The sequence below is a fragment of the Carica papaya genome, chromosome 2, assembly GCF_054855325.1.
Source record: "Carica papaya isolate Zhongbai chromosome 2, ASM5485532v1, whole genome shotgun sequence".
Classification (NCBI taxonomy): Eukaryota; Viridiplantae; Streptophyta; class Magnoliopsida; order Brassicales; family Caricaceae; genus Carica; species Carica papaya.
Window position 1 is genome coordinate 8,676,143 of NC_142310.1, and position 142,378 is coordinate 8,818,520.

The 142,378-nt window shown below is 36.4% G+C and overlaps 12 protein-coding genes and 1 non-coding gene across 46 annotated transcripts in view; 6 read left to right on the forward strand and 7 right to left on the reverse strand.

Moving 5' to 3' along the window:
- The first annotated feature begins 24,683 nt into the window (after positions 1–24,683).
- Positions 24,684–35,729, forward strand: AFP2 (ABI five binding protein 2). Its single transcript, XM_088213170.1, has 2 exons — positions 24,684–25,919; positions 35,065–35,729. Exons 1-2 carry the CDS (start codon positions 25,211–25,213, stop codon positions 35,499–35,501), a joined length of 1,146 nt encoding a protein of 381 aa, XP_088069296.1. The 5' UTR covers positions 24,684–25,210; the 3' UTR covers positions 35,502–35,729.
- Positions 35,730–39,439: 3,710 nt separating this feature from the next.
- Positions 39,440–42,293, forward strand: LOC110824889 (glycerophosphodiester phosphodiesterase GDPD6-like). 3 transcript variants are annotated; one of them, XM_088213173.1, is made up of 8 exons: positions 39,440–39,826; positions 39,948–40,098; positions 40,313–40,509; positions 40,660–40,734; positions 40,987–41,096; positions 41,339–41,557; positions 41,709–41,864; positions 41,968–42,293. In XM_088213173.1, the coding sequence occupies exons 2-8, from the start codon at positions 39,998–40,000 to the stop codon at positions 42,208–42,210; spliced, it is 1,101 nt and encodes a 366-aa protein (XP_088069299.1). In that variant the 5' UTR covers positions 39,440–39,826; positions 39,948–39,997; the 3' UTR covers positions 42,211–42,293. The 3 variants fall into 3 exon arrangements, with proteins under 3 accessions (XP_088069299.1, XP_088069298.1, XP_088069297.1); XM_088213172.1 differs by having other exon boundaries at positions 39,441–39,826; positions 39,914–40,098; XM_088213171.1 differs by having other exon boundaries at positions 39,447–39,826; positions 39,914–40,098; positions 40,326–40,509.
- Positions 42,294–46,484: 4,191 nt separating this feature from the next.
- Positions 46,485–49,923, reverse strand: LOC110824194 (suppressor SRP40-like protein). 3 transcript variants are annotated; one of them, XM_088213174.1, is made up of 5 exons: positions 49,610–49,923; positions 49,342–49,459; positions 47,530–48,577; positions 46,987–47,193; positions 46,485–46,816 (listed from the first exon to the last, which is right to left on the reverse strand). In XM_088213174.1, exons 3-5 carry the CDS (start codon positions 48,573–48,575, stop codon positions 46,642–46,644), a joined length of 1,428 nt encoding a protein of 475 aa, XP_088069300.1. In that variant the 5' UTR covers positions 48,576–48,577; positions 49,342–49,459; positions 49,610–49,923; the 3' UTR covers positions 46,485–46,641. The 3 variants fall into 3 exon arrangements, with proteins under 3 accessions (XP_088069300.1, XP_088069301.1, XP_021910457.1); XM_088213175.1 differs by adding an exon at positions 48,688–48,746 and having other exon boundaries at positions 49,342–49,923; XM_022054765.2 differs by having other exon boundaries at positions 47,008–47,193; positions 49,342–49,923.
- Positions 49,924–52,112: 2,189 nt separating this feature from the next.
- Positions 52,113–57,901, forward strand: MGT3 (magnesium transporter 3). 16 transcript variants are annotated; one of them, XR_002541481.2, is made up of 9 exons: positions 52,114–52,393; positions 53,373–53,897; positions 54,357–54,427; positions 54,978–55,106; positions 55,223–55,570; positions 55,992–56,039; positions 56,143–56,311; positions 57,137–57,229; positions 57,302–57,901. XR_002541481.2 is itself a non-coding variant. In XM_022054576.2 (8 exons), exons 2-8 carry the CDS (start codon positions 53,465–53,467, stop codon positions 57,175–57,177), a joined length of 1,239 nt encoding a protein of 412 aa, XP_021910268.1. In that variant the 5' UTR covers positions 52,114–52,393; positions 53,373–53,464; the 3' UTR covers positions 57,178–57,901. The 16 variants fall into 16 exon arrangements, 6 of the variants coding, with proteins under 6 accessions (XP_088069302.1, XP_021910268.1, XP_021910269.1 ...); XR_002541483.2 differs by having other exon boundaries at positions 56,143–56,302; XR_002541480.2 differs by having other exon boundaries at positions 52,115–52,393; positions 57,325–57,901.
- Positions 57,902–59,125: 1,224 nt separating this feature from the next.
- LOC110824123 (Purple acid phosphatases superfamily protein) lies at positions 59,126–67,422 on the reverse strand. 3 transcript variants are annotated; one of them, XM_022054669.2, is made up of 13 exons: positions 67,092–67,422; positions 66,579–66,758; positions 66,187–66,278; positions 65,981–66,047; positions 65,768–65,890; positions 64,944–65,036; positions 64,498–64,627; positions 63,829–63,910; positions 61,267–61,399; positions 60,302–60,507; positions 60,080–60,205; positions 59,580–59,889; positions 59,126–59,502 (listed from the first exon to the last, which is right to left on the reverse strand). In XM_022054669.2, exons 2-13 carry the CDS (start codon positions 66,744–66,746, stop codon positions 59,197–59,199), a joined length of 1,836 nt encoding a protein of 611 aa, XP_021910361.1. In that variant the 5' UTR covers positions 66,747–66,758; positions 67,092–67,422; the 3' UTR covers positions 59,126–59,196. The 3 variants fall into 3 exon arrangements, with proteins under 3 accessions (XP_021910361.1, XP_088069303.1, XP_021910362.1); XM_088213177.1 differs by lacking the exon at positions 67,092–67,422 and adding an exon at positions 67,006–67,022; XM_022054670.2 differs by lacking the exon at positions 67,092–67,422 and adding an exon at positions 66,834–66,959.
- A 6,004-nt stretch (positions 67,423–73,426) lies between these two features.
- LOC148268741 (NAC transcription factor 25-like) lies at positions 73,427–75,061 on the reverse strand. The gene is made up of 3 exons (XM_088212315.1): positions 74,320–75,061; positions 73,818–74,101; positions 73,427–73,733 (listed from the first exon to the last, which is right to left on the reverse strand). Exons 1-3 carry the CDS (start codon positions 74,711–74,713, stop codon positions 73,617–73,619), a joined length of 795 nt encoding a protein of 264 aa, XP_088068441.1. The 5' UTR covers positions 74,714–75,061; the 3' UTR covers positions 73,427–73,616.
- A 1,884-nt stretch (positions 75,062–76,945) lies between these two features.
- Positions 76,946–81,619, reverse strand: LOC110823988 (wall-associated receptor kinase-like 15). 2 transcript variants are annotated; one of them, XM_088213182.1, is made up of 4 exons: positions 81,478–81,619; positions 77,896–78,630; positions 77,694–77,750; positions 76,946–77,280 (listed from the first exon to the last, which is right to left on the reverse strand). In XM_088213182.1, the coding sequence occupies exons 2-4, from the start codon at positions 78,620–78,622 to the stop codon at positions 77,246–77,248; spliced, it is 819 nt and encodes a 272-aa protein (XP_088069308.1). In that variant the 5' UTR covers positions 78,623–78,630; positions 81,478–81,619; the 3' UTR covers positions 76,946–77,245. The 2 variants fall into 2 exon arrangements, with proteins under 2 accessions (XP_088069308.1, XP_088069307.1); XM_088213181.1 differs by lacking the exon at positions 81,478–81,619 and having other exon boundaries at positions 77,896–79,281.
- Positions 79,374–82,080, reverse strand: LOC110823987 (Pentatricopeptide repeat (PPR) superfamily protein). The gene has a single exon (XM_022054494.2). It carries the CDS (start codon positions 81,937–81,939, stop codon positions 79,987–79,989), a length of 1,953 nt encoding a protein of 650 aa, XP_021910186.2. The 5' UTR covers positions 81,940–82,080; the 3' UTR covers positions 79,374–79,986.
- TRNAN-GUU (transfer RNA asparagine (anticodon GUU)) lies at positions 82,062–82,135 on the forward strand. The gene has a single exon. It is a non-coding gene; the product is annotated as a tRNA-Asn (tRNA).
- Positions 82,136–82,245: 110 nt separating this feature from the next.
- On the forward strand, positions 82,246–88,327 carry RUS3 (root UVB sensitive protein (Protein of unknown function, DUF647)). The gene is made up of 15 exons (XM_022054429.2): positions 82,246–82,507; positions 82,612–82,669; positions 83,033–83,092; positions 83,185–83,223; positions 83,326–83,388; positions 83,548–83,604; positions 83,867–83,930; positions 84,554–84,637; positions 84,874–84,956; positions 85,055–85,184; positions 85,492–85,584; positions 86,043–86,181; positions 86,804–86,844; positions 86,921–87,108; positions 87,648–88,327. Exons 1-15 carry the CDS (start codon positions 82,386–82,388, stop codon positions 87,744–87,746), a joined length of 1,320 nt encoding a protein of 439 aa, XP_021910121.1. The 5' UTR covers positions 82,246–82,385; the 3' UTR covers positions 87,747–88,327.
- A 416-nt stretch (positions 88,328–88,743) lies between these two features.
- On the reverse strand, positions 88,744–92,181 carry LOC110823986 (ureide permease 1-like). 2 transcript variants are annotated; one of them, XM_088213180.1, is made up of 8 exons: positions 91,960–92,181; positions 91,086–91,391; positions 90,365–90,509; positions 90,112–90,283; positions 89,934–89,977; positions 89,750–89,847; positions 89,298–89,672; positions 88,744–89,197 (listed from the first exon to the last, which is right to left on the reverse strand). In XM_088213180.1, the coding sequence occupies exons 2-8, from the start codon at positions 91,320–91,322 to the stop codon at positions 89,045–89,047; spliced, it is 1,224 nt and encodes a 407-aa protein (XP_088069306.1). In that variant the 5' UTR covers positions 91,323–91,391; positions 91,960–92,181; the 3' UTR covers positions 88,744–89,044. The 2 variants fall into 2 exon arrangements, with proteins under 2 accessions (XP_088069306.1, XP_088069305.1); XM_088213179.1 differs by lacking the exon at positions 91,960–92,181 and adding an exon at positions 91,630–91,915.
- Positions 92,182–93,604: 1,423 nt separating this feature from the next.
- LOC110823984 (SPFH/Band 7/PHB domain-containing membrane-associated protein family) lies at positions 93,605–97,552 on the reverse strand. Its single transcript, XM_088213183.1, has 9 exons — positions 97,365–97,552; positions 95,739–95,856; positions 95,582–95,649; positions 95,440–95,499; positions 95,181–95,339; positions 94,854–95,000; positions 94,225–94,439; positions 94,008–94,116; positions 93,605–93,935 (listed from the first exon to the last, which is right to left on the reverse strand). The coding sequence occupies exons 1-9, from the start codon at positions 97,476–97,478 to the stop codon at positions 93,840–93,842; spliced, it is 1,086 nt and encodes a 361-aa protein (XP_088069309.1). The 5' UTR covers positions 97,479–97,552; the 3' UTR covers positions 93,605–93,839.
- Positions 97,553–136,925: 39,373 nt separating this feature from the next.
- Positions 136,926–142,378, forward strand: part of LOC110824195 (alpha/beta-Hydrolases superfamily protein) — an 8,800-nt gene continuing 3,347 nt past the window's right edge. For 5 of the 11 annotated variants that reach the window (XR_015816931.1, XR_015816934.1, XR_015816935.1 and 2 more), the window contains exons 1-8: positions 136,927–137,246; positions 137,648–137,742; positions 137,823–137,920; positions 138,039–138,088; positions 138,492–138,587; positions 138,718–138,807; positions 138,927–139,019; positions 139,102–139,197. Coding sequence is in view for 3 of the 11 variants with exons in the window: in XM_088213184.1 (XP_088069310.1) it covers positions 137,073–137,246; positions 137,648–137,742; positions 137,823–137,920; positions 138,039–138,088; positions 138,492–138,587; positions 138,718–138,807; positions 138,927–139,019; positions 139,102–139,197 (792 nt within the window). In the remaining 8 variants the exon portion in view is untranslated. Of the gene's footprint in view, positions 137,247–137,647; positions 137,743–137,822; positions 137,921–138,038; positions 138,089–138,491; positions 138,588–138,717; positions 138,808–138,926; positions 139,020–139,101; positions 139,198–142,378 lie in introns of all 11 variants that reach the window. The other 6 variants (XR_015816936.1, XR_015816937.1, XR_015816938.1 and 3 more) reach the window with 4 other exon arrangements.

The following is a 142,378-nucleotide window of genomic DNA, read 5'->3' on the forward strand; positions in this document are numbered from 1 at the left end:
ATCCACATTCTCTGATGTATGTTGAGATTATTTTGAGTAAATATGTGTTTCAAACTCTTGTGATCGGTATAGATCCGAAAGGTTTCCCCATACAAATAATGACGCCAAGATTTCAACGCGTGTATGATTGCGGCAAGCTCTACGTCATGGATGGGATAGCTTTTCTCATGACTCTTCTTTTACAATCCTCGTTCCACTCAAACTTGACATTCTTTTTTGTGAGCCGAGTTAGAGGAGCAGGTAGACTAAGAAATCCTTCCACAAACCTGCTGTAATAACCCTCTATTCCCAGGAAACTACGAATCTCCTTAACTGATGTCAATTTTTCCTAACTGAGCACTGCTTCAACCTTTTCGGGGTTCACTGACACTTCATCATTTGATATAATGTGTCCTAGGAAGGTGGTCTATTCAAGCTAGAACCAAAGGTGACTCCGGCACCCTAATGGGACACACTATGTCGGATAAACCCACTGTCCTGCAATTCAGTGATCTGTTTCCTCAATTTCTCAATCTCAACACGGCTCACATGGTAAGGAGCAACCGAAATGGGCTGGATGTCTGGCTGAAGGTCTATGGTGAATTCGACTTCTCTGTCCACTAGCAGTCCAAATAATTCATCTAGAAACACATCTAAAAAGTCTAGGACTACCGGAATTCCTTGAATACAAATCTCTTTCTTGAGTTTGCCTAGTTAGAGAAAATAGTAGGATTAAAATACTTGATAATAAGAAAACTTTTTGTGAGGGAAAAAATGTTAAACGATTTTATTAATTTGTAAATGGCTCCTTATTAGGAGGATTGAATACAACATTCTTACTAAAATAATCTACGATGGCGTGATACACCGCTAGCCAGTTCATTCCTAAAATTGCATCAGAGTCCCCAGTGTCTAATTCCATTAGGTCCACACTCAATTCCTTATCTGTTATATCTATGACACAGGCTATGTATACAGCTTCTCTCAATAGTGTCATACTCACAGCAGTAGACACAAACAACACAGAATTAAGTTTATCAGGTAATACATTAAGTTTTGATGCAAAAATAGGTGAAACAAATGAATGTAATGCACCAATATCAAACAAAACATGAGCAAGATAGTTACAGATAGTGTACATACCTTGTACCACGTCTGGGTTGGCTTCTGTATTCTGCTGGGTGAGATTGTAAGCTCTGCCCTAGATAGGAGATCTATCCTGATCTTGGTTCCTTGGACACTCCCTCGCATAATGTTGGGCACTACCACATATGCGACATGTGTTGTTGAGACGATAGCAGGGTCTGTCCCCATGATCCCTGCCACAATGTTAACAGATCTTACCGCGTTTTGCCACTAGAGCCTGAGAGGGGGCCTGGATCATCGGCCTGGGCCTCTTGTTCTGTTGAACATGCGCAGTAGGTGCTGGTCTACGGGGTGGAGCTGAGGGTCTGAGGTTCCCTGCTGCCTTAGAGAAGGTGCAGAAGCTCATCTCCACTAGTTATGCCTTGGCCAGAATAGTCGAATAAGTCCTCAGTTCCAACACAAACAACTGCTGTCTAATCTCTAAGCGGAGACCCCATTCGAACGTTTTAGCCTTCCTGCCTTCATCCAACAATGTCTCAGGAGAATATTGGCCCAACTCTAGAAACTTGCGAGCATATTCTGACATAGTCATGTTCCCCTGGACCAACTGTACAAACTCCATCTCCTTCAAATGTCAGAGATGCTCTAGATGAATTAACTTGAACAGCCAAGAATTGTTCCTAAGTAACTTGAACAGGCAGGGTGGTCTGTTTGAGTTCCCACCAACGGTCTGCTTCTCCCACTAGCATGTAGGTAGCAATGGTGACTTTCTGTTCGAAAGTCACTCTCGGGGTCTTGAATGCCTTATCTATCTCTGCTAACCAATACCTTGCAAAAGTAGATGAATTTAATCTCTTATACCTCTCTATGTAGTGTGGGTCCATCATGAGAGGAGTTGGGTCCCGTGGAAGAAGGATTGGGCCATGCTGAGGATGGACTGGGTGACCTCGTGGTGGTACTTGCTGATATGGTGGGGGCACTGGATTGTACTGTGGTAGTGCTGGTTAGTACTGTGGCTGGGACACCGGATCATACTGTGGTGGTACCGGGTGGTACTGTGGAAGAGCAGGGTAGTACCGGGGTGGCTCGGGATCCTCTCGTTGCAGGGTGGCTCAACCTGTGGTAGCGGATGAGGGTCAGGTAGCTCCCTCCTTTCCTCTCGGCACTGCTGGGCAGCAATGAGTCTCTCCAACATCTTAAATATCCGGTCAACATCTTCTCTAAGCGAGCCATCCTGGACTGCTCGGTTTAATGGGGATCTCCTTCTCCTCATCTATCTGTACTTGCCTTTCACAAGGAACGGTTGAGTGATAATATATTATTTTAGTGTTCCTAAGAATTTTGTGTAAGGAATGGGTCCCAGGAACGCGGCTCTGATATCAACTGTAACAACCCCGTAAATATTCAAATGAAATAAATTATAACTTAAGTGCGAAAGCGTAATAAATGTTCAAGGTTTACATTCCCTACACAATAACTTAAAGAACCAAACGGGACTGCTGAATTCAGTCTTTTAAAAAAATACAAGAAATAAGGAAATAAACGGGAAATAAAGAGATCTAGCATCTACTCGCAATCCTCCTGTTGATCGGGCTCTGGAACCTGATCCTCCTGATCTAAAATAGTTAAATAAGGGATGAGCTACACTAACCCAGTAAGGATATCACACTATATCACCGACACAGAACTAAAAGTTGGTATAAAATCATAAAAATAACTAATGGAGCTCTCAATTTAAGTAAATTCATTTTTATGAATAAAATCATTTACCGTTCACTTACAGTGGTGGGATTCATAAAAATAACCTATGCAGACAATTAATATCATACAGATCATAGTTTCATGTAAAATAAGTAAAATAGCATATATCACAAGTCTATATACATCGTCAATAAACCAAACAATAACTGTCACTTTTTCACCAGCCTACTAGTATCATTGGGGTTCATAGGGATGTCCCCACTACATGCAAACTCTTTTCTTTAACAATCTCAATTACGGGTTATCCCCATATCTCGTTTGGTACGAGTGTCAAATTATTAAACCTCAATACCCCGTCCAGTATGAGGATGAAGCGGGATGTCCCCATATCTCGTCCGATATGAATGCAGAATTATCATGTCTCCATACCCCGTCCGATATGAGACAACGTTCACAGTAGTGTTCCCTATATACCAAGTCTATCCACCATCTCCCAGAATATCTAGTAAGGCTGCTGTTTTCATTTATTCATCTTCCCACTCAACTTTTCCGTTTTCCATTAATCTCCATTTTCCAAATCTACCATAATCACACAAGCAAACAAACATGCATCAGAGAATACAATCATATCTCAATTTTCCAACTAAACGACGATCACGTAAGGCAACAATATATGCATTCAAACCATAAAATTGATAAATCAGATACTATCATGCCTTTAAACTGTAAAATAAATTAACAGAAATCAACATAAAACAATTTCTGGTTTTGGTTCCATTAGCAATCCGTAATTAATTATGCACATTTATTAAATTCACACAAAATACTATATTATTATTTATTTAAACTTCAATTCTACAATAGGGAATAAGGTGAGAGATTCTTACTCGATTGATGCTAAAAAAGTTAAGTTGTTCGACTACGTCTATGGGCAATTCTCAGGTTCCTGAATTTTTCTTCCGGAATTAAAATGTGCCAATAATACCAACAAATGTCCCAAACAAACCCAAAATCAGTCCCGAGGCCCACTTGGCCAATTTTAAAATTCTGGTACGGTGGCTCTGCTATGCTTCAGCGACAATGCTAGTCCGCCTCGAGTCGGCTATTTTCGGTCAATTTTGCATCGATCCCTACGAGAAAACACGTTAAAGGGCCTCGATTAGTCGAAAAAATACAAAAAATCGAAACTCACTGCCGGCGAGGCTCTCCGGTGCAGCAGCTCTTCCGGCTCAGGTTGTGGTTGGGTGTTTTGCTCTAGTCAACCTGTAGAGAAGGACAAGGTAATCATAACGGTGAAAAAATTATACAGAATAGGAATCGAGAAGGGTGTCATCGGAGGCATTTTGTAAAATCCCTTGCGATGGTGCCGCCAGGCTTCGCCGGCATTTTTTGGCCAATTGACCGGTCTTTTTGCTTCGATTTGGCTATGAGTGTGCTAAAAATTGACTTTTGAGAGAAAAGAAAAGGTTTTATTTTTTTGCGGTCGAAAAGGGTTCCAGTGCGGTGGCGGGTGGCAGCAGTCTCCTTCCCAGCGACTGGGTCTTCTTCTCCGATGAGGGGTTCTGGTGGCTAGGGTTAGAGTTTGGTGTGAATGAGAGTTATTTATATATGTCCGCTTTTGATCTGGGCCGTTCATTATGTTTAATATTGACCGTCCGATCGCGATTAAATAAGAAGTGAATCTGTGTCTTTCATTATGATCTAATCTAGACCGTTTATCACGATCTAATCTGAAGCGTCCAATCGCGTTTGAATTTTACCGTTCGATCGCATTTAGGAGGGAGCATCCAAGCTGTCCGTGCGTACGGGAATGGACTTGGGCCGTTCGATCGCGGGCATGTGGATTGCCCACATGGCACCGCGTCAATGCCCGTTGCCACTGGTGTGTTCTGGTTCGTCGGGACTGCAGATCGGGCATCCTACGTGGTAGTTTTTTTCTAAATTATACTTTTACCCCTGATTTCTGATATTTCTTTCAAAAATACCCCAGAACTCAAAATTTTACCATTTTTTCCCAAAATTGCTTTCAATTTCATTCTCCATCAATTTTATTTCATTTTTTACTCTAAATTAAAATAAAAAAAATAAAAATTGAAAAATTATTTTTTTACATTTAGAATAATATCCTAAATTACAAAAAAATAATTTTCGGGTGTTACATTCTTGAGTGCGACCCGACTGATCGCGATTCAGGTGGTGTTTGCAGAGGACAAGCCGCTGATGAAGGCAATGCCGGTAGAAGTAAGCCAGCAATAGAGGTGGCTTTCCCCTATTTTGGTGCGAGCCGACTGATGCACTAAACCTTGCTCCGGTCTAGTGTGGAAAAGTTGGATTTTTAAAATGAAACTATGGTGGATGCTGTGATTAGGGATGAGTCCTATGGAATGGGTGGAGAGGAGGTGAACCTTAGGCAAATTACAAGCTAGAAACTGCTAACCACACACCTTCGAAAATCTCCTCCGTCGCAGGGAGAACCAAATGTGAAAGCCTCCTTTAAAGATAAACTCATTAATAGTTATCAGCCTGCTAACAGTAGAGATAAAATTGAGATCAGGGATAGAGATGTTAAGTTTGACATAGAGAATGGAATACTAAGAATACGTTTTTTGGATAAGGTGCATAATTGCCCAATGCAAAATATAAAACTTATAGTGATCATTCGGCTGCTTGAGAAGCTGATTGGGTATAAAGCACTTTGGGAAAAACTTTGTAACCTGTAGAAACCTAATGATCGACTACACCTAATTGACCTAGATAATGATTACTGCATGGTCAAGTTCCACTCGATAAAGTACAACCTGCACGTTCTTATGGATGGTCCGTGGGTTATATCTTGCCATTACCTCACAATGCAGCTCTGGTCCCTCAGTTTCTCTATTGTAAATCTGGGTATCATTAATGTGGTGGCCTAGGTGCGATTTCCTGGTCTTTCCATCCATTATTACCATAAGAGTGTGCACATATCTATCTCAAGGATGATAGGGAAGGTGTTTCCCATTGACTACAACACTGAATCTATTGAACGAGGCAAGTTTGCCTGATTGGTCGTTGGAATTGATCTAACCAAACCACTCATTTCTAAATTCATGCTAGATGAGTGTCTACAGAGAGTGGAATATGAGGGATTGCCTACTATATGTTTCGACTGTGTAGTATATGGACACCTTAAAAACTAGTGCAAGAAAAATACTAAGATAGAGATTTAGTCAGTCAAGAGAGAAAACACAGGTCCCGGTGAACAGGATAATGTGGCAGTGCTAGATGAGAATTATGGTATTTGGATGCAAGTCCAACGTAAGGGGAGGAAAATTGAAAGAGCCCTATCTTACCAAATAACATCTCAAATATTCCAAGAGAGACTAATAATAATGGATCAAGATTTAGTATGATTGTGGACATGGAGGGAGCTTTAGAAGGACCAAATTGGCTGGTGGTGAAAACTCCTAAACAAGTGGGGTTCTCCAATGAGAGACAACTCCTAATGAACAAAAACAAAGCACCGATGGTGGAAGGTAGTGATTAGAAGATGATAGATGCCCTCCCTGAAATCATGGGTTCTACCATGCTAGCTAATACTAAACCCACCATTAGACGTGTGATGCCCATGACTAATATGGCCAGAGAAACTAGCGTGACAAAAGGACGCATCAGCTTCCGTAGCGCAAGAAAGACTTATAATGATAAGATTATAAAAAATTAGGGTACTATTACGCTGAAACCTTTAAATAATATAATTGTAATAATTAAAGATAGGGCGGACCAAGACCACGAACTCAATCAGGCCTACTCTCATAGCTCTATGTCACCAATGATCTCCTTAAGAGATTACTTCAGGCCAGCAGTTAAACTGTCGGATAAACTTGGTACCAGCAAAGGCATAAAAATCAATAAAACATTTGAAAAACAAGTTAATGCAAAAAAAAGGGGACAATGCACCTATATCCACTGTTTTTGCTATGATCAACCCCCTTATGTCGAAAATCAAAGAGTTTGTCCATAAGTATATAAGTCTCGTTTCGAGCGCTATTGATGCCCTTTAAAAGGAGTAAGAATAGTCTTTATTTTTTAGCATCAGCTCCTCTTTTCTCTTATCCTTACCTTATGGATTACTCATTTTTTTTTTATAAAATTATCAGGGTGTAGCAAAAGCTGGTCTTTGGTGCGCCCTTAAATATTTTTTCAATATCTACAACCCTGCCTTGACTGCATTATTGGAGCCTAGGATGACAGCCGAGAGAGCAAATAAAGTGATCAAGAACCTGGGATTTAACTACTCTTACAAAGTTGAGGTGGTTGGATTTTTATGTCGCATTTGGATGATATGGAAAGAGTCTATATAGGTTAATATGGAATACAATCACCGTTAGTTTATCGATTCTAAGATTAATAGGAATGATGGCTGGGAAGACTTCTCCCTCTCCATTGTCTATGGAAGCCCAAATCCTCGTAAACATAAAGATCTTTGGGAAGAGGTCACCATTATCAGGCATCAATTAGATCGCCCTTGACTCCTTATTGGGGATTTCAATGCTATCTTGGTTGACGACAAAAGAGGGGGGGCGGCTAAACGGACTAAAGGTTGCATTCTCTTTAACCACTTCATTATGCCAATTCCTTGCAACAGCTTGATTATGTAAGACCAAACATTACATAGCGACGTGGGACCCTTTTTCAATGGCTTGATAGAGCGATCTATAACTAGATATGGTTCAACCGATTCCCAGAGGTCATCATTCACCATATTTCAAAAGTGCAATATGATCATAAGCCTCTCCTGATTATCTCTTACACTTGTCACACTCACAATAAAGACCCGAAGCCCTTTCGATTTTTAATTACATGGCTATCCCATCCCAATTTTCCTAACTTGGTTAGGAGAAATAGACAAAACCATCTCCTCATCTAGGAGAACATTAGTAATTTCAGTGAGACTATGTAATACTGGAATAGAAATGTATTTGACTATATCACTAAAAGAAAACACATTCTCTTGGCAAGACTGAACGGGATCCAACAGGCACTGAAAAGACACCACTCTGTTTGGCTCCAAGAGTTGGAGAAATTCTTGAAAGAGGAATTAGAGGGGGTGTTACTGCAAGAAGAAATGCTTTGAAAACAAAAATCCTAATGTAATTGGATTTTTCTAGGGGACAGGAAGACCAAATACTTTCAAGCTCAGACCATCTTTAGAAGGAAAAACAACAAAATTAATATGATTAAGGATAAGGATGATACTTAGAATACTGATGAAAGACAGTCTCAGATAATGACCTCCACCTTCTTTAAGCACCTTTATACGGCCGAAGAGGGACCCATACCGCATTACTCTATTAGAGGCTTGTTCCCAAAGTTAACAGCTACGATGGTAGCTCAATTGGACTCTGAGATAATAAATAATGAAATTCATGACACTTTTGTAATACTCAAGCCCAAAATTTGGTCTGAGATTAATTTTTTAAAAATAAAAATAATAAAAATATAATTTTTAATTTTATAAATTTTTATTTAATGCAAAATTAGGAAAAAAATAGGCGGATGATGAAATTGAAAATAATTTTGTGAGAAATGGGTGAAAATTTTGGTTAAGGAAGTATTTTTGAAAGAAAAATTGAAAACTAGAGGTTAACACGTAATTTTAAAAAATGTACCACGTAAGACCGCCTAGTCAGCAGCCCCAATGAACCGATGTGTGACGCGTTGTAAGGCACGCTGATTCGGTGCCATGCGGAAGGCCACGCTGGCAATCCGCGTACCTGTGATCGGACGATCCGAATTTCTTCCCGTGCGCGTGGACGGTCTGGATCCATTCCCTCCTTAGGCACGATGGGACGGTTGCAATTAAACGCGATGAACAACCAAAATTCATTCCCTCTTTAAATGTGATCGTACAGTCCAAATCAATCGTGATGAACGGTGCAGATTCATTTATTCTTTAAACGCGATCGAACGGTCGAGATCAAATGCGAAGAATGGCCCAGATTAAAGAAAGACAGATATAAATACCTCATTTCATAGCGAACTCTAACACTACTCACTAACTCCCCGTCGGAGAAGGTAGCCGACGGCCGCTCGCCGCCCACCACCGCGTCGGAGCCACCTCCGACACCCAACAAAAGTAAAAATTTTCTGATTCACTTGAAATTTAATTTTGAACACCTCCATAACCAAATCAGAGCAAAAATATCTGTAGATGAGCCAGAAACTGCGGGTAAAGTCCGATTGCACAGCCGCAGAAAAAATAAAAAATTGCCTCCGATGAGCCCCTTCTCAATTACCACTTCGTGCAATTTTTCCAACATTGAAATCACAATTCTATTTTCTACAGATTGACTGAAGAAAAATGCCCAATTGCGAAGGTGAGCCGGCGAAGTCGTCGCACCAAAAAATTCCCCCGCCGGTGAGTATTTATTTTTTGATTTTTTTGGGCCAACTGAGGCCTCTTAACGTGTTTTCTCGCAGGGATGAATATAAAACTGGTCAAAATCATCCAAAACTTGCCGAAAACAACCAGTTTAAGGCAAATTATTGCTGTGGGCGGTGGTGCTGTCGCTGGAGCACGAGAGCGCCATCGTGGCGAAATTTTGAAATTGGTCGAAAAAGATTTTTATCACCAATTATGGGTTTTTTTAGGATATTTTTAGGTACTTAAAGTTTGTTTTAACATTCGAAGGAAAATTCAAGAAACTTGGGGACTGCCGAAGGCGCCGCTGAAAGTTTTGTATTTCGGACACCGATTCGGGTAAGAATCCCTCACATTAATTCATCTTATGAAATTGAAGCTTAATTATAAATAATACAGTATTTTGTGTTATTTAGAAAATATCGATAATTAATTACAAGTTACTAATGGAGCCGAAGCCGGTTATTTATTACTTTTTGTCATATTTTAACTGATTGTTTGATTTTACAATTTCGAATGCATGATAATACACTAGAATTTGTAAGATGATTCAGTTGTGTTTTCTTGATGTATGCATTGCTTGTTTTGTGTGATTTAGTTAAATTATGAAACTGAAAACTAAATGTAAACGAAAAATTGCTTCATTAAGTGAATAGATGAATGGTAGCATTATTGGATGTCCTGCGAGATGGTGAACGAATTGGGTACATAGGAAACCATAGCGTAAAAGTTGTCTCATAACGGACGGGATATCGAGCATTAGTATTTTGGTGCTCATACTAGACGGGGTATGGGAACGGCCTGCTTCACCCTCATACCAGACGAGGTATTGAGGGATTGTATTTTTTGTACTCATACTAGACGGGGTATGGGGACGACCCGTTTAACTCTCATACCGGACGGGGTATTGAGGGATGATATTTTTGGCACTCATACCGGACGGGGTATGGGGACGGCCGGTTAGATGATAATATTGAATAAAGGTTCACGTATTGTGGAGACATCCCTATGGACCACCATGGATACCAGTAGATAGATAAAAATGAAAAGTTATTGTTCTGGTTAATTAGAAATTAGATTATGATATTATTTGTGTTATTGGCTCTATAGGTCAGTTTTGAAAATTTCGCTACGGTAAGTATGTAATAAATGATTTTATTTATGATAAATGAATTTACCTAAATTAAGAGATTCATTAGTTGTTTTTATAATTTTTACCAACCTTCATTCTTGTATCGGTGAGTAGCGTGACATTCTTACTGGGCTAGTATAGCTAACTCTTTCATTAATCATTTCAGATCAAGATGACCAAGATTTAGATCCTGATTCATAAGAGAGTAGCGAATAGGATGTACAATTGTTTACTTTCCATTTATTTCGTTAATTTTTGGTATGTTCTTTTAGAATTGTCATCCCAATACTCGTAACCCTATTGGGTATTCTGAATTACTGTGTAAGGAATGTAAACCCTAACTTTGCTATTTCGCTTCCGCATTCAATTTATAATTTATTTTCTTTTATATTTCGGACCATTACAGTTGGTATCAGAGCCGCATTCCTCGGAACCATTCATTACACAAAGACTTAAAAACACCAAATATGAACTATCACTCAACCTTTTCTTTTGAAAAATTTGTCGAAAGATACAAGGAGATGAGGTCCATTACTGAACACGGCAACCCAAAACGGGTCGCTTCGAAAGGATGTCAATCGATTCTTTTAGATTTTAAAGAGACTCATCTCTGCCCAGTGGGCTAGGAAAGTGAGGAGAGAACTATCTAACCCTCCACCACTTCAACACTATGAGCTACCCCTACAACGAGAAGACTTAACTTCACCGCGATGCAACCCTGCTCCTCTGTCATATCATCCTATACCATTATAATATAATTCAGAACCCCCACAGTATCATCCGACACCGTTACATAGCCACCTGATCCCTCCCCAACAACATCTGGCCCCTCTTCCATGGGACTCAGATTCACCTATGATGGAACTAATAGAGATTGACATGGGGGACTCTAATGTATTTTCAAGAATGAACTGGTTAACGACGAATCACATCACCGTGGATTATTTCCACGAGAAAAAAATTATATTAAAGCCTCCTAACAAAGAATCATTTATAAGCTAAGAAAATTTTTGAATATTATTCTCCCATAACAAATTCCTTAGTACATAGTACTTTAACTCGATTGTTTTCTCTACAATATACAAACTTAAAAAAGAAATTTGTATTCAAGAGATCCAGGTAGTCTGAAACTTTCCGTATGTGTTTCCTGATGAACCTCCCAGACAACCAGTGGATAGGAAAGTTGAGTTCACCATAAACCTTTAATCTGATACGCAACCTATCTTAGTTTTTCTTTACCGAAGGAGTCATGCAGAAATAAAAGTTGAGGCAGTGCTCGACTAAAAAAAATTAACATGGGTCAAGAAGATTCATAGCTTTATGGGAATGGTAGCTTATTACCACAAGTTCGTGGAAGGATTTTCAAGCTTAGTCGCTCCTTTGACTCGGTTCACAAAGAAGAGCGTCAAGTTTGAGTAGAACGAGGACTATGAAAAGAGTTTTTTAGAACTAAAGAAGTGGTTGACTACTGCACTTGTGTTGGCCTTGTCGAGTGGGATAGAAGGATATAAAGTTTATAGTGATACCTCATACCTGGGGTTAGATTGAGTTCTGATCTAGCATGGGAACATCATAGTCTATGGGTTCAAGCAGTTGAAGAGTCATGAGAAAAACTATCCCACCCATGACTTAGAACTTGTCGCGATTATTCACGCCTTGAAGACTTGACAGCATTACTTGTATAGGGAGACCTTTCATATCTATAGTGAGCATAAGAGATTCAAACACATATTCACTCAAAATAATCTCAAATGTGTTAGAAAAGATGGATAGAATTCCTCAAGGACTACGATTGCAACATCTTGTATCACTTGGGCAAGGGCAACATAGTAGCCGACACACTCAGTAGAAAAAGTGCAGATATATTATCTCACTTAATAGTTTCATAATACAAGGTAATAGGGGCTGCACAACAGGTACAACTCTAGAACCTGAAGAGAGTTACATGTTTGGCCCACCTGATTGTTCAATCCGAGTTGATTCAGAGAATAAATGAAGCCCAATCTGCCGATTCCACCCAAGCAACCTTAAAGAAAGATGTAGAATATGGAGTAAATTAAGAATTTCGAGTCTCTCCCGATGGGTTGCTTAAATTTCAGAATAAGATGTGTGTTCTATGTGACAATGAGCTGACAATAGAGATCATGATCGAGGTTCAAAACTCAAAATTTGCCATGCATCCTAGAAGCACTAAAATGTATCAAAGTATGTAACTCCGATTTTGGTGGAACGGGATAAAAAGGGATATGGCCGACTTTATTTTCAAGTGTTTTGTATGCCAGCAAGTCAAGGTAGAGCATCAACGCCCAGACAGGCTACTTTAGCCATTACCAATTCCGGAGTAGAGTGGGAATATATCATAATGGATTTCGTGACTGGATTGCCTAGGGCATACTCGAGACATGATGCTATTTGAGTAATTATTGACCGGCTCACCAAGTCTTCCCATTTATTGGCCATCAAAACGACCGACCTCTTGGATAAGATAGCAAAAATGTATATATGAGAGATAGTCAGATTACATTAAGTGTCAGTGACAGTAGTGTCCGACAGGGACCCCAGCTTCATTTCTCAGTTCTGGTTTAGTTTTTACCAAGCCATGGGAACGAAATTGTCCACTAGTATTGTATTCAACCCTCAGACTGATGGATAATCAAAAAAGACGATCCTACACGGGAGGATATGCTCCGAGCTTGTGTTATTGACCTCGGAGACTAGTGGGATGATCATTTACCCCTAATAGAGTTCACCTATAATAGCAACTACCAAGCAAGTATCAACATGACTATATGATGCATTGTATGGCTACCCATGCAGATCACCGATCTATTGGAAAGAGGTGGGTGATCAAAGATTGTTCAGTTAAGATCTTATAGAGAATACTACGACCAAAATAGTTAAGATCATGAAGAACATCCAAATAGCTCAGAGCAGACAAAAGAGTTATGCGGATACCTGGATGAGGGATTTGGAATTTTAAAAAATTAATCAGGTGTTCCTTAAAGTCACTCCTTTCGAGGAAATTAGTAGGTTTGGCAAGAGGGAGAAACTAAATTTGTGGTTTATTGGGCCATTTGAAATCTTAAAAAGAATTAGCACAGCTGCCTACACACTGAAACTATCTCCAAAACTATCCAGGAACCATAATGTGTTTCATGTGTCCATATTACGCAAGTATAACCCAGACTCCTCTCACATCCTTGCCCACGAGCCCCTCTCACTCTAGGAGGATTTGTCATACGATGAGGTACCGGAGGGTATTGTGGACCGAAAGAGCAGAGTACTCCGCAACTGGAAAATTCCTATCGTTAAAGTCCTATAGCAAAATCACACATAGACAGAGGTCACATGGAAGCTAGAATCCGACTCCATAGCCTAATATCTCTAACTGTTTGATTGAGTTAGAGATAGACAAATTTGAGGGATCAAATTTTTTTTTACAAGGGAGAGAGTTGTAATACTCGGGCCTAAAATTTGGTCCGAGATTAATTTTTTTAAAATAATAATAATAATAATAATAATAAAAATATAAAAATATAATTTTTAATTTAATCTAAAATTAGGAAAAAAAAAAGTGGATGATGAAATTGAAAATAATTTTAAGAGAAATAGGAGAAAATTTAGTTTTGAGTGAGTATTTTTGAAAGAAAAATAAAAAATTGGAGGGTCAAAATGTAATTTTTTTAAAAAAATCATGTAGGATCGCCCAGTCAGCAGCCCCGACGAATCGAAGAACGACGCGTGGTAAGACTCATTGACGCAATGCCACGCGGGAGGCCATGTTGGCAATCCACATGCCCGTTATCGGACGATCCCGATTTAATCTAGCGCGTGTGGACTATCCAGATTCATTCCCTCCTTAGGCACGATCATATGGTCATGATTAAACGCAATGAATAGCTCAAATTCGTTTTCTCTTCAAATGCAATCATACGGTCCAGATCAAATCGTGATGAACGGTCCAGATTTATTTCTTCATTAAACGCGATCGGACGGTCGAAATTAAATGTGAAGAACGACCCAAACTAAAGGAAGACAGATATAAATATCTCACTTCGCACCGAACACTAACCCTAACTACCAACCCCTCGTTAGAAAAAAAGAATCAGTCGCTAGAGAAGGGAGCTGACTGCTGCCTGCCGCCGCACCGGAGCCACCTCCGCCCGCCAAAAAAAGGAAAGTTAATTTTAATAACCCCATGGCAAAATCGAAAAAAGGACCGGAGGATGAGCTAGAAACCGCGGGTAAAGCCCGTTCACACTGCTGCGGGAAAAATGAAAAACCACCTTCTGTGAGCCCTTCCCAATTTTTGTTTCATGCAATTTTGCTGCCATTGTAATCACAATTTTATTTTCTACAGGTTGACTGAAGAAAAATGCCCAACAGTGAAGGTGAGTTGCCGCACTAAATTCCGCCACCGGTGAGTTTTTGTTTTTTGACTTTTTTCGGCCTACCAAGGTCCCTTAACGTGTTTTCTCACTGGGACGAGTATAAAACTGGTCGAAATCGACCAAAACTAGCAAAAAACGGCCAGTCTAAGGTAAATTGCCATCACAGACGACGGTACCGTCGCCCGAGCACAGTAGCACCCCCATACCAGAATTCTAAAATTGGTCGAAAAGAATTTTTAACACCAATTTTGAGTTTTTTAGGATATTTTTAGGTACTTGAAGTGTGTTTTAACATTTAAATAAAAATTCAGGATAGTCGGGAACCGCCAGTAGGCACAGCTGAAAGTTTAGTATTTCGGACACCAATTCGGATAAGAATCTCTCACCTTATTCCCTATTATGGAATTGAAGTTTAATTATAAATAATACGATATTTTGAGTAATTTAGAAAATAATGATAATTAATTACAGATTACTAATGGAGCCGGAACCGATTATCTATTACTCTTTGTCATGTTTTAACTGATTTTTTGATTTTATAGTTTCGAATGCATGATAATATACTAGAATTGGTAAGATGATTCAGTTGTGTTTCATTGATGCATATATTGCTTATTTTGCGTGATTTATAGTTAAATTGTGAATTGAAAATTAAATCTAAAAGAAAAATTACTTGATTAAGTAAATGGATAAATGGTAGGCTTACTGGATATCATGAGAGATGGTGAACGAACCAGGTACATAGGGAAGCCTACCGTTAATGTTGCCTCATACCGGACGGGGTATTGAGGATTGGTATTTTGGCACTTATACTGGACAGAATACGGGGATGGTTAGTTTTACTCTTATACCAGATGGGGTATTGAGTGATGATATTTTTGGCGCTCATATCGAACGGGGTATGAGGACGGTCGGTTAGTTGACAATGTTGAATAAGAGTTCAAACATAGTTGGGACATCCCTATGGACCTCCGTAGATACCAGTAGATAGATAAAAAAGGAAAGTTATTGTTCTGGCTAATTGAAAATGAGATTATGATATTATTTGTGTTATTGCCTCTATAAGTCGATTTTGGAAATCTCACTACGGTAAATATATAATAAATAATTTTATTTATGATGAATGAATTTACCTAAATTAAGAGCTCATTAGTTATTTTTATCTTTATCAATTTTTATTTTTATATCGGTGAGTAGTGTGACATTCTTACTGAGCTAGTGTACCTCACTCTTTCATTAACTATTTCAGATCAAGAGGACCAAGATCTAGATGGCGATCCACAAGAGGGTTGCGAATAGGATGCCCAGTTATTTACTTTCTATTTATTCCTTTAATTTTTCGTTTGTTCTTTTAGAATGGTCATTCCTGTAGCTCTATGGGTATTCTGAATTATTGTGTAAGGAATGTAAACCCTAACTTTATTATTTCGCTTCCGCATTCAATTTATAATTTATTTTCTTTTATGTTACGGGCCGTTACAACTTTACTTAGCATATACCAATTGAAGGCCCCCAGAGTGGATGACCTTCACGGGGCGTTCTTCCAGAACCAATGAGAGACTATAGATGGGTCAGTTTACGCAGTGGTTAAAGGTACCTTCCATGGCAAACAATTACCTACTAAGATTAATAAGACCCTTATTACCTTCATCTCTAAAGTTGCAAGACCAGAGATTATTAAAAAATTTCGTCCAATCAATTTATTAATGGTTTTATATAAAATCGTTACTAAATTCATTACTAATAGACTCAAGAACCTAATGCCTTTTTTGGTTGGCCCTACCCAAGATAGTTTTGTCGCCGGTAGGAATATTACAAATAACATTATTATTGCCCAAGAAGTGTTCCACTCGATACGGCATTTGCAGGGGAAAGATAAGTGGATGAGGATTAAGGTGTACTTAGAAAAAGCTTATGATCACATCTATTTGGAATATGTGGAGGACACTCTACTTAATGTTGGTCTCCCTCTTAACCTTATCAGAGTAATCATGCATTGTATCTCCTCTTACTCCATGTAATTATTGTGGAATAATTATCTCACCCAGGAGTTCCAGCCTAGTAGAGGTATTCGATAAGGGGACCCCCTTTTACCCCATATGTTTGTGTTATGCATGAAACAACTATCACATTGCATCAACACCTTGGTAAGAAATGGTATGTGAAAGTCGATTTTCCTTAGTAAAAAGGGTCCTGCCCTCTCACACATCTTTTTTGCAGATGACCTGGTAATCCTTAGAAAAGCCACTGATGACCAGACTCAGGTTATAAAGCAGGTCTTAGAGGAATTCTGTGCAAGTTCGGGCCACAAAGTGAGTGCAACTAAAACACTTACACTTACTTTCTCTTTTTGCAATGTTAACATAGGTGATGCTAATCGTATTAGCAATATGTTTGGTTTTCAAGTGTCAAATAATCTTGGTAGGTATTTGGGTGTTCCGTTGTTATATGATAGAGTCAATAAAGATATTTATCATTACATCCTTAAGAAGATTAACCAAAAGTTATCAAGTTAGAATGCTAACCTCATTTCATTTGTAGGGCATTTAATTTTAGTTAAGTCTGTCCTAATGATTATCGCTGCTTATGCTATGCAAACTGCGGCTTTGCCTAAATTCCTATGTGATCAGATTGAAGTGGTAATCAGGAAGTTTCTCTGAGGCTAGGAGAATGGTAACTGAAAAATCAGTCTTGTCAGTTGGGATCACATGTGCATGCCTTACAACGTTTGGGGAAGCAGTATTCGGTCTACCCATAAGCAAAACCAAGCTTTCTTAATGAAATTGAGCTTTTCTATGGTTATGAAGCTTGACCTCCTATGGGTTCAGGTCCTCACCTATAAGTATATATGACCTAACTCATTGCGGAATTACAAGCCAATAGACCGATCTCCCATATTTGGCACACCTTAACCATTTCTAGACGAACCTTCTAATCTGCATCAAATGGTCCATTGGTTTGGGGAAACATGTTAGGTTTTGGAAAGATTGCTGGTTAGGTGACCTGGGGTTGCTTAAGCTTTTGACTTTTGCGCCTATTGATGAGCAGGATCTCCAAAGATGTGTCAGGATTAGGTAATGTCATCCAACCAATGCGATTGGGAGGCCCTATACCGGGTGTTGTCGATGGGTACACTGCTCCAGATGGCAGCGGTACCGACTACTAAAGATGATATTCCAAACTCTTGCTTTTTGGGTATGACGAGCTCTGAGTGCTTCTCGATTAACTCGACTTACACCCTCCTGGAGAGCGATCATTGGCAACCGTAGGAAACGAATTGGAGAGACATTTGGCATTGACCAGGTGTTCAAATGGTGCATATATTCCTCTAGTTTGCTGCTAAGGGGAATTTTTTTATAAATTAAGAGAGATACAAGCCTCACATGTCCTCTACTGCGGAATGCAGTAGGTGTGGCGACCCTATTGAGGATGTGGATCATGTTCTCTGTAATTGTAGCGTGGTCAAACTGTTCTGGTTGAAGAAGCTCAATCAATTTTCTTTAGTGGTATTGTGGATGAGTGATTCGTGCTGAACCTAAAAAATAACTGGCCCTAATGCAAAACATTTCAAGATTGGAGAGTGACTTTTGACCTTACTTGTTAGAGCTTGTGAAACTATAGAAATAATTTTTTTTTCCAAAAGAGTGATAGCAGTATCGATGAGTTTGTTAAGGACGTATCCCTCATGACTGATTATACTTTTATGACTAATAATATGAATCTTTATTTCTTTCAGATATGGCGCACAAGTCAAAAGAATTTATAGCTTAGCATAAACCACCCAAGGGTTGGTTAAAGGCGAACACTGATGGTGCTTATCGTGCTACAACCAATCTCGCCTGCTATGGTGGACTTATTAGAGATGAGGATGTTATTTACTTGTAAAGCTTCAATAGAAAAATTGACAGATGATCTGCTCCACAAGCTGAGCTTTGGGGTGCATTCGACGGTCTTCAACTCGCTTGAAATGCCAGGTTCTATAGTATCATTCTGAAAATGGATAACATTCTGGCAGTGCAGTTACTCACTAAGGAGAATTATGGTACTACTGCGTATGTTGCTTTCATTCGTGAGATTAAACACTTGCTGTTGTAAGATTGAAAGGTCTGAATCCAATATGTCTTATCGCAAAAAGAATAAATGTGCTGACTTGTTGGCGAATGCTGGCTTCTCTCTATTGATAGATCTCTATTCTCATGTTTAAGTGCCGAATGATCTCCAACAGCTCCTCACTGATGATTTCATAAGTGTCTCTTGACACAAGATATGTATAACGATTTTTTAATTTTCTATTGGCTTTTGCCTCTCCTTGTACAAAAAAAAAAGTAGATGTGTAGCTTTAATATTTACTTATGCTTTTATACAATAACATAAATTTAAGTAATATTTTTTAAAAATTTTCCAATCTAAATTAATTATTTATAGGTCTTAAGTTTTTGTGCAATACCTAGAATATCTCTTATTCTCTTTATTATTATTATTATTATTATTAAATTGCCAAATGCTTCTCACCCTTTCATTTTACTTTTTGCATCTTTCATTTATTACGAAAAATAGAAAAAACCAACTAAATAAATAAGTCTTTCAATACAAACAATTTACGCAATTGATGCAGTTTTTGAGATTGAGAACTCCAGTCCATTTTTGGTCACTTTGATGACTAAGGTTAAATAGTGCGTGAACACATCCATCTTTAAGTTGACGAGTGTAGGCGATCATTACTTCTTTTATACAGTCTATAAGCATATTATATTCATTGTAACTATTACTAAACAATTGACCTCCGCCCGCACGGACAGCTCAGATCTCACGCGTACGGACGACCTAGATTCAATCAGGCACGGACGGCTCAGATCACATCGCGATGGACGACCCAGATTTAATCCCAAATAAATCGCGATCGGACGGTCTAGATTAAATCTTGATGGACGGTTGAGATTAAAAGGGGAAGGGTATAAATAACCCCACCCACACTCGACCACAAACCCTAGCTGCCAGTGCCTCGCCGGAGAGGAAGAACCAGACACCGGAGGAGCCGGCCGCCGCCACCCGCCGCCGCACCGGAGAATTTTTCGACCGCCAATCGAGGTAAATTTTCTCCCCCTGGCTCGTTTTTCGATGTCGAATCCGCCTATGGCCAAACCGGAGCCAAACCACCGGTCAATCAGCCGAAAAACCCCGCCGAAGTCCAGCGGCGCCGCCGTAGCTTCCCTCTATTTTTGCCTCCGATGAGGCCCTTTCCGGTCTCCGTTCGATGCAATTTTTATACCACTGTGATCACCGTCCTTTTCTCTACAGGTTGACCGGAGCAAAACATCAAAACGCAACTCGCGCTGGAGAAGCCGCCGCATCCGAGAGCAACACCGCCGGTAAGTCTCGGTTTTTCATGATTTTTTGGCCCACCAAGGGCCCTAGGGTTGTTTTATCGCAGGGACCAATGCAAGTTTGGCCGAATTCAGCCGAAAATGGCCAACCCGAGGCGGATTGCCGCCGCAGGCGGCGGCGCCGTCGCCGGAGCACGGCGGAGCTGCCATGCTAGAATATTGATATTGGCTAAAAGGGGCCTTAGGTCTGATTTGAGATTTTTTTGGGTTACGTGCAGGTACCGGTAGTGCGTTTCAGTTTCCCGAAAAAAATTCAGAAAATTTAGGGATAGCCCGTATGCGCACCGTAGAGCCGATTTCAGACCCCAAAACAAGTAAGGATCTCTCACCCTACCTCCTATCACGACATTAAAGCTTAATAAATAATTAAACGGTATCTTGTGACTTTATAGATATGTATAATTGATTGAGGTTGCCAATGGAGCCCGAATCTGATACATTGTTTGTCAGTTGTTGTTTGATCTATTTTTCAGTATTAAATGCAGTATGATATTTGATGTGTTTATTATGTGGTTTCGTATACATGAATAACTGTTTAATCTATTATGCTTTGTATTATGGTGAACTCGATATTGTGTTGTCTTGTTTGGTGTCAATTACTGGTTTACATATTTGTGTATGATTGGATGATTGAGACTAAGAAAAATGGTTAAAAGGTTATGTGAATTGATAAATGGATAATGTGGACAGCCTGACTAGATATCTTGGGAGATGGTGGACGGACCGGGTCCGTAGGGAACCCTACCGGGAACGTGGTCTCTCATACCGGATGGGGTATGGAGACCTTATGTGTTTTGGCGCCCATACCGGATGAGGTATGGGGACGGCCTGTTTCACCCTCATACCGGACGGGGTATTGAGGTTTATGGTTTTGGCGCCCATACCAGACGGGGTATGGAGATTGCCCTAGAATCAGGTTATTAATGTTAATGGTTCACGTGTAGCAGGGACCCCCTATGGATCCTCATGGATACTAGTAGGCTGGTAAAAGAGGAAATTTATTGTCTGATTATTGAAGTGCAAAAGTATGACATGTGTTTTGTTACAAAGTCGATATGATTTTATGACGGTTATGATGTTATTGTTTTCATATGTTATCTTCATGAATCTCACCGAGATAATTGGACAGTAAAGGTTTTTATGTTAATAAATGAGTTATTATAAATTATGCTCCATTGATTGTTTTTGTTTTCTACCGACCTTTACTTCTGTGGCAGTGAGACAGTGTGATGTCTTTACTGGGCCAGTATAGCTCATTCCTTACTTAACCATTTCAGATCAGGAAGACGGGGTTCCCGAGCCCATTCCGCAGGAAGACGGCGAGTTAGACGCCTAAAGACTTTATAGTTCTATTTATAGTTTTTATTTCGAATATCTCTTTTAATTAGCTTATTCTTTCATGTTTTGAGTACATTTTTAGTTATTTTGTAAGGGATGTTAATCAAAATTTTTATTACGCTTCCGCATTTAAGATTTTTAATCCATACATCTTCATTTAATTTCCGGAGCCGTTACACAACCTATAGAGGATTTATAAGACCTATAAACACAACACGATCAAAAGTGAGCTAGATATGCCAAATAGTAGAGATAAATATTTATGTCCATGAAGTCATGTCCCTTATTTGGTGGTGACCATGAAAGTTTTTATTAAACTAAGATAGGTCTTCCAAGTTGAAAAAAAAAATCATTTAATATTAAAGCAAAATATTTTTGTACCATAAGAACATTAACACAATGTTTTAATGTACGATTTTGTTATATATTATAATTAGTATAAGTTAATTATCCGTAACATGCATCTTATTCTAATAAAGACAATTTATCTAAGGCAAGATAAAGGAAAAAGTAATGCTTATTAGAACAATTATTTTTCAAAATCTAGCTCTAATATTTATATACCTTGGTTGATTTTGATGTCAGAATATACTATATATCAATTTATATATAAAGTTACCATTCTTTTCAAGGCCCTAAAGACATTTTTAAGGAATATGATTTATACATAAGAGAGTAAAAACTTAATAATATTATTGATATTATCAAGAATGATGCTTAAATGCTCAATCATGTAAGTCTTATTATAATAAGAGTAATGTATAACTTGATATAAAATGATTTAGAGTTGTTAAAAGTCATTACATGCTTATTTTTAGCATCTTTTAGTACTCGTTGTTTGATTATTAGTAAGTTATTATAATATCATTAATTTAAACACGTATATGATCTAAATTTCAAAAAATTTCACATAGAAAAGCTTATATAAAACTATCTATTTTTTAAAAAATGTAAATATTTTATTAGTTATTAACAAACATAAATTATCTAAAATTTCTCTCACCTATATTTGTTTTTTTCATTTTTGTTTTGTATTTTAAGTGTTATTGTTTAGTTTTATTTCATTTTTTTAATTGTTTTAAATGATGAAATTTTAATTTGAGTTGTTCACATATCAAATTATGAAATTCATATTGTCCATATATTTAAAATGATAGTGTTATGTTTCTTGATTAATTATCAAATTACAAGTACTAAAATTGTTAAAGAAAAACATTATGCATCGAATATCAAAAACTCTATATTATATGGTTTCATATTGTGTTTTGATCTAAAAATAGTGTTGTTAGCTTCAAGATTTTTCTTACAATAGTGAATGCAAATATCATATCTTGGACAAATGGCATTTTCCCAACTCAAACATTATGAATAGGAACATGAAAGAATCGTAATGAGTTCATTATTTTATACTATTAGATATGATATTATGAATTTAGAGTATGTCTTTTTAAAATAAAATTTTGTGTTATTGAGACTCGATGTTATAAAGAATTTTACTACTTGAAATTTTCTTAAAACATACTCGTTTAAGCTTTTGGTTAATGAGAACTATTTTATTAAGAAATTTAATAAAAAAAATTGTTTAAATATCTTAGAAACAACTCATTTTTATTAAGAAACTAAAAAGAACAACATAAATTTGTGGGATGATTCTTTTCCTTCTCATTTTTTTCAGAAGAAATGAAATATTTAAATAAAATTTACAAAAAATATGAAATTTGAATGAATGAAAAAAATAAAATAAGATTAGATTAGCTTACAATATAACAACTTTTAAGTTGATGTTTAGGACTTCAATCATTTCTTAAAAAATTGAGGTTAAAGCTCATGTTAAATTACAAAATATTATGATAATTATATATATATAAACATATACACAAACATACTTTAATATTCTCTTAAATAAATTTTTTATTTTATGTAGATAATATTAAAATTGAAGCGGCTGATGTACTATTGCGGCATTTGCAACTTCATTTTTTGCATATTATACATAGATAAATGACTATTTTTTGTCATTATTTTTGCTCATAAATTTATTATACATGAAAAATATATATTATAGTTTTATTTTATATAATGACTTTAATGCTAAAATTATATAATTAAAATATAAGCAGGAAGATAATAATTAAATTATGTGATAATTTATCTTGTCGTTTAAGGGATGATTATAAACATGATATTTGGGGAGAATCCCTTTGTCAATCTTATCAATATTTTATTGGCCAAGTCGTTACATTTTTTATTAAATAGTATTCATTAAATAGTATAAATATGTGTAATTTTGATGTGAATGTGTTAAGTGGGTAAAATTTTCTTGTGTTTATTGAAATATTTATAACGATGTTATGTTTTTTATACTTTATTGTATTTTTATAGTATAACATCGTATCGTTATTTAAATGCGTAAATTTTTTTAAAATATTAGTTTTTTATATCTTAACATATTTGAGATAAAATTAATATAATTTTTTATATTTTATTTATTTTAGAGTTGTTAGATATAAAATTAAATGTAATAAATAATTTGCAATGTAAATAAAAGAAAAGAGATATCACCCTCAAAATAAAAACTATATTAAATAACAAAAAAATTCACTTTTTGTAGAATTTTATATAAAATTGTAAAAATGATTCTCATTCCATTAAATACTCCATATAATATTAATTCTTATTTATTTATTTTTTAATAAAACTTGTCATTGATAAAATAAATGTAAATTTTAAAATAATTTTTCTCAAATTTGAAAACTCCTAACTAACATAGCCTTAAATTACCAAATAAGAAAATTGAAATATTAAATTAATATTTCACTAAATTCTCCAAATTTAATCAATTCCATCAATGTCATCTTGACAGAACTGCAGCCGTAGGGAGTTACAGACACGGGTACGTAAAAACCGAGAGTTGGACACAACGCCGCATCTTCCCTCCACGTGTCAAATTATCAGAGGCTGGAGGGAACCGACACGTGGCGGTCCTACCCTATTCATTCATATCTAGACACGTGTTCTCCCAAGCCCCCAACTTGCATAATTACGCGACAGAGAAAATGGCCAGTGAGAGTTTTGTTTTAATTTAAAAAGTAACGGATTTAAAATAAAATTAAAAGAAAGGTGAAGCCACATGCCACGTGTCGTCCTGGCATCTCTCATGATCGCCACTTGGCTCTTCCCGGGTGCTTCTCCTTGTCAATAGCGATAGTCAAGGGTATTTTCGTCATATCATAAATATTTCATTCAAAACACAACCCTTCGCCCCCCCCCCCTCTCTCTCTCTCTCTCTCTCTCTCTCTTCTCTATCCCATTTTTTTCTGTTTCCATTGGATTTTTTTCTTCCTTGGTTCTTCTTTTCTGTTTCTCTGTTTGATGATTCCTGAGTATTCCACTTTTGCTTTCTCTGTCTTTTCTTGCTTTTCCTTCACTTGTGCTTCTATTTTCGGTGAGTTCTTGCAGCGTCGTCTTTTCTTTTTCCCGTCAGAATAAATTTCGATTTCTTTTTCTTCATGAAGTGAGGCAAAGGCGTTTCTGTTTTAGGATTTAATTCTAACGCTTCTTTGCTTAATCTCCATATCTTTTCTGTAAATAAATCTTGTTAAGTATCAAGTTTTCTTCCCATGTGGGTATTTTGTAAATCAGATCAAAGCTACGGGGTCTTCTTCAACTTCTTTTGCATAGGCAAAAAAGAAAAAGAAAGAAACAGATAATCATCTGAAACTGCTTTACTTGCATAATCATATCCTTTCTGCTTCCTCTGCTTCTGTTTTCAGAAAAGTGAAAGGGGAAAAAATCAAAGATGGGAGAAGCGAATGAAAACAGAAGTAGGAGGGAAATGGTAACGACCAATCTTTCCTTGCAAATAGACAAGTACCCGAGAGATCTGCTGCAGAGATTCATGTCCACTACTACTGATATACACCAATCTCAGAATGCAGCACCTCGTGAAGAAGATGAAGATGAGGAAATCGAGCTAAATCTCGGTTTATCACTCGGTGGTCGATTTGGGGTTGACAAGAATCCTAAGAAGCTTACGAGATCATCATCAATTGCAGGCACGATGCCAATATTCCGGGATGATGAGCTGACAACTCCATCTCCTGTGCAACACCCTCTTCTCATGAGAACATCCTCGTTGCCTACAGAAACCGAGGAGGAATGGAGGAAGAGAAAGGAAATGCAATCATTAAGAAGAATGGAAGCGAAGAGGAGAAGGAATGAAAAGCAGAGGAATTCAATTACTAATGCTACTAGCAATAACTTTTTGAGTGACAATAAAATGGAAGTCGAGGAAGAGAGCTTGAAGCAGAAAGGAGCTAGTATGGCTGCGTCCTTTGGATTGCCAAGCTGGGCTGCTTCGGCGGCCAGGCAAGCGATTATAGGCAGTGGAAAAGGTGGGTTTTTGCAAGGATCTGTACAGCATCGGAGTTCTCAACAAGGGTCTGTGGAGTCGCAAGGAGGGGGAAGTTCTTCAAGCATGTCAGACTTGGAGAGAAAGTCACTTCAAGGTAGTTGTTTTTGCTTTCATTTCTTTAAATGCCTTTACGTGCCCATTCGTTTTGCTTTTATGTTTCAGTTTTTTTAGTTTATCTTGACATGGGGTTTTATTGTGGAGGCATGTTTGTTAATTGTGGGAGAAGACTTGGTAAGTTTTGCTGCTTTCTAATTTAGGTAGGTTGCCTTTTTTGGGATGGAGTTTTGGTTATTTAGTTGGATGAATGGTGGTTGCTGCGGTGATTTTAGAGTTATCAGAAAGCATGTTGTAATTTTGTTACCGCATGAAGATTCACTCAGTTAATTCACTTTTTTTTTTTTTTTTTGGGAATTGATCAGTCAAGACAATCTAGGTAGCACTTAGTTCCTCTGAATTCTAGCATTTAAGTCAGAAATGTCTATGGAATATTTATATGGGTCTGTGAAAGAAAGTAACTATTGGAGTAAAGCTGTGACCTTAGTTGGAAAGTTAGTAAGTTGGAATCACCAAAGATTTACAAAGGAAATCTTCTTCTTCACTTTGTGGTGATTGAACCTGAGGAAAAAAATCTCTTGCTGCTACAATGCCAAACTATATAGTTCTGATGATGCTTCTTTCTGCGCAAGCAAGCACAAACTGACTTCAACCCTAGAAAGAACCTGAGGGAGCTTGCTTCGGCATCACTTTATTTGAATGAGCTGCTAAATGTTGTGCAAAAGTTTGGTTCTAAGTAGTTTTTTGCTAGAGAGGGAAGTCCACAGTCTCTAGATTGATTTCCTCTAAGCATGGTGTTGCTTACTTCACTGATTAGTTTTACTCTCTAATATGCAAAGGATGCCTGATAATCTTAGGCAATCTGTGAACTGCAAGTAATATGCAAACTAGGCTAGTTTGTTCTAGCTTACAATTTGTTCCAGAGGCCCATAGAGGTGCATAAAGTCCGGAAATAATAACTGCAAGTAATTATATGTTTACTAAATATGATTCTCATGCACGTTGTTGCACGTTTACTCCCATTGCATATTTGACCTCATTAATTGAGTTAACAACAGTTCACTTTTGTGACATCTTCACTGTTATTATTTTATATTAGTTTGTTGGAGGACTTACTTGACTTCTAATTTTGTTGAGTTGGAACTCATTCTTCTTAATGATTTGACCTTATATTCATAGCTATGAATGAATTTCGATTGTGTTCCTACACAGTAAAAATATCATTGCAGCTATCATATAGTATCTTGGCAAATCCACAATTCTTGCACTATGTGAGGATAGCAGACAATGTTAAGAATATAATACAAACAATAGATTGATTATTTCCTATTGGCTTAAGACTTACTCTGTTTACAAATTAGCCACGATTCGAATACGAGAAACTATTATGAGAGAAACCATTTCGACGAAAGAATCAAATCTGACGTAGGCTGAGCACATCTACACAGCAAAAGTCACTTCCCTCTGGGAGGTGGTCATGGTGCTCCCTCAAACCAACAAATTTTTGGTGATTGGGAGCAAATGATTTGATGTTGTCTATGCAGGGAAGATGGACGGAATTAGGGTGTGTAAAAACGTGAAGGGTTTAGGGTTTCGATCACCTTTTGGGAGGATGGAGTTGAATGGTTGTTAGGAGCTTTGCATGAGTTATATTGAATGAAAGGAGGGAAGTTTTAGGGCCGAAATAAGGCAGGCAAAAGTCACTATGGGTGGGGAGATAACATTCGGGGAAAGTTTTTGGTTATCATAGAGGAAAAAGGAGAGGGAGTGAGAGGCATCTTCATTCTAAAAGGTCTATAAGTCAAAGGATAGTGGAGGATAATGGTGGTGTTGTTCGAATGGTGTGGAGGAAATTCGAGGTGCCGGGAAAACCAAATGAGATCTAAACGAGAAACCAAAAGAAAAATTGCTAGGAGGCAATTCATGATAATACAATAGTGTTGCTATACTACCAAAGTTGCAAAGTGGAACTAAGGGTGGGATTGGAGGTGAGAAAAGAGAGGATCTTTGTTAAAGCAATGAAAGAAGGCATGCGACAAGGGAGCCAGGTGAGGAAATAAGATCCAACCTTAAGATGGGCAGGTAGAATTCAAATTTCAAAATTCAACCTACCTTGAAATGCAAGGGGGGGGGGGGGGGGGGCACTGTTTTGTTTACTGAGGGGTTCAAACGAGTCTCTATTTGGAGAGGACAATAAGTAGGTTGGACTTGTTAAATGTTTTATATAGGCTATCGAAAGGGAAGTTGGTCAAGTAGGCCAAGTTGGAAAAATGGGTTAAAAGCTTTAGGTCGAGGTCTAGATTCGTGATCTATGACGAGAAGCAGAAACCCGAGCTGCACATCAGGAGAGATTAAGAGAATCATTGTGTGGCTGAAATGGTGGACTTGGAGATATAATTTGATGATGGAGAGGATAACAGAGAAGTGGGGGAGTTTAGTGGAGGTCGGGAGAAAGAAGAATTAGGCAGGGAAACGGTGAAGGAAGTTGAAGTCAGTTCGACAGAGAGCTCTGTGGCCAATAAGGAAGAAAAGAGATCTGTTTGGCCATTACCGAATGTTTTGATGTTGTGTGATGAGGTCGAAGAGGAGCGAGGACGGGATGATATGGCTATGGTGCGGAGAAATGAGGTGTTGTTGGAGGATGAGATGCGGGGAAGATAAGGGAGTTGATTGAGGAAGAAAATTCTAGATGGGTACTTTAGAACATCTAGTAGGTTAGTAGAATGGTTGGTGTTAGTTTTGACATATTAGAGGAATAGGTCATGATACACTTCAAAGAGAGAAAAAAAAGGAGAAGGTGAGAGGGGAGCAAATAAAATCCAAAGAAAAAACATACAAGGGCTAAAGGGCTTTAGATACTTGAGGAGGTTGCAGTTCTCCATCAATTATGACAATCTGAGGACGAGGGAACAAAAGGGAGAATAGGTGATTTGGGATCCTTAAACAATGTTAGGTCATATCATCTCTTGAATGTTAGGAGAATCAACCACCATATGAATAGATAGATGATAAAGGATTGTATGAATAGATGGAAACTCGAGGTACTCTGCATTCAAGGAACTAAAATGGAATCCGTCTTTCAATTGATATTGTTTGTGGCCTTTGGAAGACTAAGGAGATTGGTTGGAAAGAACTATCAGCTAGGAGGACTTTTGTGAGATCAGGTTCTACGTAGTGATGGTTTGCTTAATTGTGAGGATGTGTTGTCAGGAGAATGCTCTATCTCATGCATATTTGAAGATCGTAGAAATGGGTATAGGTGGGAATTCACCAGTCTTTATAGCTAAGGTGAGGGGAAAAGAGGGGTTTGTTGTAGAAGGATCTGAATGGTTGTAATGAGCCGGCTTATTCTAGAATTGATAGGTTTTTTGTGTCTGTCTCCGGCCAATTTCAACTATTGGGTCTATGGTAAAAACTTTTTTACTGCACTATCTCTAATCACTTTTCCATTTTCCTAGTCTTAGATGAGATTAAATAGGGTTTTTGTCCTTTTTAGGTTCGAGGATAAATTGTTAAAAGTCTAAGTTTTGTAAATGGTAATGCTAGCTTTATAGCGGTTCAGAAGATGAGGGAGATGAAGGCCGAAATTAAGAAGTGATGGAAAGAAAAGGAGGGGAGTGAAGTTCCGATTACTCAATCTTTCTTACAAGATCTCGATGCCTTAGATAAGCTATAGGGAGAGGGCGGCTTGTCCACTAGAAACTTGACTCGCAAGGAATCCATGAAGTTCCAATTGACAAATAGATTACAAACAGAGATCTCATAGAGACCAAAATCGAGAGTCAAATGGATTAAGCATGGTGATAGAAATACGAAATTCTTTCACTGCATGGTAAATCATAAAAAGAGAATCAATTATGTGGAGGCAATCAAGATAGATGACCGTTAGTGAAGGGTAATGAACAGCTGAGAGAAGGGGTCATGAATTCTTTTGCAGGTTATACCATGACGAATTTAGCTTTAGGACAAAGCTGGATGGTCTAATTTTTATACATTTAGATGAACGAAGCCGAGAATTGCTTGAGATAGAGTTCATTGAGAAGGAGATTCTAGAGAGATTCATGCAATGTGGGAAGGATAAAGCCCCTAAACCGATGGTTTTAACACAGACTTTTTAAAGAAATTTTGACATGTGATGGAAGAAGACATTTTTTGGGTTTTTAAGGAGTTTCATGAATTTGGGTCTTTTGTTAAATCTGTAAACTCATCATTTATGGTTCTCATTTCAAAGGTTGAAGGAACGAAAAACATTAAGGATTTCATATCTATTATTGTGGTTGAGAGTATTTATATTCATCACGAAAGTGCTGGTTTGGAGCATGACTAAGATAGTGGATAGGGTGGTGGGTGAGTATTACCATACTTTTGCAGAAGGCAAACCGGTTTGGATGGAGCTCTTATCGCTAGTGAGATTGTGAATGATCTGCTTCACAAGAATAGGGAAGTTGTTCTATGTAAGTTGGATATGGGGAAAGCCTATGGTCATGTAAATTGAAGTTCTTGATTATATGCGGAGGCGACTGGGGTACGGAGGCAATGGTTCAAGTGGATAAATTCGTGTATCTATACGACATCTTTTGCGGTCATGGTGAATAGGGGCTATTAATCATTTTTCAAAGTTTCTAGAGGTGCTAGACTAAGTGATCCCTTGTCTCATCTCCTATTTATAGTTGTTATGGAAGCATTTGATACAATTTTGTTAAGAAATAAAGAGTTAGGGTTGTTTAAAGATTTAAAGGTGGGTGAGGGCGAGCATATGGAGAAGGTAACTCATTTATTTTTTACCAATGATACTTTAGTATTTTGTGAACCAGATGAAATGATCATACTTAACTACAGATATATTTTGTTGAGTTTCCAAGCGGTCTCTTGACTAAATATCAACTTAGCCAAGTTTGAATTGATGAGACTGGCCGTTGGGAGGGATGCTCCTAGGTTGACAAGAGTTCTGGGGTATAGAAGCGTAAAATGGCTGATTAAATACTTTGAGAAACCATTGGGGGCTAAAATAAAGATGTGGCAACTTAAGATCTTGTATTGGCGAGGTTTGAAAGGAGATTGGCAGGATGAAAGAGAAACTTTTTATCTAAAGAAGGGAGACACACTCATGAAAAACACGATAACCAATATCCTCTCTATTTATTACTTGTCCATTTTGACAATCCCTACAAGTGTAGTGAAGAGACTGAAATCAATTCGGTGTAGGTTCTTATAGGACAACTCGGAGGATAGAAAGAAGTATCACCTAGTAAGGTGGGATGAGGTTAAACAGCCTATCTATTAGGAAGGCCTGGGTTTGAAATCTTTTGTGGGGGTGAATTTGACTCTAGTGGAGAAGTGACTTTGGAGATTTATGATTGATATTGGTTGTCTTTGATGGAGGGTGATTGAGATGAAGTTTGAGATCATAAATAGAGGATGATATACCAAATTATTGGTTAGACCTCCTGGGAAGAGAATGTGGAAAAACGGATACATGCACTTGAATAAATTCTAGTGATTGTACTAGCTGGATGGTTGGCATTGGGGACATGACTAGTTTATGACATGATGCATGGTTAAGAGGGGTGTCACTTAGAGAAAAGTTCTCCCAAATCTATACTATTGCGTGATACAAGAATATCCTGATCTACAAGTCATATAGAACTATCAGAAGGGAGGAGGGAGGGGGAAGCAGAGTGGCATGTGGAAGTTGTGAAAAACCTTAATGGTTCAGAAGTAAATGACTGTAAGACTCTCTTGTAAACTCTTTCTACTGCTATAATCAATGGAAGTAACGATCAACATACTTGGAGACTCTATGGTGGAAGATCCTTCTCAGTTAGGTCTTTCTACAATTATTTGATTAAAAATGATACCACAGACATTAGTTTTCCTTTTTGGCAAATCTGAAATGTTAATGGTCCATCTGAAGTTGTTTTTTTCTGCGAGAGAAATAGGTTGAAGGTGTATTTTTATTCTTGACAACCTGTATGATTAAGAGAGAAAAATGTTGGTGAATGAATGTTTTCTATGTAAAAAGGGAGGCTGAGTCGTGTAATCATATCCTTCTTTGGTGCCTATTTGTGTCTAAATTGTGGACCTTGGCTTATGGGTTTCTGGGCATCAATTGGATGATGGCTGGTTCGATGAGAGATGAGTTTTGAATGTGTAAGTATATTAGCGGAGGGAAGAAACATATTAGTCTTATTCCTCTTTTTTGAGTGATTTATAAAGAGAGAAATAAGAGAACTCTTAAGGAGGTGGAAGATGATTTTGATAGGGTTAGAGATGGTTCTATTCTCTGGGATTTTTGTTTATGAGTCATTCTCTTTATTAAATGGAAGATTTTGTAGACTTTATTGATATTTTGATTGACTTGTGAACATCTTTGTACATGGGTTGGCATTGTGGATGAATTATATTATACTTTTTATTTTTCTTCATATAGTATTAGGGTTAGAGGTGTGAGTTTAATAATTGGGAATCTTATTCTCCTTTTATTTTTCACTCCATGGCTTTCCACACTCTTTTGACAACTTCTCCCCTTTTTCAAATTGGTTTTCCCAATCAGCTCAAGTCCTGCTTGCATATGGAAGAGCATGTTAAGAGTACATTAGATTGAGCTTTTCTGTCAGCTAACTCTTGAGCCTTTCTTTGAAACCTATTTCCTAACTATAAGTTATAATTTGGATTTCAGTTAAATAAAGAAGCAATTGAGCAACCTCCTTCGGGCTTTTGGTCAGCATAGTCTAACTAGCTTAATGTGAAATGTCCGAACATAAACTCACAAACAGCTTTGTGTCTTATCAGAATTCAGAATGTATCTCTTATGACTCAAGGTTTGGGGTGGAAGGAGTGTTGGCTTCTTTTTGGAAGTGTTAAAACAAGCTGTGTCAATCTTTGAGTATTCAAAGTCAGTTTAGTCGAATGCTATAGAGCTCTTGGCTTAAAGCTCAATTTTGAGCTTTTTTTTAAGACTCAAATTTAGTTTATATAAATAATATTAAGGTTTAATTTTGACACGGTTGTATTTGGTAAGAAAATGAACTCAACTGTGCTCAAATTTGAGCTTGAGTCAAATTCAACACTAGAAAATAAGTTTTTAGATACTTTTTATTTTTTAATTAAATAAATTGAAAGTGTATGTAATATGCAGTGTATAGGCATAAAGATATTCAAATATGTAAAAACTATATTTGAATAAATACAAAAATAAATCCTGTACATATTCATAAATATGAAGTATTCTCAATTATAAAGAAAATATAATCGAATATATGCATGGGTTTTCAAACTAAATGCTTGTTGGTTTGAATTCAGTTAGTTAGGACAAACGAGTCTATAAAAGAGCTCAAGTTCTGTTCAAAATTCATTTGAACTAAACTTCAGCTGAATTCGAGTGAAATTGAGCCCAAGCTGTTTGTGAACAGGTTTCGCTCCGTGCTAGTGCTAGAATGATGATGCTCTTGGGTGCTTATGAATGCAATTTACTTGTATCACTGTTACCATGGTGCTTATGAGACAAACAATCATCAACATATGGTTTCCATTGGGACAAAATATTTGACCTTGATATAACGTAACTTGAAGAACATTTACTTTTTAAAATTTTACCTTCCCTAGACTAGGGGGTCTCAGACCCAGGTGTGTTCTGTACTCGGATGGTATGGACTTGGATACTATCTCAGAAATCCTGCTGTTTTGGACCAGAGGTGCATTCTGAGAACTTGAGCTACTTCTTAGGATACTGGAGCATTTTGTGATCTGGGTGGCACGATCTTAAAACCTAGCTGTGATTCCAGATTTGTGAAATGAGACTGAATACAGGAACTCAGATACATTACTTGTCCTGCCTGTCTTTGGTACACCAGACAAAAAAGTACACTAAATGCAGATACTGTTTCTCTTGTATTGTCTAAATGTTGTTCCTATACCATTTTGTATCTTTTGATGTTTAATATTACCAAATGCTATCTAAGATTTGTTTCGGGAAGAGCAGCCAGGCGCATCAACAAAATTTTAGGGTGGTACAGTGATCATATAGTTATCAAGCTTTGATGATAAACTAATATTGAAAAGAAGCACAGATATTTACTGTTGATTGGTCTGACGTTTGTGAGGATTATGGTTTTAGTAATTGATGAAAGCCTATTTTAGATAGTGGGAATTATAAGAAAACTGATTGGATGGTATTTATCATTGGTAATTTAATTAGATGTCATTAGTGATTACGTTTTACTTAGTTCAGGGATACTGGTGTGTTCAATGCCTAGATGAAGTGCTTTTTTCTGGGTGAGTTGGTGGTGAAATTTTGGCAAAAGAGCAGCATGCTGAAATAGCAAGTGCATTTTCAGTCATGCATATTTTCTTCAAGAACATGTAAATGTGAGATCTAGTCAGTTTTGATGTGGATATTTGAGAGTTGAAATGGCTGGTTCTAGGCTCATACTGAGAATGAGAAATTTTTTTCTTGGAAGTTGCTTACATATGGTGACACTTTATATGGCATTGGAGCTGAGATTCCTTAATGCCTTGGCTTTTCTAAAATTGACCATAATGAGGTTACTTAGAAGTATGCTTTATGGTACTAGAAGAATTGTAATTTAACTTGAACACCTATGAGCAAAGTTACTTGCAAGCTCTCCCCCAGCTTGCTCAATTGACTGATCAGCGCTTGGATTGTTTGATGAAGTAAACTATTCATTAATGATTAAGCCCAATTAATAGGTGACATTTGAGCCAAAGCCAAGAATAATAATATCATCTACATGTTTAATCTATATATACATATGGAAGAAGTGTTGGAGATGAAACTATTTTATTTTTAAATATTGAGCTCCAGCTCAATTGTTAGGCTTCAAGTTGAGCTCAAATCTGATTCCGTTGTTTGAATAAGTTAAAACTAAGTTTGAGTGCTTAAATTTTTCTTACAACTAGAGCTAAGATTCTTTCTTAAAGAGGTAAGATAGGAAATTGTTGGGTTTTACTTTGAGCAAAGTCTGAATTCTTGCTACTTGACTCAGCTCAACCCATGGGCGCTCATCCTTGGCTTGGTTGCTTATTTGCTTGCTGATTTCGGTTATCTTCTATATTATTGAGGAGTTCTGGAATGTTGCAAGGTTCATTCTTGCCAAAGGATGAGTGAGTGAAAAGAGGAATATCTTGCTAGCATTAGTGTTCTTAAATTCTTTTTTCACTTACAGGATCAAGCAGTTGTGAAGCACATAGCGGTGCCAGTACACCAGCCTTGCAAGAAAGAACTAATCAAGAGCCTGCGGGTTCTTCAGGAACAAAGACGAATGACGGGGCATCGAGAAGTTCCCAACCGGAGATAGATAATCCATCTAAAAAAACTGAAACCAAGAAACTTGTTTCTGCAGGAAGTAGGGGGAAAGAAATTGGGACAAATGCAATGGAAGAAATGCCTTGTGTCTTCACGAAAGGAGATGGTCCTGATGGGAAAAGGATAGAAGGTATTTTGTATAAATATGGGAGGGGAGAGGAAGTGAGAATAATGTGTGTTTGCCATGGCTGTTTTCTGTCTCCTGCAGAGTTTGTCAAGCATGCTGGTGGCAGCGATGTTGATCACCCGCTTCGGCATATTGTTGTTGTAAACCCTACCTCAGCTTCTGTTTTGTAATGATATATCTTCATGTTTTCCCCTTCAATATTTGGGGATGTGAAATATAAGAAGAAAGAGCAAGCAGAGATGGAAGTCTAGCAGAAGCCCTTCCTATTTTCCATTTTTTACAAATAAAATTTTTATATGGGGCTAAGCCCTTGAAAGGAACTTAATATATACTGAACTGCCAAATCATGTTCTTGGAGAGAGAGTTTCAAATGCATCTCTTTTGATAGCATCTGCTAATCCTGCTTTTGTCCTTTGCCCGGTGTTATTTTCTTGATAATCAAGAAAAAAAGGACTGGAGAATCAACATAGGAGGGCGGTTTCTGTATGTTTGAGATAGTTCCATATGCTGAAGTTCTTATAATTGATGTTATTCTCAATAACAAGAAACAATAAAACAAAATTACTAGATTTACTACACAGAATTTATCTAAAATGATATAATATTTTTATTATAAAATAAACGATTCGAGTTCGAATTTTATTCTCGTTTATTTTTTAACATTTTAAAATTTATAATATTGTTATTGTTGTTGTTATTACGTGTAGTAAGAGAGAAAATTGCTTTCTTTCTCCCAACAGAATTAGGATTACGTATTTTCACTTAATCTAAAACAATGAAGATGGAGTAAATTCTCTATTAAAAAAAATAGGAGTAAAGAAGACTTATCATGATTACATAATTAAAGAAGTCTATTTATTTTGAAAACATATAACTATTAATTCATATTAAATTTATACAATAATAAAATAATCACGCGACGAAGTAATATACTTCTTTAAAATTTAACATTTGATTAATCTAAATTTTGTTTGAAGTTTTGACGATAATAGTAGCAACCCACATTATTAAAAAAACAAAGAATTGTGTTTTATACAATGTTGTTTAGTTTTTAAGGATGATAAGGTGTAAGCCTTTTATAGTATAGTTTATGCTTTCTAGGTATATCTAGTTTATTTGGGGGGGTGTATTTCAAGGTGTAGCGCCCGGACCGAGGAAAAAAAAAAGGCCACGTCGGCAGCCACGTCAGCAGGCCCGGTCAGCAGTCCCGGCCAACCGGGGCCTGCCACGTGGCAAGACCACGTCGCTCTTGAACGGGCCACGTTGGCGATCCACGTGGGCGCGATCGGACGGCCCAGATCAATCGCGTGATCGGACGGCCCAGATTTAATCAAAAACGGACGGCCCAGATTAAAACAAAATGGACGGCTGAGATCAAAGGGCAATGGGTTATAAATAGAACCCCCACACCAGACCACAAACCCTAGCCGCCTGCCGCTCGCCGGAGAAGACGAACCAGAGGCCGACCGCTGCCACCCGCCGCCGCACCGGGGAAATTTCCGACCGCCGATCGAGATAAATTTCATACCCCCGACTCATTTTTCCACGCTGATTCCTCCTATGGCCAAATCGAAGCCAAAATCCCGGCCAAACGGCCGGAATACGCGGCCGAAGACCAGCGGCGCCGCCGCGCCCCCTCTCAGTTTTTGCCTCCGACGAGGCCCTTCCCAGCCTCCGTTTGATGCAATTTTTATATCACCGTGATCACCATTCTTTTCTCTACAGGTTGACCGGAGCCGAATCACCAAAACACGAACCTCACCGGAGAGCCGTCGCACCCGAGAGCGCCGGCCGCCGGTAAGCTCCGTTTTTTTCGTGATTTTTTGGACCCCCGAGGGCCCTAGGGTTGTTTTCTCACAGGGACCGATGCGAGTGTGGCCGAATTCGGCCGAAAACAGCCAACCCGAGGCGACTCGCCGCCGCCAGCGGCGGCGCCGTCGCCGGAGCACGGCGGAGCCGCCGTGCCGGAGTTGCGATTTGGGCCGAAAGAGGCCCTGGGCCTAATTTGGGTTTTTTTTGGAACACGTGCAGGTACCGTTAGTGTGTTTCAGTTCCCCGGAAAAAATTCAGGGAAAATTAGGGACGGCCTGTAGGCGCACTGTGAATCGTATTTGGATCCCGAAAACAAGTAAGGACCCCTCACCCTATTTCCTATCACGGTATTAAAGTTCAAAATGATAAAACGGTATTTCTTGAATTAACGCATGTGTGAAATTGCTTAAGGTTGCTAATGGAGCCCGAGTCTAGTGTGATTTATGATTTACTGTTATTTGGCCTGTTTTACAGCTTTAAATGCATTATGAGGTTTGATGTATTCATTTTATAGTTTCGAGTGCATATATTACTGTTTTATTTATTTATGGGTTGAAAGACTGAAAAACTGATACTGTATGTTGTCTGTTTGGCATGAATTACGATTTGCTTTCTTAAATGTGAATTGATGATGCTTATTGAGGAAAAGGAAAATGAAAGATTGTGTAGACTGATAATTGTATGATGGGGTTAGCCTGACTAGATATCCTGGGAGATGGTGGACGGACCGGGTCCGTAGGGAACCCTACCGGGATTGTGGTCTCACATGCCGGACGGGGTATGGAGATCTTATGGTTTTGGTGCCCATACCGGACGGGGTATGGGGACGGCCCGTTTCACCCTCATACCGGACGGGGTATTGAGGTTTATGGTTTTGGCGCCCATACCGGACGGGGTATGGGGACGGCCCGTTTCACCCTCATACCGGACGGGGTATTGAGGTTTATGGTTTTGGCGCCCATACCGGACGGGGTATAGGGACGGCCCTGGAAACTGATTATGAATGTTAAAGGTTAACGGGTAGCGGGACCCCTATGGACCCCCATGGATATTAGTAGGCTGGTAAATGAGAAAAGGATATGTTGTATAATGATTGAATTACAAAAGGCGTGATAAGTGCTATGTTTTACAGCTTATATTATTCCATGTTTGTGATAATGTTATTGTTTTCTTATATTGTTTCATGAATTCCACCGAGATAAGTGGATGATAAAGGTTTTATCATAAATAAAAGGATTTGTTGCAAATCATGCTCCATTGGTCTTTTGTGTTTTTCTACCCACCTTTACCTTCCTTGACGGTGAGATATCGTGATGTTCTTACTGGGTTAGTGTAGCTCACTCCTTATTTAACCATTTCAGATCAGGAAGACATGTTTCCCGAACCCGTTCCGCAGGAGGATGACGAAGGGGATGCCTAGAGACTCTGTAGTCATACTCATAGTTTTATTTTCGAGTTTCTCTCTTAGTTAGTTTAATCTTTTATACTTTAAGTACGTTTTTGGTTTTCGTGTAAGGGATGTTAACTGAAATTTTGATCTCGCTTCCGCATTTAATATTTATAATATAATTTCCATTTTTTGAATTACCGGGGCTGCTACACAAGGTGTTTTGTACAACCTTGTATTTGAGTTTCATGTCACTAATTTTATATTTTTTATTAAAAATATATATGATTAATGAATTTTATTTAAAGATATATATTGGAATTATAATTACTTGGTACAAAAAAGATTATTTTTTAAGTAATTTTTTGAATAAATTATAAAATTAATAATCAAAATTTAGTACTTACGTATCTTATATATGTTTTAAAAATCTAATTTTTATTTATTTTTTAATTGAAAAATGATAAAATAATAAAGTCATGTTTGAAAATTAAAAAAAAAATAGTTCATTTAAAATTTTAAAATAATGAAAAAATAAAAAATTAAGTAGATGTAAAATATTTTAAAATCAAATTATAACAAAAAAATTAAATTGCAATAAATTATAAATTTCGAATATTAATTTTTTGAACACCATATGATGTCAGATTTATGCTTTTCTGTTTTTGTACGCTTTATTGGTCAACTGGGTATGGGCTAATCTAATCATAAAGATGTTGCCTTTTCCTGTTTTTGCATGTTTTATTTGGTCAGCTGGGTATGGGGGTAGATGTGTAATTGCAAAATTGTTGTCTTCTTGCTCCTTTGCTCTTGTTTATTCATTTACCAGAAACTGAATAAAATATTTGAATAGAAAGATTCCATTTTCAAATCTTTTTTAACCAAATATTTTTATCACTTGACGTTATTTCTCTAGTAAATGCAGTGCATGGCTGAAAAAAGTAGGAAAAGATAGAGTTTTACATGTGATTAAACACTTGAGTTGGATAAAATGATCAAAAGATTTGATTCATCGTCTTATAAATGAGGAGAGTCCTAATCATTCTTAATGTTTTCAAAATTAAATATCAGCATCCTCACTGTCTGTCTCGATAGTTGTTATATACAGACGAGGACTTCCTGAGTCAAAGGATAAGAGAGAAATGCTAGCATCACCAGCTTTCATCTAATCATCTCACCACCACATACCCTAGAGAAAGAACTTAAAAAGAGAAGTGGGATTGGAAAAGTAGTCAGTCAACTGTGAATCAAGCACACTGGATAATTGGAGGTAGAAGAAGACAATGAATTCATTAGGTAAAAATACCACATTTTCCCTTTATTTTCTTCTTCATATGACATCTTCTTGATGCTCCCTTCAACAATGTATGGAATTCTTGGCAGGTTTTGTTCATTTTCTATTGCTGTTAATGGTTAGGGAATGCCTCGCAAGATCTCTGTTTTCACAGTCACTTCCAAGTAAAGTAGATGACAGCCATAGACGCCCCTTGCAGTTATCTCGTCCTTATAACATTGCTCATCGAGGTTCAAATGGAGAGTTTCCTGAAGAAACTGCTGCTGCTTATATGGTAGTTCTTATTATATTCTCTTTGTTTTCTCTGCTTTATGGTATTTAGCCACCGACATATTCCTAACCCACTTCATTTTTCTTCTCTTTCCATTGAAATTTAGTTTCATTTTAATGTTGGTTTTTGTAAGAAATATCGCTAAGAAACAGAGATTACCAATTATTATGATGAGCAATATTTTTCCGAGGGAAATCATTAAGTTCCTTTGACCTAGGCGTTTCTTGCAGAGAGCTATTGATGAGGGTGCAGATTTCATAGAAGCAGATATTCTTTCTTCGAAAGATGGTGTTCTTATATGTTCTCATGATGTAGTACTAGACTATATAACAGACATTGCAGACCATGTGGAATTTGCAAATCGTAAAACAACCTATGAGGTCCAAGGCTTCAAGATCACTGGATGGTTTACTGGTATCAACTCTATTTCTACTTGTTTCCCTTGTTTAAACATACAATCATCCTTTTCTTTTTCAGTTTTTAATCCTTTTCGGCGAGTTGCTAAAGAAGCTTCATCTGTTTATTCTGCAAACCGGCCTTTTGACTTTTAATTTCTTTGTGCAGTTGATTTTACACTGGAAGAACTCAAGTTACTAAGGGTAAAGCAACGATATGACTTTCGGGATCAACAATATGATGGTATGTTTTCACTTATACTCTAATGATGCCATTTTCCAGCTGATTTTGTTTAAAGATACACAGTTAGTTCAAATCCAGATTCATTGTATGAAATTGTATATGCAAGCAAATATATATTATGATGAGGCAATGGCATTGCTGATGCTACCACAAGTCAAATTTTGGCCATGTGCATTGTAGCATAGCTAGCTATTTGATGATAAATATAGTTTGAAGTAGATGTACTTTTCATCTAGATGTTCTGCTGTGCAGGACAATTTCCGTTGATAACATTTGAAGAGTTCATCTCAATTGCGCTGGACGCAAAAAGGGTTGTTGGCATTTATCCCGAGATTAAGAATCCTGTTTTTGTCAATCAGCATGTAAGTCCTTTTTGTGTTCGAAAGCTTTAGCAAATAACTTGTGTCGTACCTCAGTGTATTTAGTCAATTATTCGAGCAGCAGAGGTTTTTAGCAGTGCATTTAAAAAGGTCTTAGCTCATTGATCATAGCTCTGCCCTGCAACTGCGAAGCAAAAAACCTGTCTGCAAGCAACATAGTGACTGGAGGTTAATCTTCCATCCAATTGCATTTAATAATTCTCATGCTTGTGCTGCTAATACAGGTCAAATGGTCAGATGGAAAGAAATTTGAAGACAAGTTTGTAGAGACACTTAAGAAATATGGATACAAAGGATCTTATAGGTCAAAGGAATGGCTGGAAAAACCGGTGTTTATCCAGTCATTTGCTCCAACGTCACTCATATATATTTCGAAACTCACTGACTTGCCAAAAGTTCTGCTGATTGATGATGTGACAATACGAACAGAGGATACCAATCAGGTTATCTTTCTCAGCTAATGTATCATAGATAACAGCCTGAATAATGTTCATGCTCACTGTTATAAAGTTATTTCAAATCTGTATGGACTGTTTGTGATAGAATCTTGAGCTTCTGTTTTTCTTATTCTGATATATATAATGCTTTCTGCAGTCCTACTGGGAGATCACTTCAGATAGTTATTTTAATTTTGTGAAGAAGTATGTGATTGGAATAGGACCCTGGAAGGACACAATTGTTCCCACAGCCAATAATTATTTGATCCAGGCTACTGATCTTGTTGCCAAAGCACATGCTCTTGGTCTGCAGGTGTGGTTCTTCCTGTATAATATTTCATGTGTGTGTATATGCCTTTATTATCTGTTGTAGATTCAATTATTTGCTGAAATTTGAGGGCGTGTACAAATTTCAGGTGCACCCATACACTTTCCGAAACGAGAATGCGTTCTTACACTTTGATTTTCACCAAGATCCTTTTGCTGAATATGATTACTGGATAAACAAGATTGGAGTGGATGGACTCTTCACAGATTTTACAGGTAGTCTCCATAATTTCCAGGAATGGACCTCTCCACTATACTCTACAACCGAAGATACTGCATCAGAGCTCTTGCATAAGATTTCATCAATGATTGCTTCCCAAACAAAGGAATAAGCTATTTAACAGGCTTTACCTGCTTATTGGATTTACTCAGGATGTTTTCCATTAATTTATATGAATAATTAGTCTTTCTCTCACGAGCTTCTCCATTATTCACAGAGTTTTCTGTTTTAATAAAAAAACATTAAAAATAATTTAAACACAATAATAAGGAAAAGTGCTATTTTGACCAAGGGTTTGCTACTGGGTGTCTTTTAAACAAAATGTGTTAACCCAATTGTATTGCTCCCATTGATGGCAAATTTAAATGACAAGAAAATGCTATAAATTATTGTTGCATATTTTCCCTTTTCTTGTCTCCCCCCCCCCCCCCCCCCCCCCCATCTTTGGAAATAAATTTTTCATTATCAGAAACTTAGCTCATTTATCATTTGTGAAATCAACTTCTGATTCATAATTTTCAGAGTTTGCAGCTTTTAGCCAGTGGACAATTATATGTTTTAGGTAGAACAATAAGCAATTCCAAGTGCCCAAGACTTGGGAGTATCATTCCAGAAATCTGAGATACCTGCACAAAACAGCAATGATGAAAGGGACAAGGCCAGATGTTCCATTGTTGCTGAGATTAACAATTATTACATTTAATTTAGGAAAATGCCACTTATTTCGTTTCCTTAAGCCAAAACAGCATATTCAGTCTGCTACCAGGAACCTTGCCAGGTAGGAAATTCCCTCACAAATCACCTGGAATTCATCCATTTACCTGATAATAAAACAAGTAAAGCCTCTTTAACTTCATAAACCTGCCAAACTTTAGCCTCCCCAAATTCCTGAGGCACACGAACATGGTGATGGTGCATAGATAAATGAATGTGAGTTTTTATTTTATAACTCGTCTTTCAGGGGATTTCGAACATAACTAACAACATAAAGTTTGTGACTTAAAACTTCCTTTTCACAAGATAATGTGCTTGGCCATCAGCAACCACTTCCGTGGACTCCCGCACCCTTGATTTTTCTGTTCGTTTTTTTAATTATTTTATCCTCTTTCCATACATTACCCAATGCATGCACAAATACAAATTTTCATTTTACGGCTCACAAGCGGGTGATCCAACTCAGCTCGAGGCACTTTTATCCCATAATTTCATTCCATATTTAGGGATAACAAAACCCGTCCGGCCCCGCATGATTCACCCGACTCATAATTGGTCCAAAACAAATTTTCAGAAAGAAATTGGATCTACAGCGGGATAAGTTCAAGTTGGTAAAAAATAGTGATAATGATGGACAAGTTCAGGTTAGGCGTTTCCAAACCCGTCCGAATATGAGCTGCATTATATATATAAATTATATTAAATATCTATAGAAATCGTTTGGCTCCAATTCAATTTTTTTTTTTTTTTTGAATTTTTTTTTATATGTAGACTTAATTTGAGTATTAGTATATGTATCAAACTATCAATTTAATGAATTCGTTTAAAAGTAATTAAATACTTTTGAGTCTTAATGAATAAGGTTTAAATATAAGTTTGTAATGTGTAAATACTATTTTTTATAATATTTTTATTTTATGATTGGCAAAATAAGAATTGTAAAAGTTTATCGATATAAAAGATAATTATGGTTTCTAAATTATAAAATTGTCATTTTATTTTTTTTAAATTTCATCACTAAAAAAAAAACTAGTTTTTAGGCATCATATTGATTCAGAAGATTCTATTACTAGATGTGAACAATTCTTTCGCGATGGAATACACTTCCACTTACGTTTCTTATTAATTCAGTACGAGATTATGTGTTTAATTTTTACAGATCTACTGATTTGAAAAATATTTTTATTCTAATAATTGGTAGCAGAGTTGTTCTCGTATTGAATTTTTGAGATTCTAATGTCCGCGATGGAAAGTAACCAAATGTATCATACGGTATCTATAAAGAACAAAAGGTTATATGCTCATATATATGAGGTTAGATCAGTTGTGGATCATTAGTTATTCTGATTCTGATTGCGCCATATGTCAAGACAGTAAAAAATCTATATCAGACTGTATCTACTTGTTTGTTGAGGGAGCTATTTCTTGGAAGAGTGCTAAGTAAATACTTATAGTCTCTTTTACTATGAAAGTATAGTTTGTAACTTATTATGAGACATCTAATCATAGAATATGTCTGCAAAATTTTGTCACTGAGTTGCGTATTATTGATGACTTAGAAAGATAATTAAAGTTATTTTATGACAATAAGTCTGCAGTTATGTATTCCAACAACAAGAGCTCAACGAAGTCAAAACATATATATATATATATATCAAGTTTTTCGTAATTAAAAAAAGAGTTCAGAGTAAATAGATATCGATAGAACACATTGAAACAAACTCTATGATTACTGATCTATTCATTAAAAGATTATCACCTAAGCTCTTTTATGAGCACACTACTTATATGAGTATTGTATTCTTAGATGATGTATATGTTCAATGGGAGTATTGTAACATAGTTGTATTTATTTTGTAAGACATATCATAAATTTTATACTTTGATTTTGGTTTTGGTTTATGTATATATATGGTTTCATTCCAGTTTTTATATTTTTATTTATTTATAGTATCTCTTATTTTTCTTACAGTTGATTTTACTAAAGTTAAAGCATGATCAGTTAGAAATAGACATACTTAGATCACATAGCATGTAATTTTTATATTACACATCCATGTTAATTTATGTCATTTGGTTATACTAATAAATGTGACTATTAATGAGTTTAGCTATGTTAGCTGTATTGAAAACTGCTTTGATCCTATGTTATTATGATCGATGAACGGGATTATTTGGTGATATATTCAGGTATTAATAACACAGTTATGAGTATTTATACGGTTATTTAACACATAGTTAAGGTGTCATATAAAACTCAAGTAGGAGATTATTAGATTTTTTTTTACATGTAGACTTAATGTGGGTTTTGGTATGCATATCAGACTATCAATTTAATGAGGTCGTTTAAAAGTGATAAAAAACGTTTAAACAGTATTGAATCTTAATGTATCGGGTTTAAGTATGGACTTATAATGTGTATATACCATTTTTTTATAATGTTCTCATTTTATTATGAACAAAATGAGAATTTAAAAAATTTGTCGATATAAAAATTAGTTATAGTACCTAAATAACAAGATTGTCATTTTATTTTTTCTGAAATTTTGTTACCAGAAAAAATTAATTTTTAGTCATCGTCTTGATTCAGAAGATTTTATTGCCGGACTCGAACAATTTTTTTTACGATAGATTCATGTATATTTTCGCTAACATTTCTCGTTAATTCAGTACGAAATTGTGTATTTAGTTTTTATAGATTTATTAATTTAAAAAATATTTTTTATTCCAACACTTCTTTATTCTTCTTCTTCATTACCGATCTTCTAATATATCATTCATTGTCACCAGTAACGTGTCACTCTAGGATGATGTGATAAGCAATGATAGAGGAATAACGATAAAGAAATGAAGAGAAAGAAATGAGTGATGACAAAAAACAAAAAAAACAAAGAAGTGATTGCGAGCGAGAAGCGATGAAAGGCGGAGATCGAAGACGAAGAAAGATCCACGGTGATACCAAGAGGAAGAGCGACTGCAAAGTGAAGAAGATGAGGGAGTGAGCGGTTGACAAAAAAAAAAAAGAAAAAGAGAAATGACTGCAAAAGAGAGAGAAGGGAAGAGGTTCAGGGCTTTATAATGTATATCTGTGTGTTAATAAAAAATATATATATATATATATTTATAAACATAATATATATTTAACTATATATGTAGATAAAAAATTCATTTAAGATAATAATAAGAATTAAATCTGTACCCAAATTGCCATCCTTAACCATATTATTAGCATATAAATTCCTCCTCCTCTATCACTCTTAATTTAAGGTTATGAGACAACTTCTAGCATGGTTTAATAATTAAAATATTATTTAAATATATAAATAACTAACTTTTTATTTTTATATAATTTTTTATTTTGTTAGTTCAATATTTATTATTTATTTTATTTTGTCGTGTCATAATTAAAATTAATTTTAAAATTTATAAAATTATTTCAATTTATAATATTTTTATGCATCTGTAAGAATTTTAACAGAAAATAACAAAAGCTTTTCATATTTTATATTTTAAAAGTTTAAAATTATAATAAGTAAATATGGAACAATCGACATTTTATAAAGCTATCTTAGAGACGAAATGAAAAAAAGCATGCAAAAACTACGAGGCAAATAAACCATTCCCCATGACCTAAAACTAGGTTGTAATATACCACTGAGATGGGTGTAAGAATAAAAACAAAATGGCAGTTCATTAGTGAGATCCCTTGCATTTTGACATCAAGTAAAAAATAGCAAGGGAACTGTATAAACATCCCATATTTGCTCACTCATTTCTAAACATATGTACAGGGATCAGTGAAGACCCGCGAATTCCATAGGACTCATTCTCAACAACAATAACAATAATGGCAAAAACAACAGCGGGAACAACACCGTGAGCAAAAAGGAAGGCAAGGAAACCATTTATTAGTCACTAAGCCCGAACTTGCTCTGGAGGCTGATTTCGGATTCTGCTCCTCACTATCTTCTTTCACAGGACCACCTGTCGATCCCTTTGCCAACCTGCAATAGTTAGGATGACATGAAATTGATATCTTCACAGCTAGTACTAACAGAACATAATAAATTAGTACAATATGAATAACATGCACATAATGATAAAATTAGACGAACTGAAAACGTACTTCAGAAGGAGAACAAAGAGATGGGGTAAAAAAGAGAAAAAAACATACATGGGAGATGAGTTACAATACCGTCTTTTTCTTCTGCAATTCCAAAAGCAGCAGAATGCCCAACTACAATTAAAACAGTGGCAGCTTGGCCATCTACAATGGCAGCTTGGCAATCTACAGCAGCAGCTTGGCCATCGACAGCAGCAAAACACCCAGCTACATCTAAAACAGTGGCACGATGGCCATGCACACTTGTTTCTGCAGCAGCTGAAAATATTTGATAGTTCATATTTGTCAATACATATCCCATGATTATATAAATAAGTAATACTCATAATCAATTAAAATGCACGAAATAAGATGGAAACAACAGATAACAAAGAGGCATATCTAGTGATACTTGATACTCATATACAAACAAAAACATCCGTTAAGTATCCATGTCCAAGTACGAATTATACATTTGCATGTAATTAATATAAAGCAGATCTATCTATATTTCTTTACATTACACATTCAAATGGAAAACCGAACATGCAACTATAGAGTATCTGAAGAAATGAGAATATGATATGAACTGACAGTGGAAAAGAAGCAGCATACCTGCCAGTTGAACTTCCACCAGAATTATTGTAAATATTTGAGGAATCCCAGGATACTATTGGAGGGCTTCGGCTTTCTACATATTCAGGTCCTGTTGCATCCATGATAGTATTATCCAACAGTCTAGTTTCTCCAATCTTCTCCATCTGATCCTTCTTCCTGTCAGTCCCTGATTCCAGAAGTGGAAGTGGTGGGCTGAAATCAATCAATTCACCAGATTTGATACACTCTGCAGACTTTTGTGATTCAGTATAGATAAAATGATCTCTGGAGAAACTCGTGTTTCCTATGTGAATACTGAACAATGATTCATTTGAAGCAACACTCCACTCCTTTACAGATTTACTTCTTTCAAAAACAGAGGATGAAATTCTATCAAATCTTCCTGACCTGTCCATCACTTGGACTAAAGGGGACTGTACTGGTGATGGAGTGGGGCCAATAGATTCATGAGTGACAACAGAAACTTGGGAGGACGATGTCGCACCCGAAAACCCATTGTCTGATTCTTCTGATTTTATAGAATTTCCGGCAGTATTCTCCTGACGTGCTGGGGGAGAAGTAGCAGATGTGCTGGAACGCAGAACATCTATATTCAACTGCAATAGATCTTCTCGTGATGAAGCTGATGAAATTGAAGATGAAAATGAAGAAGATGATGATCTGAACGTTTTGGTTGGGGACGCCGCATCATCTTTACCAATAATAGCATTTGAATGCACTGGTAAATGCTTACTGCTATCTTTCCTATCTATGATTTCTGAATAATTACCGTTTTCAGCCCCGTTGATAAACTCAGGCTGTGCACCAAAATCATTGTTACTTCGCAATTTGTCAAGAATCCCTGTACGTATCTCAAAAGGGTTACTGCTTCCCTTTTTATTGGTGACACCCGACAACGGTTCTGAATGCTCACTACTTCCTTTCTCATAAGTAACAGCAGATGCAAAGTGTGTTAAAGAGTTTTTACTACTCCCACTCCTGTCTACAAATTTCAGATGTCTTTCTGACTTATTACCGCTTCCACCCGCATGTGCCAAGTCCATAACTGGAAAAATTAACAGGCTTGTGTTTCAAATTTTAAATTTTAAAGGGAGAAAAAAGCTAGTTAATTGCAGTGGAGGGAGCAAAAGCAAGTATAGTGATGCTTGTGATTACATGGTGATAAATGAAGGGTTGTGGTTATGAAGTGTCTGCAAAGCCATATCAGTTAAAAGCTGCACGGTTCAGATGAAATTTTCTTTAACATACAAATATAAGCATAAACACTAATATCTTATCATCCCAACAAAAAGTTTCTGAGAAAATTTGTCAGCAACAAGCGTTTCAATTCAAATTGGCTTAGTTTACTTCTTTTACCATTCCATATGACTCACCAGAGCAAAAAATTTCTTCTTATTAGATCATTAAACATTGCCATTTCATTGGTGTTGCAGTAGATTTTCTAATCACAATCACATGCTCAAAATGTTTCAATTATATCCATGTCCAATAAATTTATACCTTCTGTGTGAAATTAACAGCGTTAACGGTATAGACAAACCCCCCTTCTCCCTCAACAAAATAATAATAATAATAATAATAATCATGTTGTTCCAATTAGAATATAATTCAGCAAAAGATGTTCATGTAACATTTGTTAACCACCTTCCTCCATCTTTCCCCATAAAGGAGCAACATTGTGTAATTATCTATCGTGTTCTGTTTTTCTCCATTCAATTTCTTAATTGTGGACGCAACGAGTGAAAAATTAGAGGGAAGAACAAGAAAACGTAATCATCAATGTCTCTAATCGAAAGCACAGAGACTTACCTAAAACATGAAATGACCTTTAGGGTTCCAAAGAACCCTAATCATCAAGCACCTAAAATAAATTCGCCGTAGGTGCAAGCGGCGATCCAATTCTTCGCTTGTGCCTCAAAATCTCAATCTACAAATAAAAAACAAACAAGAAAAAGAAAAAAAAAAAAAAAAGAAACCATTATTCTACAAAATAGAAATTTAAGAAAAAAAATTGTAGAAATGAGACCAAGAATGAGAACCCCCAGAAAACCTAACTGTCAACAAGAAAAAAATATACCTGAAAATTTGAAGACAGTTAATTCAAAAAAAAAAATGAAAGATTTATTTACGAAGATAATCTCATATCTTTATCGTAAATATTAGCTGTTGCTCCAAAAAAAGAAAATTGTGTCAGCTAAGAATGATTTGAAAATTTTATATGAAAAATTAAAATAAAGCTTAAGAGAGAGAAAGAGGGATTCTGAAGATTTGTCGTTGGAAGATCTGATGAGCAAAGGCGTAGCGGTACTTTCGGAGTTTCTGGTTCTGTTTTGTAACAAACTATGGCTGCCTTTCGCGCCATCTCTAACTACTCCTGTTACTGAAGTAGGTTTTTTTGAAAATTTACTATTCTCCTGTAATATAGCGGTTACTGAGATGCGGAAGCGCATGACGTGCTGACGTGGCCTTTCTCTATTGGTTAGTTGTGGAAAATTAGTTTGAAAACCTGACACGGGTTGTAAGTTCAGGAAAATATAGTTGTGATAATTGTGTTTGGTGGATGAGTCAACTGCAAAAATTCGTGATTATCATTTCATTAAAAATATATGATTACTAAAATAGGATAAATTATAATTTTAAATGTAATTATATTAGGTTAATTATGTAATTTAATTTTATTAAGATTCGTTCGTTTACCTTATAATATTTAAAAATGAGTTTATGACTTAGTGTAGGTTATTATGTAACCCAATAGAAACTCGAACCCTATTTGAAATTTAAAAGGTAAAATTAAATTTTTTATTTTATTTATTTAATATAATTTATTTTATTGATATAATTATTTTAAAAAATAAAAAATAATTAAAGAACTAATCGTAATTCTAAATCGTTAATAATCTTCTTAAATTTGTTGTATATTATATAAGAGTTTTAAAATCATGTATTTTTTTTTCTATTTATAAAATATAAAAATATAATATATCTTTACAATCAGAATGATGTAAATAATATAAAAATTTTATTTTTAATTTTTAGACGTTTAATTTTTTCTTATTTTTAATAAAAATTGAGTTACTATTGATTCCATTGATAAAAAAATTAAGTAATAATTTTTATATTGGTCTTTCATAAAAAAATTTGGGGTTGAATGGTACAAAATATGAAAGTTTTAGGCATCTACCATATAATGTAATTTTATTATTTTAGTTAGTAATTTGTATGTAAATTTTAAAAATTTATCCATTATGGAGGGGTGTGATGGCAACATTCGTTCGGAAAATTAATAAAAGATATTTACGGACTATATTTAAGAACATGAATTTTAGACATATAAAAAAAAGAGGAAAAAAAAAAGAAATAAGATAATAATAATACTAATATATCAATGATAATATTAATGAGATTATTGATGAGAATCATAATAATGATAAATTAGTAATAATAATTAATTATCTATTACAGTTACTATGTATAATCATAATAATATAAAATGGTAATAATAATATGATATGTAAAATTACATATATCATATGAGGTCAAGTTAGTATTAATAATGTTATAAATAAAATTATAATCATAAAATTTACTAAATTTTAATATATCATAAGAAGTATTCTCTCTAAGAAGCAAAATTTTATCAAACTGAATTAATTTTATGTTTTTTAAATCCAAAAATATAATTATTTTTATTTCATTACGAATTATTCAAATAATTTTTTTTTTATAAAAAATACACAGTCATATATAAACAGAAATATACTTAAATTAATAAAAAAAATACTCTTACAATTAAATTTGTAGCTTAGTCTTCTAAACTGATAAATAGAGAATTTTAGGAATATAATTTTCTCTCAAACTTGTATTTTAAAATGTTTTTTTTTTCATATCTTGTTAATTATGAAGTTTTAGATAAAAAAAACACTTCTATTTATAATTTAATGATTATAATTATCTTTAATTTTTCATTTTTTTTAATTTTTAACTTAATCTATTATAAAATTAAAAATTAAATTTTCGATATCTATACGTAATTAAATCTCTTACTTTATAAGATATCATCAAGCTAATATCTTGAAGTTCATTTGATCAATTTAATTATGAGTAGGTTGACGGAATAAAAATTTTCACTTGAATTGATAGCAACGTAAAAACCCGCGACCCCACCCTACTGAGAAAGGATGTGAAATATTAATTATCTAATTAAAGAACGAATTAAATATAATAGTTAGAGTTATTTTATTAGATTTTTTTTTTCTTTTTAAAATAAGAGCACTTTACAGAAAATGAAAATTCCCAGATACTTTGCTGACATAGTATCAGACAGAAGAGTCCAACCATTAAATATGATCTGCCCCAGCTGAACATGCACCAGTTAGAGATTTTGGTTTTTTGGTTTTTTTTTTTCAAATTTCACAAAATTATGTATATACAATATTATTAAGAAAAGTAATTGAAATGTAAAAACTATCTTGAGCTGGGCCAAGTGATGGATGAGCCAGGCCCATTTATATACTGCATGAGCAGCAATTAAACGTGTGTGGTTGTGATTTTGCCAAAATATGATTTTTATATCTCTTCCTAAAAAGGTTATTTGATTTTGATTTTGCTGAAGTATCTTACAGAATCACCAACAATGCACCAAAAGTTGAAAAGTGGAGTGACACGAGATCGGCATGCTTAAGAGAGTAGGAGAAAACTGAAGCACGCAAAAACTCTTTGACGGGTTCTTTCATGGTGGCACCTGGAATAAATCAAACCACTCCCATTTTTATTAATTTCTCTCTCTGTTCACGTCTTCAGGTTCGATAATGGAACAGGAGCTTTCGCGCGTTGGTTTCAGAAGATGATCCGAAGTTAAAAGGTGGCTTAGTTTTTTTTGGGATATTTTCTTATTCTGTTCCGAGGTTTGGTCACCTTATTTGCGGTTTACTGGTTTTGGCTTCTCGGGGTTGTGTTGATTATACAGTAAACTTGAAATGGGGTAATGGGTTTTATATAATTGTTTATTCCTGCTTATATGTGAATATGATGAGGATATTGTCTCTATAGATATGTCATCTAGCTGTTTTGGGTGTTCGATTATTTTATCTTTATGGTGGAACATTTTTTTTTTCACTTAAAGATTGTTCTACATTTGGTCTTTGAGTTGTTGAATCAATTTACTTTTTGCGATTAGTGGATGAGTGGTTTCTGGATTTGTTTTGATAATTTCCTATTTGGATAAATATGAAATCACTGATATTGTTTATTCCGGTGTATAAATTTAAATCCCAACTCTATTAGATAAGGTAGTAGTGATTTGGTGTAAACTAAACAATTAACTCATGGAGAAGGAAGATCTTTTCTTTTTTCTTTACATGGTATATCTTTCTCTTTTTTGAAGAAAAAGAACATTGTTTCCAAATGCCAATTATTTTGTTTTTTATATTTTTTGGTGAACTTTGAAATCTATTACCTTAATTTCTATTTGGAAATTCTCTAGGAGTTCAACTTTTTCTTTTGTAATGTTTCCTTCTTGTGATTTGCGGTTGAATTATGTAAATGAAATTCATTTATATCAAAGTAGCCTACATTTTTTATTGGATTGGTTCACTTATTGGAAATTAATTGCTGCATAAAAAGGAGATTTGCTTTTAGTTACAACATACCAAAAACATCAGAGTAAAGAAGGGGAAAATGGTCTGCTTTTAGTTCATAAATGAATTATGCTTTTGTATAATCTAACCTTCTGGTTTTGCTTCATAAATGCTCAAGAACCAATACTAAAAACTATATCAGTTGTTGTGATTTCAGTTTCATTCTATTATCACTTCTTTTAAATGAGGCTGTAGCTTTTGCAGAGTGGCATTTTGCACCAATACAGGTGCACTGATGAAATCATTTCTCTGTCAAATATTGGCCTGGTACCAAAAGAAGATTAAATCAAAATCCAATGGAAGAATTATTGAATCCTTTTCATCCTTCCAATCGATCTGAACCCACATCGTTGCATGATGCTGGAAGGCTTCATTTTGAAGGTCATGGGAATCGTGGAACTGGCTTACTGAGCCTGAAGAAGAGGGGGCATGGAAGTCGTTCTTGGATAAAAATTGATGAGAATGGGAACTCAAAGATTTTGGAGCTTGACAAAGGTACCATAATGAAGCATTGTTCTTTGCCTGCCAGGGATCTAAGGCTTCTGGACCCTTTATTTATTTATCCTTCTACCATTTTGGGACGTGAGAAAGCTATAGTGGTCAGTCTTGAACAGATCAGGTGTATAATTACAGCCGATGAGGTTATCCTGATGAATTCATTAGATGGATGTGTTCTTCAGTACCAATCAGAATTTTGCAAGCGCCTTAAGTCAAACAAGGATCAAGCTGGTAAAGATATTAACATTACTTGCTGGTGGCTTTAATGGCCTCAAAAGCTTTTGGTGCCACTTTTAAGGGAAGATTTGAGTTTGTTAGAGGAACAGAAAAGAAATTCTAGATGTAACAAGATATTAGCCTTGTTTAATGTTTTCTATTGTTCATTTTTTTTTTCCAATTGACGTATTCAAGACAAAAGTATATAAGGAAATTATTTGTGAAAACCACTAGGACAATATTTATAGACTGTTTTTAAGAGAAGCATAAGGAAGTTGCTGTTTCTACTGGATTTGGTGCTTCTAATTAAAGCTTCCAACTATAAAGGTTCCTTCTAACTTTTGGCAGTTTTTCTTCTGTATGATAAATAATAAGTTGCTAGGATTCTAATCTGTCTGGTGTAAATTTTTTACTTTTGATTTATAGAATGATATAATGTTTAAGTTGCTGTCAATGTGTTTTTGTTTGTTTCAGATGACTTGCCATTCGAGTTTAGAGCACTAGAGTTGGCTTTGGAATTAACTTGCACGTCTCTGGACTCTCAGGTATGCTATATTCTACATTCATAACAAACCTTATAGTGTTTCATATATTCTTCTTGTCTCTCTTGATTTCTTTTCACTGCAATTTAAAGGAGGAGATTTAGGTACATAGAATCTTTAATTGTAGCTTAGGATCATTAGCCCCCTAAATAAATAATTGGAAAAAAGGGAAGCTCAACTTATATTATGGTGGTGTTCACATTTGCTTAAGCAATCATATTTAAGCAAATCGTTTGTTCAGGTTTTTGGGAGCTTAGCTTCATGTAGTTCCACATTCTCGATCATAACCTCTTTCAAACTTTCTGACTCAGTAAGTGTGGTTCTCTTGCCGGGAGCTTCATATTACACAGATTTTTTTTTCTCTTGCTTGACCTGTCTAAACACGGTTTATGAAAGACCAACTAACGAGGGTTAGAAAGGGTATGTCTAGTTTTTCAATCGGAACATACTTTTCATGCAAGATACTAAAATTACAGATAGAATTAGATGGATTACAGGAATTCTGAACGTAAAATGGTGTCAGCTCATTTCTTGCTACTCATATTTTGGATAGGCAAAAGAACTGCGAATGGAGATATATCCAGTACTAGATGAACTAGCTTCATCTATTAGTACTCTTAATCTGGAACGTGTACGTAGACTAAAAGGTCACCTCCTTGCTCTGACTCAGCGAGTTCAGAAGGTGGAATTTATTTTTCCTCTCTTATATATACCCGGCTGCTTCTTTTAAGAAAAAAAAAATTATATCCTGCTGCTGTTTGTGCCCTCTGTTTGTTAGCTTCTAGATTGAAATTTCAGGTCCGAGATGAGATTGAACATCTCATGGATGATGACGGTGACATGGCTGAAATGTACTTGACAGAGAAGAAACAAAGGTCGGAAGTTTATGCTTCAAGTGACATATGTCTCCCTAGTGATTTTTCAGGTGGGGATAGACTGGATTCGAAATCTGCTCCTGTTTCACCAGTTGCCTCAAGCATTGGGGTAAAGAGATTGCAGAGGACTTTTAGCAGTGTAGTTAGTTCAAGCAAACATGGAAGCATCATGAGTTCCTCTTGTAGCAGTGGAGAAAATATTGATCAACTTGAGATGTTACTTGAAGCATACTTTGTTGTTATTGACAATACCCTGAGCAACTTATCCTCGGTAAGCTATTGTATAAACATGTAGTTTTCCATTTTGGATTTCCATATTTTGCAATACCAAATGGTGAACAAGTTGTTCAAGATTTAGAATGGTAAACAACTTGCTAAGGTGTCCTAAGCCATATTATTGATTTACCATATTTAGTTGCATTTGTCAATTGATTCACATCTCAAAATTACTACAGAGAAAGGAAAAGAGGAAAAGAAGACTTGCTCGACTGCTATATGCAGGATACTTGAGTTAAAACAAACAGGAAGAAGCGATAGTGTGCTATAATTAAAATCTAATAGGTGCAATTTATTATGTTCTCTTTTTCCACTGGCATATTCAGTTTATTAAATTGGGTCCTATACACGTTTACTTATATAATCTGGATCCTAATCTTGTAAGTATTGAACCCTTTTTTTTTCAATAAATGAAGCTTAAAGAATACATTGACGATACTGAAGATTTAATCAACATTAAATTGGTAAGCTAGTGATTTGGTAATTTACATATTTTCCTATGCTTTTATTTTTCTTTATTTTGGGAAATAATGGAGTTTGTTATTCTCTTTGTCGATTAAAAAATAGGGTAATGTTCAGAACCAACTAATCCAATTTGAGCTGCTTCTTACTGCGGCAACATTTGTGGCTACAATATTTGCTGTTGTGACTGGAGTCTTTGGAATGAACTTCACTGCCTCAATTTTTGACTATCCAACCGCATTTAATTGGGTTCTGGTTATCACAGGTGTCATCTGTGGGTTCTTGTACTTTACTTTCTTGTTCTATTTTCGACATAAAAAAGTCTTCCCATTGTAAGCATTTAGACTTTATTATTATTCTTTGCAAACCAATGTTTATTTTCTAAATTGAAATTATAATTCATTGTATCGCTGTTCACAGATTCCTCTTTCTTTTCTTTCATTGATCAGCTTTCTCTGTTGTTTTTCCTGCTGAAACAAAGCCATATTTTGGTTATTAGAAACTTTATCTTCTCTTTATCTTCACTTTTCCAGATATTTTTAGGTGGCAAGGTTAGCTTTATAAAAAATTCTCTTCACATACTGTTGAAGTACATTGCAAGATAGACAGTCTTATTGATCATCTTTATTTTTGTCACTATCTTGTGACCAACTGATCTCCCCCATAATTTGCTTTAGCAAAAGCTTCCCAGTCTCTGCTTCACTCTGACTTCCGTGGGATTCCCAATTCTTCATTGTCTATTATTTGCATTATGGTTAATGTTCTATAGTAGGTCTACAGAAATGTGTATTTAATCTGTTTGGAGAATTGGATACCTTATGCAACTTCTGATGTACATGTAAGCCAAGTTTTTGACATCAGCTTCTTCTATAAAACTCAGCTGCCTTCTACTAAGCTATACAAGTCTCTCTTGAGGGATTATGCTTTCCAAAGTTTTCTGGCAATTTCAATTCTTGTCTCAAGTTCGAAAATTTGTGATTTTAATGTAAGATTGCATGACCTTATGAAGATGCAAGCTCAGCTCCTTAGGCGACAATGCATGATATGGTGTGTTGATCTGATTGGAAGATGTTCCACTTTGATTTGCTTTGTGATTCAGATGAAGCTGCAGGTTCTTTAATGAGGCTGTCTATTCTTTGATCACCGTTAGCTACTATGTTTGGATCCATCTGCAAACTCCAGAGCATAAAAGGTTATTTCTATTTGGATAGTTAATGTTATATTCATTAGAAACTAAATCTTTTTCCTAATGTGCACCATAAAGAGTGCGCTTTTTCATTGTGATAGACTGGCTATCAGAGGAACAGGCTAATTTCATGTGTACGCATGAAAGCTTTGCATGTACATATTGTTCACCGGAAGAAAAAGGAGCTTAATATCAGTAATGGAACTCATGAAAATACCTCAACATAGTTTGATATTTTACTCAAAGTTGAAGTTTTGAAGCTTCTTTCCAGTCTCTTGAGTTCAGCTTCAAGCTCTGCCTCAATTTTACTCATTGTCTTCTCCGCCATCTGATCAGATGACTCTCTGTCCTGACATTTTGTAGATTTACTCAGTTCTTGATTGATAGGATCCCCAGAAGATCTCAACAGATCCCTATCCCCAACCCACTATATGCCTTGAGCAAATCATGCCAAGCTGAAGAAACGGTCTTCCTTGCAGCATGACAGAATCGTGGGCACAGGAGAACCAGCTTCAGCTGCCTACCCGAGATCTGCTCCACTACTTCATCTACTAAGCAGCATTTAATTTTTCATGTAATCCTCTTATCCATTCCATAGAAGTAGGAATTTTCTTTTAAACTCTTGTGTATTTAAAGAAGCTTCGTTTATGAATAAAAGCAGATATTTTATCTTGAAAATTCTGGGTTAAGTTCCTCACCTTGAGCAGAAACAGAGGCCGAAAGTGTGCACTCTGATCGGGACCTATCATTGATCTGCAGTAAGAGCATCTTGCATGCTATTCTTGACAGGGGTTTGATTATCTGTTCTTTGAGATCTAAAACCTCCCATCACGATCTGATTTTTGACTGCCAATCAATCATTCATCCTGATTCCTAGTGTAAATCTTGAATTAAGTTCTCATTTTGCTTCAACAATTTTCTCAAGTTATCCCCTTCTCTTTGATTAGCAACCGTTGCAGAAACTACACCAACAAAAATTCCTAACAAGAAAACCAGCATTTCATCTAGACACACTGAAAATTGCATGAACATTTTAAATATTTTATGTTGATTTAAATTGTTAAATTTTAATTTTTTAAATAATTAGTTTGTATTTTTAGAATATCAAATAAGTTTCGATTTTGTTATAAATATGATTCTTTTAGTAACAAGAATCTATGTAAACTAGAGAAGAAAAAAAGGTACATAGATTTATTTTAAAAATTTTATGTTCAGATTGAATTATATTATCGTTTTATGTAAACAAAATCATTTGAAATTATAAAGTAAAAAGAAAACCTTGTGATTCAAAATCAAATGGCTGATATGATTGCTTGCTTCTTGGTCTCAATCTTCTAAGCCGTCTGTTTGGAAAATCTTGATCCAACTCTTTTATCAAACTATGATAATCTCTACTGATTATCCAGCTTCCATAACTCACCAACAAATGGTCTTTCTGTTTCCGGTTTCAATGAACTAAAAACAAATTCTTCCATTAAAGCATGCTGCAATTGGGATAAAAGACCACCTTCAAAGGAATGCAAAGGGTTAACCAAGTAGCCATAAGAGATCCTCTTTACATGTCTGCCCCATTAATCTAGGAAAAGAATGTCCTTTTCTCTTTGAAAAATCAACTAGTGATTCACTATAATTCGCAAAAGAATCACTCTTTGTATCGATCGCATCTCTAGTTTCACATTAACTTATCTTGTTTATCTACGGTTGATTTTTCTTTCCAGGATAATATTATCAAACAGAGCAGGTGTATTCTAATCTTTAACATCAGAACCATAATTATACTCCAAATGGAGTTGCTAACTTACTAGGCATGTTGTAGAATTTGATAATTGTCTCATAAACTTAGGAATTATGATGTTAAGAAAAAGAAAGAGTACAAAACATCACTAAACAAATAACAAAACATGCTACAAGATAAATATTTTTATTCATAAAAAAAGTGATTTTTAACAATAATTTTTCTTTGTACACATCAATTAGGATGCAAGTGTTGTACTTGGGCAACTATCCACAGAGCAGGCTAGGATGTCCCTGTAATCTCTTGATATTCTGAAAGAATCATACACCTTTCCATCCCTGCTCTTCTTGTACTCGAACAACAGATTTGAATGGTCGAATGCAGTCAGTTTTACATACCCATAATCATAGTCCCTAAATAAACTCCAAGTGGTTTGCAGGGTTGTAAATTCTGCAAGGCTAGCACCGCCACCACCAGCAACCACATGTATAGTCCCATTTAGCGAGCTCTTGTAATAGTTCTTTTCTTTACTGGTGCAAATGTTCTGCAAAAATAGGAGGGACAAATAAGGTTTTGGGTAAAACTGGGGAATACCAGCAAACCACATAGTTTTGGGAATACCTGGTATATGGGACATGTCCTTTCATAATTGTGCACATGGCCATAGATGGCAATGTCGACCTTGTATTTCTGCCACAGTTTTTGAAGGCTCTCCCTTCCCATTGGCTCTGCAAATGATCCCTCCACTGCATAAAGGTCACCAGAAGAATAACCTAGAACCCTATGCGCAAGAAAGATCAGCCATGGCTGCTTTTGTCTATCAACTGACGCCAGGCAGTGTTCAATGAACTTGTATTGCTCTGATCCTTCTCTCCAGTCATGTTCGGTGTCAGCTATGCAGAAGCGAAACATGCCATAGTCAGTGGAGTACCTGGTAGAACAATAATTCTTAATATCATCTACCGTAAAATGTGGAAACAAGCATATCTAGCTATGTGAAACCAAAGAGACTCCTTTTGCAGGGCACATTTACAAACATGAAAACCCATAATCAAATTCAAATTTAAAGAAAATGATCTTGCTATCGAAATATCAGGGTCAAAATCATAAAACTTGCATACCAGAAGTTAGCTCTGTTTTTGGCAGGAACATAGAACATTGTCTCAGCCAACACACCACATTCTCCCCCAGAATCCATGTTTTCATAGAAAGATCCTGTTCCTGGCCAGTCGCGCTCATGGTTGCCACTGAAATTAGAATCACCAGTTATAACATTTGAAGTGAACGAGAATAAATCTAGTCTAAAGCTAAGATTAAGCAGTGTGAAAACTCGATGTGCAAACCTTGCGATCATGTAAGGCACACTTGAAGCAATTGGCTCAATCTGTGCAGTAAATTGGTCCCATTGTGAAAGATAACCATTTGCATAAGACAAATCTCCAATGTGGAAGACTATATCTATGTTCTTTAGATCTTGAATGAGTTGCTTAGTAGTGTTAAGAGAAGCGTGTTGAAAATTGTTGTATTCATTAGAACCATCTTCTTCAGCCTGCAAGGGGAGTCATTAAACAAAACATTTCAGAAATCACAAGGTGGCAAATAGTAGAGTCTTACTTTTCCCATGTAATTATGATTCCAGCTTGAACTTCAGGGACAGAAGCAAATCTTTGAAGTAAAAAGCAGAAAACATGCATCCATGTGATTTTTTCTTTTGGTGAAGAAAAGAGAGAGCATGGGCTGCTAGAGCAATTCCCTGCACATGAATGTAGTAGTATATACACTGAAATATTCAGTTTGAATCAAAATAATGTTCAAAAAGTGAACTTTTTACTATATCTACATCAAAACACAAGGATCTGGTAATCCTTCCGATAGGTTCTACTTAACAAAGAAAAAAAATTAGCCAAATAAAGGCCAAAAACCCTCCCATGTTAGGTTGTTGGATCCAACATAAGACCTATTTGAGGCCCGTGGACCAACTTGACCATCTAAGTTACACATGCATTGACACAGGATCAGTCAACATGTTCCCAGAAAGTTCAAATAAATATCCATATGCTCCCTAAGATCGGGAATATTCTGAGAGATAGCACAAAATTATTCTCAAAGGCTAAGAAGGATAAACAGTATAATACTGAGAATTTTTTCGCATCAACAGTTCACTTAATAGATATTAGAATATGAAACAAGACTGCATTCAGGCAACCATCTTGTATGTATCACACTGATTGAAGACAATCAGCATGACTGAGAGAAATAGGATATAAATACTTCATATGGAAATAAAATTTTTCAAGAAAGCTCAAACCTTTCCCATGTCACCAAAAATAACAACACGCTGCAAAGAGTTTTGGCCAGGATATGGAGATGCTCTAAACTGGTATTCTTCACTCCAAATGTGAGAACCATTGAACAATTTATGCCCCAGTTTGTAGGTGTAACTACATAATTAATATGAAATTCATTTAATATATGTAGAATAGAAAAAGATAACTGAAAATCGTTTACATGTTTCAAAATTCAGTATTCATTAAGCATGGATTTCAAGTGTTTATAAAGACAACACATTCTGACATTTCTGATAATTGCAAGTACCTTCCATATTCTCTTTATTTCGGAGAACTTACAATGTAGGAAAAATTAGATTAATTTTCTTATTTAAAGATTTGGGAATAAAACTTAGATGTCATATCTAGATTTCTTATAAGTATTATGGCTTAAGGGTATGATTACATCAGATAATCAAACAATTGAAAAAATGTTCAAAGACCTCTTTAGAGAATAATTAGCCTCCCCTCAAATGTAAGACTAGAAAAGTATTATAAGCTTGCCAAGTAAAATTTTCCAAATAGGTTAAACTAAAAAAATATTAATATTAACAAGAATAAGAAAATTGAATACTAATTAAAAATGCTAATAAGAATAGGATTAAGCTAATAAGAATAGGAGAATTAAATACTTAAAAAGAATGAAATACTCAAGTTAATAAAATTACGAATCTAAACTCCTAAATAATATAATAGTTCTAGATTTAAAATAATCATGATCTCTAATTTATTAAGAAAATTTAAATCTAATGCATTCTATATCGTTTTTTCCTGGCAGGAAACTTGTCAATAAAAACCTTGAACTTCGACATTCTCAATCAAAATTTAGCAAACTCTATGCCTATTCATTCTTTGTAATAGTGAACATAATGGAAACACACAATTGGTTGCCAATATAAAACCTCATAAGTAGTAGGATGAAAATCAATACATGATGAATTTGTACTTCGTTTTCATCTTTGAGTTGAAGATCACTAAACCCAATTGTTGGCTTAGATCCTCATTGCATTGCCCTCTACCAACTCTTTTTACGTGGAAGATCATTAGCAATAGGAAAACTTGAATTTTCTTCTTGTTTCATAATGTTACTGGGTTCTACCTCTTTATCCTTTCCACTGATTGCAGGCTTTCGTGGACGTTGATATTTACACATCTTTGCCATAGTTATAGGTCTCAAGACCATATTCTTCATGCCAAGCATAAAATGATAAGCATTAGTAGTCTCATTATGCTGAATATGTTGATCATAAAGCCAAGGTCATCATAGTTTTCCTCTTGTTCTTTGCTAGTTTAGCAATGGAAGATATTGATGCACTGAGATTGAGGTGCCATGATGCCGGATGATCAAGGCATTGACTCATCACTGAACTAATCAGTGCCACTGGCTCTAGGGTTATTTGAGACAGAGTGAGATTGATGTCAGAGAGAAGAAGAAAGAAAGCAAGAACAGAATGAAAGTAGAGAAGAGAAGAAATTATAGAGTCTGAAATTGGTGATAATTCTCTTAGGTGATTCTGGTCATTTGGGACAATTTGTACTGCTCCCAATCATTTGGTACGGCAGACAAGATAACAACCCAATGGTTATTTGGTATTCCAGGTCATATTCTTCAGCATATTCTAGTACTGCATTGTTTATCCTTAACAGAAAACAGAAAAAAAAAACTGGTAAAGAAATCTAATTAGCTATGTCTATCCTTATGGTGTCATTTACATCTTGACACATACGCAATCCTCCTGGCTCCTTATTCCTTGCATATTCTCATTCCACTGCATGTTCACGATAAATTTTTACCTTATATGTATATATATGCAACTGTATTTGCACATTCAGTGATATTGAATCATTGTGCATTAAATTACTTCAATTTTATTATCCTTAGGACAAGAGAAGAAGAGAAAGAAAAGAAAGAAGTATTACAGTCTTTGAAAGTAACAGATATTCCTTACATTCAAATCGATTGAGATTGTGAGTAAAAAATGGGAAAGGGAGAGAGGCTTGTAGGATAGTCTTAGCAAACTCCGGTTATTACTTCAAACTAAGTGTATGGAAATTCTTGATTAATATATCTTTAATATGTATTAAATGTTTTATATAGATGAAAATATGGGCAGACTCCATGTTCCGTTGCCTTAGTTTTCTTGTGTATAAAAAGCAGTATTATTCATGGAAATATCATTTTATCAGTTTATCTTAGGGTAGCTGCAGATTTTGGTACACTTATGCCTACCCTCTCCCTGGTACCAGTCATAGACCACTAATACAGGTTTTGATATTAACCATGAAAGAGAGTATGATGCCCGCCCTTCATTTTATAGGCATCATAAATATTCAAATAAAATGTTCAAACAAATCTTAGTAGAGTTGTTTGCAAAACTGTAAAGAGAAATCAACACTATGTTGGCCAAAAAAATCATATGATACAGTATCATAAATTAAGCAATAATTATTTATTAAAAAATATGATAATCTAAAACCATCTTCGCAAAACATTTTTGAAGTAAATAAACATTTAATAAAGTCAAAGATAAAGTTCAACATACATCTGATTGGGCCACAACTCCTTCAAAAAGCTTGTGTGTATATATCCAGGATCACGCCATCCCACAGTCCTTGCGGGTGCACCTGTGCATAAGATGAAAAATTTACCTTTAAAGCCAAAAGGAGGTTGGAGGCAGGGGAAACTAGAAAGTTGACACCATGGGAAGCAAAATTGAAGAACAAAACCTTTTTAACTAGTAAATGTATATGAGAATCTCCGCATCCCTTATCAAATCAAAAGGATGGCTGAGAATGTAACAGATTAGCATCCACCTACAACACTGTTTACACTAACTGTCCACACCATTAGGTTATATGTATATATACATATTTTTTCTTTTAAGGAACCTGAACAATTAGATTGAAAATGTGTACAATGTTTCTAAAACTTGAACCTGTGGATAATTATTTATTGACACGCCTGGAAACAAGTAGTTGACAAATCCATCAATTTGCTTAACTTATCATGGATGTACTCACTCTCTCTCTCCTTCCTTTTCCTGGTTTTCTTTTCTATGAATAACATCTATGATGATATTCTTAATTTAATATCTAACTCCGGTTGTCGCATCAGAATATTTCTCAAATATCCACTTCAGAAGGTTTTTGTACCTCTAATCAAGTTCAGGTTTATCTTACTGACATAACTTGAATGGTAATGAGTTACTCACCACACATGCTTTTATGATCAAAAGTCAGAGTACCAGCTGGAGTGTGTTGACGATCTCCTCCCTCAGGACCCCACTCAACAAATGGTTCTGCTTCATCAATATCATATCCACTTGTCCATGTTACAGTCATCTGCATATGCACTTGAAATCTATATTATATCCTAAAGATAATATTCATGACAGTAGCTCCTATTCGCAACTTTAACAAAATTCTTTAGAGGTATTTTTCAATGACTAAGAATAAGTTACGCATATGATAACTTCTGTAGGGAAAAAAAAAGGTGAAAGAAGCAAATTATGCATATCATAAAATCTGGATATTGACTTCAATAAACCTGTGCCTAGGTGGCATTCCCTATAGGAAAAATAAGAACCTTGACTTGCTACTTCGATGACATCTCGGCTAAGGGCATAGAATTTATAACAAAGAAGAAAGTTTGACTTACTTCGTTCCATTCTTTTCCTTGGGCTAAGCGTGGGTAGACTGGTGCATTTGGATTTTTGAAGGCTACTTTGTTTGATAATGCCACCAACTTAGGCTAGCAAAGGAAATGAAATAGAATAAGAAGACAGTGAAACTAATTACTAGAGAAATTAAGCAACTAAATCAATTGAAATGCACAAGCAATTACACTTCTTGAGTTACTTTATCAAATCCAAATTACAAATGTATGAAAATGAGTTGAGGAAAAATCACCCAAAAGCATCACATGATCAGAAAGAAAAAAATGTAGATACATTATATATATATCAAGAATCCATCAGGACCGTTCCTAAAAAAGAAGACAGGAAAATAAATACTGAAATGGGTTACTACATGAAACAGCAAGAAACTAGTAGGTGCTGTAAACATTTTTCAGAGTTTCTAGTAGGCTTCCTCTTGTCAAGTGGTTTTTTAAAAGCCTGTTACAGCTGCACTACCAAGAAGGTAATAGGTTCTACATTCTCACCATTTTTCAAATAGAGTCCTTTTGCTAAAGATGTATCGCACTTGAGTGAGATAACTTAGTGCTGAGCAATAAGGTGCATCATGCAAAGTTAAAATAAGATAACAACAGACAGAGTTCCTTATCACACTTTAAGTGACATAACTTAGTATTGAGCAAGAAGTTGCATAAAATAACTAGGGAGTACGACAAAAATAGATTATATTTCTCCTAAGGATATGTTTTTTAATTAGAAATTTAAACTGAGAGATTGAATAACAACTGCTCGTCTTAACAAATAACCATACAAAATTTATTTGGAAAAAAAACAGTTGTGACCATACATTCAACAAGCCACCAGAGAATAATGCAAAAGAGAAATCTGATCTCTGGTTAATCAGCCGAAGCTTCAAGAATCCTTTTCCGGTATCTTTATAGTCAGGAGTACTGTAATTCGCGTACTGATACTGCAAGGAGAAGTAACACTTAATTTTATTGTAGAAAAGAGAAAATGGTGGAAGAAGGAAATATGCATGGCAAAGCAAAGTTGTGCAAACCTTTATAGGTGCAGAACACAGTAAAGGAGCATTAACTCTTGGATTCTCTGCTTGGCAGATGGAAGCACTGAAATAAAAAGATATGTATTTCTTGAAACATCAATCTAGCTAAGTTTAGTCAATAAGCAGAAATTAAAAAGGTTCTACAATTTAGGTTTAATCCTAAGTTTCAAATACAGTTCTGAATTGCAAAGACAGATATTTACCTGAAATTGGCAGGAGAAAATACTCCAATCCAATCATCAACTGATGGGTTCGGAAAGCTATACTTCACTGTCACCCATTCTGTATTTTGACCCTGAAAATAAAAATGCTTATGCTTTAAGCTCCTAAACGGAAGTAAATTTTTGTACTTTTTTTTTGGTTAAGTTAAGATTTGCTTCAGGCCCTCTGTCTTTTAAGGGAAAATTGTAACCACAAAGAAAATCCAATGAAAACCCAAAAAATTAAAACTTGATCAAGACTTGCTGTATAAACTATAAGTCAAGATCAAGATGTAAAATCACTCAGCAAGTCAACCTCTGTAAAGTACAAAATAAGAACCATCAGCAGCCTACCAAAACCAACACAGTGCGGTTAAGATCTAATAAACGCCTACCTTCAATCCAAGAACTGTAGGGTAGGCTTTAATATAAGCGCGGTCATCTAGAGCAGATTTTGCCATATGAATAGCAATTCGAGATAGAGGCTGTTCCCCATTTGACCTGGCCTCTTGACATATTGCAAGAACTAACAGAACAGCCAAGATCAACCTGAAATCCCTCATCTTGCCAAGGGCCTGAAATCGACCACAAGAACATACATAAACAATAGGATGGAAACGAAAGGTCCATTAAAATATAGAAAGCAATGCCTTTTAAGTTAAAACTAATCTCAAGAGCTTGCTTCACGATAAGCAAAGGCAACCCACTTGCAGGCACATCAAAATATTTTACTTTTACCACAGATTCCAATACATAGATACTTTTCTCAGTACACAACTAACTGGTATTCTTACAAACGGAAAAGAAAGTCCAAATGGGTACCCGACAAAACTGAAGTTAGAAAGTGGCCAGTGGAAGAAAACAAAAATAAGCATAAGAAATGAGAGAAACTAGAGCAAAATTACCACCTGTACAAACTCAAGTGTGCAAAAAGGTTGTAAAAAGTTGAAGGTGTGGATATCAGGAGCGGGTGATCGATCATTTAAAATCGAATGGGATTTGATAATTATTATCTAAGAAATACAGGAGAGCATCAGTATATGCTAAAAGAAGATTCGATTACATTGCGGATCTTAAGGGAGGAGTCAACTAAGTATGGTAATAGGAAATAAGGTTATTAATGAGTATCTTGCTCTGGTTTAAACCATTTCATGTAAAACGAAGACAACTATAAAACTATGCGTTTCTGTTTGCGGGCTCTCACAGTCGGATTTTCTGTTTGTGGGCTCTCGTAATCTATATGGTTAGTCTTGTTGTACGAGGTCTCAATCTCATTCTACATGGGGAAAGATTGTTCAACAACTAAGTGGTTCTTAGTTATGATTTTCTATTTTGGGATCACTCTCATTTATTAATTAGTTGCTCTATATTAAGAAAATATGTAAAAGTCAGTTTCTTTTCCGGGTAATATGCAATCCAAGGTGATAAACTAAAGTAATCGTTTCTTTTTTGAGTCAACTTTTCAAGAATAATATTTCCTTTCTAAAAGAATTAAGAAACAAATTATTTACCAAGAATAAGAGACAAGAAACCCAAAAAAAAAAAAAAAAGAGAATGAAATATATGAAATGTCTCTTTTAAAAATAAAATAAAATAAATATATGCCCATATACATTAACGATTAGAAAAATCTTACTCAAGTAGAAGAGTTAAGAAAATAAGTGGTTCTAGTACAATTAAGTTATCATCAGATTATTACAAAGTCTATTTTGTAAGCTCATGTATAACGCGGTTACATATCCATGTAAAAAGAAGATAACAAAAAAAATGTGTAAAATTAAAAATATCTTCAATAAATATTCCCAAATTTTTGGATAATTTTTCAAGATAAGAAATTTCCTTTTTTTTTTTTTTGCCGAGCTTGTTATACTTGATAGTACTTTATTCTTACTGTATAATTTTCATATTTAAAATAACTTCAGATTTATTAATATGAGGGGAATTTTCTATTTAATAGAATGCTTAGAATATTATTTACCTTAATTGTGTTAAATATGCCATGAATGATTATTGTGTCCCAATTTGAAGAAGAAGAACATAGTAAACTTAAAAAAATTTAGAAGATAAAAAATACCCTGTGGTTGGGGTGCCCATATTTGACTTCTTGTTTGATAAGACATTCATTTATTCTTCTAAATTTAGATGCTTCTAGTGTTGCCCACTCACCATCTTAGACATTTTTGAAGACAACTCCTCCCACCAAATACTTTTCAACATATAACTTGCATGTTGTCGACTTGTGTCTATAGAAATCACCATCAAGAAAATATTTGGTAACCTTAATCCACCATCAGCTTTGTTTGAGCATAATTTTTTCCAAACTATCCCTGAATTCTCTTATTATTCGTACTTTTCCCACATTGCAATATTGAGATTACTCTCCATCTCTTCACATATTTTTTTCAACAACTAGTAAACATTCATACAATATGTCAGGATTGCTTGAGTCATTGCCTTTTACATAACCTCTTTCGCTGTTTTTGAGAGCTTGTTCATTCTCTATCATTAAACTCTTTTTTGTAACCTAATACACCAGCATCGTTAATGTTTATGCTGTTGATATACATATATCTGTTGGGATTTCTAAATACTTGTTGTGAGCTACTACCAAATTAACTCCAAACATCTATTAAGTTCATCACTTACTTATAATCTGACTCATTTTAGAAAATAAATATATGATTCTTAAAGATGGATTGCTCTGAGGCCTGTTCATAGCTTTCAAACTACTTTTAAGTATTACAATCTCATTAGTCATAACGCTTCCAAAAATAATAAATAAGAGATTAAATGGGTAGTATAATAAATTTTTACATCATGCATATTACCTTCGTTTTCAATTCACTTCAATATATTTGAAAAGATTTCTGCACATAAAATAAATAGGTAAAGTGATAGATGATCAACTTAGCAACTTCCTGTAGTAGGGCGAAGCACAAGTAAGGTACTCTTACTAATCAACAACAAATAAGATATAAATTTAATACATTTCATAATAAGGGAGGCAAAGATCATACCAAACCCCAATTTAACAAAGTGTATTCTCTAAAAATGACCAAGATACTCTATCATGAGCTTTTGAACATCAAGCTTCAGTGCAGAAGATCCATGCCACAAGTTATTATTAACTTTCATAAAGGAAAATAATTCAAAGCGATAAGAGCATTATCTGTAATAGAAAAATCATGAACCAAAACAAATTGAGAAGGGTGAATAATATCATTCAGAATGAATTTCAAACAATTTGTGATGCATTTTGTAATCAACTTCATAATTACATTACATAAGCTAATAAGATAAGATTTAGATGATTCTTTTCAAGATTTTGATGTAAATTACTATTTTATGATTTTAAATTATCTATTTAGTGCTTTTGAAACAAAACTATATTCTTAATTATTAGAAAATAAAAAATAAAAAATATATAAATTACGTGAATAAGTTAACGATAAAAGAGATTAAGATAAAAATAGTAAAGTTTGAGTGTAACACCCAAGTAATTTAATTTTTTATCTTACTATTTGTATTTTTTTATTTTTTATTTGAATTTTTTAGATTTTTAATTAATTTAATTTGATTTAATTTAATTTAATTTAATGAAAATAAAAATAATAATAATGATAAAATTGGGTAAAAATATTATTTGGATTTAATTGAAATTGATTTTGGGAAAAAGGGGTGAAAATTTGGATTATGGGGGTGTTTTTGAAAAGAAAATCAGAAACCGGGGGTCAAAACGTAATTTAAAAAAGTTGTGCCACGTCAGCACCCACGTTAGTAGCCACATCAGCGGCTCGGTCAGCAGCCCTGGCCAACCAGGCATGCCGCGTGGCAAGGAAACGCTGATCAGGGGACGGGCCACGTGGGCGATCCGCGTGCGAGCGATCGGACATGCCAGATCTGTTCCCGCGCGCACAGATGGTCCAGATCAAACGTGCGCACGGACGACCCAGATTCATGCGTATGGACGGTCCAGATTCAATCAGGTACGGACGGCCCAGATTACATCGCGATGGACGACTCAGATTTAATCTCAATTAAATCGTGATCGGACGGTCCAGATTTAATATTGATAGACGGTTGAGATTAAAAGGCAAGAGGTATAAATAACTCCACCCACACCTGACCACAAAACCCAGCCGAAGTCCAGCGGCGCCGCTGCGCCTCCCTTTGTTTTTGCCTCCTATGAGGCCCTTCCCGGTCTCCGTTCGATACAATTTTTATACCACTGTGATCACCGTTCTTTTCTCTACAGGTTGATCGGAGCCAAACATCAAAACGCGACTCAAGCCGGAGGAGCCGCCGCACCCGAGAGCACCACCACTGGTAAGTTTTGGTTTTTCGTGATTTTTTGGCCCACCGAGGGCCCTAGGGTTGTTTTATCGCAAGGACCGATGCAAGTGTGGCCAAATTTGGCCGAAAACGGCCAACTCGAGGCGAATCACCGCCGTATCGGAATTCCAATATTGGCCGAAAGGGGCCCTAGGTTTGATTTGGAATTTTTTGGGACAGGTGCAGGTACCGGTAGTGCGTTTCAGTTTTTCCGAAAAAAATTCAGGGAAATTAGGGACAACTTGTAGGCGCACTGTAGAGTCGAATTCAGACCCTGAAACAAGTAAGGACCCTTCACCCTGTTTCCTATCACGGTATTAAAACTAAATAAATAATTAAATTGTACTTTATGACTTTATAGATGTATAATTGATTAAGGTTGCCAATGGAGCCCGAGTCTGATACAGTGTTGGTCTGTTATTGTTTGGTCTAATTTTCAGTATTAAATGCAGCATGATGTTTGATGTAATTATGTTATGGTCTCGTATGCATGAACTATGGTTTCTTTTATTATGGTGAACCTGATACTGTGTTGTCTTGTTTGGTATCAATTACTGGTTTACATGTTGTGTATGATTGGATGATTGAGATAAAGGCAAAAGACAAAAATGTTATGTGAATTGATAAGTGGAAAATGTGGACAGCCTGATTAGATATCCTGGGAGATAGTGGACGGACCGGGTCCGTAGGGAATCCTACCGGGAACGTGGTCTCTCATACCGGACGGGGTATGGAGACCTTATGTGTTTTGGCGTCCATACCGGATGGGGTATGAGGACGGTCCTGGAATCATGTTGTAAATGTTAATGGTTCACGTGTAGCGGGGACCCCCTATGGATCCCCAGGGATACTAGTAGGCTGATAAAAGAGGAAATCTGTTTTCTGATTATTGAAATGTAAAGGTATAATATGTGTCATGTTATAAAGTGTGTATGATTTCATGATATTATAAGGTTATTGTTTTAATATGTCGTTTTCATGGATCTCACCGAGGTAAGTGGACAATAAATGTTTTTATGTTAATAAACGAGTTCGTTATAAATTATACTCCATTGGTCATTTTTATTTTCTACCCACCTTTAGTTCTGTGGCGGTGAGATAGTGTGATGTCTTTACTGAGCTGGTGTAGCTCATTCCTTATTTAACCATTTCAGATCAAGAAGACGTTGTTCCTGAGCCCGTTCCGCAGGAAGACGACGAAGGGGACGCCTAAAGACTTTATAGTTATATTTATAATTTTTATTTCGAGTATCTCTTTTAGTTAGTTTGTTCCTTCATGTTTTGAGTACGTTTTGGTTATTGTGTAAGGGATGTTAATCAAAATTTTTATTACGCTTCCGCATTTGAGATTTTTAATACATATATTTTATTTAAATTTATGGGGCCGTTACATTGAGTCTATCTCTAACCCAATTTATTAGAAGTTTATGATATATTTATCAATAATACAAGTATAGCATAAAGAGATCTCTAGTTTTATTTTTAAGTTGTTGTTGACCAAAATTAATCAATTTCTTTGGTTGAATAGTTATTTTTTTTTATATATAAGAACTATATATTTGGTTTAGTTTATGTGTCCTTATAATTATAGTATAATTAGTTTATATTGGCTATCACAATATAAACTAATTTACCGGAAAAAATGGTAAAATATAACAATTATTTGAAATTAATATACAAAAAAGAGTTAAAATGAAAGTGTTCATTTAAAATTATGTTATATTTGTACTCTTTCTCACACTGCTCTTCGTGAATGGTACGGTACATGTTTTGTATTTTCAGAAAATTTTGTTTTACATGATCAATAGTTAATTTTGTCCTTGAAAAGAAATGATGGACAAGAGCTAAAGTGTGATTTTTTTTACTTACCAAGATCTTTACAGCATCATTGTTTGGAATCAGAGGTGGATTAGCTTTATGCTCATAATGATCCAACCGGTTTTTCTTTTTCAGACGGCTTTATTCTCCTCTAGTAACCTTTTTCTCTATAGAACACCCAACTTCTTTCTTCTTCACCATTAAACCTTCTAGTAGTCATTTTTAGCGGTTCGTTTTTACCGCTCGAGCTATTTCAGGATCCACCTGGGGTGAAGTAATAAGCCGCGTTAAATGTTGTTGTAATGTTAAATGACTTGTCATTTCAGAAAGTTTATTATGTGGGTAAATCACTGAATTAGTCATAATGCGAAGAAGAGAAGTAGCTCCATTTGAATTTGAAATTGAAACTTCTGACCAAAATCATTAAAATTAAAAACCATTTTATTCGAAATTTAAACTAAAGACGTTTCCTCAAATTCAATGCTTGTTGCGTAGTTGAAGAAATTGGTGAATAATAGATAAAATTGCATTTATAAGTATAGTAAGATTAAGAAAAGATGGATCTATTATATGTAGATTCAGTAAAGTAAGGACAGAGTATAGTAGTTTTTAAATTAAATCACCTATCAAAAACTAATCAGCCTCCTATGCATATATAGATCAAACTCGACGACAACGTTTTGGGTCTGACAAACCAATGATTTTCCTTGCAAGATAGAGAACCAAAACATCATTACAAGGTAAAATCTGAAACCCATCGGCAGAGCCTTCCTTCATTCAGAATATAAGTCACGACAAATACGTCGCGATCCTGTGTTGTCTCTACTACATCTACTCAGACCTAAAAATAAAGAAGGATCCAATATCATTTCATGCACTCTCTGCAAATTGTTGATATTGTCTGTAATCGAATGAGAGATGGTTTGATGAAGTGAGGAGGATTGTGAATTTGAACGAGAAGCCATTAGTTTAGAAGGAGAGCATGATTTCTTTTTGTTTTGTTTTTTGTTTTTTTTTACGAAATATTCAACTAATAATCATTTGTTGAACTGATACCGCCGCGCCCCTCCTACCGTAATGAAATAATTCTCTCTTGATAATCAACAGTTTCTTATTTCTTTAATATAGCAGATAAAAAGAAAAAGAAAAAATATATTTAGAAAAGAAGATCAAACGGTTGAAAGAGAAAATGCGAAACGACCAGATTCAGAATCTCCGAATTACTACATAAAACCTTTGTTTATTCAAATGAAAGCTGATAAAATGTCAATTGATCAACCTCTTTAGGGATATCTTCGATAAAACGTATCTTCATCCATTAGATATAATTTATCAGGCGCACGTGGGACTTGGTAGACCTCCATCTTGTGTTTCACCCAGCATACTCTGATTCTCCGCGCCTTCAAACCGGCAACAAAAAGAAAAATCATCAGTTCCGCACTGTTTAGTCTTTGTAAATGAACTCAAAACAAATTATAACATACCCTGTCCGGAACATCACCAAGATAAACATCAGGTGGAATGACTTTGGGATTAAGATTGTACTCGTGCATGATCCAGAGGGTTTCGCGCCCATCTGGTGGCGTCCCTTTGTAGAAAACCAAAGTCTTCATGAATCCAACAACTAGATTCCGCTTGTAAATCTTCTTATCCGTTTCAGTAATCATCCAGTACCCGCTCCTTGTGGGCCGTATGGGATTTTCAAGCATTGCCTCTTCTAGCTTCACAAAGTAATAGGCTACTCTCCCCGGGCAATGCTTGAATTCCTCTGCACATCTCAAACCAATAATAAAATATGTTCATACCTCTTGTTCTAAAGAAAATTTCAAATTATATATACATATATAAATATGTAAGATCCGGCTGACAAAATCTTTGGCTAGTTATTAGAAAACTAGCAAATCCCAGGGCCTACTTTTTAAACTACAGTTTTCTCCTCAACAACATAAAAGTAGTTACAGTGAAGAAATTTGCCAGGTAACTTACTTAGTGGAAGTTCATCACCATCATATGAGTACAGATCAATGTCTTGGATAATGGTAGCGTAAAACGGATTACGCACGATCTTCATCCCTAGAAAATTTACAACCAAGTTTTCATCAGTCGGACGAAAACAATACCATCTTGGTAGTAACGGCGTAGTTAAAGGAACTACTGCATCAAGTTCTCCTTCAGGGCTCCTCCTAGACGGCCTGAAAGCTACATATGTTTTCCACTTTTCATCTTTTGTCAGTTCTTCATCTGAACATGCATCAGAGGCCTTGCCTTCATGAGCTGAGGAAGGTTTTCGATTTTCTTCTGTACTGGAACCTGCAACGGAGGCTTTAACTGAGGAAATATTTGGATTATCCATTGCATCTGAACATGGAGGAAATGCCATTGCTGAGGAAGGTTTTGGATTATCCTCTGTACTTCCAACATAGATACCTGGGGAAATTTTTGGATTATCGTTTGGGTCCGAATATGGAGCAGATGCGATAGGTAAGGAATATTTTGGATAATCCTCTGTACTTCCAACGGAGCTACCTGAGGAAAATTTTGGATTATCATTTGGATCCGATCGTGGAACAGATGCGATAGGTAAGGAAGATTCTGGATTATCCTCTGCCCTTGTGGATTATCATTTGCATCAGACGCAATAGCTGAGGAAGAATTTGGATTATACTCCGAAAAGGTATGCAAGTATTTTAGGTGAAGTGGGGAGAGAGAGAGAGAGATTGGAATTTGAACGGCGTATATCGCGGGAGATGTTGTGTATGTATAGATGTAAGTAAAGAACAGTTAGGCATTTCAAATTGTATAGATGTAAATAAAATTAATTATTAAAAACCCTTCCAAAAAATCAATAGATTTAAATAGACATAAATAAATATATATATATAATGTAAGACATTTTTAATTAATTAACCATAAATTAAACCAGCCCTTAGCTGCCATTTCTAAAGATTTAAACTTTGAAGGCATGGGAGAAAGTAGAAAACTCAAGCCATCTACGGAAATCAATCTTTAAGATAACACCATTAAATTATCTATTATTATAACCCACAAAATAGCGACTGAGTTTGAATTGAAGATAAATAATAATTAAACCTGTAGAGTTTTATTTCCTTTAGAAAAATTCACGACAATTGTGTTACCTCGTGTTGTTTTTTACTGCATCTACTTGACCTAAAAAAATAGAAGAATTTAATATCTTTTCACAAACTTCCTGCAAGTCGCTGATATTATCTGAAATTGAAGTAGAGCATGATTTGATTAAGGTGATGAAGATTATGGATTTGAAGGAGAAGCTGTTGGGTTTTTTTTTAACAAATAGGGTTTAATATGATCTTTACTATGCCTAATAAGTTATCGATTTATGAACTTTTTTAAAAGTCATCAAATATACTCAAACAGAATTTAAACTTAATGCATCAGGTTTAGATATAAACTTAATATTTGTTGATAATATTTTTATAATTTATCGTTTTATGATGGATAAAATGAAAAATACAAAAATATGTCGATATAAATAGACAGTTATAGTTCCCGAATCACACGCACGATTTTTTATTTCTATAAAATTTCGTCACCAGAAAAAATTATATTTTTGAAGTATCATATTGATTTGAAAGATTCTACCGTAGGACATGAATAATTCTTCTATTATAAATCTACATATGTTTTCGCTTACATTTCTCATTGATTCGATATGAGATTGTATATTTAAATATATCAGATCTTGTTTGATTTGAAATTTTTTTCTAACAATTAGTATCAGAGTTTTTTTCGTATTAGATTTTTTATATTAAATTTTTTTTTAATCTCATGTCATTATGATTGATGAATGAGATTATTTGGTGATGCATTTAAGTATTGTAGGAGAGTTCTATGTACTCATACAATTATTTAACGCATAATTAAGGTGTCGTATAAAGTTCAAATGGGAGATTGTTGAATTTTTTCAACAAACGGACTTAATGTGGATTTACTATGCTTAATAAGCTGTCGATTTATGAGTCCATTTAAAGTGATCAGACACGGTTAAATGAAATTAGACCTTAATGAATCGGGTTTAGGTATAAACTTAATATTTGCAGATATTATTTTTATAATTTTTTATTTTATGATGGATAAAATAGAAAATGCAAAACTATGTCGATATAAATACGCAGTTATGATTTTCGAATCACGCATGCACTATTTTATTTTTCTAAAATTCCGTAACTTTTTGAAGTATCGTGTTGGTTTGGAAGATTTTACCGCATAACGCGAATAATTATTTTGCTACGGATTCAAATCGCTTTTGCTTACATTTTTTATTGATTCGGTACGAGATTTTATATTTACATTTATCATATCGGATTTAATTTAAAAAATTTTCTAACAGAAGCCACTGGTTTAGAGAGCGAGAAGTTGGAATTTGAATTTGAAGGAGAGTGTGTGTGATAAGGAATGAATAGTTACACTCTCATACTTTTAAATGCCACTGACTTCTATGTTCTTTTTGTTCATGTCATATTCTTATAATAGAATCTCAATCTCTCGGTACTTATTTTGTAAGATAGTCATTACTTGATGAGTTTATGATTCTAAGTTCTTCACCCATTTATTTTAAGAAATCAACAAAAAGTAAAAAATTATTATCAAATTATTAAGTTGCAATATCACATCATTAAACCGATGCACATAAATATGGCTGCTGCCACACAAAAGATGCCATTCGACATTGCAGCCATCATCCGGTTCGAAAGCATATTTTCCGTCTTAAACCTTCTAACATGACATAATGAAACTTTTAATATTATCAAGAAACATTTCTCATGAATTTTCATTCGCCATGGATGTTAGAGGCTTTACACCACTATTAATTGAAGATCTTCTGTAAGCACTTTCGTCTTCACCAAAATCGTTGAGGAGATTTCTTAGCTGCTTATGCAAACAGCCACAGCCACAGAAGCAAAAATCCTATCACCCAAAAAGTATAAAATAAGCAACAGAATTATTTGCTCCAATTCTTGTAGATTTCTTCTCATGACTAGCACTAGTGCGTAATATTTTGGGATTCTATCAATTTATACCATAGACTAACAAGCTCTGTGGAACTACTCGTCCTGCTATGGTTCAAAGAGAGTTTCATGCACCACTTTGACTTTCTCATTATATGCATTTCACATTCTGATTTTATACTCAGCATGCAGAACTTCCAAAGAGATGCAATTCAGCTCAAAATGTAATTAAGATTTAAAAAACAATAGCTAAAAGAAATACCTCTTTTATCTTTATAAAGAATGCTTAGTGAATGCAAGAAACTACGCAGAAGAACAAAAGGATAACGTACATAAAAGTAAAGAAAAAGTAGGACACTGTCAGTTCTGTACCTCCAACATAAAACTCTGTTTGAATTTTTGGCCCCCATGTCCCACTCCAAGCAAACCCTTATCATATCAAATCCACAGAACAGATATGTGAATTCGAAAAGGCAAGAGAAAAAAATGAAGAAAATAATGTAACCAGATAGGCACATGACCCACAGGATTACTAGTCATAATTTGACCACAACAAGTGCTGGGGTAAACTTACCTCTTCCATAGCAATTATTGGTGGTGTTCACTCCATTGGGGCATATGCAAGCAAATGACTCATCCAGTTCAGCAAAGCCACAGATTCCTCCACTGGTTTCACAATTATTGCAAGGCTCAGTGTAGTAAGAATTATTGTATTGCAAAGAAATCCCATATTTCCATTTCATTGGATCACCCTCATCCCCAAACTCATATATTGATGTGTAGGATGAGCACTGTAGCTTGGGAAGATCCAATGAATAACCTGAACCTAGACTGAGTGTTGACTCATAAACACAGCAGGTGGAAATGGGTGCATTCTGCTCCAATCCTAAGCCTGTTATCCCTTTGCAGGAATACATTCCTCTACAAATCCGAGAACCTGATCCAGTATCGCATAAGTCATCATCTGGATCAAACAATGTTGATGTTGTGGAGCACCCAAGCAAGACAAAAATATTATCTGGTGTCAAAGTGAACGGGCTGGCTCGATCCAAACGAAAGCTTCCAGAGTTCTCCATTGAAGAACAAGTTGACATGAAAGGATCTGCAACAATCATGGTGCTGCTCTGGTAATCGACAGAAGAAATATTGTAAATACCTGTGCCTGTAGAGAACTGAAGCGCTCCATAGCTGCATTTTACATATCTTGCAAAGTCAGGGTGCCCACAACCGAATCCTGTACCAAAGGGGAACTTCACAGGGATTGTGCCACAGGTGTTCTGACATGTACCATTACCAGGCATCCTGTGAGCTGCAGCAGAGACGGTATGTGGCAAAGGGAGTATGAGAAGAACGTTGAAGAAGAGCCATGCACTTAGAGCAGATGACATGGTTAAGAAAGTTGAGAGATAAGTGAAGAGGAAATATGAAGCAACCTAATAACAGAGCATTTATTAAGAAAATCAAATAAGATAATATTTGAAAAAAAAGAGGAGAAACAGGTCTTTTCGGTGGAGGCGATTATTTTCAAGATCCTCCTTTTTCTTCCTTAAAAGCAGCGCCAATCCATCATGTGGGTTCTAGCTATAACGCATTTTACACAATAGATCCATAACTATGGTCTCTTTGGTTGCGGCAATATGTGCAGTCAAAAGAAATTTGTCAACCAAAATTTTAAGAATACATTTTTTACCGGCCTGTCCCAAACACCTAAAAACGAACAGGAAACTAAGAAAAAGGCTTGGAAGTATCAAATGCCATACATGTTCAGCTTGCTATTGAACTTTCGGATCAGTAATTTCCAATGTCCAGTTTTTGGATTTAATTTATCGTCACATCCAAAGACACGAGAGAGAGAGAGAGAATAAATTTACATAAAAAAACAAACTGCAATTACATGTACAGCGGATCAGCGAATACTAAATAGTGACACCAGAGTTAGACTTTATGCCATCAATCCAAACGGCTTAGATTCAAGAATATCTTAGTATTCTTAACAGTCTCAGGCGAGTAACCTGAAAAGTAAAAATTGCATATTTTAAGAATCTATTTGAATGCAAAAAAAGAAAATCATTTGTTGAGGAATGAATAAAAAATTATATCTCATGGAAACACCCTTGCCATTTCCTTTTAATGGCAACATAACATCTAGCTGCAGATACATGTAAAGATTTACGCTGCTCTCTTCCATTGTGAAACCTAACAACTCAAGAGGACTTCGGACTGACAAACAAGAAACATGTATGACCTGTAACTAATTCCAGTTTGTTAATCTGGAGAAAACCATATAGAATAATGAATTCCTGCATTCTGATAATCTAGCAAGCAAGAACAGCTTCCAATCTCCTCAATATCCTCTTTGTTACTTTCATTAGCAATGTTAAGGAAGAACAAAGTAATCCAAGAAACTGAATCAAATATCTGGCCCATCATGTGAACGAGTCAAATTTCAAATGGTCTCTTTTCCCTGAAGATCATCCTCTAGCTTTCCCCTCAACTGTCATGTAGTACCAAACCATGCTAATAAATGTCACTGATCTTTGCAATCTTAAACAATCAAATTTTGAAAGATCATATAGCTTCTACTTTATAGATCCTCACATGAAAATCCAAGTTTAAGCTTTTGGTAGCAAGAAGAGTTAGTGAAAGCTCAAGCAACTGTTCCTATCTATGCATTCAAACCAGCCCAATTCTTGAAAGCAATAAGTGCTTCCATTTTTTTAAAGTTTCTCTTTCTCAACTTTGACACCTTAAGCTTTTTATGAGTCTCCATGAAAGCTTGCTTGTATCTCCACTTATCGACAAAAACCTTCATCTCCTGAGATTTTTCCACAACTTGCATAACTGCATCAAAAAAACCTCCCTTAACCAGAGCATACACAAATGCATCTACCAGATCGTGATCAAATTTAAGACTTTTCTCACAATCATTTGAAATTTTTCGTTTCATCTCGTTCCACAACATTAACACACTGAAATACTTCTCTGCATTCACATACCCATTGATAAGAGACAAATATGTTTGGTTATTTGGTTCAAACTGAAGGAATGCCATCCTTCTAAATGTTCTCCTTGCATCTTCCAACCGCCCAGCTTTACAAAAGGCATGAATAATTGAATTCCAATCATGAGTCTTCACTTCAACTCGAGGGTCCTCAACAACTTCATCTAAAAATGCAGCCATTAGCTCAGGCCTTTTGTTTTCCAAAAGGCAAGTCATTATAGTTAAGTAACTTCCCTTCAAATCGGGTACTCTTGCTTCTCTCATGTCTCTAAACAAAGCAAAAGCTGACTGAAAATCTTGACTTGTCATGGATGCTTCTATTAGAGCATCATAAGTGCCTGTATCCAACTGAAGCCCAGAGCTGCTTATCTCCATGACTAGTTGAGTAGCTTCAGCAGTCCTATGCTCTTTGCAGTAAGCCTTCAAGATTGGCACATAAACCCCAAGCCCTATGGAGGCTCCCTGGGCATTCATTTCATCCACAATGCTGTGTGCTTTATCTGATAACCCAAGGTTAACACAAGCACTAACAATGCCAAATCCAACGGATTTATCAACTGCCACCATTGAGGACTCCAACTTTTGAGCATGAATGATCAAAGCTGCTAGACCCTTAATATTTCTACTCTCAAGAAATCCTCTAACTATCTCACAGTAAGTCTCTTCACCAAAGGACGATTCTTCTCCTTCCCTCAAACTACGCAGTATAACTGCAGAAACAGGCTCCAAATTTTGCGACTTGACATAGCCACTGATCAAATTACAATAAAACATACTTTTGTTTTCAAAACCAAATCCATCAATCAATTTCTCTAGTTCATTTATTTTATCTTCAAGCCCTTTCAATGCATACAGATAAGCAAGAAAACCAAAACTGAATTCATCAGGCCTAACACCTAAGACCGACATAGTTTCCACAACATTTTCAGCATCAGCCACAGATTCTTGCTCACGACAACAACCCTCTAAAGCCGCATTACAGGCAACCAAATCCGGTTTCATAAAATCCAACTTCTCATCCAATGCAATGCGACAACTCTCTTTAAAAACGCTTAAGAAGGATGCAAATATACCATTCTTCCTACTAATATCAACAAGCAAATGACCCCACAAGCTAAAGGGCATGAAATACCTGCTCTTAAACATGGACCTTACCAGAGCAAAAGCCGGGGCAGCAGTGTTGGCACTCTTCATGGAACCCAAAAGTGTAACCAAGGTTTCAAAATCCAACAAGTTGGGGTCCTTCTCCATGATGTAAAGCACAGAGGCAAACGCCCTCTTGAGGTTATGCACATCATTGTTGAGAGATAAGAGGTGGGTGATGAGGGAGTTGGTGAGGGGCTTAGGAGGAAGAGTGGAAGAGGCAGTAAGGGACTTGAAGGACTTCCAGGCGTCATCTATGTTGTGGGTAAGAAGGGATTTGTGGAGGGTGGATTGTAAAGTAACCTTTTCTTGTGGAGTTAGGGTTTGTTGGCCGGGTGGGTGTTCGGGTTTTTGAGATACAGGGTTCGGTTTCAAGGCAAAAAGAGAAGGTCGGAGGAAAGAGTACAGAGATGGAACCTCAGATGCTGAGGAGGAGAAAGGCCTCTGTGAAATTGAGAATGTTTTTCTCCACATTCTCGATCATCATCATCACTGGTTCATCCTCGGCCCTCTTCTGATCTCTGCGTCGCTGGATTGCGCGTTTCACAATTATAATAGCTCAATATATGTAATTAATACTTCATATAACTCAACAAGCTGGAATAGCTCAGTTGGTTAGAGCGTGTGGCTGTTAACCACAAGGTCGGAGGTTCAAGCCCTCCTTCTAGCGATTTAATATTTTCTTTTTGGCAACACATCACATTAACCACTTGTTTATGCCATGTATTTCTTCAATATGCTCTCTTGGTCTTCTTCTTAGTTTCTACAAACACGAAGTCAAGTCAAGTTAACCAATCATATAATTCCACGTAACCCGTTGCAGATACTTTGTTTCCACGACTGAAACGACAAAGAAATCGACTGCTGCAACAAAACAGTACACTCCGTCGTCCGCCGAAGGGAACTAAAGGTGTGCGGAGATGGAGACAAGAGAGAATGGCAATGAAGGTGTAACGATATTGGAAGAATGGAGTGGATCTCCTTCCACTCAGCTCTTCAAAACTGCCACTATTTCTGCCTCTCCTTCTCTCTCTGTATACAGGTTTGATTTTCTTTCTTTTCTACCTTTAGATTTGGGCTTGCCTCTCTTTTCTTCTTTTCTTCTTCTCTTCTTATTTTGTTTTTCTTCTCCTTTTCAATACGCAGATCTGCTAATCGTTTCGGCCATGTCTGGAGGCGAGTTCTTCAAGCATTTGTACCCGAGGTAAGTCTTTCTTTCAATTTCCTTCTTTTTTCTTTTCGATTTCGTAAGTATCGAAATGTTTTTGTATTTGAAGAAATCGTCTGGATTGAATTACTTGAGTTTTGGTCCAAAACCTTTTCTTTCCTGGTTTCGCAAGTCAAATGACTTTTACTCCAATTTGGTATTATTTAACCTAAAAATTAAAAATCAATACAGTCCACGAAGCGGAATATTTGAAAAAAAAAAGAGCCAATTGAATGTTGTAGTTTTGATGAGAACAATGATCATTTAGCAACTTTTAAGCTTCTTCATCTCAATTAGTTTTTTTTTTTTTTTTTCTGTTGAATTACTATAATTATATATGACCAAGTAAGATGAATGCAGGGTTTTCCTAGCAGTGTGACTTCGGATTATGTCTCTTTTCAAGTATGGGATACTTTGCAGGTAAATGACATAAGGTGAGAAATAGTTACAAAGACATATTTATACTAGCAGCTCTGATTGATCCCACATTCGCTGCTTTATTGTGTTTGTAGGGGCTCTCAACATACATAAGGACTATGCTTTCAACTCAAGTAATGTCAAAATTTACTGGAATCTAAGTTTTTAAAATCAGTGACAGAAAATCTCTTAATGTTTGATCCCATTGGTTGCCATGTGCTTTTAACTGCTTCTAGGCTCTCTTGAGTGCCATTGGGGTTGGAGAGAAATCTGCCACTGTTATTGGTGCCACATTTCAGGTAGGTTCATGTTTATCACAGATTCTTGAGAAAACAGAACAGAAGACTTGCCTTTACTACGGTTTTATTTTGTTGCATTTGTTTCCTAACAGTTGTTGAGGGTTGAGAGAACTAGTTATCAGAACTATGTCATGGTCATAATTTCTTGTTGTAATGCAGTGGTTCTTGAGGGATTTAACTGGAATGCTGGGAGGTGTTTTATTCACTTGCTATCAGGTTTGCTTTCCTAAACTTTCTTGTGTATTTTATGCACTATCAGTCTCTTGGTTGCAGAATGAAGCTTTTAATCTTCAATAATGTTGAAACATAGAATTTCTAAAAGATAGTTAGTTTTAAAGTGATTTATTAAAACCCAGTCATGGCGTCGAACATCCTTATGCTGATAGGGTTTGTTGAATAGCATTCTCTTATTTTCTTGGTTGGTGTTACCAGCTTCATTACCAGACTTTAACCCAATAGCATTTCTTTTATACCTCAGGGCTCAAATCTGGATAGTAATGCTAAAATGTGGCGCTTGGTTGCTGACCTTATGAATGATCTGGGTAAAGTAGCAAACATGATTTGTATTCTCAATATATTTTCTCAATATATTTTCTCAAACCCTATTCTGTCTCTCTTGTCTAAAAATCAAAGGGAAATACTCATGCAGAGGAAAAGAAAAAGAAAAATCTCCATGTACTTACTTCTTTAATCTATCTATATACTACCACTTTGGCACAAATTGTCTCCTAACAACCTTTTCTAACTAGATATGCTATATTAAGGTAAACATGGCAACAAAATTTTCTCCAAATGATGGGGTTCTTTATTTTTTTACATCCAAATGCTATCACAGTCCACAAGTTGGCATTCTGTTTCCGTTTTTCCTTTCCACTTATTTTTATGTCCTAAACTTATGCTTGCCACTCAGTGAGTTACATTGACTAGATAGGCTGTTAATTGGATTTATATATTGCCTATACTTGTTATGTTTGCAACTCTGGTAAGTTAAATTGACTAGAAAGTTTGTTAATTAGATTTATATCTTTCACACACTCGTTATGTTTTGCAATTCAGTAAGTTAAATTGACTGGAAAGGTTATTAATTGGTTTTACATCCTTCTCACACTTATGTTTTACTACTCAGTAAGTTAAATTGACTAGAATGGTTGTTAATTGGTTGCAGGAATGCTAATGGACCTTCTTTCTCCTTTGTTTCCATCAGTGTTTATTCTTGTCGTTTGCTTAGGGAGCTTATCAAGGTCATTTAGTAAGTCCTATATTCCTCAACTATTAGATATGAAACCTACCATGAGTGGCCGATACCTTGTAGTAGATTAACATTCAAAGTTATTTTTTAAAGAAAAAAAATAAAGTACACAGATTTTCTAGTCATCAGTGATGGGAACTTTCCTGACCATTTGATTTAGTAGTGTTAAGCATGCAATAACCAGTATTGATCCATACTTCTAATTCAGTTATTTTCTACGTTATTATTCCAATTAGCTGGTGTTGCAAGTGGAGCAACTAGAGCTGCTTTGACTCAGCACTTTGCTCTCCAGGATAATGCAGCTGATATATCTGCCAAGGTATTAGTTGAGTCATTCTGAATGCTACATCAGAACCATGAAAATTTGTACTTAAGCAAGTGGTATTGACCATTGACTATTAAAAAAAATGCTAAAAGGAAGGAAGTCAAGAGACAATGGCGACAATGATTGGCATGGCAATTGGAATGCTTCTTGCTCATGTTACAATGGGAAACCCCCTAGCCATTTGGTTTTCGTTTCTTTCTCTCACCATCTTTCACATGTATGGTAAGTTCTGCTGAGATATTCCTTTTCTTTTATTGGAGATGATATCTACAATTGTAGCTTCAAGGAATTTGACAGTTGAATACGGATTCTGCTATATGACTTTGTATTAGATCTTACAAAATTCTCTCTTCTTTTTTTCATACTGTGCACAAGGTAAAGATTAGTTTTTGTAAAGAGTATAGGCGGTGCCAACCTCAAGTTGGGAAGAGATATCACCTTCTGGTGTCTGGAGTTATCCTAACAGAAGAATAGAGTGATATACTTTCATAAGAACCTTCATTTTGATGCTTGTTTCTTTTGTTTGTAGCTAACTACAGAGCTGTTCGCTGTCTTGTGTTGACTTCATTAAACTTTGAGAGGATCTGTATCCTTCTGAAACATTTTATAGAGACTGGTCGAGGTAATACTCTCAATTATGATTGTTATTTATGTAAGAACTAGCACTGATTTCTTCAACTGGTTGTTTGTGTTTATAATTTTTTTTTCTGCATGTATATGCTTCTAATTTAAGATCCTGATTTAAACTGTTCCACAAAAAATTGGCAACTCCAATAGTCAATCTTGGTCCACCTATGTTTCCTTTGAGTTTATTTGTCTATTACTGAAAGGAGTGGCACTTGCCTTGCTTAATATTCTTACACTCCACCACATAAATACAAAATACAAAAGAAAAACCAAGACCAAAGCTTGTTTGTTCACTAAGTTGTTGTGCTTGGTTGCTTTACCTACTATGACAGATCTATAAGGATAATAAGGGTCTTGCTTTAAGGATTTCTGTTTAACTACTTTCTAATGCACTTATCTTTTCATTATTGGTTGAAATCAGTTCTTAATACCTATTCCTGAATATATTGCCAGTTCTCTCCCCTGAACAGGTGTCTTATATGGAGCATGTTTTACCCTTGTGGGCAACTTTATGGAAGTCAAAGAATGCTAAGTTACTGATAAAAAACATACAGTTAGGTTCAAGGGTTTCTTCACTTGATCACGTGGAAATGTGAGTTTTTAACTTCTTGATTCACTTTATAAACTTACATCTGGATTCCCATAAGGCTAAGGGTGACACGCCTTTCAAAAGCTGTCATGTTCGTTTCTAATGGCATTTTAGCAATAATTGGCTTCAGAGCCATCTTGATTAACTGCTAGTCTGTATTTCTATAGCCTAGGTTCGCATTAGACAGAAAAGAGAAGATAAACTTTGGAGCAGAAAATCATCCAAATTCTTCATTAACACATTAACCTTTCCTGAAGAAGCTTATCCTAATACAAGTAGTACACAAGCCGATAACCACAAGATAGAACACTTAAACTTGGACACAAGCTTGGAACTTTAGCTGGATAGCAGAAATGCCAAATCTTAAAACAAACTAAAGATGAAATGGCGAGAAGAAAGAAAGATACATTTAGCGGAAAGCGAGGGAATTGAGTTCTTTCTCTCATGCTATCTGATTTATGCTAATAGTTTATGAAACTAAAGATATATTGATACATGATGCATGATATGAATTATCTCAAAAACGATGAATGATATGAAGAAATGAAAAATGTTCAACAACCTGAACCACTTTACCAATTAAAGTAATGTTAAAAAATTGATGATGTGAAACATTCTCAAACAGGATGGACCTTTTGCATTCTGCTAGATCTTCAAATAAGAAAGGTATTCGGTTCTTTCCAGACAATGAATATTTGAACTTTTTACTCCATTTTACTTATCTTTCTTCGGTTCTTTTTAGCTAAGTACTTATTAATCAAGAGAAAGCATATCATCAATGTGATCATGCATAAAGATGCAACAGCTACAGATGTCCTACAGTCGTATATTCATGCACTTGTTCTGGGGAACTTCATGAATGGAAGCAAAGCTTTACATTCAGAGAGCCTATCATGGATGGATAAGCATTATGAAGTTTTTATTCAGAAGGTATTTCGATTATGTACTGAACCTTGACTTGGTTGCTAATTTACACTCTCAACATGCAAAATGCCGCTTGAATTAACTCTACAAATTCTTGACGACTTGGTTGGCTAGGATATAAAATATCAGATGACCATAAAAGAAATGAATTTTAGTGTTTTCTTCAACTTTCTCCACCATGAAAGCTTGTTTCATAGCCAATAAAGAAAATTTACATATATTGATACCTTCAGTAATAGGAGAATCTAGTTACCTCCTGGTGTTGCCATGAAAATCACTTCATGATACAATGGTTCGTATACCAAGATGATGAGTGTATCTACTTCCACGAATTATTGAACAAGAGAAGTGATATACTCCATTAAAATGGAGGTGCAAGTATCCCTTTGAAGGTGTATCTGCTGGTGGCCAAACTCAGAGAAGCTAAACATATGGAAAAGCAACATCTTTTTGTTTTGTGGTTTTTGAGAGCTACAATTATTATGATGTTTAGAAAAAAAAAAAAGATCATGACAACTAGATCTCGTTCCTTCATTATTTTGCAGCTGAAATCAGCTGGTTGGAAGACAGAGCGACTTCTTTCTCCTTCCATCACTTGGAGGGCAAATTGGATCTCTCAGCCATTGGATGAAAAGCATGACTAGGTAACATCACAAGTGCATCCCATAAAATTATTAAAGAAAAAAGGCTACCTGATTGCCCTTCCAATTTTTGCAAAAGTACATTTTGGAGGCCTCTATTTGTCTTGGATAAGAGGTGAAATTCTGTCGAGATCTATTCCCGGTGACTGAGTGTCTTATCTTTTGTGTCTCAATAAATTTGGGTGCTTCCTCGGTTCCCATTCTTATCTTCATTGTTTGGGAGCGAGGTGAAATTCTGTCGAGATCTATTCCCGGTGACTGAGTGTCTTATCTTTTGTGTCTCAATAAATTTTGGTGCTTCCTCGGTTCCCATTCTTATCTTCATTGTTTGGGAGCGAGGTTTCAATGAAAGTCTGATTTCCAGATCCTAATCCATAACCTCACAGTAAAGTTTGATATGTTATCATTAAGAACTTTTTAAATAGGTACCCGTACCCCAATACTTTACTGGGTTTGCTTCTTTGGCAGTTTGGCAGTAAACTTCTACTGTTATAATACAAAGATGTAACTTATGTGGTATAAAGCAAAGAAGATAGAGATGATCCAATACTTTTTTTCAAAGTCCAAGTGATTGTTTATATTTATTTATATGATGGCGCACGTGCAGAAGAAACTACTAACAAATAAAAAAGATAACTATGTCATTTCCAATTATTTCTAATCTTATTAGCAAGAACCAAAAAGCTCTTATATGAATATGAATGCATGGTCTTTTTTTTTCTTTTTTATTTTTGGAGGGCTAATGAGTTCATACTTATTTCTTTTACAATTCCATAAATTTTCACTGTTAGAGCTCAAAATTCAACACAAGCTAATAACAAACAAGTAGTTATCTTTTTTTTCTTTTTTATTTTTGGAGGGCTAATGAGTTCATACTTATTTCTTTTATAATTCCATAAATTTTCACTGTTAGAGCTCAAAATTCAACACAAGCTAATAACAAACAAATAGTTATCTTTGCACTAGGAACAAAACACTGCAACGAGACAAATCTGAAAGATGTGTAAGCACGAACTACTAAATTATGACATTTAAAATTCACTAGCAGTTCCAAGCTTGCAAATCCCTCTAATCCCATCAATTTCTCTTTGCTTATCTCTTTCTTTTTTTCTTGTTATTGCTCTTTCCTTCTTTTTTTTTTCCTAAGAAAAGCTAGTTAAATTCTATACTTACAATTTCATGAAGGGCTACTACATTTTCAATTTCTTAAATACAAACCTTTATGTGGAAACAACAGCCAATGTTATGCAGAACAACTTGGCCCAGCTAGTTTTATAAAGAAAAAGATTGTATACAAAAGGTCACTTTCTGTGTCCTGATGATGCCATGAGAACCCCAACAGCTGCAATAAACATTGACAGCATGCCCGCAAGCAACACATATGTTCTTCTTGAGGATCTCCTGTATTCCCCAAACAACATAATGCCCCAAAAAGTGCTCACAAGGGGCAGTGCCTGATATCCACCAGCAAAAGTGAAAACATGTCAAAGTCAAACAAAGGATTTCATACAAGAAAAATGATTATAAAGTTTGTCACAACATAAAACTACTAACCTGAACAGCATCAGCCGCTGCGTACCCTGCGGCTTGGCCTCCCATAAACTGCAGGCCATTTCCAAAACCACAGAGGAGACCAGCCAAAAAGGCCCAACCTCTGCCATTCCAGTCATTCAGGTAAGCCTTCAATGATGATCTCGGTGAGTCCAGTACAGGCCGGTAAAGAAAGCCGATGTTTAAAACCAGGGCAATCACAAAACAAGAGACTGAGAAGTAGAAAAATGCAGTGTATACTATCAACTTTGGAACCCCTTTCTGCAAGGTGTTCCATTGATCATTTGTCGCCAAGTTGAATGCAGGCGAGAAGAGGGAGAAGCAAACACCAGCGAAGAAAGTGGCAGCCAGTCCAATCATGGTGCTCTTTCCAAAAACCTGCAAAGTTATACCAATTGGTATTTCATTATGGAACCGTAAGGGAAAATATATGTAATCTGGAGGTAAAGAAGGACCTTGATTGATCTTCTCTTTTCAAGTTCTATAAGGAAGATTGCGGTTCCTGCTTTTAACTTCTCTGTGCTCCCATTTCCTTTCTCAATGTCCTTTTTTTCTGTTCGTTGATAAAATATAATGTTCAGTCTATGAAACGGGTGGAAAGATAAATGAAAGACATTGTAGCCCCAGAGAGTTCCTTGCCCTTATCTAGAATTTCCCCTTTTGTTGTCGAGCAATATGAAGCCCTGCAAATAAGTTTATCTTTAGTTCATAGTTGAGATGAAATTCCCTTGTGACTTGATTCTCAAAAATCAACCATTTGAGAAAAAGTTCTTTTCTTTCCAACCATCACAGATCTGTCTTAAGAAAAAGAACGTACTCTTCGCCATCTGTTTTATCCTTTAAGCCATGGAGCTTCGCTTTGTTATCAGAAGCATTAGATGAATGAACAGCAGAGCCGAAACAAACAGCAATCAAGAAGCAACCGACACCCGGGAAAAGAATTGCAGCTCTATTGATTCTGTCATCTAAGAAGTAATTCAAGGTTGTGCCTACAATTTCAAAGTTGATACTCCTTACTAAGATATCAGAAAGAAGTTCTTAATAATACATAAACACACAAAGAGACATACCTATAACAACAGTAATGCTTGAAGTGATCACTTCTGTGACTGACAAACCAACAAAAGCCCAAGCATACTGTGTGGTCAGATTTCCAAGGCTGAGAACCACTCCACCCGCCATGGCAAACATTACAGAGGGCCAATTATCCTGCAACTGATCATCCAGAAGACCAAAAACCAGTTGTAGAACGATACTACTCACTGTAAGTACTATGTAGAAGAATCAAACAGCAAACTATAAGGAATGCATGTTCTGTTATGCTGTGTGAATATATTAGAAAACTAGTAATTTCACCGAAGAATATAAAAATTTATGTAGTTCACTTGATACGAAAGTTATGCGCGCTTAAAACCGTAATTTTCATGTTATTTTCCCAAATAACACTAACCCCACAAACATTCGATCCTAAATCACTAGCACCCAAAAGTTGAATGTCAAGTTACAATAATCTTTCTAACCCAAAACATTGATCCTCAAAAACTCAAATTTTATCTTTCTAATATGAGATTAAGATATTAAGGATACACTCCAACCTTATTTTTGTATATAGAAACATAGTATGTAAATTAGTATACAAGTAAACACCCATTCTACTTAAAAATGTCACATTGTCAGAATTTCTGGAAAAAGTTAAGACATACTCCATAACCTATGCAAATAATGATATATAGGCTCAGCATTAAGAGAAAAGCTTGAATTCAATACACTAGAGTTATAAAGATAAGAGACCTGAGAAAGTTGAGGTATAAAATTTGGAAATTCAGGTGTGCTATTGCCGAACTCGCCAAATGTAAGAGCTATAATAACAGCAGCCAACAGATTAGTCATAGTATAATCAAGATATGTATGCTGAGGAAGGCGGCCTCTTCTTTCTAGGAGAGTCATAATTGCAGGCCATGTACCCAAGAAAAGTAGGGCAAGCACCATACATCCTATGGCACCTCCTTTACTTTCAACCAGAAACATTCTCAACCCAACAGAGCTAAAAATCCTCTCTGTTGGTCGAAGAATCAAAGATGGAAAACCTGAAAATTCCTGCATAGAAAAACAGATTATCAGACTTAATCAAAAATGAATTTACTAAATATTTCAAGATCTTGAAAACACTGATTTTAGCCAAGTAAAGAGTAAATCGCAGAAGAAAGAAAAAGATGAGATTCACAGAAAACTGAATATTTAGCATAGCAAAGTGAACTCCTATTGCAACAAAAGGTTAAAAGAAAAGAAAAAAGAAGACAAAGGGCCCAAATGTTATTCAAGATCAATCACTCACCATGTTTTCAAGAAAAACACAAATCCAACTTTACAGTAAAAAAGCAAAGACTTCACTGCAAATCAGTTAGTCTGACATAATACAGATGTCTATATATACATATATATATATATGCATATATCACTGTGGAGAAAGAAGGATCATCTGAAATAGGGCCTTTATGGGGTGCCCCCACAGTAAGTCCTCGCTGTCTTTCGCATCAAAAAGACAGATTTAGTGAAGAATATATTCATGTTCTTAACATAAACATTAACTTAAGAAACTGTTGACTTCGATCTACACATGAAACTTGAAAGAAGAGAAGAGAAAACCATGAACACCAAAACTTACTTCACACAGATCTGTTCTGGGTATCTGTTCTTTTTGTTTCCCGTTTTGTTTTTTTTAAGGTTTGGTCAACCAACCAGTTTAAAGAGAAATGAACATACGGTCGGTTTCCCAGAGAAACTGTAAACTCAGTGCAAATATTCAATCGCACTGATTCACTCTGTCTTGGATGAAGATTCGTTTAGATTCATAGTCTACGCCAGACTCCATTTATTTGTCAACTACTTTATTTTTTTATTTTTAACTGAAAACTGAGGAAGAGTTATCTTGCGTAATCCTATCAAATTTTCATCAAGAGTAAGACAAAAATGGGACTTTAAAAATTCTACTAGTTCATTTAAATTTTGATAAACTATTAACGGACATATAACATCTGATTTTTATATACTATTCGAGAAAATAATTCGAAAACTTAGTTATTTAAACTTCAAAGATTCCTACGCCATTTATACTGCGTATATTTTTATGCAGTAAATATAACATCTATGGTATACGTTGTTATGGCTTGGCAATAACCGAATATACACACACACACACACACACACACATATATATAATAATTTCTAATTTAATTTTTAATTACTTGTCTTTGTTTATTTTAACATGCATAATTGAAACGAGAATTCAATTATTTTTCAAGAAAAAACACAAATCATAATTATGAACTTTCCAGTAAATATGGAAACTAAAGAAAGAAATTTACTTCTAAATCACTTCTCTGACATCATTCTGACAGAAACCATTTGTGGGATACCCACAGTAATTTTTACCTTAAAAAACACGAATATTAGTGAAGAAATTTGTTTTGACTATTAAAAAATTACCTTCAATCTGTTATTTGGAACCTTGCAGATGAAACTTGGAACAAAGACAAATGAAAAGATGAACTCCAAACCACACTAACAGGAACGAATTCTTTTCTGGGTTTTTTTTTTTTATTTTAAGAAAGAAAAAAGTAGGGTTAACCAGAAAGTTTTACACAGATATATATACATATATATATATATATATAGTATATCTATGTATTTTTACTAATATGCGGCGGAATGACCCTAGCAAAGGCATGGAAATAAACTGATGATATAGAATACTTAATTTGCAGATCATATTAAAAATTTAAAGACTGAATAATTAAAATTGAAATTAAATCGTGTATTTTATCATCATAAAGTATCCTATATAATTCAGATTATACTAAAAACACAATACCAATCGTTACATAAAATTTATGTTGTTATATAATACTCAAGTTATGTTATTACATAAATTCGCAAAATACAAGTTCTTGAGCATGGACATATCTGAGAAAATACAAATCAGTAAATTAAACATAATTTTGACTTCAAGACAAAGCACAACCTAACACAAGTTCTACCACAAGTTGATGATGCCAAACGTCTGCTCCATATATCCCGAGAAGTAAAATTAGAATATTGTTTGATGGTGATTGGAGGAACAAGTAGAAGATGACATTCAAACTAAATACTAATTTTTTTTAAAAAAAAATATCGTGCATATAATTTAAAATAATAATAAAAGAGCTTAATTGGTATCCAATAATTATTTGTTGTAGTGAAGATAAATTGCCTATGCCATTCTGAACTGGGTTAAAGGTGGGATGTTGTCAAGTCCTATGGAGCAAAGATCGTATTGAACGTAATTGGCATTCCATCAATTTCCAGTAGCCTTATCAGTACATATGAGAAAATTTCATCCTAATATATCACTTGCTAAAGCAGCTATCAACCTTAAATATGTGCTGGAAAATAACAGAAAATTGTAACATTAATTTCATTCCCAATTTCTAACCATAGGTGAGAGACCATTTCATCTCGAAATACTGTTGTTAACTGGAACTAAGCATCTGGATCCCCCTTCCTTAATTACTTTTCTTCCAAGTTCTCCTCAGTAGATGTCTGTTTCGAAACTTGTTTGAGGACATTACCTAGCAACCTCTGATCCAAGACCATATTTGGTACCTGCAAACATGGAGATAAGATAAGCTGACAGATAGAGAGACAACCAGAGAGAAAGAGATGGAGGGATCAGACCTTGTCACCAAAGAAGATCTTTGTATTATCAGCAATAGCCTCAATAAATTTGAGTTCAAGAAACTCAGGAGTAAGCTTCAATGTGTTTGCTTCAGCTTCTTTCACTACACTGAAAGTGGAGAAACATCATATCATCAATAGCTTCCATGACAGTCTTACATGTTACCTAATCAGAATGAGAAGGAAGCATGGTAGCTGAGAAAAAAGAAGGTTTCACCGATAGAAATCGGCATCTGCCAGGCTCTTTTCACGAGCAATGTACATTTGGTTCTCAATCTCTTGCTGCCTCCTAGAACTGTCTTTCTCCATCAACTTCTGTTCCATCTGGATCTTGCTAACATTTGCATTCTTCTCAGCTTCACTGATTGCCATCTTCTTTGCAGTCTCTCCTTCTTTCTCAACTACTTTTTGTTTCTCAACAGCAATTAAAACCTGCATAGCATTGTCCCATATTGGAGCATTAAGATAAGTTATAACCTTCTCATATATGATTATGTGACTTATCTGTTCAAATGCAGGCAGGATGTACAATCTTATCTATTACTTTAGCATCAAAACGCCAAGGATTTATGGACATAAAAATCCATGGAAAGGAAGTTTAATCCTTGGTGGCATTGCAATAGCAAATTCAGCAACACCAAATCATGAAAACAACTACAAACCAACAGCAACCATGAAAGGTAAACCACATCAACCAGAGCAAAAGATTACTGCCACATAATTTACCACCAGCTCCAGAACTTGATTAAAACATTAAACAGACTTTGTCCATCCCATGTAGTACTATATCGAGTCAATTATTTTTTCTGTCATGTAGAACTGCACTTCTTCAGTAGAGGCATATACCTTAGTCCGTTCCTCTTCCATTTGTTCAAAATTCCGTCTTATGCTAGCAGGAATGGTAGGCTTTGTGACACGCACGCTGATAATTTCAATTCCTGGAGCATAACGGGTGCAATCACCCTGAAGAGCATCTTTCATCTTTTCATCAATCTGGAAGAGTCCATTGATTGTTTTTTAGTCATATTTACCAAGAAAAACAAGGATCAGAAGGTAAAACCAAATTCATGTGTAGTCATAGATGGAAGGGTGGTATCTTTTCCTAAGCAGATGAACCAAAATTTGTTCATTTACATCTGTAAAATGCAGGTATAATTCATTATTCTTTCTCACCTGATCAAACACATCAATGTAGACCTGCTGAAGGGTATGAGAGCTGCAAAACTGATTTATCTCATGATGGATCTTGTCGTATATCCATGTATTGTCATAATGCACGCCATAGTTGAGCAGTGTGTCATGCACATATTCCTTACGGAGACGGTTAACAACCTGAGAAGAAACGTTTGATTCAAATCAGTCCATGTAACGAAGAATGTAAAAATTTTCAAGTGGTTGTAGTGTCAATTGACAATATCCCAAACGGTCCTACCTCTATTTTCTCAAAATTTATCATAACACCTCCTTTAGTGCCACATGGAATATCTCTCACCTGCACTTGAAATTAAGAATGAATGTACTTATTAAGGCTACAGAAAATTCCTTAAAACTCACAACTGGTAAAACAAAATTACCTGATCTGTCTGGAGAGTTACTTGAACAGGTTCAAACTGAGTGAGCAAAGGCATCTTTAGATGGAACCCTGAAGATTTAGTATGGGTGTAAGGGAGCAACCTGGAAGACTTGTGCCAACAACTACATAAGTCAAAAACAGATAGAACAAGAGACTACCAGGATCTGTGATTGTCTTTAGGAGGGCACCTCCTCTCCAATATACTCCAACATGACCCTCCGGGACTTGATGCAGAATGGATAAGCTAGATGATGATGATGATGATGGAATTATTATCTACAAAATTTTCAAAGCCTGAGACTTGATTTGAAAGTTCTGAACAGATTCTAAAAACTCCTAAACTGTAACAACTCCCATCTGTAAATTAACCAAGGATAACAAAGCTTGCAGAGAATGGACTACATTACACATTAAAAAAGTACAGCTCCAGTTAAACTTATTTTTTCTTCTACATGGTGCCAACAAAAACGAATAGAAATTTTGGAACAGATAGTATTCTATTGTACTTGAGAATAAAAGAACCTTACATCTTTCAACCCAAGTTGAAACACGAATGAAATCAGAATTGAAACTACTTATCTGCACAATCTTATCAAATATGAAGCTCAAGCAACAGGGATCCTGCCTCTTATGTGTCTAAAATGATGGAGAACAAGAATAAGATAGTAGAATACTTTCTAGTATTAAGAAATTTTTATGTAGTACATTTACATATTACTAAAATTATTTAGTTTATTTAGGAAAGATTACTATTTTTTTACTTTAAATTGGTTTAGGAATTCTATTTAGTTTTTTATTATAGTTTTTATTTAGTCTCCCAGTTAGGATACTATAAGGCTCATTTAGCGTTCTATAGTTTCCTATACCGATTAGATTTAGTCTCATGTTTAAGATCTATTTGCATCTATATGGAAGAATTTTTATTCGGATTGTAAATAATTAAGATTATTGTTTAGTAATCCATAAATCAGATATAAACAGAAATTAAGAAAGAAACACCACCCTTTGAACTGAAATATTTTTCTTGTTATTATATTGAAAGAACAGCATATGATACTTGTAGCAATAACTATGAATAAGAAAAGAAAAGCTAAAACCTAACTCTATAGAACACGACTAAGCAGGAAACCTCAAGCTGAATCTTACCAACTGAAACTTGTATCAAATAAACTAATATTTCTTAAAAATAAATAAATAAATAAATAAAAAATAAATAAAAAACCAACCCCAAATGAATGAGCAAGCATTTAAACCCTAAAATCCAATGCTATCAATCAAAAAACGAGGGGGGATGATTTCTCATAAGCTTCGGGGCAATGTAATGCCTTACAGTGGAAATTGGAAAGACGCGGAGAGAAAATGGTTAAATAAATAAACCTATCGAGCAAATCACTATCCTACAATCCGTTAACAAGAAACGAGTACAAATTCAGAATCGAAAAGCAGGAAGAGAAAACCAGAAATGAAATCAATCAGAATCATAAAGAAAAGTACTACTTATATAAGAGACAGAGTAATGCGATTAAAGCTAAAAGACTGCGTGTGTATTGATAAAATTTTGGCAGCGAAAAAAAAAAAATAAAGATGATCAATGATAAATCACGAGCAAGCTCTAACAAGCTCTAACATGCGATCAAGTTAAAGATAAACCATAGAAATTAACAAAATAACATTAAGTCGGCATGAAATAATCGGCACAATATTTATAAACACCAAAATAAATAAAATATATGCAAGAAGAAAAATGTTTACACCATACTGACAGAGTGAGGAAGAAAGTTTACGAGGGAGAATATGGCGATGAAAGCGATGAAAACAGTGACAATAGGAGAGAAATCGCCGCCTTGGGCTCGAGGACGAGACTGAGGAGCTCCGGCTCTCTGATGCTGCGGATCCATGGCGTTTTTGGTTCAGTGACGAACGCACTGTCATCCGGCGTTCAATATTTTCCTTTTCTACATTTACCAAAAAAAAAAGTCAGATAATAAAGAAATCGTAAAAGAAAATATTTGATGATAAAAAAATTGATAATAATATTTTTTATTAATATGATTATGATAAGTACATAAACAGTCAAAGTTAACTTTTATTAACTCTGTTAGTCAGTAGTGCTAACAGAGTTAATAAAAGTCTGATAACAAAATTCTTTTCCATCTCATCCTCTACATACTAATTTTTTAAAAATGACCCTCAAAATCAGACAAAAAAACCAAAAAGCCCACCATGTATAAGACATATATATATATATATAATATACTTGTATAGAGATATAACATACACGCTCATTTGTAGTTGAGCTTGGTCGAAACTCAGCAGTAAACTCCTTAATCGTTTTTGTTTGGATGAATTTTAAGGTCGTTAATTAACGTAAGATATTGTATAATAATTATATAATATGGTAAGAATAAAATTATATTATATTTAATATTGTAAATTAATATACAATAAAAATAATTATTTTTATTTAAATTGATAAAATAATATAATTATATATTTAATTAATTTATTAATTATATGTAATATTAAATTAAAAAAAATTAATTTATCTTATAATTCAGTTATTTAATTTATAAAATTATTTAAACTGTAATTTTTTAAAATAAAAAATATTATAAAAAATAAAAATTTAATTTTTTGATAATAAATATAAAAAATTACTTTAAAACTACAATTTTTTTATTTGTAATTATAAATTAAAAAAAATAAAAATTAGTTATTACATAATATTTATTATTATTATTATTTATATCACTTAAATAAAATAAATAAATAAATTTTATTAACAACATTCTTAATAAAAATGGGTGACGTTATTCTACCTAAATAGTAGACATAGGCAATAAATAAGAGAATGCTAAAGATCCGAGCCATAGAATTTCTCAATTATGACACAAGGTACTTATATTTATTAAGTCGAATAAGTACATTAGACCTAATAGAATTATTTTATTGTATCCAGACTAATACCAATCCAACCCATTTCATGAATAAAATGTGACTAATTAACCAACCAACAAAACTACTTGTTACAAATAACATCTTGTTGTTGCATCGAAACATATAAACGTTGACTAATCTGACTAACATTGAACTTGATAAAATGAAATAGTTGAATAATTGAAAAATAAGATTATTCAGGAATACACATTGAATGCGAAGATTATGCATTGAATTTCTGGTAGTAGATCCATAATAAAAAAAGTGTTTGTGATTGTTCTAGAAGAAATGAAACAAAAGATACGGTAGAGCTAGGACAGTTATTGTATGAGGTCTACCTAATGCTAAATGCAGAGACGCATAATAGATTGACTAACATATTTCAATCATTTTCTTATTAATATGTATCTTATAAAAAAAATTAAAAAAAATATATATAATTGCATAAATATAAAAATTTTAAAAATATAAAAATTTTAAAAATATAACACCCGTTAAACCACTCCAATTACAAATTCAACATAAATTAATCATTCCAAAATAACAAATTAGTCCATTAAAATAATAAGATTTATCCATTTTTCTGATTATATATCAAACATGCAACATAGTTTTTTCAAATTTTCTAAGTGCATACAAGAATCTTGCACTTCGGCAACAGTAGGCCCCGTTTTCAATTATCTGAAAATGTAAAGAAATTAAAAAATCAAAAACTACAAATTAATAAATTTTTATCTTCGAACTTGAGATTTAATATAAGTCATTACCTGATTAACAAAGCAAATTGCTTATGAAAAAATTACGTTATTTAGGAGGGCAATTTATGGGAAAACATAAACAATACCAAAGAGAAGGAGAATTTTATTGTATGAAGCAAGAAAAAAAAAGAATAAATTTTCACAAATATATACTCAATTAGAATTTTTTGAAAAAAAAAAAGAAAAATTGTAATTCTAGAAGGCACTACAAAATTTAAGAAGAAACAAACATCAACAGAAAAGCAGATGGGGAGCTGGGTTGGTGAAGCTATGTAATACCCAGGTCTAAAATTTGGTCCGTGATTAATTTTAAAGTTAAAAAAAATGTATAAAAATATAATTTTTAAATTTTTAAATTTTGTTTAATGTAAAATTATGAAAAAATAAGTTGAGAATAAAATTGAAAATAATTTTGAAAAAAAGGGTGAAAATTTGGGTTCAGATGATATTTTTGAAAGAAAATTCAGAAATTAGGGATCAAAATACAATTAAAAAAAATTGCACCACATAGGACCGCCCAATCAGCAACCCCGACGAATCGAAGCGCACCACGTGGCAAGGCACGCTGACTCGGTGCCACGCAGGCAATCTGCGTGCCCGCGATCAGATCGTCCGGATGCGTTCCCGCGCGCGTGGACGGTCCAGATCCGTTCCCTCCTTAAGTACAATCGAACGGTCGCGATTAAATGCGACGAACGGTCCAGATTCCTTCCCTCTTTAAACACAATTGTACGATCGAGATCAAATCGCAATAAATGGTCTACATTTATTTTTTCTTTAAATGTGATCGGATAGTCGAGATCAAACGCAATGAACGGTCCAGATTTAAGGGAGATGGGTATAAATATCTCGCGTCACATCGAACCCAAACCCTAGCCGCCAGCGTCCCGTCAGAGAAGAAGAACCAATTGCCAGAAAAGGGAGCCAACCGCCGTCCGCCATCGCGCCGGAGCCACCTCCAACCACTAAAAAAGGTAAAAATTTTCATATCCGCTCGGAATTTGATTTCGAATACCCTCATGGCCTCAGAGCAAAAGGAACAGTAGATGAGCCAAAAACAGCAGGTAAAGCCCGACGGCAACGTCACGGGCCAAACCCAAAATTGCTTCCGATGAGCCCCTCCCTATTTTCCATTTTGTGCGATTTTTCTACCATTATGTTTACCATTCTATTTTCTACAGGTTGACCAAAGAAAAATGCCCAGCCGCGAAGGTAAGCCGACGGAGCCATCACACTGAAAAATTTTGCCGCCAATAAGTTTTTATTTTTTAACTTTTTCGGCCAATCGAGGCCCCCTAACGTATTTTCTCGCAGGGATGTGTATAAAACCGGTCGAAACCAGCCAAAACTGGCCGAAAATGGCCAGGTCGAAGCAAACCACCATCGCCGGAGCACGGCGGTGCCACCGTGCTGGAATTTCAAAATTAACTGAAAAGGTTTTTAACACCGATTTTGGATTTTTTGGGGTATTTTCAGGTACATGAAGCGTGTTTTAATCTCCACAAAAAAATTTAAGAAACTCGAGGACCGCAAGTAAGCATAGTAGAAAGTTTGGTATTTCGAACATCGATTCGGGTAAGAATCCCTCATCTTATTCCCTGTTATAGAATTGAAGTTTAATTATCAATAATACGGTATTTTATGTAATTTAAAAAATTTTGAGAATTAATTATAGGTTACTAATGGAATTAGAATCAATTATTTTTTTATTATTTGTCATGTTTAACCGATTGTTTGATTTTATTGCTTTAAATGTATGATAATATACTTAAATTGGTAAAATGATTCAGTTGTGTTTCCTTGATGCATATATTTTTTGTCTTGCATTGATTTACGGTTAAATTGTAAAACTGAAAATTAAATGTAAATGAAAAATTGATTGGTTAAGCGAAAGAATGAATAGTAGCCTTATTAGATATCTTGGGAGATGGTGGACGGATCGGGTACATAAGGAACCCTACCGTGAACGTTGCCTCATACCAGACAGGGTATCGAGGATTGGTATTTTTGATGCTCATATCAGACGAAGTATGGGAACGACCCGTTTTACCCTCATATCGGACGGGGTATTGAGGGATGTTATTCTTTATGCTCATACTAAATGGGGTACGAGGATAGCCGGTTAGTTGAAAATATTGAATAATGGTTCACGAGGAGTAGGACATCCCTATGGGCCCCCAAGGATACTAGTAGACAAATAAAGAAGGAAATTTATTGTTCTTGCTCACTTGAGTATGAGATTGGAATGTTATTTGGGTTATTGCCTTTATAGGTCGATTTTGAAAATCTCGCAACAGTAAATATATATAACAAATGATTTTCTTTATGATAAATGAATTTACTTAAATCAAGAGCTCCATTGGTTACTTTTATGATTTTTACCAACCTTCAGTTTCTGTATCGGTGAGTAGTGTGATATTCTTACTGAGATAGTGTAGCTCACATTTTCATTAACTATTTTAGATCAAGAGTACTAAGACTCATATCCCGATCAATAAGAGAGTTGTGAATGGTTCACCACCCGAATTTCCTTCAAAACCTAGTGAAGGTCGTCCTACAATGCTCAACATATTGCCTTTTATCTATTTCATTGATTTTGTTTGTTCTTGTAGAAAGTTCATTCTCATAACCCTATTGGAAATTCTAAATAATTGTATAAGGAATGTAAACCCTAAACTCTATTGTTTTGCTTCCGCATTTAATTCATGACTTTATTTCCTCTTAAGTTCTGAGTCTTTACAGTTAGTATCAGAGCCAGGTTCCTCGGAACCATTCTTTACACAAAAATCTTATGAAATACAAAAATAATAAATTATCACTCAACCATTCCTTGTGAAATGCAGGTACAGATAGATGATGAGGGGAATATCCTCACTAAACCGAGCAGCCCGGGAGGGTTCACTTCAAGAGGATGTTGACCGACTATTTGAAATGCTAGAGAGACTCATCGCTGCCCAGCAGGCCCGTGAGGAAATGAGGGAGCTACCTGACCCTCCCCCGCTGCCACAGTTTGAGCCACCCCTACGGTGGGAGAATCTTGAGCCACCCTGGTAGGATCCTGCTCCTCTACAGTACCATTCAGCACCACCATAGTATGGTCTGGTGCCTCAACTGCATCATCTGACACTACCACAGTATAGCCTAGTGCTCCAACTGCATCACCCGATACCACCACAGTACAATCTAGTGCCTTTACCGTATCATCTAGTACCACCACAAGGCCATCCGGTCTATCCCTAGCACAATCTAATCCCTCTTCCACGGGACCCAGTTCCTCCCATGATGGACCCAGACTACATTAAGAGGTATAAAAGACTAAACCTCATCTACTTTTGTAGGGGCATCATCCTTTAAAGAGGCTGAGTACTAGTTAGTTGAGACAAAGAAGGCCTTCACGATTCTTGGAGTGATTCCTGAACAGAGAGTCATACTTACCACCTACATACTGGTGGGAGAGGTAGGTCACTGGTGGCAACTCAAGCAAGCCATCCTGCCTGTTTTAGTCATTTGGGAACAGTTCTTGATGGTCTTCAATGCAGAGTACCTCGCAGAGTATTTCCGACATCTGAAGCAAATGGAGTTTGTACACCTAATCTAGAGTGATATGACTGTGTCAGAATATGCCCAAAAGTTTCTAGAGTTGAGCCGGTATTCCCCTGAGAGCATGATGAATGAAGGTAAAAAGACAAGAAAGTTTGAATGGAGCCTCCGTCCTAAGAGTAGACAGCAACTATATGTGTTCGAGCTCAGTACTTACTAGGTCGTTCTGGCCAAGACACAACTAGTGGAGAGGAACATTCGTATTTTTCCTCCAGTAATAAGGAACCTCAAGCCCTCGGTTTCACATCGCAAACCAGTACCCACTGCACTTGTTCAGCAGAACAAGAGACCGAGACCAGTGACTCAAGCTCCTTTTCAGATTCCGACAACAGGACGCGGTAAGACTTGTTAGTACTATGGCAAGGATCGGGGGAACCAACCCTGCTATCACTTCAACAATACTTTATATATATGTGAGAGTATCTAGCATTACGCGAAAGAGTGCCCGAGGAATCAAAATCAGGTTAGACCTTTTATCTAAGGTAAGACTTATAACCTCACTCAATAAGATGCAAAAGCCAACCCAAACGTGATACATGGCAAACTTAAGAATGAAATTTGTATTCGAGAGATTCCGATAGTTCGAGACTTCCCGAATGTGTTCCCAGATGAACTACTTGGACTGTCAGTGGACAGAGAAGTTTAATTCACCATAGATCTTTAGTCAGGCACCCAGCCTATCTTGGTTGCCCCTTACCACATGAGTCATGTTGAGATGAAGGACCTGAGAAAATAGATCAATGAATTGCTCGAAAGTGGATTCATCCGACATAGTGTGTCCCCCTGGGGTGCTAGAGTCACATTTATAAGGAAAGGATATGGGCGTTAAGGTTATGTATTGACTATAGAGGACTAAACAGGGTCACGATCAAGAACAAGTACCTCTCTCTAGGATTGATGACTTTTTTTATCAGTTATAGGGTGCACAGATCTTCTTCAAAATAGACCTACGTTCAGGTTACCAGCAGGTAAAGATCAAGGCAGAAGACATTTCCAAAACAACTTTTTGAACCAAGTACAGACACTATGAGTTCTTGGTCATACCATTTAGACTAACCAACACACCAGTCATCTTTATGGATTTGATGAGCAGAGTTTTCAAATAATTCTTGGATCAGTTCATCATTATATTTATCGATAATATCTTGGTCTATTCAAAAAGTAGAGAGGAACACGCTCACCATCTGACTTAGGTTTTGTAGGTTCTCAGAGAAAAAAGTTATATGCAAAGTTGAGTAAGTGTGGGTTCTAACTCGAGCAGACTACCTTCTTAGGGTACATCATATCAAGAGATAGAGTGTTAGTGAACTCCGAAAAAGTTGAGACAATGCTCAGCTGAGAAAAATTGACCTCAGACAAGGAGATTCGTAGCTTTCTAGGGATGATAGGTTATTATCACAAGTTTGTGAAAGGATTTTCTAGCCTAACTACTCCTTTGACTCGGCTCACAAAGAAGAACATCAAGTTTGAATGGAACGAGGACTGTGAAAGGAGTTTTTCAGAACTAAAGAAACAGTTGACTACTGCACCTGTGTTGGCCTTATCGAGCGGGATATGTGGATATACAGTTTATAGTGATGCCTCCTACCTGGGGTTGGGTTCTATTCTGATGCAGCATAGAAAGATCATAGTGTATGGGTCCAGGTAGTTGAAGAGTCATGAGAAAAACTACATCACCCATGACTTAGATTTTGTCACGATTATCCACGCCTTGAAGACTTTGTGCCATTACTTGTATGAGGAGATTTTTTAGATCTATACCAACCATTAGAACTTGAAACACATTCACTCAAAAGGATCTCAACATACATTAGAAATGATGGATAGAACTCCTCAAAGACTACGATTGCAACATCTTGTATCAACCGAACAAGGGCAACGTGGTAGTTGACACACTTAACAGAAAAAGTGCAGATATATTAGCTCACATAATAGTTTCAGAATGCAAGATAATAGAGGCCGCACAATAGGTACGACTCTAGGACCTGAAGAGAGTTACATGTTTGGCCCACCTGCCCATTCAACCTGAGTTGATTAAAAGAATAAAGGAAGCCCAATCTGTCGATTCCACCTTAATATCCCTCAGGAAAAATGCAGAACATGGAGTAAATTCAGAATTTCAAGTCTCTACCAATGGGTTGCTCAGATTTCAGGATAAAATGTGTGTTTCATGTGACAGTGAGCTGAAAATAGACATCATGATATAGGTTCATAGTTCAAAGTTTGTCATGCATCCCGAAAGTATTAAGATGTATCAAAGTATGTAACCCCAGTTTTGGCAGAACATGATGAAAAGAGAGGTGGCCGACTTTGTTTTCAAATGTCTGGTGTGTCAACAAGTCAAGACAGAGTATCAACGCCCAAGTGGGCTACTTCAGCCACTACCGATTCCAGAGTGGAAGTAGAAACACATCACAATGGATTTCGTTACAAGATTGCCTAGGGCACGCTCAGGACATGATGCTATTTGGGTAATTGTTGACCGACTCACCAAGTCTTCCCACTTTTTGGCCATTATGATGACTGACCCATTGGACAAGTTAGTAAAAATATATATCCGGGAGATAGTTAGGTTATATGGAGTGCTAGTGACCGTAATATCTGACAGGAACCCCAGGTTCACTTCTCAATTCTTCTCTAGTTTTCAGCAAGCCATGGGAACGAAACTGTCTCTTAGTACCTCATTCCACCCTCAAACTGATGGACAATCAGAAAGAATGATTCGCACACTGGAGGATATGCTCCGAGCTTGTGTTTTTAACTTCAAGGGCCATTGGGATGATCATTTACCCTTAATAGAGTTCGCCTACAATAATAACTACCAAGTAAGTATTGACATGACTCTATACAAGGTGTTATATAGCCGTCAATGCAGATCGCTTATCTGTTAGGAAGAAATGAATAATAGAAAATTGTTCGGTTTAAATCTTGTGGAGAAGACTATAGCCAAAACAGTTAAGATAGGAAGAACATCCAGACGGCTAAGAGCAGACAAAAGAGTGATGCAGACACCTGGAGAAGGGATTTAGAATTTGAGAAAGATGATCGAGTGTTCCTTAAGGTCACTCTTTTCAAGGGAATTAGTAGGTTTGACAAGATGGAAAAACTAAATTTCTAGTGTACTGGGTTATTTAAAATCTTAGACAGAATTAGTACTGCCACCTACAGACTGATACTACCTCCAGAACTATTTAGAGTTTATAATGTGTTTCGTGTGTCCATGCTACGCAAGTATAACTCGGACCCCTATCACATCTTGGCCCATGAGCCCCTTCCATTCTAGGAGAATCTGTCATATGAGGAGGTACCGGTGGGTATTGTAGACCAAAAGAGCAGGGTACTCCACAACCGAGAAATTCCCTTTGTTGAGGTCCTATAGTAGAATCACACACACAGAAGGTCACATAAGAAGTATAATCAGACTTCAGAGCCCAATATCCCAAACTGCTTGATTGAGTGAGAGGGAGAAAAATTTGAGGGACCAAATTTATTTTAAAGGGGGGGAGAATTGTAATACCTGGGTCTGAAATTTAACCCGGGATTAATTTTAAAGTTTTAGAAAATGTATGAAAATATAATTTTTAAATTTATAAATTTTGTTTAAAGTAAAATTAGGAAAAAAATAGGTTGATAATGAAATTAAAAATAATTTTTTGAGAAAGTAGTGAAAATTTGGGTTCGGATGGTATTTTTGAAAGAAAAATCAGAAACTAATGGTCAAAACGTAATTAAAAAAATTATGCCATGTAAGACCACCCAGTCAGCAGCTCCGACAAATCGGAACACACCACGTGGCAAGGCATGCTGACTCGATGCCATGCGAGAGGGCACACTGTCTCGGTGCCATGCGAGAGGCCACGCTGGCAATTTACTTGCCCACAATCGAACGGCCTGGATGCATTCCCGCATGTGTGGACGGTCTGAATCTGTTTCCTTCTCAGGCACGATCAGATGATCGCAATTAAACGCAATGAACAGTTTATATTCGTTTTCTCTTTAAACGCGGTTGTATGGTTGAGATCAAATCACGATGAATGGTCCAGATTCATTACTTCTTTAAATGCGATCGGATAGTCAATATCAAACACAATGAATGGTCTAGATTTAAGGAAGACGGGTATAAATATCTCGCATCACACTGAACCCAAACCCTAGCCACCAGTCTTCCGCTGGAGAAGAAGAACCAGTCGCCGAAGAAGGGAGACTACCGCCACCCGTCGCCTTGTCGGAGCCATCTCTGACTGCCAAAAAAGGTAAAAATTCTCTTATCCACTCGAAATTTAATTTTGAACACCTCGATGATCAAATCGGAGTAAAAAACGGCAAATGAGCTGAAAATTGAGGTTAAAGCATGGTGGTGCCGCCGTAGGCAAAACTCAAAATCGCCTCCGATGAGCCCCTTCTCGTTTCATGTTTCGTAAAATTTTTCTACCATTATATTCACCATTCTATTTTTTATAGGTTGATCAAAGAAAAACGCCCAGCTGTGAAGGTGAGCTGGTAGAGCCGTCGCACCGAACAATCCTGCTGCCGGTAAGTTTGTGTTTTTTTACTTTTTCAGCCAACTGAGGCCTCCTAATGCATTTTTTTGCAGGGATAGGTATAAAATAGATTGAAACAGGCCAAACTTTACTGAAAATGGCCAGGCCGAGGCAAACTGTCGTTGTGGGAGGCGGTGCCACCGTGCTGGAATTTTGAAATTGGCCGAAAAATATTTTTAACACCAATTTTAGATTTTTTTGGGTATTTTAGGTACGTGAAGTGTGTTTTAATCTCAACAAAAAAATTCAGAAAATTTGGGGATCACCAGTAGGTGCAATAGAAACTTGGGGATCACCGATTCGGATAAGATTCCCTCACCTTATTCCCTGTTATGGAATTAAAGTTTAATTATCAATAATATGGTAGTTTGCATAATTTAAAAAATTTTGAGAATTAATTACAAGTTACTAATGGAGGTAGAATCGGTTATTTATTATTGTTTGTCATGTTTAACCGATTGTTTGATTTTACAACTTTAAATGCATGATAATATACTGGAATTAATAAAATAATTTAGTTGTGTTTCCTTGATGCATGTATTGTTTGTCTTACGTTGATTTACTTTAAATTGTGAAACTAAAAATTAAATATAAATAAAAAATTGATTGGTTAAGCGAATGAATGAATGGTAGCCTTACTAAATATCCTAAGAGATGGTGGACGGACCGGGCACATAAGGAACCTTACTGTAAACATCGTCTCATACCAGACGGGGTATCGAGGATTAATATTTTTGACACACATACCTGATGGGGCATGGAAATGGCCCGTTTCACTCTCATACCGGATGGGGTATTGAGAGATGGTATTCTTAGCACTCATACCGGACGGGATTTGAGGATGGATGGTTGGTTGACAATGTTGAATAATGGTTCACGCGTAGTAGGACATCCTTATGGACCCCCAAGAATGCCAGTAGGCAAATAAAGAGGAAAAGTTATTGTTCTTGCTCAGTTGAATATGAGATTGTAATGTTGTTTAGGTTATTGTATCAATAGATCGATTTTGAAAATCTCGCAACAGTAAATATATGCAACAAATAATTTTCTTTATAATAAATGAATTTACTTAAATCAAGAGCTCCATTGGTTGTTTTTATAATTTTTACCAACGTTCACTTTCTGTATTGGTGAGTAGTGTGATATTCTTACTAGGTTAGTCTAGCTCACCCTTTCATTAACTATTTCAAATCAAGAGGATTAAGATCCAAATCTCGATCAACAAGAGGGTTGTGAATGGTTCACCACCCAAACTTCCTTCAAAAACTAGTGAAGGTCATCCTATATTCTTAGCATATTGTCTTTTATTTATTTCTTTAATTTTATTTATTCTTTTAGAAGAGTCATTCTCCGAGCCCTATTGAGCATTCTAAATAATTGTGTAAAGAATATAAACCCTAAAATTTATTGTTTTACTTCCAAATTTAATTCATGACTTTATTTTATTTTGATTTTTGGGCCTTTACAAGCTAAATATGAAATCTAAAGGGAAGGAAAAAAAAGGGGAAAATAGAGATAAGAGAATTGTATTGATGAGAATAAGACGGTAAAATATAATTAGGCAAGCTGAGTGGCTGTATTGAGTGATATTAGTTACATGTATGTTCTATTAAGATGTTTCAATTTGCTAGAAAAATTTCTACATATCTTTAAGCTTTATAATGAATGGGAAAAATAGGTGAATATATATAGCTAGATAGAAGGTGTAAAGAGGTAAGCAAGTTGAATGTGGCTCATTTTGTTAAATGTGCTTAATCTATTTAGTAATGAAAATGACTTGAAAGTATTTTGAAGAAATTGCAATATGAGAATAGGAGGAAATTGCAGGTAAATGAATTGAGTTGAGGAAAACACCCACCAAGGTGAATGAGTTTCTGCACTGTAATGTAGATTCTGATTGCTTGAGGTGCTGATCTAGGCTTACTGAGCATTTTATGTTCATCATAATATTTAATGTTATTTTTCCATTTCATAGAAAATAAGAAGATGGTTCTGAATTAATCCACATAGTCCCAGAAGCATAGAGAAAGAGGAAGATAAAGTTTTATGGAAGTGAGGAGTGATAAAGTTTCATATAGTACATAGGAATGCAAATACAATGCAGTTGAAACAGAAAAAGAAAAACAAAGAGGCAATAGATAAACTAGTGAAATGTTATATTTCAATGGGTTGGATTTGGAATATGTTATGATTATATAAACATGCTTTTTATTATCATTACTTATATTTATCACATATATTTTCCTATATAAATGTCATAAACATTCGTATCTTGATATTCTGATGGAGTCTTTACAACCCTTGTGGAAATTTTTATAGAAAAATTAAGTATCATTGAGGCGATAAACAAACCCATCTAGATGAACTTTAACAAAGAAAACCAAATGGAACCCAATAACAAGATTTTAGGAGAAAGCCTACCCAAATCCTCAGTATCATCGGTGATGTGAATCCCAAGGAAAAACTTTAAAAACCTAATATTGTTGAATAGAAGCCAAGCCCCAAAAATCATATGAAGATGAAAACTCAACTCGTTGATAATTTGAATCAAGAAGTGAATGTATGTATTTAAAACACTAAAATGATGATTTTTTTTTTAAGAATAAAGGGGAAAACACCTATATAGTTTGGATTAATAAAACCCTATATCAAATTTCATTAGTCTCCAGCTCGTTTATATAGGCTACAAGAAGTAGAAACCTAATTTAATTAAAGAAAAGAGAAAATGGTTGTAATATATAAATAAATATAAAAGATAATCTTAAACTATTTTACAAACAATACTAAATCAATTAAAATGAATCTAAATCAATATAAAACCTAAGTAGAAGTCAATATCACATTAGGGTTAGGAAGATCATTTTATAACAATCCTAAATCAATCAAAAATCTAAAGTAACTTAAACCAAAAATATGTTGAGAGCATGTATTATCGACATTAGGGAAAATTGAGAAGAGGCACTACCTCTGATAGAATTTGTGTATAAAAATAGTTACCATACTAGTTGTAACGGCCCTGGAATTTTAAAATAAAATATGTGTATTAAAAAGGTCAAATGCGGAAGCAAAATAAAAATTTGATTAACATCCCTTACACTAAAACAAAAAACGTGCTCAAAGTATAAAAGAACAAACTAACTAAAAGAGAAACTCGAAAATAAAAGCTATAAATATAACTACGGAGTCTTCAGGCATCCCTTCGCCGTCTTCCTGCGGAACGGGCTCGGGAACAATGTCTTCCTGATATGAAATGATTAAATAAGGAATGAGCTACACCAGCCCGCTAAAGACATCACACTATCTCACCGTCACATAGGTAAAGGTGGGTAGAAAACACAAAAAACCAATGGAGCATAATTTACAACAAATTTTTTTATCAATAATAAAACCCTTTACTATCCACTTACCTCGGTGAAGTTCATAAAACAATATACGAAAGCAATAACATAATCATTATCATGAAATCATATGAGCTGTATAACATAATACTTGTCACACCTTTGCAATTCAATCATTACACAACATATTTTTCCTCATTTACCAGCCTACTAGTATCCATGGGGATCCATAGAGGTCCCGCTACCCGTGAACCCTTAACACTTGTAATCATATTCCAGGGCCGTCCCCATACCCCGTTCGGTATGGGCGCCAAAACTATAAACCTCAATATCCCGTCCGGTATGAGGGTGAAACGGGCCGTCCCCATACCCCGTCCGGTATGGGCGCCAAAACACGTAAGGTCTCCATACCCCGTCCGGTATGAGAGACCACAATCCCGGTAGGGTTCCCTACGGACCCGGTCCGTCCACCATCTCCCATGATATCTAGTCAGGCTGACCACATTATACAATTATCAATTTACATAACCTTTTATTCCCTTTTTCCTTAGTCAGCATCATCAATTCACACACAAATAAGCAAACCAGTAATTTATGCCAAACAAGACAACATACAACATCAGGTTCTCAGTCATTCAACCCATAATCAATAAAACAGTAATATATGCACACGAAACTATGAAATAAAAATATCAGACCTCATACTGCATTTAAAATCGTAAAATAGGCAAAACAACAGCTAACAGACAAACACACCAAACTTGGGCTCTATTAGCGACCTTAAACAATTTCACACATCTGTTGATTCATGAAATACCGTTTTATCATTTATTGAACTTTAATACCATGATAAGAAATAGGGTGAGGGGTCCTTACTTGTTTCGGGGTCCGAATACGGCTCTACAGTGCGCCTGCAGGCTGTCCCTAATTTTCCTGAATTTTTTTCGGGGAACTGAAACGCACTACTGGTACCTGCACGTGTCCCAAAAAATCTCAAATTAGACCCAGGGTCCCTTTCGGCCAATATCACAATTCCGACGATGGCGGCTCCGCCATGCTCCGGCGACGGTGTCGCCGTTTGTGGCAGCGATTCGCCTCGGGTTGGCCGTTTTCGGCCGAATTCGGCCACACTTGCATCGGTCCCTGTGATAAAACAACCCTAGGGCCCTCGGGGGGCAAAAAAATTTACGAAAAACCAAAGCTTACTGGCGGCGGTGCTCTCGGGTGCGGCGGCTCTCCGGCGAGGTTCGTGTTTTGGTGATTTGGCTCCAATCAACCTGTAGAGAAAAGAATGGTGATCACGGTGATATAAAAATTGTATCAAACGGAGGCCGAGAAGGGCCTCATCGGAGGCAAAAACTGAGGAGGGGCGCGGCGGTGCCGCTGGGTTTCGGCCGTGTTTTTCGGCCGTTTGGCCAGGATTTTGGCTCCGATTTGGCCACAGGGGAACTCAGCGTTGAAAAATGAGCCGGGGGTATGAAATTTACCTCGATCGGCGGTCGAAAAACTCCCCGGTGTGGCGGCGGGTGGCGGCGACCGGCTCCTCCGGCGTCTGGTTCGTCTTCTCCGGCGAGGGTAGGCAGGTAGGGTTTTTGTGGTCAGGTGTGGGGGTTCTATTTATACTCTTTTGCCTTTTGATCACAACCGTCCATTTTGATTAAATCTGGGCCGTCCGTGCTTGATTGAATCTGGGTCGTCCGTGCGCATGCATCTGGGCCGTCCGTGCGCTTGCATCTGGGCCGTCCGTGCGCACGCTTAATCTGGGCCGTCCGTGCGCGCGGGGACGCATCTGGGCCGTTCGATCGCGCGCACGCGGATCGCCCACGTGGTCCGTTCCCGGGTCGACGTGGTCTTGCCACGCGGTAGGTCCTGGTTGGCCAGGGCTGCTGACTGGGCCGCTGACGTGGCGCTGACGGGGCGCAATTTTTCTAAATTACGTTTTGACCCCCAGTTTCCGATTTTCTTTTCAAAAATACCCCCAGAATCTGAATTTTCACCCCTTTTTTCCAAAATCAATTTCAATTAAATCCAAATAATATTTTTACCTAATTTTACAATTATTGTTATTTTTATTTTTATTAAATTAAAATAAACTAAATAAAATAAATAAAAATAAAATTAATAATAACAATAATAAAATTTTAAAATTATTGGGTGTTACAACTCTCCCCCCCTTAAAGAAATTTGATCCCCCAAATTTGCCTCTTACTCTTGGTCGAACAAATGGGGATACTGGACTCTAATTTCTTATTCCAGTTCCCAAGTAGCCTCCCTGGGCGTGTGGTTCTGCCACACAACCTTTACAAATGATATTTCCCGGTTGCGGAGTATTCTGCTCTCTCGATCCGTGATACCAACCGGTACTTCTTCATAAGACAAGTCCTCTTGGAGTGGAAGCGGTTCATGAGCCAAGATGTGAGAAGGGTCCGAATTGTACTTACGTAGCATAGATACGTGAAACACGTTGTGAACTCGGGAGAGCTCGGGAGGCAGTGCTAGTCTGTAGGCAGCGGTACCAATCTTGTCTAAGATTTCAAAGGGTCCAATATATCGGGGGTTTAATTTTTCCCTCCTGCCGAACCTACTAATTTCCTTGAAAGGAGTGACCTTAAGAAACACACGGTTGCCTTTCTCAAACGCTAGGTTTCTCCTCCGTGTATCTGCATAACTCTTCTGCCTACTCTGAACTGTCTGAATGTTCTTCTTGATTTTAACTATCTTGGACGTGGTCTCCTCTATCAACTCCGGGCTAAACAATCTTCTATCGCCCACTTCCTCCCAACAAATCGGTGACCTGTACGGGCGCCCATATAGCGCCTCATATGGAGCCATGCCGATACTTGCTTGGTAGCTGTTGTTGTAGGCAAACTCTATCAGGGGTAGATGGTCGTCCCAATGGCCCCCGGAGTCAAGGACACAAGCTCGGAGCATATCCTCAAGCGTACGAATTGTCCTCTCTGATTGTCCATCAGTTTGGGGGTAGAAGGCAGTACTAAGAGACAGCTTTGTTCCCATAGCTTGCTGGAAGCTATTCCAAAACCGAGAAGTGAATCTGGGATCCCTGTCGGATACCACTGTCACTGGGACTCCATGCAATCTAACTATCTCCCAGATATACATTCTTGCCAACGTGTCCAACGAATCAATCATTCTGATGGCCAGGAAGTGGGAAGACTTAGTGAGTCGGTCAACAATTACCCATATATCATCATGTCCTGATCGTGCCTTGGGTAGTCCCGATACGAAGTCCATGGTGATATGTTCCCACTTCCACTCTAGAATCGGTAAAGGCTGAAGTAACTCACCTGGGCGTTGATGTTCTGTCTTGACCTGCTGACATACCAAGCACTTAGATACAAAGTCAGCTATATATCTCTTCATCCCATTTCACCAGAACCGAGGTCGCGTAGTTTGGTACATTTTGGTACTTCCCGGATGCATGGCAAACTTTGAACTATGGGATTCCATCATGATGTCTCTTTTTAACTCACTGTCGTCTGGGACACACACTCTGTCCTTGAAACGAATCAATCCGTCGACAGAGATCTGGAATTCTAAACTCACCCCCTGTTCTGCATCTTTCTTGCGGGTTACTAGGGCGGGGTCGACTGACTGGGCTTCCTTTATTCTTTGGATTAACTCGGGTTGGATTGCTAGGTGGCCCAAACATGTGGCCTTCTTCAGATCTCGCAGTCGAACCTGCTGCGTGGCCCCAATTGACCTACATTCTGAAACCATCAAATGGGCTAGGGTGCCTGCACTTTTCCTGCTGAGGGCATTGGCTACCACGTTGCCCTTACCTGGATGGTATAAGATATCGCAATCATAGTCTTTGAGGAGTTTCATCCACCTTCTCTGACGCATGTTGAGATCCTTCTGAGTGAAGATGTGCTTCAAACTCTTATGATCAGTATAGATCTGAAAGGTCTCTCCATACAAATAATGGTGCCAGGTTTTCAAGGCATGTATGATTGCGGCAAGCTCTAAGTCATGGGTAGGATATTTCTTCTCATGATTCTTTAGCTGTCTGGACCCATATGCTATAACCTTTCCATGCTGCATCAGGACACAACCCAGGCCCAGATATGAGGCATCACTATAAACTGTATACCCTCCTGATCCACTCGGTAGAGCCAGCACGGGTGCAGTAGTCAGTCGCTTCTTCAATTCTGAAAAACTCCTTTCGCAGTCCTCATTCCATTCAAACTTTGCATTCTTCTTTGTGAGTCGAGTTAGAGGAGCTGCTAGGCTAGAGAACCCTTCGACGAACTGGCGGTAATAACCTGCCATCCCCAGAAAGCTGCGAATTTCCTTAACTGTTGTCAGCCTTTCCCAACCAAGTATCGCTTCAACCTTTTCGGGGTTCACTGATACCCCTTCCTTCGATATAACATGTCCCAGGAAGGCGGTTTGCTCAAGCCAGAATCCACACTTGCTCAACTTTGCATACAACTTCTTTTCCTTGAGGACCTGTAGGACTTGGGCAAGATGATGAGCATGTTCTTCTCTACTTTTTGAGTAGACTAAGATATCACCGATGAACACGATGACAAATTGATCCAAGAACTCTCTGAAGATCCTGTTCATTAGATCCATAAAGATGGTCGGGGCGTTGGTTAGCCCAAACGGCATGACCAGGAACTCGTAGTGTCCGTACCTGGTTCGGAATGCCATCTTGGGGATGTCTTCTATTCTTATCTTCACTTGATGGTAACCTGATCGTAGATCTATTTTAGAAAAGACCTGTGCACCCTGCAACTGATCGAAAATGTCATCAATCCAGGGAAGAGGGTATTTGTTCTTAATTGTTACCTTGTTTATCCCTCTGTAATCAATGCACAGTCTCAACGTTCCATCTCCCTTCCTTACAAAAGTAACTCCGGCACTCCAAGGGGAAACGCTGTGTCTAATGAAACCACTGTCTTGTAACTCAGTGATCTGTTTCCTTAGTTCTTTCATCTCAATGCGGCTCATTCGGTAAGGAGCAACCGAGATGGGCTGGGTACCTGGCTGTAAGTCTACGGTGAACTCGACCTCTCTGTCCACTGGTAGACCGGGCAGTTCATCCAGAAATACGTCTGAAAAGTCTCAGACTACTGGAATCTCTTGGATACAAACTTCTTTCCTGGGTTTACCTAGTTAGAGAAAATACAAGATTAAAGCACTGGGAATTAAGAAAACTTGCCATCAGGGAAAATCAGTACTGAATGATTTTATTAACTTGTAAATGGCTCCTCATTGGGAGGATTAAATACAACCTTTTTGTTAAAGGAGTCTATGGTGGCGTGGTACGCCGCTAGCCAATCCATTCCTAGGATTACATCAAAATCCCCCGTGTCTAACCCTATTAGGTCTACCCTCAGTTTCCTATCTGCTATCTCCACGACACATGCCCTGTAGATAACCTTTCCTAGCAATGTCTCCCCCCCAGCGGTAGATACAAGCAACAATGAATCAAGTCTATCAGGTGATACACAAATTTTGAAAGCAAGAACATGTGAAACAAAAGAATGTGATGCACCAGTGTCAAACAAAACATGAGCAATGTGGCCAGAGATAGTATACATACCATGTATCACGTCCGGGTCTGCGTTGGCATCCTTCTGGGTAAGGTTGTAAACTCTGCCCTGGATTGGAGGCCTTCTTTGATTCTGGTTCCTCGGGCATTCCCTTGCATAGTGCTGGGCACTGCCGCATATGCGACAGGTGTTGCTGAGGCGGTAGTAGGGTCGGTCCCCGTGATCCCTGCCGCAGTGTTGGCAGATCTTTCCATGTGCTGCCCCCGTAGCCTGAGGAGGGGCCTGGATGGCGGGTCTGGGCCTCTTACTGGGTTGGACAGGCGCGGTAGGTGCTGTCCTGCGGAGCGGGGCTGAGGGTCGGGAACTCCCCGCTAGCTGAGGGTGGGTGTCGAAGCTCATTTCTATGATCTGCGCCTTTACTAGGACTGCTGAATATGTCTTACCAGTAAGTGCTGTCTGATCTCCGGGCGGAGACCCCACTGGAATTTCCTGGCCTTTCGGCCCTCATCCATCAATGTCTCCGGGGCATGTCGGCCCAGCTCCAGGAACTTACGGGCATACTCCGACACTATCATGTTTCCCTGGACCAATTGAGCAAACTCTATTTCCTTTAGGTGTTGGATGTGTTTAGGGAGATACTCCGCGTGGAAGGTCGCTAAGAACTGCTCCCAAGTAGCTGATGTAGGCAGGGTGGTCCGCTTGAGCTCCCACCAGCGTACTGCTTCCCCTACCAGCATGTAGGAGGCAATGGCAGCCCTCTGCTCAGGAACTACTCCCAAGGTCTCGAAAGCTCTCTCAGTCTCTGCCAGCTAGTATTGGGCCTCTTCAAAAGAGGATCCCCTATAAAAGTAGAAGGGTTCAGTCTTCTATACCTCTCTATAGAAGAAGAAGCAGGGTCCCGAGGTAGAGGGACTGGGGCCGGCTGAGGGTGAACTGGGGAACCCTGTGGTGGCACCTGCTGATGTGGTGGGGGTACTGGAATGTGCTGTGGCGGTGCCTGGTGGTACCGTGGCTGTGGTACCGGGTCGTACCGCGGCTGTGGTGCCGGGTAGTACTGTGAAGGAGCAGGCTCCCGCCGGGGTGGCTCGGGATCAGCCTGCTGTAGCGGGGGCTCAACCTGCGATAGCGGAGGAGGTCCGGGTAACTCTCTTCTCTCCTCTCGTCTTTGCTGGGCAACTACGAGAGCTTCCACCATCTCAAATAGTCTGTCTAAATCCTCCCGAAGTGAATTATCTTGGGCCGCTCGGTTTAGTGGGGGCCTTCCTCTACTCATTTCCGTGTATCTGCATTCACAAGGAATGGTTGAGTAACAATCTATCGGTGAGTATTTCTCTAAGGCACTATTGTGTAAGGGATGGGTCCGAGGAAATGCGGCTCTAATACCAACTGTAACGGCCCCAGAATTTTAAAATAAAATATGTGTATTAAAAAGGTCAAATGCGGAAGCGAAATAAAAATTTGATTAACATCCCTTACACTAAAACAAAAAACGTGCTCAAAGTATAAAAGAACAAAGAGAAACTCGAAAATAAAAGCTATAAATATAACTACGGAGTCTTCAGGCGTCCCCTTCGCTGTCTTCCTGCAGAACGGGCTCGGGAACAATGTCTTCCTGATCTGAAATGATTAAATAAGGAATGAGCTACACCAGCCCAGTAAAGACATCACACTATCTCACCGTCACGGAGGTAAAGGTGGGTAGAAAATACAAAAGACCAATGGAGCATAATTTACAACAAATTCTTTTATTAATAATAAAACCCTTTACTATCCACTTACCTCGGTGAAGTTCATAAAATAATATACGAAAGCAATAACATTATCATTATCATGAAATCATATGAGCTGTATAACATAATACTTGTCACACCTTTGCAATTCAATCATTACACAACATATTTTTCCTCATTTACCAGCCTACTAGTATCCATGGGGATCCATAGGGGTCCCACTACCCGTGAACCCTTAACACTTGTAATCAGATTCCAGGGCCGTCCCCATACCCCGTCCCGGCCGGTATGAGGGTGAAACGGGCCGTTCCCATACCCCGTCCGGTATGGGTGCCAAAACACGTAAGGTCTCCATACCCCGTCCGGTATGAGAGACCACAATCCCGGTAGGGTTCCCTACGGACCCGGTCCGTCCACCATCTCCCAGGATATCTAGTCAGGCTGACCACATTATACAATTATCAATTTACATAACATTTCATTCCCCTTTTCCTCAGTCAACATCATCAATTCACACACAAACAAGCAAACGAGTAATTTATGCCAAACAAGACAACATACAACATCGGGTTCTCAGTCATTCAACCCATAATCAATAAAACAGTAATATATGCACACGAAACGATGAAATGAAAACATCAAACCTCATACTGTATTTAAAACCGTAAAATAGGCAAAACAACAGCTAACAGACAAACACACCAGACTCAGGCTCCATTAGCGACCTTAAACAATTTCACACATCTGTTGATTCATGAAATACCGTTTTATCATTTATTGAACTTTAATACCGTGATAGGAAATAGGATGAGGGGTCCTTACTTGTTTCGGGGTCCGAATACGGCTCTACAGTGCACCTGCAGGCTGTCCTTAATTTCCCTAAATTTTTTCCGGGGAACTGAAACGCACTACTGGTACCTGCACGTGTCCCCAAAAATCCCAAATTAGACCCAGGGCCCCTTTCGGCCAATATCGCAATTCCGGCACGGCGGCTCCGCCGTGCTCCGGCGATGGCGCCGCCGCTTGCGGCGGTGATTCGCATCGGGTTGGCCGTTTTTGGCCGTTTCTGGTCAAATTCGGCCACACTTGCATCGGTCCCTGCGATAAAACAACCCTAGGGCCCTCGGGGGGCCAAAAAATTTACGAAAAACTGAAGCTTACCGGCGATGGTGCTCTCGAGTGCGGCGGCTCTCCGGCGAGGTTCGTGTTTTGGTGATTTGGCTCCGATCAACCTGTAGAGAAAAGAATGGTGATCACGGTGATATAAAAATTGTATCAAATGGAGGCCGGGAAGGGCCTCATCGGAGCAAAAACCGAGGAGGGGCGCGGCGGCGTCGCTGGGTTTCGGCCATGTTTTTCGACCGTTTGGCCAGGATTTTGGTTCTGATTTGGCCACAGAGGAACTCAGCGTTGAAAAACGAGCCGGGGGTATGAAATTTACCTCGATCGGCGTCGGAAAACTCCCCGGTGTGGCGGCGACCGGCTCCTTCGGCGTCTGGTTCATCTTCTCCGGCGAGGGCAGGTGGCTAGGGTTTTTGTGGTCAGGTGTGGGGGTTCTATTTATACTCTTTTGCCTTTTGATCACAGCCGTCCATTTTGATTAAATCTGGGCTGTCTGTGCTTGATTGAATCTGAGCCGTCCGTGCACGTGCATCTGGGCCGTCCGTGCGCTTGCATCTGGGTCGTTCGTGCGCGCGGGGACGCATCTGGGCCTTCCGATCGTGTGCACGCGGATCGCCCACGTGGCCCATTCCCGGGTCCACGTGGTCTTGCCACGCGGCAGGTTCTGGTTGTCCAAGGCTGCTACTGGGCCGCTGACGTGGCTGCTGACGTGGCGCTGACGGGGCGCAATTTTTTTAAATTGCGTTTTGACCCTCGGTTTCCGATTTTCTTTTCAAAAATACCCCCAGAATCCTAATTTTCACCCCTTTTTTTCCAGAATCAATTTCAATTAAATCCAAATAATATTTTTACCAAATTTTACAATTATTGTTATTTTTATTTTTATTAAATTAAAATAAACTAAATAAAATAAATAAAAATAAAATTAATAATAACAATAATAAAATTTTAAAATTATTGGGTGTTACACTAGTATAGGCATGGCCCCCTATGAGGCCCTTTATGGTAGGCCCTGCAGATCACCTGTTTGTTGAGATGAGGTTAGTGAAAGGCAGTTACTAGGACTGGAGTTGCTAAAAGAGACTACTGCAAAGGTGGTAGTGATACACAGAACCTACAGGCGGCTCATAGTAGACAAAAAGGTATGCAAACAACCGGAGAAAAGACTTAACTTTTGAGGTAGGAGATCATGTGTTCCTGAAGGTATCACCAATGAAGGGCATGTTGAGATTTAGAAAGAAAAAAAAATTAAGTCCTCAGTTTATAGGTCCTTTTGAAATTCTTGAAAATGTGGGAATAGTGGCATATAGAATAACACTTCCTCTAAGGTATACAGGAGTTTATAATATATTTCATGTTTTGATGTTACAGAAATATCAACCTGATCCGACACATATTATATAAGTTGAGTTGCATTTAAAAGAAAGAAAATTGAGGAGTCAAGTGGTATTTATGGTGAAGGTATTGTGGTAGCATCACAATAACAAAGAAGCAATGTGGGAATAGGAGAATGAAATGAGGACTACCTATCTGCAATTATTTTAGGTAATGTGTCGAAATTTGAGAGTCCAAATCTCTTTTAAGGGGAGTTGTTATAATACTTTAGTAGGGTCAAAGTGGGAAAGGTCAAACAAATAAGTGGTGAGGATTAGAGGTTAGGATGAATGGCTAGGATTTGATGGGGAGGGGAGTTATAAAAAGAGGGAATAGAAAAGAAAAAAAATAGAAAATAGGGAAAAGAGGGAGAGGCCAGTCGACCGAGAAAGAGGAAGAGTGAAGAAGTTGAAGGAGAGATTGATAGTGGAAGTTGAAGAAGTGTACGAGTGATGAAGATCTTAACGAGTTAGGAGGATATGGAGGCTAGAGGTAAATAAATTTGGATACTCATATGTTGTTATGGTGATATGGTTTTAATTTCTGTTCAGGTTGTCTAAATAGAGGATTTCGAGTTGTGATGAAGTAGAGAGTTGAGGAATGGTGAGTGAATCGAGTAGAAGTGAGGGAAAAGTAAGGGAGTCGATCGAAATGGAGTTAGGCCAAGTTGTATAGCGTGATTTGGGGGCGATTTTGCTGGTGAGGTACCTATATTAGTACCGGTGGAGGTGAATATTGGTGCACCGATATTGGCGGCAGTAGAAAGAGAGGCTGTGGTGCCGATACTGGTGTTAGTGTTTGATGGTGTGTATGGCCAAGCTGAGGCTAGTAAATGTGCGTGTGGTGTGTATTTCACAGTGATGTTCTGTTTGATTAATGTAGTGTGTGTATAGTGTTGGTGTGTGTATGTGTGTGGCTGAGTGAAGGTTGATGTGTGTGTGGTTGTATATTGTTGGTGTGTGTGTGTGGCCGAGTGAAGGCTGGTGTGTGTGTGGTTGTATACTACATGTGTGTATGTGTGGCTGAGTGAAGGCTAGTGTGTGTGTGGCTGATTGAGGCCAATGGTGATGTGTGGCAGAAATTAAGGCTGGTGCAGGTGTGTATATGGTTGAGTTAAGGCTGGGGTGTGTGTGTGGCTGAATTAAGGCCGGTGAGTGGGCGTATGTGGCCGAACTAATGCCAGAAGAGCATTTGATAGTTGGTGGCAGTGTAGTTGTTGGAGGTATATGTTTGTGGGTGGCAGTAGGGCAGATGAGGACTAGAGTAGGTGTATGTGTGGCGAAACAAAGGTCATTATATGTGTAAGGGAGATATTATGTTTCTATTTTGGTTATGCTATTATAGGAACGCCCTTTATGGTGTGAGAGTCTCAGGTGACATGAGATATTAAGGGTCCTCTTAGTGTGTGGATGAAGGAAGGAGTCAGTGTAGGGATTTGGTAAGCATAATAAGTGTATGGAAAAGTGAGTTGACAGGTGGTAGTAATGTTGACAAAAGCTCGGGCTAGTTGTAGAGTAAAACAAAGAATGGTAGGATAGGGTTGGAAAGAGAGGGAGGGGCGAGAGGGACATTAGGATGTAGGGTAGACTTAGCACTAGGCTAGAGGTTTAAATGTATTTCCACACCTTATTTGAGTTTTGAATTTATTTTACTGAGTTAAAGTGTGCTTACTGTATGTCATTTATAGATGCAGTAAGACGGGAGACGGAACCAAAATCCTAGCTAGTGGGACCATACCTAAGGGAAACGAGTCAATTAGAAGATGAATACATACTGGATTATACTGGATGTTCGTTTATTTTATGTCTCTGTAGTAAATAAGAACTTTTCCTGATTATTTTTCATTTGTTACCTTGACATGGTTGAATTATAAAACGAGTTGTGAATATTTCGTTAGATAAACTTGATGATTGTAAAGTACAGAGAACGTTTGGTTTTGGATGAATTCATGAGTAAGGAGTTTGAGTATAATGTGTGTATCATGAAACACCTAAGGGTGTTACAGTTTGTATTAGAGCAAGTTCCTAGGGTTAGATTATGTAATAGACTACAAAGACATTACAGTTTGATAACTAATGGAGATTATTGTGATGCAAGTAGACAAGGAGAGGGGATGAAGAAGTGCAGAGGTCATCCTCGGAGGGAATCCACTCCAACACCCCAGGACTCACTGATGGCACTACAGGGGGTACCTTCCTTCCACCAAGTGCCCCTTTTTGCTTTTCAATGACCACCCCCTTATCCGCCTGTACCACCTACTACCCAATAGAGACCCCCTTCCGCTCTATCAACACCACAGGTGGAGTAGGCAGCTAGACATTAAGATGATATCAACCGTTTGTGTAGGGTAGTCGAAAGCCTGCCAGTGATTATTTGAGAGAGGGAGTTTTGGTTATAGACAACCTATGTTCCACCACATAATGCTAGTCATGGTGAAGTAGACACGAGTAACATCGAGAAGTATCAGAGACTCAACCCCCCTGTTTTCAACGGGGGCTCCGACCCACTATTGGCCAAAGACTGGATAAAGAAAACTGAGAAGTTGTTTGATGTGATAGAAGTTACCCCATAGCAGAAGGTACAACTGGCTACATTTATGTTGAGAGGACCGGCGGAGTGTTGGTGGAGTCTAAAGAGAGGAGCCCTAGTTCCCCTAGCAATGTGGGAAATATTCCTTGAAGCTTTCAACGCATAGTATTTTTCAAAATTTTTTAGACAGCAAAAAGAGACTGAGTTTGTAGAATTTCGAGAAGGAAAACTATCAGTAGCAGAATATATAGATAAATATATAAAGTTGGGACAATTTTCTCCAGATGTTATGATGAATGAGTGGAAGAGGGCCAGGAGGTTTGAGAAGGGGTTAAGACTGGAATTGTATCACCAGGTAGCAGTGTTCGCTTTAACTACCTACCAAGCAGTATTGAAAAAGGCACAGCTGGTAGAGACTTTATAGAGGGAACATATTGAACACAGTAAAGGGTTTCCTAGTTACAAACGGATGCCAAAACAGTTTAACTAGATGGATAAGAGATAGAGGATAGTGCAAGACTTAACCCTAGGTCACCAAATACCCCTGAGGAGTACTGATTGCTCGCGTTGTGGCAAGAGTCATCGAGATTGTCCGTTTACTAATGTTAGTCAGGGATGCTATTGTTGTGGTAGTACCCAGCACTTCGTGCGAGATTGTCCCCTGCCTAGGGAGCCCAGTAGACTATTGGTGCAAGGTCGAGTATTCGCCTTAATAGCTCAAGATACAAAGGCAACCTCAAAGGTTATACAAGATACACTTTACGTTTCGGGTTTTCCTGTTAGGGTTTTAATTGACCGTGGAGCCACACACTCATTCACTTCACATATGTTTGCATATAGGTTGAAGGTAAAACCGATGGTGTTAGACTGCATGCTAACGATATCTATACCCACTAGTGGTGCCCTATGTACTAATGTGATATATAATTCATGTGGGGTAGAAATAGCCATGAGGGAATTAGAAGCAAATATGATATTACTAGACATTAGAGACTTTGATGTAATTTTCGATATGGATTGACTCGCTTCACATCATGCACTTGTAGATTGTTTTAGTAAGAAAATAGTGTTTAAGATTCCGTATGAAAAGCCCTTGACTATATAAATTGAAAGAAAGATGAATCATATTGTATAAAAAAAATTTAATCAAATAAAATTATTGGTTAGATGTGATAATGATTAGTTTATTGATACTCCATATTGCACGAGACACTAATGATTTTATGATTGTGGTATTGGGCACTTTTGAATACATATGGGCAAAGTAATGTTTTCACTAGTGTGTTTGGTAGGTCATGAGAGTAAGAGGCTCATGCTACAGGAGATATCGGTAGTACGGAATTTTTCTGATGTGTTTCTGGAGGAATCCCTAGCTTACCACCGGACCGGGAGATGGAGTTCACCATAGAGTTGCAACTGGGAACACAACCCATTTAAAGGTTCCATACCGGATAGCGAGATCAGAATTGTTAGAACTGAGTAAACAGTTGCAAGAATTATTGGATAAAAAGTTCATAAGGTCGAGTGTACCACCGTGGGGAGCACCGGTATTATTTGTAAAAAAGAAATATGAGACTATATGGATGTGTATAGATTACAAGGATATGAATCAAATAATCATCAAGAACAAGTACCCACTCATAAGAATATATGAACTCTTTAATCAGTTGCAGGGGGCCAAGGTATTCTGAAAAATAGACTTGCGATTTGGGTATCATCAGTTGAGGGTGCAGACTGAGAACATAGCAAAGATGACATTTTGCACAAGGTGTGGACACTACGAATCTATTATTATGCCTTTTGGACTAACAAATGCACCTGCAATATTTATGGACCTGATGAATCGAGTGTTCAGATCTCTTTTGGATCATTATGTGATTATGCTCATAAATGATATATTGATATACTCGAGAGACTCAGCAGAACACACTCAACACCTATCAATTGTGTTGGAGATTCTTCTGAAGGCCAAGTTATTTGGAAATTTTAGTAAGTGTGAGTTCTGGCTGAAACAAATATCGTTTCTAGGTCCTATTGTGTATGGAGATGGAGTGCCTATGGACCCTATAAAAGTGAAAGCAGTAGTGAAGTGGAAAAGGTCGAAGACTGTCACAAAGGTCAGAAGTTTTTTGGGTTTAGCCAAATACTATCGCAGGTTTGTCAAGGGTTTCTTGAGTATTGCGACCTCGCTTACTCAATTAACTAAGAATAACATAAAATTTAAGTGGGATGATGTTTGTAACACTAACTTCAATGAACTTAAGCAGAAACTCACTACAGCGTTGGTATTGACTATTCTTGCTGTCGAAGGGAGTTTTGCAGTGTACAGTGATGCATCACATTTAGGGTTGGGTTGTGTACTTATGCAAAAGGGGACAGTCATTATGTATGGGTCGAGGCAGTTAAAGGTGCATGAGACAAATTACCTAAGATATGATTTGGAATTGATTGCAGTGATTTATGCATTGAAATTGTGGCGTCATTATCTGTTTGGAAAAACTTTTGAGATTTATACAGATTACAAGAATTTACAATACTTATTTAAACTGAGGGAGTTAGACATACAACAGAAACAATGGATGGATTTGTTGAAAGACTTTGATTGTAGAATTCGATATCATCTAGGAAAAGGGAATGTGGTGGTCGGTGCCCTCAGTTAGAAGATTACATAAATGTTGACACATCTAATGGTATCTGAGTAAAAAATACGTGAAGCTTTGCAGCGGTTGGAGATTCGAGAATAGTTCTGAGGGAAATATGTGGCTAGTTTGAGGGCTCAACTAATTTTGATTCAAAGGATTAAAAAAGGACAATTGGGGGATACTGAGCTACAGACAATCAACGAGAGGGTCGAACAAGGGTACCGGCATGGTACAGTGTGCATAATGATGGGGTACTCAGGTATGGGACTTAGATGCATGTTCTGAATAATATGAAATTATGGAAAGAAATTCTTAGAGAAACTTATAATACCAGATTTATCATACACCCGGAGAGTACCAAGATGTACATAAATTTACATAGGTATTATTGGTAGAGGGGAATGAACGAGATATTGCAAAGTTTGTGTCAAGATGCTTGATGTGTCAATAAATGAAGGTGGAACATCAAAAGCCTGGGGGTTTATTACAACCGTTGTCTATGCCATAGTGGAAATATGAACACATTTATATGGAGTTTGTGACTGGATTATCGAGAACTCGCAAGAATCATGATTGTATTTAAGTAGTTATAGATCACCTAACCAAGTCCTCGCATTTCCTATTGATGAAGGTGTTAGACTCAATTGATCAGTTGACCAGGTTTTACATTAGGAAAGTGATCAGGTTACATGGGATTCTAGTTTCAATTGTGCAAGATAAAAACCCTAGATTCAGTTTTAGATTTTGGAGCAGTCTACAACAAACGATGGGTATTAACTTAAATTTCAGTATGACCTTTCATCCACCGACATATGAACAAACAGAGAGAACCATACAAGTACTTGAGGATATGTCGAGAACATGTATTATCGACATCGGAGAAATTTGGAAAGAGATGTCCTCTGGTAGAATTTGCGTATAATAATAGTTACCATGCTAGTATAGGAATGACCCCCCTATGAGGCCCTTTATGGTAGGCCCAGCAGGTCACCTATTTGTTGGGATGAGGTCGGTGAGAGGTAGTTACTGGGACCGAAGTTGGTAAAAGAGACTACTGTAAAGGTGGTAATGATACGCAAGAACCTGCAAGTGGCTCAGAGTAGACAAAAAGGGTATACAAACAATTAGAGGAGAGACTTAACTTTTGAGGTAGGAGATCATGTGTTTCTGAAGGTATCTCTAAGGAAGGGTTTATTGAGATTTAAAAATAAGAAAAAATTGAGTTCCTAGTTTTATAGGTCCTTTTGAGATTCTCGAAAAGGTGGGAACGGTGCCATATGAAATAACACTTCCTCCGAGGTATACAGGGGTTTATAATGTATTCTATGTTTTGGTGTTGCAGAAATATCAACTTGATCCAGCACATATTATACAAGTTGAGTCACTTCCATTAGAGAGGGATTTAACTTACGAGGAAAAATTGATCCGCATCCTATAACGACAAGAAAGAAAATTGAGGAGTCGAGTGGTATCTATGGTGAAGGTATTGTGGTAGCATCACAATAACGAAGAGGAAATGTAGGAACGGGAGGATGAAATGAGGACTATCTATCTATAACTATTTCAAGTAATGTGTCAAAATTTGAGGGTCAAATTTCTTTTCGGGGGTGTTGTGATACTTTAGTAGGGTCAAAGTGGAGGAAGGTCAAACAAATGAGTGGTGAGGATTAGAAGACTAAGATGAACGGTTAGGATTTGATGTAGAGGGGAGTATATAAAAAAAGGGATTAAAAACGGAAAAAAAATAGAAAAAAAAGGGAAATGAGGGAGAGGCTGATCGACAGGGAAGGAGGGAGAGTGAAGAAGTTGAAGGAGAGATCGATAACGGAGGTTGAAGAAGCGTCCGAGTAAAGAAGATCTTATCGAGTTAGGAGGAGATGGAGGCTATAGGTAAATAAATTTGGATACTCAGATGTTGTTATGGTGATATAGTTTAAATTTCTGTTCAGGTTGTCTAAAAAGAGGATTTCAAGTTGTGAGGAAGTAGAAAGATAAGGGATGGCGAGTGAATCAAGTGAAAGTGAGGGAAAAAGTAGGGAGTTGACCAAAATGGAGTTAGGACGAATTGTATAGCGAGATCTAGGGGCGATTTTGCTGGTGAGGTGCCGATATTGGTGTTAGTGTCTGATGGTGTGTGTGGCCAAGCTAAGGCTAGTAAGGGTATGTGTGGTGTGTATTTTGCGGTGATGTTCTGTTTAAGTAGTGTAATGTGTGTATATTGCTAATGTGTGTGTGTGTGTATGGTCAAGTGAAGGCCGGTGTGTGTGTGGTTGTATACTGCTGGTGTGTGTGTGTGGCTGTATACTGCGGGTGTATATGTGTGGTCAAGTGAAGGCTGGTGTGTGTGGCTGATTGAGGCCAATGGTGGTGTGTGGCCGAAATTAAGGTCGGTGCGAGTGTGTATGTGGTTGACTAAGGCTGGTGAGGGTGTGTGTGTGGTTGAGTTAAGGTTAGGGTTTGTGTGTGGCTGAATTAAGGACAATGAGTCGGCATGTGTGGCTGAACTAGTGTTGGAGGAGCGTTTGATAGTTGATGGCAATGTAGTTATTGGAGGTATATGTGTGTGGGTGGCATTGGAGTGGATTAGGACTAGAGTAGGTGTATGTGGCCAAGCAAAGGCCGTTATGTGTGTAAGGGAGATATTATGTTTCTATTTTGGTTATGCTATTATAGAAATGCCCTTTGTAGTGTGAGAGTCTTAGGTGACATGAGATATTAAGGAAGAAGGAAGAAGGAAGAAGTCGGTGTAGGGATTTGGTAAGCACAATAAGTGTCTAGTAAGTGTATGGAAGAGTGGGTTGACAGATGGTAATAATGTTGACAACGGCTCAAACTAGTTGTAAAGTAAAACAAGGAGTGGTAGGATAGGGTTAGAAAGAGAGGGAGGGGCGAGAGGGACATTAGGATGTAGGATAAGCTTAGCACCGGGGTAGATGTTCAAATGTATTTCCATACCTTATTTGAGTTTTGAATTTATTTTACTGTATTAGAGTGTGCTCATTGTATGTCATTTGCAGATGTAGTATGACAGGAGGCGGAACCAAAACCTCAGCCATTGGGACCATACCTAAGGGAATCGAATCAATAGGAAGATGAATGCATGCTGGATTATACTGGATATTCATTCATTGTATGTCTCTATAGTAAATAGAAACTTTTCCTGATTCTTTTTCATTTGTTACCTTGACTTGGTTGAATTATAAAACGAGTTGTGAAGATTTTATTAGATAAACTTGATGATTGTAAAATACAAAAAACATTTGGTTTTAGATGAATTTATGAGTGGAGAGTTTGAGTATAATGTGTGTGTCATGAAACACTTAGGGGTGTTACACATAATGTGTTTGAAAAACTGTTTCAAAGACAGACCAAATCTTTAACAAAAAAACAACATAATTTTATTAAACTTCATGTAGAACTAGAAGCCCTATCAAGTTCAGCCTATGCATTTCAAAAATAACTTATATGCATTTTGAAAACACAACCCTAGAAATCATAGAAAAGAACGGATGTTTAATTTAATTAAAAGTGAAAAACGAATCCACGCAATGTGTCTCCTACTGCCGAAAAACATGAAAAAGAACGTAGAAATAGTAAACTTAGCTTCTATATACACAAACAAAAAAGCGGACAGCATTTGATTAAGCTGGACACGATTTCATAAACCAGACTTCCTCAAATCCTCCAAATTCAGGAAAAATAGTACTTACATTGATTGAAGATGGAAACAAATGAAGATGGAAGCAGATGAAGATGGAGATAGAAGAAGTAGAAGTAGATGGTTCGATCGAGTAGAAATAAATGATATTTTGTAAATTTAATTTTTTGGGTTTTATTAGTTCAGGATATAAATAGAATTAATAAAATATAGTCATGATATAAATAGAAGAAAAATATTTTACCATAAAAAATCACCTATTCTGTGGTTTGCAACATTTGTCAAAATGATGGTTTCGAATATCATGAAAAAACTCCCAATAAACCATACCTTCTATTTAGAAGTGGATCCAAACAAGACAAAAATATGGCAGTACCATACCATATATTAATTACCCATCATCCAAACATACTGTTAGGTGCAAGCATGCCCTTTAGAGAATCAGCCTGAGAAGATTACACCTTAAAGCCTGCAGCTCTTACTGCAATGAGCCAACCTGATGATCTTCTATATGGAGTTATAGTTTCCTTCACTGTGCATCTTGATGTGCTCTGCTACTATCCATGCCCCGTTCTTAAATATCACTTTCCTGACCCCACCTTCAGCTCCTCCTCCTCCAACCACATTGTCTAATCTTGACAACCCACTTACATTTGTTTCTCTTATGTACTAGGGAATCATTATCACCCATCCTCATGGCACTGAAACATCAATATTTAATCAAGAACAAAAATTCTATGTTCTATATAGTATAATGCATTTCAGTTCTTCACAAAATTTTTTGAAATACAAGCAAGATTTCTAGCAAAAATACATAAAAGGATTGTTGATGCAACTTAAATTATGAGAATATCATATTTAATTATGAGAATATTTTTGCATGTAACACTTAGGCCCATAAATTTAATCCGGGATAATTTAATATTAATAAAAAAATATATTTAAAATAATTTAATTTTAATTTTTATGAAATTTTATTGAAAATTGGATTTTAGATGCATTTGAAAATACTTTTGAAAATTAGTTCCAAAGTAGAAATAAGGGAGGACCTAATTGAAAAAAAATCTAAAAAGTTGGAGTAAAAACATAATTTTTAAAAATACGGACACACTGACACCGGTTCCATGCAGGAGCCACGTGGGTGATCCGCGAGCCTAGGAGATCCAACAGCCCAGATTGCATCCCGTGCGCACGAATGAACCAGATCTATTTTTTCTTTAGACGCGATCGGATGATCAGATTTGATCGCGATGGACAGCCCAGATTCGTACAGGCATCGACTTAAACAAGCATCAAATCAGACAGTCCTCCTCGCTCCATGTCGATGCGAATGAACAGCCAAGATTAGGGAGAGAGATAGTTGACAACCCTTTATACCTCTCTTCAGTCAGCTCCCGAAACCCTAACCGAAGAAAAAGAAGGAGGGCGGCCAAAGGGAAGCTCAGCCGCTGGAAAGACACCGTTGTCGCCGCACTGAAGCCACCACCGATGCCGAAAAAGGTAATATTTTTCCCCTTCCCCTCGAAATCAAATTTTGAACCTCTTTACACCCATATTAGAGTAAAAAGGATAGTATATGAGCCGAAAAATACAAGCGGAGCTCGGCTGAGCCACTACGGTCGCAACCCAAAAACACCTCCGATGACCCTCTTCCCGTTGCACGTTTCTCTCAATTTTCTGACCATCGTTTTTCTAGTTTCTTTCTAGTGTAGGTTATCGAAGGAAAACCCCGACTGTAAAAGAGATACGGCAAAGCCACCGCACCGGGAGACCTCTTCGCTAGTAGGGTCTCGATTTTTCTTTTTTACGGCCGACAGAGGCCCCCTAACCTTGTTTTTCGCAGGTTTCCATAGAAAATTGACTAAAAATGGTCTAAATCGGCCTAAAACAACCAAGTCGAAAGGAACTATCTCCATAGGCGGCGGAGCCAGCACCGAAGCACGGCGATGGCGCCGTGACGGAACCCTAAACCAGCCGAAAAAGTTCAAAATCACTTATTTTGGCCTTTTGGGGTATTTTTAGATACGTGACACGTATTTTTGATTTCTGCATGAAAAATCTAGGAAACTCGAGAGCTGTTAAGAGGCGCAGTGAAAAGAACGGTATTTTGAACACTAATCCGAGATAAAAATCTCTCACTCTTTTTTCTGTTATGATAAATTGAAGTTTAATGATCAATAATGTTGTGTTTTGTGAAAATTAAAAAACTATAAAATTAATTACAGGTCATCAATGGAGCCGATAAATGGTCAGTACAAAATAACCTATTTGTCGATATTGTTTATCTACTGATATATTTGTTAGTTTGCCGCGTGCACTTTTATTTATAGATTTATTGGCCTCTGGTTATTGATTGCCTAATTGTTTCTCTTATTTGCCGATTGAGTAAAATAAATGTCCTAATCATATTTTTTTAATTTACGTATCGTCTATTTGCATGACTTACTGTTGAGTAAAAAAATGAGATATTGGTATGTAATTGGTCGATAGTGTGGATCCATGTATGAAAGACTTATCGGGTACCCTAGAGAAGGGAGTACGGACCCAGTACATAGGAAAAATCTTACCGTGGGCATTATCTCAGTCAAACGGCGCTAAGAAATCCCATACCGAAAAGAGTTGGGAGGTATAATTCATTCTCATACAGGACTGGATATTGAGGCAGTGGTATGTTTAGCACCCATTATTGGATGGGATATGGGGACGACCAGTTAATCGATAACTTGGATATTGGGTCTCACGCATATAGGAGATCCCTATGAACTCCTAGAGATGCTGGTAAGCAAGTAAGAAGGTAAGTTATTATTATTGTTTATTTGAATATTAAATCATAATGTTATTCGGGTTATTGTTTTCATATGTTGATTTTGGAAACTCATAAGAGTAAGTATAAAATAACGGTTATTAAGTGAAACGAATTTATTTAAAAAGAAACAATAACTCCATTGGTTGTTTAATAATTTTTGTCAACTTTTGGTTTTTCATATTGGTGTTAAGCGTAATATTCTTATTGGGGTAGTGTAGTTCATCCCCCTTATTTAACAATTTCATATCAAGAAGAGAAAGATTCAGATCCTGAACAGTAAGAAGGTTATGAATAAAAGCTGCCTCCCAAATCCTATCAAAGTTGCCCAGCAAATGTTAATCCTATAGGATTTTTAGTTACGTTTCGTTTTATTTACTTATTTCGTTATTTAAACATTCTTGAAAAGAATATTTTCGTAACTCTATTAGATATCATGATTTACTGTGTAGGGGATATAAATTCTAAACTCTAAAATTGCTACCGCTTATAGTTACTAAATTTAATATTTCCATATTCATAAATGGTGGGCTTTTACACTGTAACTATTTTAAGGATTAATTTAGATATATTATGAGAACTTAAAGAAACCTAATAACTTCCCTATATATAAATTTGCTAACTTATGAATGATGTCGGCCGAAATACATAAATTTCTGTATTATTATTATTTTTTTTACCTTTTACTTTATTTGTGACGGTGTATAATTTAAGGAACGATTTTCCAACAAAGAAGTTTGTGATTTTGGGGTTCAAAATGACGGGTCTTCTTATCTTTTTTATTTTGTGATAGTAATATTTGTAGTCGCCAGCTTAATCTCTCCAAAATAAGAAACTTAAATTAAAGATTTATATAACAATCTTTTTTTTTTATTTTCAGATAAATAAAGAAAGAAACAGAAAGGATGAGAGTGAAAGAGATGGTCCTCAGACATCAGAGATGATACTCACTGTGATGATAATAATTATTTCGAGCTTCGAGTTCATCTTCTTCATTACTCCTCCTCATGGTAAAACCTGCTATTTAGCGGAGAATTATGTCCTTGATGGGTCTTCTTAAGAAAGAAAAAAGGAGGGTAGGAGGAGATGTTTATTATATGAATTAAATTATTATTTATTGCAAGAATTTGTTGTGATTATTATAAGACTTATATAATCAGACATATATTATATATACTATATGTACTAATAACAATAAATTTAAATATTCCCCTGTACAATTAAAATATTATTAACTGCAATAATTTATGCTAACTATTATTAAACATATTATCAATTTAAACGCACGTTATTAAAATATTATTAATTATTAAATATCTTATAACTAAATATTTTATAGATGATGTATATATTAAACATGCTTATATTTATTAAGTCATATTAAATCAAAAAACAATTAAATTAATTTTATACATATATTATGCTTGTGTTTAATTAATTAGTGAAAATATTAATTTTTTGACGGTGTTTGATGACGATAAGACACCCAACTTTTCGTTTAGTTGAAGCATATAATTAATGTAATTATAGTAAATATATTTGTTCTATTTTTTATTTTTGAATTTCTCAAATATATTATTAAAATTTTTTTTAATAACAATCATAAAAAAAATTTGTCTGCTTAATATATAATACCCGGGTTCGGAATTTGGCTCGAAATTAATTTTAAAAATTAAAAATATACATAAAAATATAATTTTGAAATTGATAAATTTTTCTTTAATGTGAAATTAGGAAAAAAAATAGGTTGAGTATGAAATTGAAATTAATTTTGAAAAAAATAGGAGAAAATTTGGGTTCGAATGATATTTTTTAAAGAAAAACAGAAAACTGGAAGTCAAAATACAATTAAAGAAAATTGTGCCATGTATGACCGCTCAGTCAGAGCTTCGACAAACTGGAGTGCGTGGCGTTGCAAGATACTCTGACTTGGTACCACGCGGGATGTCATGCTGGCAATCCGCGTGCCCGCGATCGGACGGTCCGGATGCGTTTCCCCACACGTAGATGGTCCGAATCCGTTCCCTCCTCAAGCGCAATAGAACAGTCATGATTAAATGCGATGAACGGTCTAGATTCGTTTCCTCTCTAATACGATCGGACAGTCGAGATCAAAATTGCGATGAACGGTTTAGATTCATTTTCTCTTTAAACGCGATCGGATAGTCGAAATCAAACGTGATGAACGACCCATATTTAAGCAAGACAGGTATAAATATTTTGTATCACACCGAACCCAAACCCTAATCGCCAGCCTCCCGTTGAAGAAGAAAGTCGCCGCCGCCTGCAGCCGCGCCGAGGCCACCTCTGACTGCCAAAAAAGGTAAAAATTCTCTTATCCACTAAGAATTTGATTTCGAACACCCCCATGGCCAAATAGGAGCAAAAAGAACGGCGGATGAGCCGAAAATCACAGGTAAAATTCGAAATTGCCTCTAATGAGCCCTTTCTCATTTCTCATTTTGTGCGATTTTTCTACAATTGTGTTCACCGTTCTGTTTTCTATAGGTTGACTGAAGAAAAATGCCCAGTCGCGAAGATGAGCAGGTAGAACTGCCGCACCAAAAAATTTTGCCACCGATTAGTTTTTATTTTTTGACTTTTTTCGGCCAACCAAGGTCCCCTAACATGTTTTCTCACAGGGATGAGTATAAAATCGGTTGAAACTGGCCAAAACTGATTAAAAACAGCCAGACTGAGGCAAACTGCCGCCGCAGGTGGCAGTGCCGTCGTCAGAGTACAGTTGTGCCGCCGTGCCAGAATTCTAAAATTGACCATAAAATATTTTTAACACGTATTTTGGGATTTTTTAGGTACTTTGAAGTACATAAAACGTATTTTAATCTCCATAGAAAAATTCAGAAAACCCAAGGACCGTCAATAAGTGTAGTAGAAAGTTCGGTATTTCGGACACCAATTCGGGTAAGAATCCCTTACCTTATTCTTTGTTATGAAATTTAAGCTTAATAATCGACAATATGGTATTTGTGTAATTTAAAAAACTTTGAGAATAATTACAAGTTATCAATAGAGTCAGAAATTAATTGATCATTTATTTGTTGTCCTTTTTAATTGATAGTTGAATTTACAGTTTTAAATATATGATGATATATTAGAATGATTAATTGATTCAATTGTGCTTCCTTGATATATGTATTGTTTGTCTTGCATGATTTGCGGTTGATTTGTAAAATTGGTAATTAAGATGCAAACGAAAAATTGATTAGTCATGTGAATTAATGAATTGTAGCCTTATTAGATATCTTAAGAGATGGTGGACGGACCGGTTACATAAGAAACTCTACCGTGAACGTTGCCTCATACCGGATGGGGTATCAAGAATTGATATTTTTGGCGCTCATACCGGACAGAGTATTGAGAGATAATATTTTTGGCACTCATATCGGATGAGGTATGGGGATGGCCGGTTAGTTGACAATTTTGAATATTAGTTCACACGTGGTGGGATATTCTTATGAGCCATCAGGGATACCAGTATATAAATAAAAAGGAAAAGTTATTGTTCTTATTTACTTAAATTAGAAATTGAAATTATATTTGAATTATTGTCTCTATAAGTTGATTTTAAAAATCTTGTAATGGTAAATATATGCAACAAATGATTTTCTTTATGATAAATGAATTTACTTAAATCAAGAGTTCTATTGGTTGTTTTTATTATTTTTACTAACCTTCAGTTTTTATATTGGTGAGTAGTGTGATATTCTTATTAGGTTAGTATAACTCACATTTTCATTAACTATTTTAGATTAAGAGGACCAAGACCTACATCTCGATCAACAAGAGAGTTGTGAATAGTTCACCATCCGCACTTCCTTCAAAAATTAGTGAAAGTCGTTCTAAAATGCTCAGTATATTACTTTTTATTTTATTTCCTTGATTTTGTTTGTTTTTTTAAAATGATCATTCTCATAAATTTATTAGGTATTTTAAATAATTGTGTAAGGAGTATAAACCCTAAACTCTATTGTTTCACTTCCGCATTTAATTCATAACTTTATTTCCTTTTAAGTTGCGAACCTTTATAGAATATGAATAATACATGCTAATTATTTTTATTTATTATTATTATTATTATTAATTCATGAAATTTTTATTTCACATAAAATTGAAACAATATTAACTACCATATATAATAAATAAAAATATTATATACAATATATATACTAGTAAATATAAATTTAAATTTTCCATAAAAATATGATATAAATTAAGATTTTATTAATTAAAATAATTTATTAAGATAATTATTAAATATGTGATAGTTAAAGAATATATTCGATGTATATATCAATTAAAATTTAACTGTTTTAAAATTGATATACATAAATTACTGAATTAATTATATATTAAAAATATATATTACATTTATTCGAACATATTAATCAAATATATAATTCAAATATACAAATCAGAAAGTAATTAAATTAATTTTATACTGAATCACTTTTAAAAATAATTAATATTTCTCGATACTATATTTTAATGTGATACACAAATTTTAAAATATATATAAGATTTTAAATAAATTTTTTATTATTTTATTTTATTAGACTTTATCTTATTTTTAAACAAATGATTATTATGTATACAAATTCTATATTTACTCTATTTATTTTAATAATCAAATAAAATTTGTTCATTCATTTTTTTAGAATTTTATTATATTATAAAAATTAAATAATATAGCCCACTAACATATAAGTAATTTTTTAAAAAAGTTTATAGCCAATTTTAACAGTAAAAGATAATATAAAACAACACAACCAAATAAAAGTCGCCCACGGTGACATGGCGGAACCAAGAAACTGAAACTGACGTCTACAACACGCGTTGTTATCCTTTGCTCTCATCTCTGCTACGCCATTCAAAAGCCAGGAGCTCCGGCGAATGCTAAATTTAACCAACGCCTGACCAGCAATGCTCTCCCTCATTGCCAAACCAGTTCCATTTTTCTCAGAATCATGGAGAACGAAGAGGCGTTTCACGGCATTAGCCGACAACTTCCCTTCGTTTTTGCCCGAACAAGTAGAGAGAATTAAAGACCCTTTTGCAAGAAAGCTTGCCACAAGAATTGAGAGGCTTCCTGTACATGTAATAATAATCAACTGCTAATTCATTTTTATTCTGTTAATTAATTATTGTATTCTTATTGGCTTATTTGATTAGTCGCTGAAATTATTTGACTGTTTGGATATGTTGTCTAAATTTGTGTAGGATATATGTAAATTATCGTCAGCATATTTCTTTTACAATGGCGTTGGTTTTTTCTTTTTCTTTTGGTCATTTGTTCGCCCGGAGCTCTAGCAAGCAAGCTACTGTAATATGACTCACGGATGTATTTACTTATCAGCTTTAATCAAGATCAAACTGTAATGGTTACCGGGTTAATCCACCATTTTTTCTCAGGTTTCCAAATTTGAAAGTATTTCTGGGCGGCTTATGAGAAATTGTAGTTATGTATAATCGTTGAACTCCTCTATGGGTTAATGCAGGTCAGCTTCTCAGAAAGCAGTATCATGAGCAGCTGTGTGAAGCCATCTGTACAGAGCAACACAAGTCCAGTTGTTCTGCTTCATGGCTTTGACAGGTCCTTAATAACTCATTATAGATGATGGTTTTGAAAATTCTGTATGTGTGTTAGAGTTTGAACTATGTCTTATTATTCAGTTCCTGTTTAGAATGGAGATACACATATCCACTTCTTGAGGAGGCTGGTCTGGAGACTTGGGCTTTTGACATTCTTGGTTGGGGATTTTCTGACTTGGGTCTGTTTTTTTAGCTCTGAGCTATACTTCTCTCATCCAAAATTCAACTCGGCCATTGATTTATTGTTTTCCATTATTTACATTTAATTTATTTCTCTTCTTCTCTTGTACTTGATAGAAAGACTTCCACCATGTGATGTGGCATCTAAGCGTGAGCATTTTTATCAGGTATTGCACCTATCTGAAGAATTTCTCCTGTCATTATCATGTGTGCAAAGGTAAGCCTTCGACATGCCTCATTGGGTGAAGAGGAGTTTTAAAATATCACAGAGCAGACATCTAAAGGAGTATATTATGGCTTATGTGCTCACCAAGTCTTTTATAAGCTTCATAGGGCTCTTCTATTAGTTATGGAGTTGAAATTTTTTTTTCCTTCCTTATCAAATTATCAAAGCTGAGAGATTAATTAAGGTGATAGTCGAGCTTCCTTAGTGTACATCAGCCATAATGGGCATAGAAAAGCTATACCAGCTTTTATGATGCGCCTTTTTCGTAAAACATTTCAATTGCTTCTTTGACATTATGTTGGCCAGATTTTTATCGTACTTTTATGGTGTCATATGATCAACAGTTTTGGAAGTCGTACATTAGAAGCCCCATGATCTTGGTTGGACCCAGCCTTGGTGCTGCAGTTGCAATAGACTTTGCAGTTAATCATCCAGAAGCTGTAAGTATAATGAAGCTCTTGATCCATTTAAGTTGCTAAAATAAAGGTCTTCAAGACTTATGAAATAACTTCCAATTTTCTTCTCTGGTTGCAAATCTCATTTGACTTACAGCTTTCACTTTGTTTTCAGGTGCAAAGTCTGGTTCTTATTGATGCAAGTGTTTATGCAGAAGGCACGGGAAACCTAGCAAAGTTACCGAAAACTGCAGCTTATGCCGGGGTAAGTCTTCTCAATGTATAAAATTTTAAGGCAAGTATACAGCTGTTAACTGAGCATGAATCACCTGGGGAGCCTTGGAGCTAGCTAGCATAAAAATTTGAGAACTATTTCTGAATCAGGTGTATATATTGAAGAGTATCCCACTCCGCTTGTATGCAAATTTTTTGTGCTTCAAAAATATTTCTTTAGATACAAGCTTGGACTGGACAAATGTGAGTATCTTCTTGCCACTGTTACCTAATCAATTGATCCAGTTCCATGACATACTAATTGTTTTTTTGTAACCGCATTTAGGTGGGCCGCTTGCACTGTCTATATCCTTGGTGGGATGATGCCATTGTAGATTTTATGACCACTGGTGGCTATAGTGTCACTGCTCAAATAGAACAGGTTTGTGCATTATTATTTTTCTGTTTATTTAAATATCATCTTGGCAGCCATCAATTTGCATGTAACATATTATCAGTGCTTGTACTAATCCACTAAATGTTTATCAGAGGCATAAGGCAGTAGTAAGTAGTTAGCTGTTAAGAGCTAGCCCAAATGGAGGTGAAAACAATGAATATTTGAATTATTTGTCGGCCTTTTATTTTGTCTGCTGTTATGATTTTCAATACTAAAGAATATTTTCTGTTATTTTAGGCAGTACTAGAATACGATGATAACAGCTATAAAAGTTAAAAATATATACTAGAAGGGCATCAGTCTATGCAGGTGTAGGTTGTAACCTGCAGAAAATATAAAAAAGGAATATTTTTATCAGCTATTCCCTTACTTTTATTCTCCCTATTCTCTCTGTCTCCTCGTTTCTCTTCTTCTTCTTCTTCTTCAACTTCTCTCCTAAGTTACCTTCTCATTCTGATTTTCCCTCTCAAACTAACTGCGCATGTTTAAGGTTCCTAACAAAATTTGTATCAGAGCTAAAGGAACCTGCAGAGATCATTTCGTCCACAGGTCAGATGGCCAAAACAAGGGAAAGTCCACCATAACTGATGCCTCAGGATTGCTCAGATGGAGGACTCACTCCATGGCATGGAGCAGAGAATCAAGAACTTCATGAGTGAAATCTATTAGTCCATGGATGCCAAGCTTAAGGCTAAGCTAGGTGCCAAGTAGGTTGCAAACAATGGCCAACTATAGCTCATTGTAGCTGACACAATTAGCTCCATGATGGCCACCCCTAAGCTCCACTTGCCGGAGTTTGATACCAATCCCCCCTCCAAACCAACAAACACCTCAAGCTCTAACCTTTTCCTACTCCCAGGTGTCCCAAGGCCTCTTACCCACTCCAGGAGTAAAAGAAAAAAGAGGGAACCACTTCCCAACTTCCTTGTCCAATTCCTTGGGGGTAAACACAGCAAGGATCAACATTCTATGTTTGAAGGAAGTAACCCTAGGGTTTGAGTGAGAAAATGCAAGAAGGATCTCCCAGGTCTATGGAGTTTCCAGTGATCGGAAAATGGAGGAAGTCACCCTGTTTTCTGCAGGGAAAGCAGATACTCGGTTTCAAGGGTGGTGAGCACAGCATGAGACATGAATTGGAAGGTCTTTGAAGAAGAACTTTGTAGGAAATTCAGAGACCTCATAGTAGTTGATAGTGGATGAGTTCAACAAACTGAAGCAAGAGAATTCCTTGATGGAGTACCAAGAGAGGTTTGAAGAGCTAAGGCCAATAATGTTAAGAGAAAATCCTCACTTCAATGAATATTACTTCATATCTTACTTCATTAGTGGCCTAAACGAAGAGCTAAAACCCATGATCAAGCTTTTTAAACCACAAAATCTAAATATGGCATAAGAACAAGCTCAACTCCAATCTCAGCATATTGATGCCATATTATGTTGCCAAAAGAACAACCCTCCTGCTGTCAGCACCAAGCCACCCTATAATGACCAAACACTGCACAAGGAACCAACCAGTCCCCTGCCACCAATAAGTTCCAAAATCAGACCAGTGATGGTGGGTTCATTGACAGCAAGAGACCACCAAATCCTTGCTATAGATGCAGCAAGCCCTACTTTCCAGGCCACCAGTGTAAAAGCAAACAACTATAGATGATGGAGATAATGGAGAATTAGGAAGAAGAGATTAAAACAGAAGAAGAAAATGCAAGGGACGATTACCAAACTTAAACCTTGAGGACAAGGTTTTTCGAAGGAAAGAGAAATGTTAAGGACTAGGCCAAATGGAGGGGAGAGTAATGATTATTTGACTTATTTGTCTGTTTTTTATTTCGTTTACTGTCATGATTTTCTGTTATTTAGGACAGTACTAAGATATGATGATGACAATTGTAGAAGTTAGGAACCTGCTAGAAGGGCATCAGCCTATATATATATGAGTTAAAACTTGCAGAGGATATGAAAGAATATTAGTATCCGCTATTTCTTCCTTTTATTCTCTCTATTCTCTCTTATCTCCTTATTTCTCTTCTTCTTCTTTTTCAACTTCTCCTTTAAGTTACTGTGTAACGACCCCGAAAATTTTCAAAGGAAACAAATTATAAATTTAGTGCAAAAACGAAATAAATATTTATAGTTTATATTTCTTATACAATAACTGAAAGTATTAAATAGGGATTACGAGAATAACCTTTTTATAAGAACAACTAATAACCAAGAAAATAAATTAAAAGTAAATAATTGAACATTCTACTTGCATTTCTCTTATGGATCGGGTTCTGAATCCTGATCTTTTTGATATGAAATGGTTAATAAAAGAATGAACTATACTAACCCAGTAATAATATCATACTACTCACCGACGTAGAAATAAAGGTTGGTAAAAATCATAAAAACAACTAATGGAGCTCTTAATTAAGCAAAATTGTTAATTATAAATAAAATCATTTACCGTCTACTTATCATAACGAGATTTACAAAAACAATCTATAGAGGCAATAACATAGCACATTATAATTTCATATGCAATCGATTGGAATAACAATTTTCTCTTTTATCAGCCTACTGGTATTCATGGGGGTCCATAGAGATGTCCCCATAACGTGTGAAATCTTTCCTTTAACATTTCAAATTAACGGGCCGTTCTCATATCCCATTCGGTATAAGTGCCAAATTACTAAATGTCAATACCCCGTCCGGTATGAGGGGTGAAACGGGTCGTTCCCATACCCTATCTGGTATGAGTACTAAATTACAAAATCTCGATATTCCGTCCGGTATGAGACAACGTTCACGGTGGGGTTCCCTATGTACCCAAATCCGCCCACCATTTCTCATGATATCCAATAAGATTGCTGTTTCATCCACTAAATTAATTAAACAGTTTTCCAACTTCCTTTAATTTCCAGCTTCTCAACTCAACCATAATCACATGAAGCAAACAATACATGCATTTAGACTATAAGATCAATTAATTAGATATTATCATGCATTCAAACTGTAAAATAAATCAATAGAGTTGACAGTGAATAATTTCCATTTTTGGTTCCATTAGTGACCTATAATTAATCATGAGTATTTTCTAAACTGCCCAAAACACTATATTATTATTAATTAGAGTTCAATTCTATAACAGAGAATAAGATGAGGAATTCTTATTAAATTGATG

Coding starts and splice junctions, on each gene's coding strand:
- LOC110824123 (XM_022054669.2), bottom strand. CDS start 66,746: ATGAGGGATTTCAGGTTGATCTTGGCTGTTCTGTTAGTTCTTGCAATA. Junction 65,037..65,767: donor TCTCTGGTGGCTTGTTGAAT/GTATGGTCACAA, acceptor TTCCTTTGCTAG/CCTAAGTTGGTGGCATTATC. Junction 63,911..64,497: donor TGATCATAAAAGCATGTGTG/GTGAGTAACTCA, acceptor TCTTATGCACAG/GTGCACCCGCAAGGACTGTG.
- RUS3 (XM_022054429.2), top strand. CDS start 82,386: ATGGAGACAAGAGAGAATGGCAATGAAGGTGTAACGATATTGGAAGAA. Junction 82,508..82,611: donor CCTTCTCTCTCTGTATACAG/GTTTGATTTTCT, acceptor TTCAATACGCAG/ATCTGCTAATCGTTTCGGCC. Junction 83,605..83,866: donor TTTTATTCACTTGCTATCAG/GTTTGCTTTCCT, acceptor TTTATACCTCAG/GGCTCAAATCTGGATAGTAA.
- LOC110824889 (XM_088213171.1), top strand. Junction 40,510..40,659: donor GATCACTGGATGGTTTACTG/GTATCAACTCTA, acceptor TTCTTTGTGCAG/TTGATTTTACACTGGAAGAA. Junction 40,735..40,986: donor TCGGGATCAACAATATGATG/GTATGTTTTCAC, acceptor TCTGCTGTGCAG/GACAATTTCCGTTGATAACA.
- LOC110823987 (XM_022054494.2), bottom strand. CDS start 81,939: ATGTGGAGAAAAACATTCTCAATTTCACAGAGGCCTTTCTCCTCCTCA.
- LOC110824194 (XM_088213174.1), bottom strand. CDS start 48,575: ATGGACTTGGCACATGCGGGTGGAAGCGGTAATAAGTCAGAAAGACAT. Junction 47,194..47,529: donor GGTGGAAGTTCAACTGGCAG/GTATGCTGCTTC, acceptor AAATATTTTCAG/CTGCTGCAGAAACAAGTGTG. Junction 46,817..46,986: donor TATTGTAACTCATCTCCCAT/GTATGTTTTTTT, acceptor TAACTATTGCAG/GTTGGCAAAGGGATCGACAG.
- LOC110823988 (XM_088213181.1), bottom strand. CDS start 78,709: ATGTCATCTGCTCTAAGTGCATGGCTCTTCTTCAACGTTCTTCTCATA. Junction 77,751..77,895: donor CAATAATTGCTATGGAAGAG/GTAAGTTTACCC, acceptor TGATATGATAAG/GGTTTGCTTGGAGTGGGACA. Junction 77,281..77,693: donor AACAGAGTTTTATGTTGGAG/GTACAGAACTGA, acceptor TTTGGGTGATAG/GATTTTTGCTTCTGTGGCTG.
- LOC148268741 (XM_088212315.1), bottom strand. CDS start 74,713: ATGGCATTTCCTCCATGTTCAGATGCAATGGATAATCCAAATATTTCC. Junction 74,102..74,319: donor TGGTGATGAACTTCCACTAA/GTAAGTTACCTG, acceptor TGAGATGTGCAG/AGGAATTCAAGCATTGCCCG. Junction 73,734..73,817: donor TTGGTGATGTTCCGGACAGG/GTATGTTATAAT, acceptor GCCGGTTTGAAG/GCGCGGAGAATCAGAGTATG.
- LOC110823986 (XM_088213179.1), bottom strand. Junction 90,284..90,364: donor AAGCATTACTGTTGTTATAG/GTATGTCTCTTT, acceptor TTGAAATTGTAG/GCACAACCTTGAATTACTTC. Junction 89,673..89,749: donor AAAAGAGAAGATCAATCAAG/GTCCTTCTTTAC, acceptor ATAACTTTGCAG/GTTTTTGGAAAGAGCACCAT.
- MGT3 (XM_022054575.2), top strand. CDS start 53,465: ATGGAAGAATTATTGAATCCTTTTCATCCTTCCAATCGATCTGAACCC. Junction 53,898..54,356: donor GTCAAACAAGGATCAAGCTG/GTAAAGATATTA, acceptor TGTTTGTTTCAG/ATGACTTGCCATTCGAGTTT. Junction 55,107..55,222: donor TGACTCAGCGAGTTCAGAAG/GTGGAATTTATT, acceptor TTGAAATTTCAG/GTCCGAGATGAGATTGAACA.
- LOC110823984 (XM_088213183.1), bottom strand. CDS start 97,478: ATGGATCCGCAGCATCAGAGAGCCGGAGCTCCTCAGTCTCGTCCTCGA. Junction 95,650..95,738: donor AAAGACAATCACAGATCCTG/GTAGTCTCTTGT, acceptor CTAAATCTTCAG/GGTTCCATCTAAAGATGCCT. Junction 94,440..94,853: donor TGGAAGAGGAACGGACTAAG/GTATATGCCTCT, acceptor AATGCTATGCAG/GTTTTAATTGCTGTTGAGAA.
- AFP2 (XM_088213170.1), top strand. CDS start 25,211: ATGGGAGAAGCGAATGAAAACAGAAGTAGGAGGGAAATGGTAACGACC. Junction 25,920..35,064: donor GGAGAGAAAGTCACTTCAAG/GTAGTTGTTTTT, acceptor TTTCACTTACAG/GATCAAGCAGTTGTGAAGCA.